General features: G+C 39.4%; 3 protein-coding genes and 1 long non-coding RNA gene across 5 annotated transcripts; 3 read left to right on the top strand and 1 right to left on the bottom strand.

Annotated features, from left to right (window-relative positions):
• The first annotated feature begins 42,106 nt into the window (after positions 1-42,106).
• Positions 42,107-123,625, top strand: myo15ab (myosin XVAb). The gene is made up of 75 exons (XM_047366872.1): positions 42,107-42,245; positions 42,342-44,726; positions 45,613-48,129; positions 48,240-48,359; positions 48,487-48,804; positions 48,992-49,189; positions 51,028-51,269; positions 51,932-52,325; positions 52,616-52,698; positions 53,048-53,111; positions 53,200-53,309; positions 54,689-54,763; positions 57,092-57,182; positions 57,278-57,283; positions 57,366-57,469; positions 58,545-58,608; positions 59,009-59,122; positions 67,131-67,292; positions 69,223-69,336; positions 69,445-69,503; positions 69,822-69,945; positions 70,057-70,152; positions 74,515-74,646; positions 75,219-75,344; positions 75,416-75,493; positions 77,327-77,478; positions 77,658-77,703; positions 77,832-77,956; positions 79,603-79,720; positions 79,837-80,012; positions 81,590-81,674; positions 81,770-81,802; positions 81,905-81,986; positions 82,137-82,267; positions 82,802-82,897; positions 83,223-83,351; positions 83,427-83,533; positions 84,246-84,424; positions 84,881-84,953; positions 85,046-85,237; positions 87,670-87,749; positions 87,835-87,908; positions 92,921-93,026; positions 93,162-93,230; positions 93,336-93,400; positions 93,490-93,900; positions 95,050-95,128; positions 95,242-95,337; positions 95,477-95,537; positions 96,243-96,336; positions 96,454-96,571; positions 100,137-100,252; positions 101,278-101,337; positions 101,462-101,537; positions 101,645-101,760; positions 101,861-101,979; positions 104,780-104,921; positions 105,669-105,780; positions 105,857-105,931; positions 109,908-110,113; positions 110,192-110,310; positions 111,242-111,311; positions 111,395-111,467; positions 111,839-111,912; positions 115,674-115,756; positions 115,853-115,983; positions 116,064-116,158; positions 117,537-117,614; positions 117,708-117,804; positions 120,560-120,720; positions 120,809-120,942; positions 121,683-121,816; positions 122,722-122,855; positions 122,994-123,134; positions 123,214-123,625. Exons 2-75 carry the CDS (start codon positions 42,399-42,401, stop codon positions 123,313-123,315), a joined length of 13,344 nt encoding a protein of 4,447 aa, XP_047222828.1. The 5' UTR covers positions 42,107-42,245; positions 42,342-42,398; the 3' UTR covers positions 123,316-123,625.
• Positions 91,855-93,460, bottom strand: LOC124869129. The gene is made up of 3 exons (XR_007038494.1): positions 93,330-93,460; positions 93,115-93,227; positions 91,855-93,028 (listed from the first exon to the last, which is right to left on the bottom strand). It is a non-coding gene; the product is annotated as an uncharacterized LOC124869129 (long non-coding RNA).
• A 3,847-nt stretch (positions 123,626-127,472) lies between the features above and the next one.
• On the top strand, positions 127,473-133,667 carry alkbh5 (alkB homolog 5, RNA demethylase). The gene is made up of 4 exons (XM_047364330.1): positions 127,473-128,793; positions 130,755-130,835; positions 130,937-131,059; positions 132,780-133,667. Exons 1-4 carry the CDS (start codon positions 128,081-128,083, stop codon positions 132,937-132,939), a joined length of 1,077 nt encoding a protein of 358 aa, XP_047220286.1. The 5' UTR covers positions 127,473-128,080; the 3' UTR covers positions 132,940-133,667.
• Positions 133,668-135,848: 2,181 nt separating this feature from the next.
• mief2 (mitochondrial elongation factor 2) lies at positions 135,849-143,761 on the top strand. 2 transcript variants are annotated; one of them, XM_047366605.1, is made up of 8 exons: positions 135,849-136,039; positions 137,303-137,461; positions 138,099-138,264; positions 138,344-138,441; positions 139,969-140,145; positions 140,261-140,424; positions 140,678-140,830; positions 142,208-143,761. In XM_047366605.1, exons 2-8 carry the CDS (start codon positions 137,324-137,326, stop codon positions 142,707-142,709), a joined length of 1,398 nt encoding a protein of 465 aa, XP_047222561.1. In that variant the 5' UTR covers positions 135,849-136,039; positions 137,303-137,323; the 3' UTR covers positions 142,710-143,761. The 2 variants fall into 2 exon arrangements, with proteins under 2 accessions (XP_047222561.1, XP_047222562.1); XM_047366606.1 differs by lacking the exon at positions 135,849-136,039 and having other exon boundaries at positions 137,324-137,461; positions 138,078-138,264.
• Positions 143,762-144,179: the final 418 nt, after the last annotated feature.

Below are 144,179 nucleotides of genomic sequence, written 5' to 3'. Positions count from 1 at the left end.
TTTGTAAGTGAGGGTGTCAGCCTTACAATTCCAATGTAGTCCGAGGGCTGGCTCTTGGATGTCGGACTGACCATGACTGAGCCACAACTCACAGCTGGATGACTTGATTTCCGGAGGAAGATGGAGAATGACATTTGGATTGTTACTTGCCCACTGCCTTAGCTCAAACCCCCCCATCAACCAGAAGATTATGCAGTTTGTCCACAAGTGTCATGGCGGCTACTGGACATGGGAGACTCTGTAAACAGTTGTCCATGTAGAATGACTTGTTAATGGCAACACGCACGTCGTCTTCTGGTTGGTTGTGGTTTGTGACATGTCTCTGCAACGCGAACGTTGCACAACAAGGGCTGCAAGTAGTTCCAAAGGGAAGTACCTGCCACTCGTAGACATCAGGGTGAATGTCTCGCTTCATGTCCCGCCATAAAAACCGCAGCAGGGGTCGATCTGCAGGTAGGAGCCTCACTTGGTGGAACATGCCACGGATATCACTGCTGAAGGCCACAGCATGCTCCCTGAAGCGTAGTAACACGTCTAGCAAGAGAGGGCCAAGAGTGGAACCTGGTAGGAGGAGCTGATTCAGGTTGTAGTCTTGGTATTGGAATGAGCAGTTATACACTACCTGGTTCTTCCCATTATGCTGAACTATATGATGAAGTATATACCAAGCTTCAGCACTGGTCTTCAATTGGTGGTCCACCAACTTCACTGCATAGCCAGCTTAAACAAGCTTCTCGACCTCTGATAGGCAGCAGCTTGTACTGGTGATTTGGCAAGGCGCTTCTCTGTGCCTCTCAGGAGGGGCAGCACTGCTTCTGGAGTGGCTTTCAGGGGAGGCATGTTCTTAATTCTAAGAAGGGGTGTGGCATAACGCTCAACGCCACAGACATTGACTCTTGTTGTCTGTTCCTGCAGGAGCCTGACTGCCTCTTGGTCTTGTCATGACCTAATTGCTAACTTTTCACTACAGTAAGGGAGCACATCCATCTGCCATATTTTCTCTACACATGAGAACAACTCTTTGAGTGATGGTGCAGATGTAAAGAGGCAGTGACTTACATTAGTAGTAGACTCAATGGTTTGTGCTGGGCCCTGTAGTGTCCACCCGAGGAGCGTCTTCACAGCTGCTGGCCCACCAGGTGGTCCTAGTCTGACTGGCTCTATAGGTGTAATGAGGTGTGTACAGTCAGCACCAATGAGCAACATGGGACAGACTTTGTTTAGAGGAGAGAGTGGCAAGCCTGACAGATGTTTATACTTCTGTTGGAGTGAGGCAACTGGATGGGAATGCTCTGCTAGACTCAGTTGCTCGGCTGTAAAGGCATTCTGGATACTGTACATTTTGTCAGGACTGGCTGCTGGAGAAATTGTAAAAGATACTGCTGCCCTGTGAAGCTTCTCCACTTCTTGTCTGACTGTACGGAGAGCTAACACCTCCTTACGTCACTTAAGGCCCAACTGTTTGGCAGCCGGCTGGAGCAGTATTGTCCACTCAGATCCATCGTCTAAGAAAGCATACGTCTTGAGGGACTTGTCACCATTCCTCAGGAGTACCTTACTTATCTTCAGTAGTACCTTGCAGTTCTAGACTGGACGGTCAATGTACATGACTTTGTTGGCAGTATTTGTTGGAATAATTGTATATAGATTTATCTTACATTTGCTCTTCTTACATTTGCTCTTCTATTTATCTTTGTGCATGTATTTTAGGTTGTTTGAACCTGACATTTTTGGTCCTTCGAGCCAGATTCCAATACGCCTGAGGATTCCAGCGGGTTGGTGGAATCCAGTAAAGATTGTGCGCACGGCAGGCTTCATCAGGGAGATTCTCAGACCCTTTCCGGGACTGGCCTTCGGCCTGCCCGCTGAGGTCTGACGGAACTCCGAGAGAGGGGAAAGACAAGTGGCGAGTTGAGGTTGGATTAAAAAGTGTGACGAATGACTGGCGGTCATTGCGTGATGTAAAACCCTGTGTATCCTAGGCACTAAGAGGTGAAGTAGGACGGCGGAGTCCTGAAAAAGTATTAAGAATTAATACTGAAAATTTCGTGTTTAAAACGGGATGGCAGAGTCCTGATAAGTATTTAAACAAAAAACACTAAGAAAATTCCGTGTTTAAAAAAAAATAAATGTGTGTATGTGAGAAATGAATGGAGGATTTAAACCACTAGGTTTGCCTCATATCAAAGCAGTAGGATTGTAAGTTACTAACTTTTGTGGAAGCAAAGGCAAGAATTCTCTACTCGAAAGAGTTGAAGTGAGAATTACCACAAAAGGAGATTTTTCTGTCACCCTATTGAGCAGAATAATCCAGCATTTAGAATACGCTAGGTATTTATATACTGGACCAAATTTTTCAAAAATGGGAAAAGAGGCAGTAAAAATAAACTAAAAGACGAATTACAATGCAAAGATTGGAAATTCACAGAACCACAGGATCCAAACAAATTTAAATATTTAGATAAATGGATAACCATATATAATTATGATGCTCGATTAAACTCTCAAAAATTTGTTAATCTACAGATGCAATAATTAAAAGTACAAAACGTGACCCAAGAAAAATGGAAAAAGGTTATGAGGATGTAGATTATTGGTTAAAAGTAGCTAAAAGGAGAGAGGAAGGAGTAAAGAAGCGTAAAGAGGAAGAGAAAGAAAAGGAAGAAGAAAATCATAGGAAACAATTAATGTTTCATAGAGCGGAAGACAATGAGACTGGGTGTGTCGGGGCTCGACGGAGACAACCAGGAAATGCAGCTGTGCTACAACAAGAAGAGCTTTTTGAAGAATATAGGATTAGACTGACAAAAGTGCTTAAAATACACAGTGGTCTACAAGAAGATGAAAACGAGCAAGGAGCTTATCGACAGCAGTTAAAAAATGCACTACATGCTGGTTCCAGGGATGCATTTTATAGGGTTCCCTACAGCAACTCTAGAGGACTATGTTAATCATGCCCTCCATGCGGAGAAAGTAATGAAGGATAAGAAACAGAAAAAGATAGCCAGCACCTTTTTTCAGCAAAAAGAAGAGGAAGAACAGATTTATTATCAGAACAACAGAGGAAGAAAAGGATTTAGAGGCAGAGGACAAAAGCGCAAGGGTCAGAGAGGAGGAGTAGGCAGAGGAAACTACAGACAATATACCTCAGGTGCTGGTGCTGTGGAAAAGAAGGACATCTGGCCAAAGACTGTCCTGAAAGGAGAAATAATAATTCAGCATGACTAGGACAGAAAACAAGAGAAAATATTCCTAGTACCTCAGACACCAATGATACCAAAGAACCAAAAACACAGGGGCAGGACGTCCTCCTAAATTTCCAGGACCTTCTCTCCCTAGATAGCATTAAACCTGAAGTAACCTTACTGTTGAATGGGAAATCAATTACTTTTCTTTGTGATACCGGAGCATGCAGGACCACCTGTAGAGAAACAATCCCAAATTTCAGACTTAGTGATCAGCAAATAACAGTGAGGTCAGCTAGTGGGAAATTGACACAAGTCTGTGAGTCTGAACCAGTTTGGATAAGGGATCCCAATGGACAGTCATGCCAGCTATCTATTCTAATGTTCCCTGAGTGTCCTGTAAATCTATTCGGACGAGATGGACTACTACATCTGGGGTTAGCATTAATTCCAACCCCAGAAGGATACATTGTAGTAAAGAGAAAACCAGAACTCAGCCAAGGAAATTTTTTTGTGTTGAAAGGAGTGGGAGCACCTTATTACTATTACTCACTGGATGTTCCAAACAAACCACCTTTAGACTTAGGGACAGCTTTATTAGCAGAAGGAAGAAATGCCATTTCTAGACTACAAGATCAGATGACACCAGATGATCTACATAAATACTCCTGGACCAGATAAAGCTTAAAACTTGGTTGGTCCGCTGCTCCCCTGTGGCTTGGTCCATAGACTGGCTAAGCTCCTGTTCTTGCTCCTCATCGTCCACCAAATTCATCATGTCAAAGCTCTGGCTAATTGGTGATGTTGAGATCTTATGGTTGGACGCTCCGATGTTGTTGGCTCTACAGATACTCCCAATGCAGCTGTAACTGCCGTCTGGAATTTATTCTGAGCCCCAGGTCCACTTAGGTCATAATCTGATAGGTAGGAAGGGACTGACATTTGTCGATTGGGTTGAGTGTCCATTGCTGATGACTCTGAGTTTTGCATCCTTAAACAGCAAACTGCCTCTCTGGCTCGAAGGACCATTAAAGAATAGGGAATCCAATGATGCTGGTTGGAACGTTCAAATCACTCTGGTGAGTCCGGGTAGAACCCAAAGATAAATCCCGTCACACTCCAGTGTTTTAAAAGCTTGAATTTCTGTTTATTCCTCACTTGACAGAACTGTGTGGTTCTCAAACAGACAAAGAATAAGAACATAACATCAGTGTCTAAGTCAATCCAAACTACTGACTGAAATGATATCAGTTACGTTATTACTGATTACAATAGTAACGCTCAATATATGTTGTAAACAAATGTTACACGCGAAACCTCACGTTAGTAGCTCTCGTCAAATGCGCACACGAACGAGCATGACATCGATTAAAAGTAAACAAGAATATTCTGCCAAGTAAACTACATTCTTAACTCTCAACGTTACTAACTTCAATTTCCACGCACACAAGGCAAAATAAGGTGGAAACAAGCGGTGAACAGCAACGGAAGCAAACAAACTTTAACTGTAAACCCTAGTGCAGCTCCTTTCTCATCTCTGCTCTCCTTGTCTGCCTGCTGCTTGCTGACTGTCTAGTTTCCGCCCCTTAAAGAGCCAGGATGACAGTCCCTTTTGGCCGCCTTTTTCCACAGCAAGACATGATTTTTTTTCCAAAGAAAACATCCAGGCCTGGATAAATCTCCCAGAACCTTGCAGAGCAATTGATTTAATACGGCCAAACTTAAACTTTTAAGACAATTAAAAAAAGGTAAAGTTCACACAAAACAACAGTTTACATCACTGAAAGAATACCATGTCCACCGTGAAACGTGGTGGCCACATCATGATCTGTGGTTACTTTTATTCAGATGGAACTGAATTTCTGATCAATGTGGATGAAGTTATGAACAGTTCCAAATAGAGACAGTTTGGGTCCAAAGTCTTCAAGTATCTGTTAGATCACAGGGACTCCAAGCATTACATCCAAAACCATAAAGGGATGAGCTCATAGGATAAAAAAGCTGTTGCATCGTTGTTATTATTTTATCCCCCCTCTAATAGATTTGATTGCCTTTTCAGATGCAGCATACAGAACAGTGTACATCACTGTTTTGAAAGGATTTGTCATGTTCTTGTTTTTTAAATCACAAATACCAGATTTTTTACCAGGGGCGTGCAGACTTTTAAGAGCCACTATACACTTGACACTGTCAAAAAGGAGCGGTAAAACGTGTGCTGTGGGCAATCGAAGCACTGTACTACAACCAAGCAGGTGGCACACTTTTAATGCTGTTAATGTTGTAGCCAAACCAAATTAAATTTACTCCACAAAACCAATGGCTCATTTTGAGGCCGTGAATTTTTATTGCTTTTTTTATAACATCATCATAGCTGGAGGGTGTATTAAAACCTGACCAGGAACAGAAAAAGCATCACTGTGAAGTTAAAACATTTTTTACATGTCGTACAAACATGTTTCATTTGATGAGGATGAAAATTATTGTCACATAAAGACTCACTGAAATAACTACAGATGTGTTGGAACCTATTAGCTGTTACAAGACACTGAAGTGAGGATGTTAGTTTGAAGAGGATGATTGTCTGTTCGCATACGGGATCTGCCTCTCTGAGATGAACTTCCAACGAGTATGTGAACCTGCAAATGCTTCCTGCTGAACTATCCCACTCCATCGATGTATTTTTAGGTCCCCCTTGATCACTTAAAAGCCACAAGTGCACTTGTTTCTACTGTTTTCTATTAACAATGATGACTGTGAAAAACCACTTACAATCATTTTAATCAAGGGAGCAGCTTAAGAGTTTTGGTGAATAAACACGCTGCAGACTTGCAGGAATTTATCTGGAGGGGTAACTCCCCGGTTGTGAGGATGAATCCAACAATGAGACAATAACACCAGCACCCAGTTCGCTCATTAGCCAACTGCTGATTGTGTTTCTACCTTGATGGTCTGAAGCTGGAATCAGCATAATAGGTTAATAAAGAGAAAACAATCAGTTGTTGCTACTCTGGGGGTAATGAAAGACTGTTTTTTTTGTTTTGTTTGGGTGGCAAAAAGCAGAGATAGAGAGCAAGAGACACTACCCTTTTCTGTTTGAAAAATATAAGAGGGGGTAATTATAGAAGTACAAAACTAAGAATTCTCTGGTCTATTAACTGAACTGGAAGCACTGGTGCAAGGATATACTGCCAATAAAATTTTGCATCAATCAAGGAATTTCATCATAGACTCACTTTTGCTTGTCTTTGGTGCCAGCCTTGGCAGCAGCAACTGACATCAAACATTTGCAATAACTAGTAATTATTCTTTATAATGGCTATGGAGGAATTTCTTGAATTCTAAAAGAAGTGGGCTTTTGGAGGGTCTTTGAGTATAAACGTCTGCATCTCAGTGGGATTTAAGTCTCTTTTTTTTGTCAAGCAACTCCAAAACCTTTTTTTCAGCCATTCAGGGATAGACTTGTTGGTGTGCTTCAGATCACTGTTCTGCTACATTATTCAACTGTGCCTGATCTAATCATCACAAACTGATCTTAAAAAAAGTCCAGAAGTTCTCCTTCAGGATTTTCTGCTAGAGTGCAACATTTATTCATCCATCAATTATGGAAAGTCGTTAAGTTCCTGAAGCAGCAAAGTAGCCCCAGACCATTAAACTACATCCCCATGTTTGACTGTTGGTAAGAAGATATTTTTCTTAAATGCTGCTAGTTTTGCATCAGATTTAACGGCATGCACACTTTCTAAAAACTTCTATTTTTGCATCCTCAGACGCCAGAATATTTAGCCTCTTCTTGGGGATTATCAAGATGTTTTTTTGGCAAATGTGAGGCTGGCTTTTGTGTTTGTTTTGGTCACTTTTTGCCTTGGAACTCTCCTATGGATGACATGTTTATCCAGACGCTTTCTTAAATCATGAACACTGACCTTAACTGAGGCAAGGGAGACCTGCGCTGGTTTAGATGTTGTTCTGGACTTTTCAATGACTCATCCAGGGACCTCCTGGATGAGTCATTGATGTGCTCTCTAAGACATTTTGGAAGGCCGGCCACTCCCGGGAAGGTTCGCTTGGCAGTGTTTTTGGGACGCTCCACCTGTTGTTTAATTTCCAGATTCTTTTGCAGAATTTCTCTGCATTATCAATTATTTACAGTGGTGAGAACAAGTATTTGATACACTGCTGATTTTCCAGGTTTTCCCATTTGCGAAACATGTAGAAGTCTTTAATTTTTATCATAGGTACGCTTCTGTGAGTGACGGAATCTAAAACAAAAATCCAGAAATTTTAAGTAATTAATCAATTTTATTGCATGACATAAGTATTTGATACATCAGAAAAACAAAACCTAATATTTGGTACAGAAACCTTTGTTAGCAATTACAGATATCATATGTTTCCTGTACGTCTTGACGAGGTTTGCACACACTGGAGCAGGGATTTTGGACCATTCCTCCATACAGATCTTCTCCAGATCCTTCAGGTTTCAGGGCTGTCACTGGGCGATACAGACTTTCAGTTTCCTCCAAACATTTTCAATAGGGTTCAGGTCAGGAGACTGGCTAGGCAACTCCAGGACCTTGAGATGCTTCTTATAAAGCCACTCCTAAGTTGCTCTGGCTGTGTGCTTTGGGTCGTTGTCATGCAGGAAGATCCATCCATGACCCATCTTCAGTGCCCTTACTGAGGGAAGGAGGTGTTGGCTAAGATCTCCCGATACATGGCCCCATCCATCCTCCCCTCAATACGATGCAGTCGTCCTGTCCCCTTTGCAGAAAAGCCTCCCTAAAGAATGATGTTTCCATCTCCATGCTACATGGTAGTGATGATGTTCTTGGGGTTGTACTCATCCTTCTTCTTCCTTCCAACACGGCGAGTGGAGTTTAGACTAAAAGGTTCTATTTTTGTCTCATCAGACCACATGACCTTCACCCATTCCTCCTCTGGGTCATCCAGATGGTCTGTGGCAAACTTCAGATGGGCCTGGACATGCGCTGGCTTGAGCAGGGAGACCATGGGTGCACTGCGGGATTTTAATCTATTGTGGCGTAGTGTGTTACTAATGGTCTTTTTGAGACTGTGGTACCAGCTCTCTTCAGGTCAATGACTAGGTCCTGCCGTGTAGTTCTGGGCTGATCCCTCACCTTCCTCATGATCATTGAAGCCCCACGAGGTGAGATCTTGCATGGAGCTCCAGACCGCGGGAGATTGATCAACATCTTGAACTTCTTCCATTTTCTTATAATTGCGCCACCAGTTGTCGCCTTCTCACCAGCCTGCTTGGCTATTTTCCTGTAGCCCATCCCAGCCCATCCCAGCCTAGTAGACCTGCCTTGTGCAGGTCTATTATTTTATCCCTGATGTCCTTACACAGCTCTCTGGCTTTGGCCAGTGTGGAAAGGTTGGAGTTTGTTTGATTGAGTGTGTGGACAGGTGTTTTTTATACAGATAACGAGTTCAAACAGGTGTAGTTAATACAGGTAATGAGTGGAGAACAGGAGGGCTTCTTAAAGAAGAACTAACAGGCCTGTGAGAGCCGGGATTCTTACTGGTTGGTAGGTGATCAAATACTTATGTCATGCAATAAAATGCAAATTAATTACTTAAAAATAACACAATGTGATTTTCTGGATTTTTGTTTTAGATTCCGTCACTCACAGTTGAAGAGTTACTATGATAAAAATTTAATATTTTTAAATTCTTTGCAAGTGGGAAAACCAAGAAAATCAACTGTGTATCAAACACTTGTTCTCCCCACTTAATTAGTGGAGTCATTTGTTTTGATTTCTTTGTAAGTGTGGATTACTTGGGTTTTTACTGACATCTGGCTTGAATTGCATATCAAATGCCCCATGCGACAGATATTTACTAAGAAAATTGTTGACATGTTTAATACATATTTCCCCAGATGTATATATGCATTAGTTTTTATTAACTGTAATGCATTAAATCTTCAGAAGCAAGGGCCTTATCTTAAATGACTCATGACTTAAATGTAATGAGGAATACAAAATAAATCTCAATCTAGGCATCTGGCAACCAGACACACATGCAGACACATCTGTGTTTTACTGTTAAAAGACAAAAAATGCTTCTCACTCAGCAGCAAGTACAAGAACACACACACACACACACCTTTATAAATTGATACAGCAGTATTTTGTTGCCACATATGTTCATGTCTGATCAGTTGTAGGGCCACATTAGCATGGCTCTGGTGTTTGTAAGTATTGTGCATTGTGCAATCTCCAACAACTGACTGTTCTTCTCTACCCAATGGCACAGAAATGTTATAAATTGTGATAACTTAAAAAATGCAGATTTTAAATGGTTGTTGGTGTAAAAATCACACATACTTTAGTTATAAAGGCACGTAACAGAGGATAAAAATATAATGAATAAAAGAGCCAGTGAAGTGAATCTAATCTCCAAACTACTCAGCATTTCTGCTCTCCATGCTGGTAAATGCTTCTGTTGTGCATAATAAAGCAGTTGAAAAATTAGTTACCTTGAGTTCGCAGATGACACTGCAACATATGCTGAAATCTGTGTGAGTGATGAGTGAACAAGTAAAAGTGTCAGGCCTAAATCAAGTGAACTTACTCCAGCTGTTCCTTAATCTTATATCCTACTCTTTCCAGCTGTTTCTTTTGAAAAACATAATCATTTATGCATTTCTCACAGAGGGGGAGGGGGGTTCCATAGTGATGGGAGACAGAAAGTGTACATAACATTTGCAAAATGTTCATGCTGAGTGTGGAGCCGTTTCAGGAACGAAATATTTTAACTTTTATTGAGTCAATTGTTGCCATTGGATTTCAGCATCTGTGAAAAACCACAGCCATGAACAATTATGTTCATAAGTATGTAGTTAAAATGACAGTTATTGCAAATAAACATCAGGGTGTTCAATTAAAATAAAGTTTAGTCCATTATATTCCACATAGCCTAATTTATGGACTTGCAGTTGAAACCAGATCTTAACAAACAACATAAAAAGACACATTACTTTTTTCTCACTGTCTGATATTAAATTTCTTCTAACCATTTTCCGGTAGTTTGCTAGAATTTTCACAACTCGCTAAACTGTCAGGTTTGTAGGCAACTTTACTCACACACCTTTATAGCACTGCCCACAAACATTCAATACACCTGAAATCATGGCTTTGTGATGGTCACTCCAAATCACTGACTTTGTTGTCCTTAAGCAACATCATTCTTAGGGCAATCGTCCATTTGAAGGACCCCATTGCGCCCAATCTTTTACTTCCGGGCTGATGTCTTGAGATGTTGCTTTATTATTTTAACATAATGATCTTTCCTCATGATGTGATCTATTTTGTCAAGTGCATCAGTCCTTCCTGCATAGAAAAACACCCACACTGCATGATGCTGCCACCACTATTATTCACAATAGGGAGAATGCTCTCAGGCTTACAAGGTCCCCTTCTTTTCCTCCAAAGACACCAATGGTCATTATGGTTAAACACTTTCCTCAGCCCACAGGATATGTCTTCAAAAATGAAGCTCTATGTCCCTGACTGCATTTTCTGTGTAAGTGTTTCTGTTGTTTTTGGAGTAATGCCTTCTTCCTTTTTGATTGGACTTTCAGCCCATGTTGGTAGAGGACTTGTTTAATTGTGGATAATGAGACTTCCTTACAAGCTTCAGACAGCTTTTTTTATGGTCTTTCGGTTTTGTTGTTTCATGGATGTGCACCAAAATAAGGAAAATCCGTCTCCTTCCTGAACAGTATAATGACTGGACATTCCTTTGGAGTTTATACTAGTTTCAACACATGAGGGTGGCCCCTTCACCCATCTGAAAATGTTACCCAAGAATAAACTAGACTTGCGAAGGTCCACAATTGTCTGTCTGATGTCTTGGCAGATTTGATAATTTTTTCCAATATTATTACATAAGGACGTTGTCTATTTGCAGTATTACATCAACAGATGTGCCTCTAATTCACTAAACACCTGAAATAGAAAAAGTTGTTTGATTTAATGCAACACTGAGGAAAAAAAAGGTATCTAAATATGTGATTTCATCTGTATTTGTATTGATTTTTATGTATGTGTGGATTAACTGTAAATTAAAGACATCTGATTTGAATTATATGTCAGTAGGCAGACTTGAAAACAATGTGTTCAATCCTTATTTTCCGTGCAGTTTATGTATGGCACAGGATGGACGCAATTGAAGGTATCATCTTTAATGTCAATACTTTATAAACAGTCAGTGTTATATTTGTAATTTTGCATATAACCTTAGAAAAAATATTTTTATTTCCCTTGAGGACAACATCTCCATAATCCCCGCTGTTTTGTCAGCTCTTAGTTGTAGTCTCCTCAAAAAAATATTTTGTTTTTGCCATTTGAAATTTTTTGCCATTGAAATTTAAATCAAGCCAACAACAATCCTGCACTGGGTTTAGCAGAACGCTGCTGGATGAAAGCAATTTAAGAAGTAAAATACATATTCAAACAGCTCAATAATCTCATCTCAATCTGAAACACTTTTGAAAAACAGTCTCTTGTTATTTTAGCTCTCTAGCTGTGGGAAAAAAAGCAACTTGATGCTACAAATAATTATTGTAGGTAAAACCGCAGAGAAGGAAAGTTTGGACAGCGCTGTGATTTATTTATTCAATACCACCATCTGTCTGATTCCTCTGAACAACTGATTTGAAGCCAAATAAACACACTACTCCTGTGTGTGTCTGTCTCTTAATGTGACAGCTGCAGTTTACACTTTCCCTGTGTTGTGAAACTGATACGGACTGTAACCAGGTCTAACCAAGTCAGGCTGTTGTTGGAAAGTGTTACAAAGAAGCACCAGGGGCTTATCAGACATGACAAATCTCATTAATTTTTTGTTTGCTTGTTTGTTTAGCGGAAAGCAGTGCATGTCTGAAAAAGGGGTTAATATGTCAGTCAGTCAGTCAGTCATTTTCTACCGCTTATTCCATAGTGGGTCGCGGGGGAGCTGGTGCCTATCTCCAGCAGTCTATGGGCGAGAGGCGGGGTACACCCTGGACAAGTCGCCAGTCCATCGCAGGGCAACACACATACAACCATGCACACACTCATTCATACACCTAAGGGCAATTTAGAGTGACCAATTAACCTAACAGGCATGTCTTTGGACTGTGGGAGGAAGACGGAGTACCCGGTGAGAACCCACGCATGCAAACTCCATGCAGAAAGACCCCTGGCAAGGCAACAGTGCTGCCAACTGCGCCACCGTGCAGGGTTAATATGTTTTATGAGGAAATTGCATCACAGAGGAAAGCAAAAATGGAGAAAAGATTTTAAAGATTATGTAAATAAACAGAACTGATTTGAATATTTCTATCCAATTTTATATTTTATTTCTTAATGTAACAAAATAACAGAAACATCTGGTGAAACACTGGTAGCTAAGCCTTTACCGTGCCCAAATGTTATATTTGATAATCAAATGATAATCAAAACTTGTTCTTAATAAAAGAACGATCCTCCTGAAGCCTACAACCCGCTACGCTTTGTATGAAATAAGTGCACAGCTCCCTGTTAGTGAACTTTCTAGCATGCTTACTTGTAAGCAAACACTTTCTTGCAGAGCAAAGACCCTCTTAGCATTTTTTTTTTATAAAAAAAGCAAAACAAACAATGCATAAATAATGTCTAAATGGTATGTAGACTTCAAGGTTATAGTTGATAAACACTTGGTCTTAAAGTGAAAGATTTTACCTGAGATTAAAGGGCATAAAAACAAGATTTATCTGGGCTTAGGCTTGGAACTTCTCAATTACTGAGACAACTTTATTAGAAGACCTATGCGTCTGAACACTTTATTATGCTTAAATAATGTTTTTTTTAAAAGTTACACACATTTCATGTGCACCAATTACGGTTCATTATCTGTAAAAAAACGTTTTTCTACCTGCCGGTGGTTGATGTCTCTGCCCGCCGGTGTACTTGTGGTTCTCGGTATCCGGGGCTGGGTGCTTTGGTGTGTGCTGGCTCACTCCCGGTGGCTGCTTGCTGGGGCCTGGACCCCTGGGCTCGATCAGGCCTCTGCTTAGGGAGTGGTATATCCTGGGGTCTCGGGTCTCTGGGTCCATGGCTGGATCTGCTCGGGCGTACACGGCTGCCGACGGGGCCTGTGGGCTCGTCGCTGCAGCTCCCTGGGGCTTCTGCACTGTGGCTGCTGGGTGGTTCCCCTGGGATTCTCCCCTGCTCCTCTCTGGGGGTTTACGGTAGTCCCAGCAGTGGTTCTCCTGGGGTTCCTGTGCTCTGGGGGGCCTTTGGATGTCTGTTTTGGGTCCAGGGGGGCGGGTCTGTGGCTCCTCACACTCACTATTGCATATTTTTATGGAAAAACTTTATATACACAAGTGGGCTCACACTCAGACCCGGAGGTGTTTAGATTCAGGTGTTAACAGATACACAGATGTTCTATATTGAGTTGCATTTACCACTAAATACATCTTGAATTCATAAGTACCGTGCACGTTTCGGTAAAAAAGCTGGTAATATGAACGTTTCTGCAGGTGTAGAAGCAAGCAGGGTGTTATCTTGTGTTGTCTTCATCCTTCTTTCTTTCCTCCATTCTGTTCTCCTTCTCTCCCCTTTTTCCTTTTTGCCCCCCTTTCTCTCTTTTGTGCTTCTTTGTTTTTTTTCATTTCTGTCTCCGTGTCCGTAATAATTAAAATAATCCCAAAGCAGTTTCTAATAAATTCTCTTTTTATGAATATCAAGCAGAGCTTTAAAGCGTTAGCTGTAATGCTCCACTTGTGAAAGTAAATCTGTGGGGCTTTTTCTTGGCACTCAAACAACAATTCTGAGTGCTTCTCTTCCGGACAGGACACTTTAAAAAAAACAACAAAAAAAACTTTTTCACAGACTTTTCTCACATATACAAAATAAACTGCATCTATTCTGTCAGCACTGTGTCATCTCTGTGTTCAGCAACTCCGTTTCAGAGTTGCTGCCACATTGTGACAGTGTAGCAGTTGTAGTTGGTATATGAGGTTTATGCTGAAAAACTCACATTTGGCTTTTAAGGAATTAAACTAAACTTTATCACTGGTGATATCCAGAAAACATACAGCTGTGCAGCTGGTACATTGTTTAACAACACTAAAATGCTTCTTGGCTCCATCCACCAGTATACTACACATAAGTTAATATGTCAACATATTTATCATTTGTTTTCAATATTCTCTCAATTTGTCCATTTACTCCTCCAAAATTAAACAAAAGACTAATTTTTAATTGTTTGTGTGGGATCTATAAATATACCACATATATGGCTAAGTTTTGCTTCTTCTAAACACAGATGAAATATTAAAATCATGGTTAAATAAAGACTTACCTCTGACTAAATGAAGTCTACTTGTGGCCTCAATGTTAAAGCAGGTCTGTTACTCAGTGGGTATGCATTTACAAACATACAGGAACATCAAATACTACACCCTAATTGGGATAACATATGCATAATGCTTCCTCCACCCTTTCAAAGATTGCATCTCTGGTACTAACTAATATGATAGCTTCAACAACTCCAATTTAAGAACCTAAACGTTCAGAGGTGTATCAGTAATTAAACAGTAAGTGCATGTTGTTGAAAAAGATCAGGCACAATCTCGTGCAACTCAAAGCAGATGCAGACCCCAGTCATAACTTTAACACCATACATCACTGGATTTGGGCTGTCATTGTTTTGAGAAATACATATGGCTGGCTTTGTATGTGTTGCAGTGAAAGGGCAGCCTTGGAGCCTCACTAAAGCAATATTAGGGAAGATAAAAATCAAATTTAATTTGATGTTGCTTTCTTTGCTTTGAAATCTGTTGAGCGTGCATTTAGTTTTTATTTTACTATTTCAAGTGTTAAGGTATGAGAAAGCCAGTGATTTAAAGACTGAAATAGTATGTAGTGATGAGGGGATGAAGCGGATTGTAGAGAAACAGAAAAACTGAAAAATAATTGATCATTCATTATAAGTCTAATACCACAATTTATTTGATTAAAACCTCTAAACAATTACCAAGTTAAACAGCACAGACAGGTTGGGAAACCATTTACCCATCATAAAAAACATAACCCCAGTGGTCTTCATTTGTTTAACCCAAAATCATACCTGATCTGCTCTCATAAGGGCTGTTAATCATTTCCTGAAGCCAAGCTTTCTTCTCTGGTGGTCGGTCATGGCCGAACTATAATGTGTGGTAAGGATCTTCCTCTGGGAGCTTTTTGTTGACTGAAAGAATTTTCTGTGTTTGCATTTAATTTACACTCTTCAGCCACATTTATCTTGATTTATGATCTGCTGATAACTGATGGAAGCTGAACCACTGATTGCAGGAACAACCCAGTTTTAGTTTGGGTGCATGCTCAACACACATTTGTTCACTTTACAGATTTTGATCTTCATCTGATTAGAAATACATGTGCAACAAGCACTGGAGTATTACAGGAACATGACAATATACCGTGTTTACACAACAACGATCCAATAAAAACGGGATTGTTTTTCCCATTACTGTTAACACGTCTACATGACAACATTTTAGTTACAATCTCTGTTCAAACGGCAACAGTAGAGACGTGAAAATGGTGTGTGCTACTGATTTCAGTCATAAGAAAGATTCAATTTTTCCCATATAACCAATGACAGAGACCGGGACATTTTCAAACCATTAGTCTCTGGAACCCATTCTCTCATGTGCCACTTTCAGAAAAAACGTGCACCATTATCATGTAGACGAACAGTAGAAACGCAACTAAGCTTTTCCATTTTTACAGGAAAACGTTGTCATGTAAAGAGAGTGACAAGTATGAGATTAGTAAAAGAAAAGGAATATAAATATGTTACATGCACAATTTGTTATAGTAAACTATCAGAACTGCAACTTCTGCTACCTTACTAGAAGTTTTACCTACTATAAATGCACATCAACAAGCACCATTAAGAAGGTAAAAAGGGTCTGTGCAGCAATGTGTGATCAAATGTTTAGTGGCAGTAGCAGCTTCCAGTAGTGTGAGTACACATTCTAAGCTGTCATTTATTGAACACAATAATCCACAGGGATATAGTATCAGATACGTCTAGAGAACCTTTAGTGTTTAGGGGTAGTATAGTATGTATGTTACATCAAAAAAGTTTGAGTTTTGGTGGGAAAAGGCTGTACAATCTGCTATCAACATCCCTGTCTAGTTCGGTGAGATACTTAAAAGTCATAACTGTTGACACATACAATGTGTATAAATAATACAATCTGTATAAATAAGCTTCAGCCAGGACCCGCAAGCAGGTTTAATGTTAGATCAGTGTTGAAACGTGTTGCCAAAATGAGTAGCACATTATTTGGCTTTCTTTCTTTTGCAATTGACTAGGAAGGCTTGTCTTCAAAATTAAATAAGTCACTTATAAAAAAGAACAGGAAGCAAACCAATGTTAAAGGGCATTATCACTTTAGCAAATTCATCCACATGCAAACAAATTGGGTTAAGTAAGATGTGTGCTTATCACAAAGGTACCAGCATACAATTATTTTACAATAAATTTGAACTCAGGCTTTACTGCATGACCAACCCAGACAAAAGCAATAATAACAATGTCCATGGATTGATCCAATTTATCCAGTGAGGAAGTCAGAGGAAATGCTGTCTGAGAGCAGTAGCTTGAAGACCTAACAACCAGCACCCTACCCAGGAATTTAAAGGAACCCCCTGTTTTTATGTAATTCACCACAATGTTTAAAGACTCCCTCTTACAAAAAGAAAACACTTAATTTCTTGCAACATTGAGATAGTGATTGTAATTTCTGCTCCGGTTCTGATGAGTATCCATAGTCTGATTCCTATGGGCATGAGACAGCACTTCAATTTCAACCAACTACTTTGTCACCAGAACAGCTTAGTTTATATTAGCAAACAATCGAGGGGTTGTGCAAGTCTCACATTTCTTCACATAATCACTCTGTTTTAGTGTTAACAACACTATAGTAATGTCACAGTCAAAAAGCTTCAGAAAACGCCATCTGTCACGTCATATAAACACTAAAAGTCCATCTATAGATTTCCACAGAAAAATGTTATTTGACCCAAAAAGGTCACTCCAAACTATCGCTTCCACATATGGTAGATGGAATAGAAGTTCAAACACTGATATACAATCACAATGCAGCTGCATTCAAATGCTTCTACTTTATTTGGACCAAAAGAGTCGTGGCCTAAGATAATTGGTTAAGTTAAGCACGAGTACAACGTAAAAAACGTTACAAAAGATATCACTTTCTAAACTTTATGCTCACAAACAGCAGATGTGGTCACCTTGGCTATTTACTCCTTGCTCAGTATATCTGTTCTAGCTCACCAATGATTCCAGCATTAAGTACATTTGTACCAAAGGTCATGAGTCCATCCTTTTTCTGTGTTGCCAATAAACAGTCACACATTTGTAGAAAATATCTCTCTCGAAGAGAAAGTGCTTTTAAAATAACACCTGCATTGGAGAAAAATTGAAATACCTGTGATTAATTTTTGTTGTATACTTTTAATGCCCATAAGTTTAGTTGCTATAAAATATATTTGCCCTTTAAATTAAATATGCTGTGACATAAGAGATGCAGGTTGGATGCTCTAATAGCTGATAAAAATCACTGTGCACTTGTATAAACTTTATTCGTACCAGAATGTTTGTGCAAAGTATACCTAAAGCAATTATTTCTGCATACCTGTAAGAAGCCTTGTTAAACCTATGTTATCTGCCTCACTCTTTCACTGCTTTTTCAAGTAGTTTTTGTCTCGAATATGGTATTCACTTAGAGTGAATAGTGTCTTAATATTACACCTGCACATCTGAACCTCAGGGCTCATCACCCAAATTTGTGTCTTTTTCTCATTATTGACAGATTTTTTATTTTATCGCGGAGACATTTTGTCTCGTCATCTTGTCATTTGAACAACATTAAAAACAATGGCAGTCCATTAAGGAGAGATGGTTTCTCTTTTTGTGCCACTGCATCCCTGAAATATGAGCCGTAAAAAGGTCTTCTGCATCTTCCTGCTGTCTCCTGTGACCCTTAACTGCTGGTTTTTGAACTTTTGAAAATCTGCCCGTTCTATTCTGGCTTTGTTTTTTAAGGTTCAGGACCTGCTGCTAACCTGTATCCTGTCTTTTGATAATCACACCTTTGTCTTTCTACTCCTACCTGTGTCAGGTTTTTACAGTACAAATTGATGTTTTATAATCTGGAAACAAAAAGTGAAAACTAAAGCAATGATAAAGACAGAGCAGTATATTTTAGCATTAATGACTACTGTATAACAAATATTTGGGCTATGAGCAGTTCTGAATCCTGAAACATCATAACACTTGTACCTGATCATTCCCTTATTGGATATATCTTAAATAAAAAAACTCTAGATAGTCTGTTGCAGCTTTTACGCAGCAGGATATCCCACAGAGTTTCTCACTGCCTGTCATTTCACACACATTACTTGCCCACTGAAGCTGTATCACTCCTGTTAAAGTGAGAACTTGGATTTTGAGACTATAGGGATAAAGAGCACTACAACCATAAACACAATGGCCAGAATAATGGTAAATTGATTTTCATCCATCTATCTCTTGTAGTGACAGCAGGCAAACCATTTTAGCTTCAACATACATCTATCTCTCTGGCCTGTGGATCCTCCTATTCCTCTTGGGGATTGATTTTCAATCTTTATTTAACCTTTACCTGTCATAGACCACCAATAAGAAACAATATAATTTGGCGAATGAATTATTTAAGTTCATATCAAAATGGATGGCACCATCAAACAACGAGTAAAAGGTTTTTGTTTGAAGTATCTACTGAATACAAATGTACTCACACTGTCAAGAAGCCTGAAGAACAGTTAGAGAATATATTATATAACTGAAAATAAATGTCCAAATTATAATGGTTGCATGGAAAGTGTAAACAAATCGCATCTAAAATATCTTTGCCAACAACATGTCATGTTTTTCTGATGTGCTTAAGGAGTATATTGTGGATCTGATGAGGCTGACTTAAATTACCTTGCAAAATTATTCATACCTCTTAAATGTTTTTCACCTTTTGTCACACCACAACCACAAAACTTCTGTTTATTTCACTGGGATTTTTTGTGACACTGAAAAAAGAAATATAATTTAAAGTGAATGGAAAAAATTATAAAATTCTCAATAGTATACTGTGCATTTGTATTCTGCTCCTGTGAATCTGTATTTTTACTGCAGCTACAACCAAATGTCTTTTAGAGTATGTCCACCAGTTTTGTACATCTGAAGAGTGCATTTTTTCACATTTTTCTTTGCAAAATAGCTTAAGCTCAGTCGCATTCAATGAAGAGGAGATTAGATGGCAAGAGGTGAGACAATTTTCAGCTGTTCATTCTGAGTTTAGTGGTCACCTTCCCTCAGTTTACACCTAATCAGGGTTCTCCTGTTCAAATGGCTATGTTTTCCGCAGCTCCTTTCCCAATAACTCTTAATAACCAACATGTCTTGTCGGTGCAGGGTTCCAACTCCTCAACAGAACAAGACAGACTAAAAATCCTGTCAACACATTTTCCTCAGCAGCTCCTCCACAGTTACCATGGGCCGCTTGTCTGCTTCTCTGATTAATTCTCTCCCTGCCCAGCCAGTTTAGGTGGATGGCCATATCTGAGTAGGTTTATAATTGTTGATCTTCTCTTCCGTAATTTTCAGATTATGGATTGGACTGTGCTTTGTAAGATGTTTAGAGTTTGTATTTTTCTGCAGCCTAAGTCTGTTTAAACTGTTTAAAGCTTTCTATGGGAAGGAAAAGTAAATGTTAATGGATGTTGCTCCTTTAGTCGTTTCACCTAGAAAGAAAGAACAGATAAACTCTAAGCCAGTTTTCAAGGTTAGAGTCTGAAAGAGAGCACATATAATTAGTTACAGTAAAAGCTCAGTCAATCGCCATGTCTAGGAGAGAGAAAGGGTTAAACACTGAAAGACAGGGCCATGTGGATCATTGGTAGAAGGTGAGCATTAAGTTGTTTCCACTAGAAGCTTGGAGGATCCCCCTCTCCAGAAAGGTGTCACAGGTAGACACAGAGTCAGACCAGGTGTAGCTTCTAGAAAGAGAAAAGAGAGAGAACAAAGTTAAAAGCTGAAATAACAGCAAATAATGCAAAATTGGAGAGTAGTGTGAAAATGTAGCGAAGAGGGTGAAAGTGGTCATTATGTCCTCCAGCAGCCTAAGCCTATAGCAGCATAACTACAGAGATAGCTCAGGATAACATAAGCCACTCTAACTATAAGCTTTATCAAAAAGGAAAGTTTTAAGCCTAGCCTTAAAAGTAGACAGGGTGTCTGCCTCAGACTAAAACTGGGAGCTGGTTCCACAGGAGAGGAGCCTGATAACTAAAGGATCTGCCACCCATTCTACTTCTAGAGACTCTAGGAACCACCAGTAAGCTAAAGTAGGGGAAATATGATCTTTCTTTTTAATTTTCATCAGAACTCTTGCTGCAGCATTTTGAATCAGCTAAAGGCTTTTAGCTGCATTTTGTGGACATCCTGATAGTAACGAATTACAATAGTCCAACCTTGAAGTAACAAATGCATGGACTAGTTTTTCAGCGTCACTCCTGGACAGGATATTTCTAATTTTGGCAATGTTCCGGAGATATACAAGGAAATCCTAGAAACCTGTTTAATATGGGATTTAAATGACATGTCCTGGTCAAAAGTAACACCAAGGTTTTTTACTTTATTATCGGAGGTCAATTTAATGCCATCCAGGTTAAGTGATTGACTAAGCAGTTTCTTTTTTAAAGACTCCGGTCCAAAGACGACAACTTCTGTCTTGTCTGAATTTAGAAGCAGAACATTTTAAGTCATCCAAGTTTTTATGTCTTTTATTTTTAATAGAATCAATTTTATTTAAGAAGAATCCCATAAAGTCATGACTGCTAAGAGCTAATGGAATGGATGGCTCAACAGAGCTATGACTCTGTGTAAGTTTAGCAACTGTACTAAAGAGAAACCTAGGATTATTCTTGTTCTCTTCTATTAATGATGAGAAATAAGCTGTTCTAGCTTGGTGAAGTGTCTTTTTATACACCATTAGGCTATTTTTCCAGATTAAGTAGGAATCCTCTAGATGTGTAGAGCGCCATTTTCTCTCCAATTTTCTAACATTGTGCTTTAAAGTACGCAGCTCTGAATTAAACCAAGGAGCCTGCCTCCTATGAATAATTACTTTCTTTTTCAAGGGGGCTACATTGCCTAATGCATCATGCAATGATGAAGAAACACTATGAACAAAAGAATCAATTTGTGAAGGGGCAGATACAGAATTATTGCCCTCCACTGTGTTTTTCAGTGATAATGAGGAAATTAAAACTGGAACAGATTCTTTGAAGGTTGTTACAGCATTGTTTGATAATGATCTACTATAATGAAAATTTATTTCAGGTGTGGAGTACTCGGTTAAATTAAACTCAAAGGTTATTAAGAAATGGTCAGACAGGACAGGGTTATGAGAAAATATTGTTATGTCTTTACACTTAATGCCATATGTCAGCACAAGGTCCAGAGAATGAAGACAAAGGTGGGTAGGTTTGTTAATGTTTTGATCAAAGCCAATTGAGTCTAAGATAGCATTAAACGCTATATTTAGGCTATCACTTCAGCGTCTACATGAATGTTAAAATCCCCCACTATAATAACTTTATCTGTATTTAACACTAAATCAGATAAAACGTCTGAAAACGGATCTAAAAATTGAGAGTAAGGGCCTGGTGGACGGTACAAAACAACAAACAGAAGTGGTTTTGGTGCTTTGCAATTTGGATGAGGAATTAATTAATTAATAAGGATTAAATATTCAAAATAGTTGTAGCTTTTGATTGGTCTGGGACTAGTCAATAAATCGGACTGAAAGATTGTTGCTACTCCTCCTCACCCAGCATTTCGAGGAATGTGAAAATTTAAATACTTAGTAGGAGTTGACTTATTTATAGTAACATAATCCTCTTGCTGCAGCCAGGTTTCTGTGAGGCAAAATAAATCAATCTGATTGTCACAAATCAGGTCACTAACTAGCAAAGTCTTTGAAGAGGGAGATCTTATGTTCAGTAAGCCACATTTAATAGTTTTCTTTTTCTTTTTACTCTGAGTTGTGTTTATTTTTATTAGATTTTCCTGATTTCCTCGTTTTAGAGACACTGTCTTAATAGGGTAATGGGTGGGTAGCAGTACAGAAGCTGCAGAGAGGAGTGTTAAACTACGACCCTGCTTCCTGGTCTGGACCCTGGGTTGTCAGAGGTTTGGAGAACTAATAAATTCGGCCAGATTCCTAGAAAGAATAGCTGCTCCATCCAAAGTGGGATGGATGCCGTCTATCCGGGTCAGACCAGGTTTTCCCCAAAATGTTTGCCAATTATCAATGTAGCCCACATTGTTTTCTGGACACCACCTAGACAGCCAGCGGTTGAATGACAGCATGAAGCTAAACATGTCGTCACTGGTCAGATCGGGGAGGGGACCAGAGAAAATTACGGAGTCCGACATTGTTTTGGCAAACTTATACACCGAAGCAACACTAACTTTGGTGACCTCCGATTGACGTAACCTGGTGTCATTACCGCCAGCGTGAATAACAATCTTACTGTATTTACGCTTATCCTTAGCCAGCAGTTTCAGGTAGGATTTGATGTCGCCCGTTCTGGTCCCTGGCAGACATTTGACTATGGTCGCTGGTGTCTCTAGTGCCACGTTTCTGACTACGGGTATTTACGGGTATTACACTAAAGTGGACAGTGTACAAAAGATTTACAAATCTTTATTTATAAAATTATTTCGAAAAACACATATCACCTTCTTTTGCACTTCAGAATTATGCTAGCTGTGTGCTGGTCTATCACATAAAATACATTGTATTAAAATACAGTAATATACGTTGAAGTTTATGGATGAAATGAGTCATAAATGACAAAAAAAAAAAAAAAAACAGTGAGGTTTTTAAATTATACAGGATCCTGAAATGCATAAGAATCAGTACAAAGACATTGATACAAAAAGCAGGCATTTTTTACGTGATATGACCAGTACATTGGTTTCAAATCACAGACCACTTTTGTGAAAGCAACAAATCTGCCAGGTCTGAACCCACAGGTTTCCATTTTGCTACAGGTCTCTGCTTTCCAACGAAGTAAAGCAAAATAACGACGGGTATGGCTGCGGCTCCACTAAAAAAAGATCTGAAACTGTAATTTGGCTTCATATGACACACTCATGGAATTTATGAGCTTTCATATGAATTCCATATCTGTATTTTTTCAGTGCCAAGTAAGGTGTTATCTCTGTTCAGCAGCAGAAAACATAAAAGCATGATCTCAGATCCAAATGGCTCCTGATGATCAAATACTCATCTGCTGTGCAGGAGGAAACGCATGCTAATTTCATCTGTTGGCCCAAAGCTACAAAAGGCAAAAAATTGTTTCAATGTTTTGTTTAAAAAAAGAAGAGGAGTTCAAATTTGCACAGCTGCATAATGTCAGATCCCTTTTTTTAAACCACAACTGTGGGAAATCTCATTTGTTTATGTTTTAGTTCTGAATATCTTCTAAAATACAGAGAAAAAGCTGACCAGAGAAATGCAGCTTACCCTATTTCTAATCTTTTTTTTGTGTATAAAGTGGTTGTGTTAAAAAGTGTTAATTTAACTTTGTAAATTGAGAAGACAATCTATGAATCTACAAATCAATGCAAATCAATTAAATGCTAATCATACAGAAATGATGAAAGGGTGGATAATAACAACATCTACATTATACTGCTCTGTCATTTATCATATTTAACTGATTCTTCCTTATAGTAACTCCAAAACAGAGATGTCAGTTTGTCAAATCTCTGTCACTTCGATGGCTCTATCTTCCTATCCATCCTCAATTGCTCTAGGGTACAGCTGGTTTATTGAGGAAACTAAAGACTTTTTCTGGCAAATAACTTGGAGGTCATTACAGAACAGGAAGAAGAATAAATCCCTAATAGAAAGCATTCAAGAGAGTAATCCATCTTCCCACAAGAGGACCCTTGGATAATATTGTTAATACTTTAGAAACCTTCTAGAATGTATAATTGATAAAAACTACATCTGAGACTCTAAAAGCTTTGGCTACCATGTTGAGTATTGAACTTAATTTAGGAAAATTAGAAAAAAATCCTGAACAAGCGTATTTTGTTTTAAAGGGTTGGCAGCAGAAAGTCTCTTGCTTCAGATAAAGGAAGGGAATAAAAGTGCAAATAAAGTGCATCTGATCTTAAAGCCTATGTAATAATGTCATGTGGGTCAGCAAAATGAAAGTCAGGATGTTTAATCTTAATGCAGAGCATCAAACTTTAGCAAAATGTATACAAATCAACTAAATTCCCTGATTCCTAACGTTTATGCATGGTGGTGGAGGTGTAATAACGTGGGCTCGTTTTGCAGCCAGGTGACTATGGCTCATTCAGGTAATAATTAGTTTTGTAGAGGCAAATGTGAGGCCATCTGTCTGAGTGTCTATAAGCTGGGATAAGAGTTAGCTCCTCTGCATCTGAGACCATGGATGGATGGATGGATGGATGGACGGAGGGACAGAGGGAAGGAGGGACGGACGGACGGACGGACGGACGGATGGACGGACGGACGGACGGACGGATGGATGGATGGATGGATGGATGGATATTCCCGAGAGCATTTCATACATTAAAGCAGACATTAAGCTTTGCACCCAACTAAAATTTAAAAAAACCTTTTTACACACAATGTTTCTAACAAGACTAAACAAAATCATACATATTTTAAGGCCCTTTGCTCATCCCATTAGCTGGTTAAAATTTCCCCAGCTAGGGGAAGAGAAATAGAGTTTTGCCGACACTCAATTATAGGTCCATAAATATTTTACATGTTTTTGGGGAATGTGTAGGCTCAGAAACTGCAGATATATCTACAGGTGAATAAATAAACAATTGAATAATAATTCATTCGTTCCAAATGTCCCAGACATTTATACAATGAATATATTTTACATATACATAAAAATACATTTTGAAAGTTTTGAAAACGTTTGTGCCATTTAGTTAATCCTACATTAATGTATGTGTACTGTGCAAAAAAAAAGTATTTATTCCTTTATAGAATTATCTTGCTTTTTCTTTCCGTTTTACTTTGAATAAACACTTTTTTGGATTAAGAAATCTCCTAAATGGGCCCTGTCTGACAACATGAAGTAAGATAAAAGATCTGAAAATGCAACATATTATGTCCTGATTTTAATAAATTTAACAACAGATGAGAAACAAAGTTATTGAAATCTATCAGTCTGGATAACATAAGAAAACAATTTCTAAGGCTTTGAGACTCCAGCGAATCACAGAAGGAATCATTATCAACAAATGGAGAAAACATGGAACAGCAGTGAACAGTGGTGAACCTTCCCAGGAGCGGGCAGCCTGCTGACATTGCTTCAAGAACTCATCGACAACTCGTCCAAGAGGTCACAAGTAACCTAAACCCTAACACAGCATTCCAGCAAAGGAACCTCACTCTGACAGTCAAACATGGTGGTGGTAGTGTGGTAGTCTGGGGTTGCTTTGCTGCTTTAGAATCCTGATGATTTAACCGATGGAGCCATGAATTCTGCACTCTAACAGAAAACCCTGAAGGAGATTGTATGGCCATCAGTTTGTAACCTTAAGCTCAAGAGCATTTGTGTCCTGCAGCAGGATGATCAGCATATGGGCGAGTCTACTTGGGAATGGCTATATAAATGAAGTCAAAACATGGACCTTAATGTGAGATGCTGTGTTGTGACCTTAATTTATTACCTATATTTAGACATTTAATAAATGTCTAAATACATGAAATATGTGGTAAAATATGTGGTGAAAAATAAAAAGACATGATACAATTCAGAGGCAGTATTTTAAATATTAGAAAGGTTAAATAGTATTAAAATGCAAATTAACTCAGTATTTCTTGCTTTGGCATTTTGATTACTTAAAATTATTAAACCATGTTTGTATTTTACTGTACAAATGTTTTCTTTTGGTCAACATGTCTGTTTAAAGCTGATGTGTTAATTTGGACAGCTTTAAATTTAAACAAATAAAAACACTGATGTTCATTAGGTATTCTTATGTTGCCCTTGGCTTGGCAGAGGAACAATATTCCCATGCTATCTATGAGCGAAGTGTGAGACAATAAATCTTACTAGTGAAAGGAAAAAAGGGAGGTCATGAATTTTAAGTGGGGACAGCCGACAGGATGAGTAAACGTCCCGTGTTACTTTTTTACAGCACTTTCAGCAGCACTTTTAAATGTTGTGTGGCTTTTCCTGACAAAAAGGTTCATAATTTCCCTGCTGCAAGTCTTCCCTCCTTCATACAAATCATCTAACACTTACTCAAACTATCATAAAATCATTGTAGACATTACTGCGGAAGCCGAGAGTGATCGTTTTCCGTGTATTCTTTTTCTCGATGGTTTTCTCGAGATAACGAGTTCATTTTCTCGTTATCTAAAGATAACAAAGACGTTTTCTCATGATAACGGGATGATAGCTTTTTCTTCAATGCTCATAATCAGTTTCTCAGTGTTCTTAAAACCTTGCCAAGAAAGGACTCGGGCTGAAAATGTCACATCGTGGAGAAAATGGCATTGATCAAGGCATCAGACTTTACGTCTCTCGAGGTCTAACACAGGCTGAAATAGCAATTTGTCTGTTTTGTATAGATAACTTTCATATCAGTCCTCGTCATTTAAGGAGACGACTGGCCCGATTGCAGCTCAGTAGGCGTTTACACTTAAGTGATCCTGCTAATATTGTAAACTTCATCGGCGACCAACTGAGGGGACCACTGAATGATGCACGAGAGGTGCCGAGCAGCAGGGCTGCGTGTCACTAGAGACCTTGTTTGTGAGGTTCAGTCCTGCCTTGACCCAGAGGGTGTACAACTACGGCGAGGGAGACGACGTCGAAGATGAGCATATACTGTTCCTGGGCCAAACTACATGTGGCATATGGATTCTTATGACAAGTTGACTCCTTTTGGCATTGGGGTAAACGGGTGCATAGATGGATTTTCACGTCATATCATCTGGATGCAAGCGAACTCATCAAACAGTAATCCCAGAATAATCGCATCCTACTTTTTAAGCACTGTCATATAAGTAGGGGGTTGTCCAAAGATTATCAGATCTGATTTTGGAACTGAAAATGTTCATGTAAACAGGCTGCAACAGTTCCTGCGAGAAGATGACAGTGGGGCCCTTCACGGACCGTGTGTGTTACAAGGACGTAGTACATCTAGCCAAAGGATTGAAAGCTGGTAGGGAATCTATAGAAGACAGAATGCGAACTACTGGTGAGATGTGTTCCAGGAGTTCCAAGCATCGGGCGAATTTATTGAAGATTTAATAGATAAAGATCTCATTCAGTTCTGTTTCCTTAAAATAATCCAGGTAAGTCTACCCTTTGATGTTCCGTTTTCCTTTTTCTTTACACCAAATATTGTTTAGAATAAGTTGCTATTTTTGCTTTCTGTGATACTTGTACAGGGACATAGATTGCTCTTGTCCCCCTGATAATAATCAACATATTAATTTCTATTGTATTTTAAGTTACTATTGTGCATCTTTCAGCACCACAAAATCTTGGATAGCGACAAGAAAGAAAGAGATGTGCTGCTCTTTGGGAAAACAAGCCCTCATATTTAAATGTGTGCAGGGTCAATATAATACACTATATGATTATTTTAGGTGTGCTTGATAATTATTCATACAATTTTGGAACAGGAAGTACTTTTTTATTTGTGTTTTTTTTTTTTTGAAAAATCCACATGGCTTCAGCGACAATTTGGCTTCAATGCGGCGTGGCATGGAGGCAATCAGCCTGTGGCACTGCTGAGGTCTTATGGAGGCCCAGGATGCTTCGATAGCGGCCTTTAGCTCATCCAGAGTGTTGGGTCTTGAGTCTCTCAACGTTCTCTTCACAATATCCCACAGATTCTCTATGGGGTTCAGGTCAGGAGAGTTGGCAGGCCAATTGAGCACAGTGATACCATGGTCGGTAAACCATTTACCAGTGGTTTTGGCACTGTGAGCAGGTGCCAGGTCGTGCTGAAAAATGAAATCTTCATCTCCATAAAGCTTTTCAGTAGATGGAAGCATGAAGTGCTCCAAAATCTCCTGATAGCTAGCTGCATTGACCCTGCTCTTGATAAAACACAGTGGACCAACACCAGCAGCTGACACGGCACCTCAGACCATCACTGACTGTGGGTACTTGACACTGGACTTCTGGCATTTTGGCATTTCCTTCTCCCCAGTCTTCCTCCAGACTCTGGCACCTTGATTTCCGAATGACATGCAGAATTTGCTTTCATCCGGAAAAAAGTACTTTGGACCACTCAGCAACAGTCCAGTGCTGCTTCTCTGTAACCCAGGTCAGGCGCTTCTGCCGCTGTTTCTGGTTCAAAAGTGGCTTGACCTGGGGAATGCGGCACCTGTAGCCCATTTCCTGCACACGCCTGTGCACGGTGGCTCTGGATGTTTCTACTCCAGACTCAGTCCACTGCTTCCGCAGGTCCCCCAAGGTCTGGAATCGGCCCTTCTCCACAATCTTCCTCAGGGTCCGGTCACCTCTTCTCGTTGTGCAGCGTTTTCTGCCACACTTTTTCCTTCCCACAGACTTCCCACTGAGGTGCCTTGATACAGCACTCTGGGAACAGCCTATTCGTTCAGAAATTTCTTTCTGTGTCTTACCCTCTTGCTTGAGGGTGTCAATAGTGGCCTTCTGGACAGCAGTCCGGTCGGCAGTCTTACCCATGATTGGGGTTTTGAGTGATGAACCAAGATGGGAGTTTTAAAGTTCTCAGAGTTAACTCGTTGATTCAGATGATTAGGTTCATAGCTCGTTTAGAGACCCTTTTAATGATATGCTAATTTTGTGAGATAGGAATTTTGGGTTTTCATGAGCTGTATGCCAAAATCATCCGTATTAAGACAATAAAAGACCTGAAATATTTCAGTTAGTGTGCAATGAATCTAAAATATATGAATGTTAAATTTTCATCATTACATTATGGAAAATGATTAACTTTATCACAATATGCTGATATTTTGAGAAGGACCTGTAGATAGATAGATAGATAGATAGATAGATAGATAGATAGATAGATAGATAGATAGATAGATAGATAGATAGATAGATAGATAGATAGATAGATAGATAGATAGATAGATAGATAGATAGATAGATAGATAGATAGATAGACAGATAGATAGATAGATAGATAGATAGATAGATAGATAGATAGATAGATAGATAGATAGATAGATAGATAGATAGATAGATAGATAGATAGATAGATGATAGATAGATAGATAGATAGATAGATAGATAGATAGATAGATAGATAGATAGAGAGATAGAGAGATAGAGAGATAGAGAGATAGATAGATAGATAGATAGATAGATAGATAGATAGATAGATAGATAGATAGATAGATAGATAGATAGATAGATAGATAGATAGATAGATAGATAGATAGATAGATAGATAGATAGATAGATAGATAGATAGATAGATAGATAGATAGATAGATAGATAGATAGATAGATAGATAGATAGATAGATAGATAGATAGATAGATAGATAGATAGATAGATAGATAGATAGATAGATAGATAGATAGATAGATAGATAGATAGATAGATAGATAGATAGATAGATAGATAGATAGATAGATAGATAGATAGATAGATAGATAGATAGATAGATAGATAGATAGATAGATAATCCCGTTATCAAGAGAAAACGGTCTTCGTTATCTTTAGATAACGAGAAAATTAACTTGTTATCTCGAGAAAACCATTGGGAAAAAGAATATGCGGAAAACGACAGCTCTCGGCTTCTGTACATTACAGAACATCCTGTATCATTCTTATTTAGTTGGAATGACCTTCCCTGTTAGGTGAGAAGCTCCATAAAATACATACGGAGGCCTTTTTATTTTCCTAAGTCAGCTGCCCTGATCCACACTGGGGACTATGCTCCCACTGGTGTTGCCACTCTGTGAATCTTTGAAATCCAGTGCAACCCTGAGTCCTCACATCTTCAGAAACGCTGACATGACTCTGCAGTTGAGAGTGATAGACAGAAGTCTTGGTAATTTGAACTTTATTATCCCTTTGTGACACAAACAACTGTGATACAAACTCATTTCTAAAATGAATAATAAAAAATGAGCTGAGATAAGTCAGCGGGAGGAGAGGGAATAAACCATATTGTGTCTGAGAGGTGGGCTAGGAATGGTAGAAGACTACAGAAAAGCATTCACCTTTGGGTTTGGGCAGCAGCACTGGAAGCACGCATTCGATGCAAATGTCTCAGAGTATAAAACTTAACATTACATAAACTTTAAAACATAACAGATGACACAAAAGACCCCATTTCTGCCGGCAGTAACCTCGTTCGCTTTTACTCTGATTTCTTTAAATAAAATCAGTGCAACTAATTGCCATTGAGTAATTTAATCTCAGTATGTAATGCAGATGTTCTTTGAAGGCCTCCAAGGTTTGTTAGAGATCAGATCTGTAGAGGTCTACAGCTCAGAAGGGAGAATCTGTTGACAGGACAACTATTAGATATGCACAGTACAAATCTATTATTCCGTATTAGAGTGCCATAAAGAAAGTCATTAGAAGTCCCATTTGAAATCTACCATAAGCCAGGTGGAAGACATTTTAAACATGTGGATGAAGGTGCTTTGATTAGATGAGACATGCAAAATACTATGAGTGGTCAAAAACTAATACTGTAAAACCACTTGAACACCACTTTGCCACTGTGAAATACGGCGGTGGCAGCATCATGCTGTGGGGTGTTCTTCTTCAGCAGTGGCACAGAAGCTGTTCAGAGTTGATGAGAAGATAGATGGAGCTAAATACAGATGGACAATGAGCCCAAGCATCCAGCCAGAGCTACAATGTAGTGGTTTAGATCAAGGCCTATCATAAAGGCACGGTCACAGTCTAAATCTAAATCCAGTTGAGAATCTGTGGGGAAACTTTAAAATCTCTATTCACAAACTCTATCAATCTAATCTGACTGAGTTTAAGGTATTTTTTGAAACAGAATGGGTAAATATGTCATCTAAACATGGGGAAAGTATTGACTTGACACTATTTTAAGATTTTTATTTGTAAGATAATCAAAACAACAAAAAAACATGTGCCATGCTCCTCTGACTTCCTTCCACTTGACAATTATGTGCCACTCCCAAATACTGAACTTATATGTGATGTTACAAAGTGTCAAAAACCGTGGAAAAGGTGTGCAAAAGGTGAAATGTACCTGACCTTTACACGCTCTTGTTATTCGTTTCATTAACAATATACTGCAGAAATTTAAAATCAATATTAAGTGTTTTTAATTCAAGTTACACTGAGCTTTGAATAAAAGATAAAAATACAAAAAGGTCTAGTTTTGTGAGTGGCTAAAACAAACTCACAGCGGGCTGGAATACAACAGCAGTCAGGTGTGTCTCTGAACAGGGAGGGGTTCCATATTTGAAAAACTGATGCTTCAGCCACAGCAGGGATTATTCGAAACTGATGGACACACAGCGGGGCTCTCGCCGCTCAGACTGCCCTGTTAGCCTACACTATACGGCCTTTCCAGGTGGAGCCCCTATTACTCAGATGTGGAGGTATGTCCCCCGCTGTTTTTTTTTTTCTCCCTCCAATCCGGTCTCTCTCCTTCTCATCTGTCTGTGGGAAAATCTTTTCAGTTTCTTGATGCTGTCCTCCACACAAGCACACACCTGTCCCTCGGTCCCAGCAGAAGCTTTCTACAGCCGCCCTCTGACCTGAAGTGGAGTGTGGATGTCTCAGAGCAGCTGTTCTAGCTAAAGACTCGGCTGACTTCTTCAGGAGGAAAACTAATGTCGGTCATTCACTCACTGGCTACTGTTTCACTTTTTACTTCACTTGTGTTTCAGTTTTGCAGATATAAATGTATTGATCTAACATTTGAACTATCTGTTTTAAAATCCGAAAACTTGCTCTGATCTCATACATTGTCATGTTTCTCCGTTTCAGTGGAACTCTTTGAATGAATGTTGCCATGGGCGAGCCCTTCCTGGTTGGATTTTTTTACCAAAGCAAATTAATGCTGCATAATATTCAATTAAGATCAATTTAGTAATATATCATAATTTTACCACAAATGTCATCTCAGGCCAAACATTATATTTACAAACTATTATGTTTCCTTAAAATGTTTTAATTTCTATTGGCTAATTTTAAAAGTGCATCTCAATAAATTTGAATGTTATGTGAAAATTAATTGTATTTCAGTGATGCAGGTTCAAAAAACAGTAATTCAGTTTCTTATTAAATTAGAACACAATGCCAAAAACAAAATCAGGATTAATGCAGCCAGTCTACTGAAAGGTACAGGGGTTGGACAATGAAACTGAAACACCTGGTTTTAGACCACAATAATTTATTAGTATGGTGTAGGGCCTCCTTTTGCGGCCAATACAGCGTCAATTCGTCCTGGGAATGACATATACAAGTCCTGCACAGTGGTCAGAGGGATTTTAAGCCAATCTTCTTGCAGGATAGTGGCCAGGTCACTACGTGATCCTGGTGGAGGAAAACGTTTCCTGACTTGCTCCTCCAAAACACCCCAAAGTGTCTCAATAATATTTAGATCTGGTGACTGTGCAGGCCATGGGAGATCTTCAACTTCACTTTCATGTTCATCTAACCAATCTTTCACCAGTCTTGCTGTGTGTATTGGTGCATTGTCATCCTGATACACGGCACCGCCTTCGGGATACAATGTTTGAACCATTGGATGCACATGGTCATCAAGAATGGTTCGGTAGTCCTTGGCAGTGATGAGCCCATCTAGCACAAGTATTGGGCCAAGGGAATGCCATGATACGGCAGCCCAAACCTTCACTGATCCACCCCCATGCTTCACTCTGGGCATGCAACAGTCTGGGTGGTACGCTTCTTTGGGGCTTCTCCACACCGTAACTCTCCCGGATGTGGGGAAAACAGCAAAGGTGGACTCATCAGAGAACAATACATGTTTCACATTGTCCACAGTCCAAGATTTGCGCTCCTTGCACCATTAAAACCGACGTTTGGCATTGGCATGAGTGACCAAAGGTTTGGCTATAGCAGCCCGGCCGTGTATATTGACCCTGCGGAGCTCCCGACGGACAGTTCTGGTGGAAACAGGAGAGTTGAGGTGCACATTTAATTCTGCCGTGATTTGGGCAGACATGGTTTTATGTTTTTTGGATACAATCTGGGTTAGCACCCGAACATCCCTTTCAAACAGCTTCCTCTTGCGTCCACAGTTAATCCTGTTTGATGTGGTTCGTCCTTCTTGGTGGTATGCTGACATTACCCTGGATACCGTGGCTCTTGATATATCACAAAGACTTGCTGTCTTGGCCACAGATGCGCCAGCAAGACGTGCACCAACGATTTGTCCTCTTTTGAACTCTGGTATGTCACCCATAATGTTGTGTGCATTTCAATATTTTGAGCAAAACTGTGCTCTTACCCTGCTAATTGAACCTTCACACTTTGCTCTTACTGGTGCAATGTGCAATCAATGAAGACTGGCTACCAGGCTGGTCCAATTTAGCCATGAAACCTCCCACACTAAAATGACAGGTGTTTCAGTTTCATTGTCCAACCCCTGTACGTCCATGTACTGTACGGTAAACACACTACTTTTGGTGTGGGCTCCTTTTGCATTAATTACTTTATCAGTGCAGTAAGGTGGGCTGCACAATGGGGCAGTGGTTAGCACTGTTACCCTGCAGTGAGAAGGTTCTGGGTTCAAATCATGGCATGAGCTTTTTCTACATGAAGTTTACATATTCTCTTTGTGTTTTATATTTTTTATTGAAGGGTTTTCATTATAGACATACAAACATCCCAGAATTGCCAATGGCCAATTCTTCACTTTTCTTTATTATGCTACTGCAATGTATGTTTATGTTTTCTTTCATGTTTTCATTTTTTATATTCGAATTGTCTTGTTGCAATGTGTTATATAAATAAACTTGCCTTGTCATTTTTGTCATGACCTCAGGGTTGTTACAGTGGACAGATGCTAAGACTTGCTGGAAAATTAAATCAGCATTTCCATAAAGTTTGTCTGGAGAGGGAAGCATGAAGTGCTCTGACTTTGGACTGGATACAACAAAGAGCACAAACCCCAGCAGATGACGTGGCTCCTAAAATCATCACTGACTAAAGAAACTTTTCACTGAACCTAAATCGAATTGGATTCTGTACCTCTCTCTTCTTCCTACTATTGCTCCTCTGGAGTAAAAGGAGCAACATTTCATTTAATCTCAAATGTGGACTTTGGACCACTGAGCAACAGTCCAGTACTTTTACTCCTTAGCCTAAATAAGATACTTCTGACATCCTGGATACATCATCTGTGGTGACTTCACATGCAGTCTACAACTTGTGAATTTCCCCAAAATTCTTGAATGGACTTTGCTTCATGATCCTCTAAAGCTGGGCCCTCCAATGCCAGTCCACTGTCCTGCAATCTTAAGATGCATCCCTTTTCCAACATACCTGAATCAAAACAATGCCTTATTAGCAGACGTGCAAAGCCTGATGACATGCTTAGGAAGTAATTCAGCTATTTGATTCAGGTGTGTTGTAAAAGGAATGCAGGATGGTGGCTCCTGAGCACTGGAGTTGGAGACCCCCTTAACAGTCTGCAGTTATCCCTGCTGCTTTTGCACCTTTTTCAAACACTCTTTTTCCATGTACTCAACTTTCCATTAACATGCTTGGATACTGCCAGCTTGTTAAGCAATGACCTTTTGTGACTTACATCCTTGTGGAGGTTGTCAGTGACTCTCTGCTGGACAACCTTTTTAGAAATTGGTGTCATGTAACAGTAAAAGTTTATTTATTAGGAACAGGAATTTACAAGTACTATAAACTTTGCAATGATATTGAAATATATTGAGATGTTTCTGTTATATGGAGGAGGTGCATATGTTTAAAATCCATGCCTATAGGTGCCTTAACATGCAGTCCTTTATTTAGCCAGCTAAGTGTATATTTTTATGTCTGTTTAGTAGACTCATTGAAGACAGTAGTGCAGGATAAAAAAAAACAAGCTGAGACCTGACAGATGTCTGCACTGACCAAGACTGTAGGTAAAGTTGTTTGTCTGCCAACTGCAGCAGGAAGGCATACATCGCCTGTAGGCTACATTAGCCCCTTACAAATGATCGGATCTATAGTGTGTAAGTGACTGTTGCAGCAACAGCTCTAAAAATAGCACGGACGTAGCCAAAGGCTTGTTGCTCGTGCTTCTAAAACCAGCCAGGTCCGAGCGCCCCAGCAAGTATGATATCTAAGCCAAGAAGTGTTTTGATTCCAGCTGGTGATGCCGGGAGACGGCAAGGTCGTCTGGGTTACAGAGCTGCAGCAGTTTGTGGCGCTGCCTCCGCAGTTTGTTTGTTGTCAGGCGGGTCCATCTGGCGGGCAACAGAAGGATCGCTCATGTAGAGACGTCATGTTTTCTCTTTTTTTTTCTAGTTGTAACTCTCAACTTCATCTGTTATGCTTCATTTCTCCCTTGAGGCATTTTATGACACACTTTCCCACCTTGTTCAGTCCGGATGAGAGGAAATGTTTGCAGGAACGTCACAACTAAAGCAACAAACTTTTTTTCCTCTCTCCTTTTGTTGTGCTGTATATTATAAATTATTTTGTTGCGTCATAGTTTTACCTTCTCTCTTTTTTTTTTAACACTGTGCGTGTGTTTATGAGCGACACTGCCCACCCACGGAGCTCATCAGCTCTCACCCGGAGTGCGTGGAACTCAAGCCCCCGACCCGGCCGCCGAAGAATAGCCGTCGTTAAATATTAATCCTCCGTTCCCGGTGGCACACTTCTCCCTGCAGACCGAACCCTGCTGCTTTGAGCTCAGAGGAGCTGAATGCATGGACCAGTGTGTAAAAATGTAAAAAGGATTTTTCTTTCTTTCTTAATTCTCTTTCTGACCTCTAGCCCAAGAGGATGGGGAAACGTGACTACGGAGCACCGGTGACGTGAGGTCTTCAAGAGGTAGGTGTTGGTGAGCATGGCTCTTATGCTACCTACGTTTGGAGCCTACACACAAGTAGCCTGTACACTGTGTGAAGTTGGTCTGCAGGCTCTAACTTTCTGTCCTGCAAGACGAATGTTTACAACAAGAAATTGTACCCAACAAAGACATATTTGTAGTAAATATCTTCTTAAAGGGGATATTCACATGAATTTCACACCAGGTGGCATTAAGGACCAAAGTAATCTACACACATAAGAATCAGAATCAGAATCAGAATCAGAATCAGAAAAGCTTTATTGCCAAGTACGTTTTTGGACATACAAGGAATTTGTTTTGGCGTAGTCGGTGCAATACAGTACAAATTAAACAGTATAAACATATCTACAATATAATATAAATATATGTGCACAGTTTTAAGTGAGTGAGAGTAAATATAGAGCAGTATAAGATGCAAGAGCAATACAACAGTGCAGGTGATCATTGTGCAAGTAAAGCAGGAGTCCAAGCTGAGCGTTAATGTAACACATAGAGTTACAAGTGTCCTGTCAGCAAAAAAAGGGGGGGTGTGGGGGAAAGGGACAGTGTCAGGGTGGTTTCCAGGCTTTGTTAACCAGGCTGGTGGCAGATGGGAAAAAACTGTTCTTGTGGCGTGAGGTTTTGGTCCGGATGGACCGCAGCCTCCTGCCAGAGGGGAGAGTCTCAAAGAGTCTGTGACCGGGGTGGGAGGGATCAGCCAGAATCTTCCCTGCCCGCTTCAGGGTCCTGGAGGTGTACAGTTCCTGGAGCGACAGTAGACTGCAGCCAATCACCTTCTCAGCAGACCAAATGACACGCTGCAGCCTGCCCTTATCCTTGGCTGTAGCAGCGGCGTACCAGATGGTGATGGAGGAGGTGAGGATGGACTCAATGATGGCTGTGTAGAAGTGCACCATCATAGTCTTTGGCAGGTTGAATTTCTTCAGCTGCCGCAGGAAGAACATCCTCTGCTGGGCTTTCTTGATGAGGGAGCTGATGTTTGGCTCCCACTTGAGATCCTGGGAGATGATGGTTCCCAGGAAGCGGAAAGATTCCACAGTGTCAATTGTGGAGTCACAGAGGGTGATGGGGGCAGGTGGGGCTGGGTTCTGCTTGAAGTCCACAACCATCTCCACTGTCTTTAGAGCGTTGAGCTCAAGGTTGTTCTGGCTGCACCAGTCCAACAGATGGTCCACCTCCCATCTGTACGCAGACTCATCACCATCCGAGATGAGTCCGATCAGGGTGGTGTCGTCCGCAAACTTCAGAAGCTTGACAGACTGGTGACTGGAGGTGCAGCTGTTGGTGTACAGGGAGAAGAGCAGAGGAGAGAGAACACAGCCTTGGGGGGAACCGGTGCTGATGGTCAGGGAGTCAGAGACGTGCTTCCCCAGCCTCACGCGCTGCTTCCTGTCAGACAGGAAGTCAGTGATCCACCTGCAGGTGGAGTCGGGCACACTCAGCTGGGAGAGCTTCTCCTGTAGCAGAACTGGGACGATGGTGTTGAAGGCAGAGCTGAAATCCACAAACAGGATCCTGGCGTAGGTTCCTGTGGAGTCCAGGTGCCGGAGGATGAAGTGAAGGGCTAGGTTGACTGCATCATCTACAGACCTGTTGGCTCTGTAGGCAAACTGCAGGGGGTCAAGGAGGGGGTCGGTGATGTAAGGAAATCAAAACCAAAAATTATCATAATTTAGTCAGGCCTACGTTTAATAGTAAACATGTTGAATACACAAAAAAAGGTGCAAAAAAAAAACCAAGTAATCAACTGAAATCTGTTAGTACTTAGAAAGCAACACTGTTCCCCATCAGTGCCAGTTTATATCTGCTGGTTTACTCCTAATAGATGGCCTGTGAAAGATGTTTCTCATTACATACAGTAGGTAAAGCACAAGAATCATCTTGTCGTGGATAAAAGCAAGGATTAATTTTTGCAACAATTGTCTTGCAAAACATACTAATGGCACTATCTGGAGATGTAAATGTAAACTTTTGTACCTTCTAGTGAGCACTATTGGGGAGATAATCTCTAAGTAGAAATAACATAGTTTTACCATTAACCAGCCACGACCAGGTGCTCCTCGCAGATATCTGATGAAGGACTCAAACAAAAAGCTGTCCAACCACTCACAGAGCGCTTATGCTACAGTTTCTCCAAGACAAAAAGGTAGCCAATTCATTTAACCACAATGGCCTCTAGCCCCGATCGCAACAGCAAAATCCACTGTCGAAAAAAAAGACATTGAAGATTGTTTATACTTTGCTTCAGACCATTTGGACAAACCCAATTAAATACTGTAAGATATATAGTCTAGCCAGATGAGACAAAAATTTAAGTCATTGACATTGCATGCACCATGTTTTGAGGAGAAACAGCATTAGATATTTCTGTAAAAAATGGGCTTTTTTCAGTATGTGGTAGTGGCTGACTTCATATAAATAAAGTAAATGGAGAGGTGGACTAGGACATTCTTCATAAGAATCTAAAATTAATTAAAATGCAACTGAACAGTGTTTCAATGGAGCTGTCACAGCTAATGCAAAAGGCAGCCATGTTGGATTTTGTGGTCAGGGTTGCTAACAAACATCTGACTTGCTTGGAATTCTGACATCATTAAAGCTCATTAAAGCGTTATTTATCCCAACTTGAAACTGAGCAAAAACTGGACACGTAGTTAAATTGTGTCCTTCAGCCATACAGTGTCAGTGGATGATATTTTTTTTGTTTGTTTGTTTGTTTTTATGACATAACCCAAGATTATGACAAAGTCCTTTTGTAAGCATGATGATATTGGCAACTGTTAAACAAGTTTCAGAAACACCAACCTGATCTAATCAACTCCAAACTAAGAGTGCTGCAGGTGTTGAACTGCTCCACTAGATAGCAGCAGATTTCTGTGTGTGTGTGTGTGTGTGTGTGTGTGTGTGTGTGTGTGTGTGTGTGTGTGTGTGTGTGTGTGTGTGTGTGTGTGTGTGTGTGTGTGTGTGTGTTAACTGACAGGTGATCTCTTGCTTCCCCTCAGGTCATGAATGGTTTTGATGAGCCTCATCATGTGCACCTCTGTTGTAATTCTGCAGTGTTCTCCCAGGCATGTATCCTGGTGTCTCTATGCTGTTTCCTCTTTACAAATTCTATCAAAAGATGGAGGACCACCTGCCAGCACCAACTGCTTTAGGCAAGGGGGAGAATGGCTGTCTACATTTGATAGGGTCTTTTCATTCTCCTAAAAGCGACATGAGCCGTTAGACACAAACTTTGGAAAAAAGAATAAATATTCTTGCATAACATCAAGCCTTTTTAAGGTGTTTTTGTAAAGTCTTTTGCACACACGGAGAAACAGACTACATGTGCTCTTTGCTGGTTGGTATTAATTAGAATGACTTACAATCTATAAGATCTGGATCTAGCAACCCAACACCTGCAAGCTGTAGCAGGACAGATCCGGCAATCTGACCCCTTCCGTCGGGAAGAGGGATAATTTGGTTGATGGGACTAATAATCACAGCCCTGTTACTGATCCTTCACTGGTCGGATCTCTGTGTATTTGTGATAGTCATTCTTGTGTCACCGATACCTTAGAAGGAAGACGTCATATCTTTAACAAATGTGTGTAACGCCTGCCTCTGACCATTTCCTGCTTTTAACGCATGTAAAAATAGGTTAGCAGTGGCTATAGAGCTTATTTAAATTTAGTTTAAATTTAAAAAGCATATACATATCCACACTACCCTCCCCCCCCAGGTGCCAACATTTTATGCTATGGAAAAAAATCTGCTCATCGAGCAACAGATGCGATGCAGGTGTTCACACACATTTTCAGTCAGGCTAATAAATTAAATTTAAGGTCTTTAAATACTCACCATTTTCTAGATTTGATAGCATCTTTGCTTCCAATCAAGTTTATTTTCTGCATCCCAGAAGATAAGCCAATCATGCTTATCTTCTGTCCCTCTCCGGACGTTTTGTATTATTTATGCCACGCCCCCTCAGTTGCGCAGCGATCTCAAGTTTCACCTGTAGAGCCAGATGACAAATTAAGGCTCCTTCCATGACCTGAGACAAGGAACTGTCCACACACACACATACACTTACACATAGGTCCACACAAACAAACACAACTCATCTGCTCGTCTCTCTTACCTGCACACACACTTGATATCACACACTCTGCACTGTAACCAGGATGTCATGCTGAGTAAGGGAATGTGTTCTACTTATCAGTGGAGGACATGATAAAGTCAGAAGAAGTATATTACTACCTGAAGTTATTATTGTTTTTATTTTCCTCTTTCTTGATCAAAAAAGAAGAGACCTCTTATAAGGACAGACCAAACTTGAAGACCCTGACCACAACAAAGCCAGGTCTTCTTTAGTTCTGATTGTCACTTAAGTGGAGAAGACTACAATGAGGAGCTGTCCTGGTGAATGAAATTGTCAACAGTGTCACAAGAACATAGCTTTGGCTACCCGTCTGTAGGAAAAAGACTGAACCGCTGAGAGGGTAAGGCCTGTTTTATGTTTTATAATGTAATTTCTGTCCTTAGTAAAGGGCTTTAGTGTGTTGTTTTTTTAAAGTCTACAGCTAGGCTATCTTTAAACTGCACAATGAGGTGTGGTATTGGTTTAAAATCATAGTAGTGATAAATTAAAACTTTCAAGAGAAGGTTCACATAGAGTATTGTGCAATCTTTTCTTTATACTTGGCTTCCAAGGAGTCAAACGTTTTTGTAATATTTCAAAGTGGCCTTGATTAATAGTTCTCCAGGCTTTCTAAAGGTCTTCCATAGTTGTTCTTCAGGCACTGGTAATTTTCTAACTAACTTTCATCCAAGTCCTTGTGTTTGATCATGACAGTATATTGTGTAGTGTGTGCTTAAAAACAAGGAAAGTGGATTAACTGAGGGGACAATAAAGTATTTATATCAAGGATGAACAGTACCTGAAATTCACCTACTTAAGAAACTGAAAAAAAAAACCCTGAAACAATATTTTGTTGAGCAGACATTGAGGAAATTATGTTGCCCACAATCTAAAAAATGTGAAATTGTTTAAAAACTGAAAGATGAAAAGTCCTGTATTTTTATCTAATTGAAACCTGAGTGTGTCTTAGCTAGGGCTGCACGGTGACGCAGTTGGTAGCGCTGTTGCCTTGTAGCAAGAAGGTCCTGGGTTTGACTCCTGGCATGGAGTTTGCATGTTTTCCCTGGGTACTCCGGATTCCTCCCACATTCCAAAGACATGCCTGTAGAATTAATTGGTCCGTCTAAATTGCCCTAAGGTGTGTGAATGAGTGTGTGGTGCCCTGTGATGGATTGGTGGTGTCCTTGCCTCCTGCCCATAAACTGCTGGAGATAGACACAAGCTTCCCTGCAACCCACTATGGAAGAAGTGGTATAGAAAATGACTGACTGTGTTTTAGCTAGTGGGTTAACTAAGCCTGACTTCCAGACTCTTCATTTAAACAAAATTGGGATGTGAACTATTGGCTAAACATTTTCAATGCAGTTTTCTGGAGCAAATGAAGGCAAAGACTGGCCAGCCTCAGATAGCCAAAAATGAGGAGGAAGAACCTTAAAAGCACATTGTCGTTCAGCTGATCATCTATTAAACACCTTGTTTTCAGATAAAAGCTCTTTGAGAATAACCTTTATGGTGTTAAATACTATCTGGTGTCTGGTAAACCTTGTTGTTTTGGGTATTTTTATTGAATTGAAAAGCTTGTAGATATGAGGATTTTTATATGTGCACAGGAGCATTCATGGGGACCAGTTTTGAGCAGTGTGGAGCTACTAAAAACAGGTGGATTTCTTCTAAAACTAATGGTGAACCCTCAAATAGTCCCAGTGCAAAATCATACAGTCACATCTAAAACAAGAAACAATTTAAAGGTTAGTTAAAGTTTGTCTTTCTTGTGCATTACTGACAGTCCTCTTTTTTGTTAGTTTACAAACATGGTACAAGTTATTCTCTTTTTGTGTTTAAAGGTCAGCAGCATTGAATCTTGTACTGGGGGCATGGTGTGCTTCTAGCAACTGGTCAAAATGCCTGGCAAGAAAGATACCAAAAAGGACACCAAGAAAGGTGGAAAACCTGAACCAGAGAAAAAGAAAGAGGATGACAAGAAAGCAAAAGATGAAAAAAAGGGAGGAAAAGACGACAAAAAGGGAGGAAAGGATGACAAAAAGGGTGGAAAGGATGATAAGAAAGGGGTTAAGAAGGGAAAAGAGGAGCCATCCAAAGGAAAAGATGATGGGAAAAAAGGAAAAGACAAAAGGAAGGGGAAAAAAGTGGAGTCTGAAGAGGAAGAGGAGGAGCTACTGAGTGATGAAGAAGCAGAGGAAGAGTTCAGTGAAGAAGAAGATTATGAGGATTCAGAGGATGACAAAAAGAGAAAAGGGCGAGGGGGTAAAGACAAGAAAGGTGGGAAATCTAGACGTGGTGATGACTCTGAAGAAGATGATGAAGACTATGATGACGAAGAAGAGGAGGACGATGAAGGTGAAGCGGGTCACAGTAAATCTAAAAAGAAATCTAAAGATGATCGTCATCATAAAGGGGGAAAATCTGATGTGGGTGCGAAGAAGAAAAAAGGCAAAATGAAGGAAGAATTACACGCTCCAGTTAAAGTCCCAAAGAAAGGTCTGAAGAACATGTCAAAAATGTTCATGAAGTTTTCTGGAATCAAACGGCGCAAGAACAGTGTGAAGAAACTGAAAAGCACATCACGTTTATTCCTTGGTTTGGGAAGGAGGAAGAGCCGGCTTGCTAAGAAAAAACGCCGCAAGTCTATAATGAAGAACACCTCTCGGTTCATGATGAAATTTAAATCCAGCCAAAAGAAAAAAAAGGAGAAAGAGGCCAAAGAGAAGGCAGCAGCCAATGGAGGGAAAAAACCAACGTACATGTTACTTCGTCTTGGGGGTGGAAACTCAAATAAGAGGAAAGGGGGTTTCTTTAGAGGTCTATTTAAAAAGCAAGATGGCACCAGTGATGATTTCAAGAACAGTAGTGTGTTACTGGGTAAGGTTGCTGCGGCGACTAATTGGCTTACCAAACGGTTTCTGTCGAAAAAAATGCAAGAAAATTCCACGCATCATGGCTTAAGCGGTCGTAGAGGAAATCCACAACATTCCAGCTCCAGACGGTTTCTGCACGGTTACCACAACAATGGTTATGAGTTTGAGGAGGAAGATGATGGATATGGCCAACACCATGTAGTTGCCCAGAGAGATTACAGGTATGATGATGGCTATGGTGATTATGGGGTTGAGTCAGAACCAGGGTATGGAAGACAGGGTCAGTATGGCTTCTATGATAATGAGATGGGAGGCGCAGACTATCAAGACCTAGGGTACTATGAGGAAGATGTACTCTATGATCCAAATGGAGAGTATTATGATGATGGACTTTATGAATACAATGACACTTATTCCTCTGCCCAGGGGTATTATGATACTCAGGAAGCAAATTATTATGGGTACCAGCAACAACAGACAATGTATGGTGATGAAGCCCTGGACTACTATGCTCAAATGAATATGGGTCATATATATGGAGGGGAGATAGGAGGATTTCTTGATCCTCAGGCTCAGGTTTATTATGATGAAAACGGTCAGGGAGCTTACTATGCAAATGGACAAATGGGTTACCTTGACATTGGGCCAGCAGGTTATCATGAGGATCCTTATACTGCAACTATGGGAATGCAAGGAGGATTTCAACCAGGTTATCAGCTTGGATATAGCGAGGCTGGTATGCAGTACCAAGACTTGAGCTCACAACAGACTACATTCCCCCTTGAAGGCCAACAGGTCTTTGGGATTGGGGTGCCAGGTATAGATAATGTAGACGGCCTCAATGGGGACCGATTTGCAGGTCAGATGAATCAAACTGGGGATTACTTTGGTGGAATTCAGCAAGGGGACATTACATTTAGAGTTCCTAGACCTCAAGTGCGCCTGTTTGGAAAAGAGCGACTAGATGTTCCTTTGCCTCCTCCACCAACTTTGCCTCCAGATCAAGAGTTTGAAGACATGTCAGATATCCAGTATGAAGACCAGATCCCTCTTGCACCATATCAACTTGGAGACATGATGTCATTGCAACAGCAAATACCATTATCAGAACAACAAATGCCTATGTTTCCTGTTCAACAGCAACAACTACTATCAACACAACAGATAATGTTCCCACAGCAGCAGATGATGTTCCAACAAGAGAATAGTATGCTGCCTCAAATGATGCCTATACAGATGTCACCACAACAGCAGTTGATGCCCGAGCAAATTATGTCCCCACAGCAGCAGATGATGTCAGAGCAGTTGTTGCTCCAACAACAACCAATGTCTCCACGACCAGTTTCACCACAGGTAATAGTCTGTCATTGCTTTTGTCTAAGAGGGAGTGATACAATATATCTAACATGACACTACTTAGAGATGTGCAGGTGTTGTGACAAAGTGATGTGTCCAGGGTGTCAAGATTATACATTTCATGTAATGTTGCGCATAATATATATATATAAGAGTACAGATTAAAACTGGGTTTAAGAGAAACTGATATGTAACATATAGAAAGAGATGGGGTAAAAAGTAATATTTGCCCCAGCCAGCCTTTTCCCATGGCAGAGATGGGAAACGTCCTAGGGGGCTGCATCAGTGTTTCTGCTTCAATGCACCTCTATAAATGGTCGACATGCCTTTTTTGCCTGTCACCAAATTCTGCATTATCTTCCTGATATCCCAATTATTGAAATCAAGTCTCTCCAGGTGGAAAATATCTAAAACAAGCAGTACAGCAGCTAGGGCCAGCTTATTGTAAAACATGTTCTTATACAGGATGTAATTTTCAAGAGGAGTGCTAACCTGCCCTTGCTGTTCTTCAACTCCCACACTACTGCATTTCAGATGAGCTTCATTAGCCTAATGGTAAAAAGAAGGTATATCCTTTATCCTTTCTGGGGCATTAACATAAAAATGTTCTAGCCCTTATCAGAATCTATAATTATTTAAATCTATGTTCAGATGTACAAAACAAAACACCACAGATTCCACCATGGTATTAATTATAAAAAAATAGATGCATCTCAAATGGAAATTGTTTGTGACACACTAAAATACATAAAACCCTATAATTTAAAGTTTGATACTAGCATTAATAGCATTAATGTGTATTGCTGTATTCATTTTATAAAACACAAATTGTTTTTGTAATACTATAGAAGAATTTAATTCATACCTTTTTTACTCGCCGCAGATGATAACAGACCCAATGATGATACCACAGCCGCAGGGTTACAACTTCCCAACAATCCCAACACCAACAGCCATGATTATTAAACAAGCGAGCATGTCTCCTCTTCCTGCACGCCGCATACAACCTTCTCCCACTCCATCTTGCCGCACTGTCATCATGCCCTCTCCACAAATGCAACACCATCCTTCTGCCATGGTTTTGACAGCACCCACCCCTATGGTTGCACAAAGGCAGATCCCCTCCCCACAACCTTCCATAAGGGGTGGGTTAATTAATGCCCAAAGACCTCGATCTGTTTTGTCTAGACAGATTTCACCTCCTGCTTCTCCAATGGTGTCTCCAGTTCTTCATCGTAGAGTACAGTCTCAAAGGTCACCTTCTCCTTTGGCTCGAGCACCTTCACCCCCTCATTCTCCCCGTGCCTCCATAATTCGTCGTAGTCCTCCACCATTGGAGAGAGGACCAATGAGGTACCATTCTCCACCATCATCACCCCACGTTTCCATGAGGATGCAAGGTCTCCAGTCATCACCCACACCTGCTCGAAGTCCATTTGGAGGGAGAAAGATGCAAGAACCACCTCCACTCTCCCCTGGTCTTGCATCACCGCCTCTGTCTCCTCAGCTAAGTCGAAGGCCCTCGCCCTCGCCCTCTCCTTCTCACCGAAGTTTATCTCCTGCAGGGCCTCGGCCAGCTCCATCCTCTCCTACACTTTCTCGTCGCTCAACTCGACTGCTCAGGGACCCCACACCATTGGCCAGGCCTAGGGCATTAGGAAATGTTCCTTTAGGTACTGTCAGACCCTCCCCCATGGGTCTTAGAGGACGTCCAGTGCCCCCACCCACACAGAATGTGCGTCCATTTCGTGCATCTTCTGTAAGAAGTAATAGATCTTCTGTTCTTACGATAGACTCCCTTCACTCTTCTCCTTTCCATTCTCCTCTCATGGTCCAACGTGTTCCCCTAGCGAGAAGAGAATCTGGCCGTCTTCCTCTTCGCCCCGTTGCTCGAGGTCGTCCCCTCAGAGCCCAGCAGTCGATAAGGAGGATGCCTCCTCCTTCCCCACAGCCCTCCATGAAACATATGTCACGCAGTCCATCCCCTCGCTTCTCTCCTCAACTGAATCGTCAGTCCTATGTTTCAGATCCTTATGCTGATTCTTACACTGAGCGGTCACAACAATTTGTTGCCCCCTCTTCTCCCAGGTTGTCCCGTTCTTTACAGAACCAAGGTATTCAACCAGGTGCTTTTTCAGCCCTTAGAACAGAGGCAGCACAAATGGGGGGCATGGGTCAGATGGCTACAGAATTAGTAGAACCTTGTTATCCTGCAGTGCAAAGACCAATGTCTACTTATGAGCAACCTTTGCTTCCTCCTTCACAAATGCTTTCTGGAGCTCTGCAAAACCAGGCAGTGAGAGAAGCATCCTACATTTATCCGCTTCAGAGACCTCAGTCTCCACATGTCCAATCTGTACCATCATCTCCATTGCTCTCTGGAGCTATGAGACATAGTCAGGCAATCAGAGGTGTGGCTTCTTATCAAATTCCACAGTTACAATCACCATACGGACCAACTGTTGTTATGCCATATGATTACATCTCTGAGCCTGGCCCACCGCCATTGCTTCAAGATGCACTGCAAAACCAAACTGGTTTTGCACTGCGTTCTAACACTGAGCCATCACAATTTGTTGTCCCATCTTCTCCCATGTTATCACATTATTTGCAGAACCAAGGTATTCGACCAGATGCTATTTCAGCCCTTGGACCAGAGGCAGCCCAAATGATGGGCATGGGTCAGATGGTTCCAGAATTAGTAGAGCCTCATGATCATACACTGCAGAGACCAATGTCACCTTATGAGCAGCCTTTGCTTCCTCCCTCACAAATGCTCTCTGGAGCACTGCAAAACCAAGCAGTAAGAGAAGCATCTTATGTTTCTCCACTTCAGAGACCTCAGTCTCCATATGCCACATCTGTACCATCATCTCCATTGCTTTCTGGCGCCATGAGACACAGTCAGGCAATGAGAGGCATGGCCTCTTATCAAACTCCACAGATGCAATCCCCTTATGGACCATCTCTTGGTACGCCATATGATTACATCTCTGAGCCTGGCCCAGCACCATTGCTTCAAGATGCACTGCAAAACCAAACTGGTTTGCATAATGTGTCAAATTTAAAATCTCCTATCATGCAACGTCGCAATCCCTATGCCCCAGCTGGTCCTCAGCTTCACAATGCCCTTCAGCAGAACCCAAATCTCCGCCAGGCATCCTATCTGACCCCTGTGCAACTCAGACAGTCCTCAGTTGTACCTCAATCACCCTCTTCACCTATGTTGGGAAGAGCCCTGCAAAACCCACATTTGATGCAGGCATCATACCGGCTGCCAGAGAGAACCTTGATAAGCCCTTATACAGATCCCCGTTCTTCACCATTGCTTGGTCATGCATTGCAAAACCAACAACTCCGGAGTGCCTCATATATAATGCCTGATGGATCAGTTATAAGGGTAAGTATTAAGTTCAGATTACTTTCTCATTATGTTTGTCAACTGAAAGTTAAATTTTATTGGAAAAATTCTCATCCCTTTTTTTGGCTGTCCAACTTTGACTAAAACAGGACCCGCGTCTACTTCAGAAGCCAATGTCACCTAACCTTTCTGGAGCTCTTCAAAACCAGCATCTGAGGACAGCTTCATATACTCTACACGATGGCACCTTTATGGATCCCAGACAGAAAGTAACCAATGACTTGTAGTTCCTTACTTTACATTGAATTTACCATTAATGTATGCGCACATCTTTCAATAACATATAACCCTTGCAATCATATTGTACATAACTAATATACATATTGTTTTGTTTAGCATCCTATTTCCCCAAACCTTAGTAGGGCCTTGAACAACCCAGCCATACGTGAAGCTTCTTACTCTTTTCCTGATGGTACAATTGTGATAGCCTCCGAAACAGAAAAGACACCCAACCTTACCGCAGCACTTCAGAACCCTTATCTGAAGAGTGCTTCGTACACCCTCCCGGATGGCACTATCATCATTGATCCACGGAAACCTACCTCTCCAAATCTGTCTAATGCTCTTCAACACTCCTCATTACGGAATGCCTCATTCACACTACCACAGGGAGTTCGAGATCCATCTATACCAGTGTCACCAAATCTGGCAAAGGTTAACTAAAGATTCAGACTTATTAAGTGTTTTGCTGATGTTTCTCAATACGTATCTTCATCCTGTGTTATTTTAGTTTGGACTTAAAGTTTCTAAAGATTGATATGGAAATAGTTTTTCTAGTAAAGGTGTGTAATCCAATCTGCTGCTTTTCTTTTTGTTTAACATAAGCCATTTGTTCCTATAGGCTCTAGGTAACCAAGCCTTGAGAGCTGCTTCATACACCCTTCCAGATGGAACTATTATTGTGGACCCTAGGAAGCCAAAGAGTCCAAATCTGACAGCAGCCCTGCAAAATCCATATTTAAAAGGCATATCCTACGCTCTGCCTGATGGAACAATCATCATTGACCCAAGAAAACCAGTTGGTCCTAATCTGTCCAAAGTATGTTTCTTCTCTGCTTATACTTTGATACAAGCTGTTCCAGTGTTGGACTAAAGTGAAACATATTGTAGAAGCTTCAGTCTGTAGAGTTATACGGTTATAAATTACATATAGTGCCTTGCAAAATATTCGTACCCCTTGAACCTTTTCACATTTTGAAAGATTACAACCTCAAACCTCTGTGTATTCTATGTGATATTTTACACCATACATTTCAAGTAGAGCATGGTATACATTTATTACAAACAAGAATTTGAAAATGTGGCATTCACATGGATTCAACCGCCTTTACTTTGATACCCCTAAATAAAATACAGAACGTTGACATTCAGAGGACATTTAATTATTAAATACAGTCCACCAGTGAGTAGTTTAATCTCAGTGTATATCCAGCAGTTCCTTGAAGGTTTGTAAGAGAATATGGGTGAACAAACTGCCGGCATTTAAAAGGTGAAGTTCTGGAGAAGTTTAAAGTCGTTTTCAGTCATGATGCAATATCCCAAGCTTTCGACAAAGCTCGGAATAAGGCGAAAATTCAAACCTTTAAAAAGATAGGCATCCACCTCAGACAGGCTCAGCAAGGAGAGCATTATTCAGGGACGCAGCCAAGAGGCCTATAGTAACACTAGAGGAGAGATTCGTAGCTCAGGTGGCTGGGAGAAATATTAGTCATGCCCTTCACAAATCTGAACTTTACTTATGAAAGGGTAGTAAGAAGACAGCCATTGTAAAAATAAAAAGCCTCAAGAAGTCCCCACTACAGTTTTCCACAACAGTTGATGGGAAGATGGAGCTAAATACAGAAATCCTGAAAGAAACCCTGTTAAATCTAATTGATAAGTTATATTTCCCAGTTTAAAGATTTAATTTTGGAAATGTGCAAAGCTGGTAGAGGCTTACCCCAAAAGACTAGGACTGGTAATTTTAGTTAAATGAGGAGTATTGTACAGAGGACCCGAAATTTCAGCCGGACACAACAGATCGAAATCAAAAGGTTTATTGAAAGCTCTTGGTGACATTCGGCAGGAAACAACCAGTGGCAGCCTCAGGGACCTCTGAGGGCAGACAGATGTGTTAGTGGCTGAGCAGAGAACTGAGAATAATGATAAGCTCAGAAATAAAGCCACTAACCTTCTCAATAACCGTGGTAGAATAAGGAAACTGATTTTCGGGTCCTCGGCCTGATTGTCTGGTGACAGCTGGTAACATCACACAGGAACAAGTTATCAGGTTTGCAAACCTGGTGAATAGGCAGAGTGCGGTGGTCAGAAGACAGAAACTGCCAGGAAGACTGATTTAGGCGACAAGATCTGAGGGAGAGGCTTGAATCGGTGGTCAGGGCACAGAAACTATAACATGCATGGGGAGGCAGATTCAGGCAGGCAGATTTGAAGGTTAGGCAGAGGGCAGTAGTCAGAAGGCAGAAGCAAGGTTGATGTCCAGAAATCAGAAGCCAGGGAGATATCCGACGTGGGCAAGGCAGAGCAGAGGTACCCAGGAGGCAAAGATGAGATCAGGATCAGGCAGTCAGACAAAGAAGGAACGCTGGACATGTACTCACACTAAGGCTTTTGATAATCTGGCGCCGTTTGTCAGCGTGCTGCTTATAAAGCCAGGTGAACAGGTGAAGCAGGTGAGGCGTGATTAGGGAGCTGGCTGGGAAGGATCAGGTGAAAGAGGCAGTACAGACAAAACAGCCCAGAATCATAACAAAAATGGTTAGAAGTTTGTGGTTTTAACATAAAAAAATGTTAATTCCTTTGCAAGGCACTGTAGGTTAGAGATTTATTGCCACTGTGAAATTGAGTAAGTAGATTTCTTTCATCCACCACCGTTAGGCTCTTCTAAACCAGAACCTTCGTACTGCAACATACCAGCTCCCTGATGGTACTTTAGTTCTGCCTGGCCAGAAGCCATCCACTCCAAACCTGACAGCTGCTCTTAGGCAGAATCAGGGACTTCGTTCTGCTGGTCTCTATGCTCTCTCTGATACCTCAGGCCTATCAGGTGCACCCAAACACACAAGCCCCAACGTTGCCTCTGCACTGCAGAATGAAGAACTACGTGGTGTCACTTACAGGTATGGAATTAAAATTTTAATAGAAACTAGAAATTATAAAATTGACTAAGTTTTACATAGTGTTGCACAGAAAAACATGTTCAGCAGCCAGGTATCAAATGAGGCATTGGGTCGGTCCCCTAAGGTCCGTTAATATTCTGCTCCTGTATGAAAAATATTCTGCTTTTAACATATCACCTTAACAAAATTTTGTTAAACGACACAGAAAAGATGATGTTACCCGTAAAGAACATAAAAATGTAGTTAAAAGTGAAAAGTATATGAAGACAAAGAATTTTTGAGGTTGGTCAAATCAGCAAACCAAGCCTGACTTTCAACATCTTTGTTCAGGCTAAATTTTGAAGGAACAAAGGCTACAAAGGTCACATTTTTATTATATATTATTCTTGTCCACACAAAAACAAGGACCGGCCAACCTTAAATAACCAAATAAAGACACCCAGAGACATTACGTTTTTGGACAGACAGCAAAAACCTAATAATTCAGTTATGTGTAAGAAGAGAAACATTTTATACATAGATCTTAGAGGGTAAATAAAATGTAAAAATGCAAGTTTTGTTCCTGGGGTCCTTAATCTCATATTTAACCAGTATAATACAGCTCTTTATCTGCTTCCGCATTATCTGCGTAAAAAAAAAAACAACTATTCCTTTTTTCACAGGCTTCCAGATGGCTCTCTTCTCACACGCCGGTTCCACAACCCAAAACTATCTGATGCCATCCAAAACCAGCAGCTTCGTTATGCTTCATACACCGTGCCAACAGAACTTCAGGGGGAGGACCATCGCTATGCTGTGATACCTCCATACGGGCCACGATCTGGCCACTGGGCCAGGAACGCGAGTGGTGGAGGTGAAGGTGGGGACGATGTTTGGGCAGCTGAGAGGGTTTTGCCACATGGGACACTTCAGAATTTGTCAAAGTGGTCCATGTACAAAGAAGATGGGGTGTTGGAAGGATATTCACCAAGCCCTCGGGTTGCAGAGAAACTGCCTCAGAACCTAGAGTGGACTCCTGGCAGAACTAGGGTACCAGGCCAAAGCTGGTATGACAAGGTACCTGTTTTTATTAATGTGGAATGTAATATGACTGTTAAAAAGAAATGCTTCCAATTTTTTGCTGAGATTTGGTTGGCATTATTAAAGCAGTATCTAAAATATTTACAAACTCACAAACTAGTTGGTAAGCATTTTCTTTTAGGTTTACCAACTAGATTATCCGCATTCCATTACAATGCTGTTATATCAGCTTTGCATCCAGTATTGTATATATTCTTCAAGCTTTCAAAACGTTATATGGTTTTATTGCTCTAATGCCATAGTAACTGTTTATTAATTGTGTCCAGATCTATTCTGTAATAAGCATGCCCACTACAGGCCACAGAGTTGTACGCTGGGCAGAGGGAATGGAAGACCTAACTCAGCTCCCGTAAGCACAATTCAGACCAAACATAAAAATCATGAATTGAATGCTGTTTAAGCTCTTTCAACAAATGAGTAATTTAAAGAAGACCTAGAATTAATTTACTGTGTATGATCCACTTCATGAGGATTTTATTTAGTGCAGCATTTAAGTAAATTTGTGTGGAACTAATATTCCTTCAAATTCTAAGAAACGCTGAATATTGTTTCATTGCAACAACAGTTTAAAAAAAGAAAGACCTTCATTGTCTTTAAATAATAATAAGGAATGGTTTTCAAAGTAAATGCAGGACTGCTAGCCTAGTGTGGCAATATGTGCTCAGTGGGTTTGTTTAATTTCTTGTGTTTAATTTCAGTGAGCTGAATGAGACCACAGTTCTATTGAACCTGAAGAAACGCTTCGACCACGAACTTATATATGTACGCTCAATGTTTAACATGACAATAAACTAATATAGTAAAATATCACAAACATTAGGATAATTTTTTTTCTCTGTTTCTTTGCCAGACCTACATAGGGCGCATCCTTGTGTCTGTTAACCCTTACAAGCTGCTTAACGTCTATGGCACAGACATGGTGCACCAGTATGAAGGCCACGGTCTGAGTGACAACCCCCCGTAAGACCTTGGAATGTTTGTGTGTTTCAGACCTAAAACTCTATGCGTCTGCCTTTTAGCTGGATATTTCAAAATGTTACTATATGGGCTGTGTTCACTTTTTATTCACTTTTTTTAGTAGTCTTATTTCACCCACTTTGTGTAAAGAGGATCAGCTTAGTTGAGCAGTAAAGTACAGAAGCTTGCAAAAGTATTTATACCACTGATATTTTTTCACATTTCGTCACATGAATCCTCACTGAATCGACATTATGCAGAACAACCTTTCAGTGTAATTTAAAGTGTTTTGTATTATGTGTTTAAGACCTTTGCACACCAAGAGACAGAAACAGTGATATTAAAGTCTTACCATAGATTTTTATTTAGATTTTGGTCTGGTCATCTTAGGATCGCTCTTCTGCTGGAAACTGAAGCCCCATTCTCAATGGTTTTGCAGCCTCTAGCTGGTTTTCTGCCAGTATTGCTCTATATTTAGTTCCATCCATCTGCTTCCTGTTGTCCTTATTGAAGAAAAGCATTCACCATAGCATGATGCTGCCACTTCCATGTTTCACTGAGGGGATGGAGTGATTCGAGACAATGTAGAGTTTTGTCTCAGTTTTTGTCACACACAATGTTTTGCAAATGAGCCAAAAAGCTTAGTTTTGGTCTCATCTGATCTGATCACCTTCTAGCTCTGTCCCCTTGTGGCAAAAGTTAAACAGGACTTCCTTCTGATTTCTTCCTGACATTCTTGTATAAACGAGATAGAGAAGTAATAGTTTTCATTTGTACAGATACTTCCTATTAAGGTGTGGATCTCTGGAGCTCCTGCAGTGTGCAGTGTTACCCTCAACCTGTTGTCTGTTTCTCTGTTTTCTCTGCTTTTCAGCTTAGTTGATGTCCTTGATAGGTTTGCAGTCATAGGATAATCTTTCCATTTTCAGAAAATGGAAGGTGAAATGCCCAAAGCTTGGGAAGTTAATTTATGAACTGACCCTGTTTTGTGTATCATAAATTACCAATACAATACAAAAATGTTTGTGGTTGTAACAAAATTTGGAATAACTGCAGGTGTAGAATGCTTTCATAATAATTTGTATTTAACTGTATCCCGTACTCTTTGAAAACTTGTGTGTTTGCGTGCCCTTGTACTTTTGTTCTGAGTATGTCTACACTTGTTGTGTAGAGATGCAGTAATGTGGTAAGCACGGGTGTAAATGCCAGTGCTTTCACGTGTTAGTGACAGGCTACTGTTACACTGTTGCTGGTTGGTTGCCAAGGCAGCGTTTGGTCATGCATTTCATTACCTCATCTTCACAAAACAGACACACACAGCGCACAGAAGTGACTGGCGTACAATAATGGTCATTAATTAAAAATGTTTCATTGTGTTGCAGTCATCTCTTTGCCATTGCTAATCTCTCATATACAACCATGATGGATGCCAAAAAGGACCAGTGTATTGTTATCAGGTATGAAATGCTGTCACTGTTGCTGCTGAAGACTATGTTTCTCATCAATACTCATTTCTGTAAGCATAATTTAAACTGAACAAAACATTGCCATGTAATTGTTATGATTATGGCTTACAGAAAATTAAAACTCAAAATTCAGTGTCCTAGAAAATTAGAATATAGTGGAAAAAGTTAAATATTGGAAACTTATGGTGTTACACCATAATCAGCAAATTAACTTAAACAACTGCAATGGTTTCCTGAGCCTCTCAATGGTCTCTCATTCTGGGTCAGTAGGCTACATCATAGGAAAGACTGCTGACTTGAAAGATGCCCAGAAGACAGTTATTGACAGCCTCCAAAAGGAGGGTAAGCCACAATAGGTCATTGCTAAAGAAGCATATTCATGGAAAGTTGAGTGGAAGGAAGAAGTGTAGTAGGAAAAGATGCATCAGCAACAAGCATCACCACAACTTTGGGAAAATTGTCAAGTAAGATCCATTCAAGAACTTGGGAGGGCTTCACAAGGAACAGACTGAGGCTGGAGTCAGCACATGAAGAGCCTCTTCTCCACATGGGCTACATATGTTGCATTTCTAGTGTCATGTCACTACTGAATCAGAGACAACATCAGAAGTGTCTTAAAAAACCTGAAAAAGAACTGGACTTTTGCTCAGTGGTTTGCGTTTCATTTAAAAATCAAGGTTCCAGAGTCTGGAGGAAGAGAGGAGAGGCAGAAAATGCAGGTTGCTTAAAGTCCAGTGTGAAGTTTCCACAGTCAGTGATAATTTGGGGTGCCATGTCATTTCTGGTGTTGTCCACTGTGTTTTCTGAAGTCACAGTCAATGTAGCAATCTGCCAGGACATTTTGGAGCACTTCATGCCTCTGTCTGCAGACAAGCTTTATGGAGATATGGATTAAATTTTACAGCAGCACCTGCCCACACTGCTAAAGCTGGTTCAATGACTATGGTGTTACTGGGCTTAATTGGCCAGAAAACTGGCCTGACCTGAACCCCATAGAGGATATATGGAGTATTGTCAAGAGGAAGATGATGGGCATCAGACCCAACAATGCAGATGATCCGAAGGCCAATATCAAAACAATCTGGGCTTCCATTACAGCAGAACCACAGGCTAATATTATCTTCCATGCCAGGCTGCACTAATGCAGTAATTCATTCAAAAGGAGGCCCAACCAAGTATTGAGTGCAAATAAATGATTATTCTTTTCAGAAGTCTGACATTTCTGTTTAAAATATCCTTTTTTATTGATCTTATGTAGTAATCTAATTTTTTGAGACACCAAATTTTGGGTTTTCATTATCTGTAAACCATAATTATCAAAATTACAAGAAATAAAGGCTTGAAATATTTCACACTCTGTGTAGTAAATCTATATAACATATGCGATTCACTTTCTAATATGAGAGACAAGAAATCTTGAATTTTTTCATGATATTCTAGTTTTTTAGGTATACCTGTATATGACTGCCTTTTCACTGTCCATTAGGTCAAATTCTTCTATTGTTTTGCTTTTATACAGTCCAGATTTAAAACCTTGTTTTGAGGTCTGATCATTTGAATTGAAACCTACAGTGATGGAAGTAACAATGTTGAATGAAAACAAAAAATTCAGTTACAGTGATATTATATTTGACATATATTTGGAAATAGTTTATACTAGTGTTACAATATTGTTATGGTGTCAGACACATACACTATATTGCCAAAAATATTTTGCTTGTCTATGCCAACAATACTTGGCATACAGTTGATTATCTGAAGATAATCATATCAGATCTTTACTGGATTGTTCCCATGTTTCTTCAAGACATGATATTTAAATACTGTTCATATTTTGGTTATATGTTTTTTTGGAGCGCTCTAAGACTCCTTTTTGTCTTTCACCTGCCCAATTTCCTTATTTTTGTATGACTTTAAAGTATTTATTTAACTATTTCTGTGCATTTAAAAACATCACTTGAGTCAAGTTTCACATATAGTGCTGTTACACTTAAATGTTTCAGATTATCAAATAGAACTCAATATGAGACGAAGACAGCCTAATTAAATGTAAAATTTTATAGATTTTAAAATGATAATCTCTCCTCACACAGACAAACTTTGCTTTTTTGGGCAGTATTTCTAAAGGCTTTTTTGTAATTTCCCATGCAAAAAAAAATTTGCCAACTTCTTTACCCACTCATTCACTCCTTTTCAGTCTAGTAGCTAACCAATTTAAAAGGAATGGTATTTTTAATGGATACAATTGGCTACCATAAGCTCCACCAATTAAAACTCTAGTACAATTGTTCTGTATGCTCATTGTTTTTCTGTTTTCAGTGGAGAAAGTGGGTCAGGAAAGACTGAGGCTACTAAGCTGATCTTGCGTTACCTGACAGCCATTCATCACAAACGCAATGTCACACAACAGGTATTTACTGATTACCTCTGTTTAACTTCATACAAACATAGCTTTATACTATTAAATTTTCATTTGTTTTCCCCACATACATCGTCTTCCTACAGATAGAGGTAAAATCTTTTTTTATGTATGATAACCAATATTTCTGTATAACATAGGTAACGTAATGATGTGTTTGTTATGTTTTATTAGATCCTCGAGGCTACACCCCTGCTGGAGTCTTTTGGGAATGCCAAAACAGTCCGCAATGACAACTCTTCACGCTTTGGCAAATACACACAAATCTACATGGATGAGTGAGTAACAATATTTTCTACTCTTGTTTTCATTGAACAAGTCAAAAGAAGTAACAGTTTCAGCTTTTGTTGGTGTTTAAGAGCCATTCAGTTACCAATCTCTGCAAAGTAATGGTGCAAAGTATTGAGCTTTGTGAGATCATTATGTTTTACAGATGAATAGATATGTATCATCCGCATAGCATTTACACACAGCAGAGTTTTTGTATGAGTAGCACAAGCCAAGTATAAATAAAAGCTAAAGGTCTAAGTATTAATTCCTGTGGCACACCATACATCAGGGGTGCTTGGATAGAGTCAGCCTCACCATTTGCTACATGAAAGTTTTGGTTTTATTAGTAGGAGATGAACCACTAAAGAGTAACAGCAGCTAATTATTCTAAGTGAAGAGTAAGTAGGACATGATCAATAGTATCAAAAGCTGTTGACAGATCCAACAGAACTTAAACAATATTTTAATCAAAAAATAATATTAAGGATAATATTGTTGGTAAGCTAGGGGAGCACTCCCTCTGCGTTGTGTTTTTAATGAAAACCTAATTGAATTTGCTCTCAAATGCTGATTACAGACAATTTTTTGAATGTTTTAGATAACACGAGTGATTTACATATAGATCTGTAGTTTAGTAGCAAATAGAGGTCTAGGTTGTGTTTGTTATGAAGGGGTGTGACTGAAGCCATTTTTAAAAGTGTAGATATAACACCAGTACTATTCAAACCCCAGTACTAATTCAGCAAAATGTTTCGGTTATTTCTGCAGTGTATTAATGTTTTTTTCTGAGGTAGCAGTATTTTATTAAGGGCTTTGTTGATTGTTCTACATAGAGCCACATGTGTAAACCGTCAGACTAATTTTGTGTAAGTTTAAAAAGGACACCTTATCTGCCGAAATGGATACACAAGGGGCTTACTGGAAAATATGCAAACATGTCCCACAAGCACAGTTACATTAGGATCAGATCTTTTGTTAGAGCTGTGACGGTGCAGATCCAAGCACATTACACATGTATGACCTGTTACCTAACTCAGTGATGTATGTGCGTGTGTGTGTGTCTGTGTATGTGCCATTCCCCAGGGGTGTAATCAGTGGTGCCATAACGTCTCAGTACTTGTTGGAGAAGTCCCGCATTGTCTTTCAGGTGAAAAACAAAAGGAACACACACCTGTACACACACACTGCACATCAGGTAGAGTCGTCTTACAATTGAGTCATAGTGAGAAAGAGGACAATGTAGAGGAGAGGTGCCCAAGTCCAGTCCTCGAGACCAACTATCCTGCAACGTTTGGATGCATCCCCTTACCAACCCACATGAATCTAATGCATGGCTTGTTACAAGGCCTCTGCAGAGCTGAATGACTGGTGATAAAGGAATTCAGTCATTTGATTCAGGTTTGTTGGAGCAGGAATGCATGGGATGGTAGGATGCACTTGGACACACCTGCTGTAGAAGCATTAAGCCTTTGGCTAGTCCTGTTGGTTACCATCCTTTCATCAAAAAAGACTGAATTCAGCTCATTTCTGTTTTCTTTAATGCACAGGCCAAATCAGAAAGGAACTATCATATCTTCTATGAAATGCTGGCAGGTCTTCCCCCTCATGAGAAGCACTCACTGTATCTCCAGGAGGCTGAGACGTACTACTATCTGAATCAGGTGCACTCACACAGCACAGCAACTGTAAAGATATAGATGCATCTCAATGCATTCGAATACCATTGTGAAGATAATTTATTGTAGTAATTCAATTAAAAAACTGAAACTTGTATGTTAGATAGATTAATTTTGCACAGGGTGATATATTCTAAGTGTTGACTCTGCTGAGGTCTGAAGAAGCCCAATTCGCATTGATAGCAGCCTTTAGTTCATTTCTGTTGTTGTGTCTGGTTTATCTCATCTTCCTCTTGACAGTACTCTATACCCATATAGGCATGAAGTGCTGTAACATTTTCTAAATGGCTGCTGCACTGAATTTAGACTTGTATCAAACACAGTGGTCCAAAAACAGCAGATGACATATCTCATTAAATCATTGAGTATGAAAACAACTCTGGAGCTCACAAAACTTAGATTATGTGCCTCTCCACTCTTCCTACAGACCCTGGGACCTTCATTTCAGAACAAAATGCCAAATGTACTTTAATTTGGACAAAAACGTAGGACTGTAAAGTCCTTTTACTCCTTAGCCCAAGTCAGACATTTCTGTCTTGGATACAGGAGTGGCTTAATAGAAGGAATAATGCAAATGTTTATTTCTTTTCTTTTTCCTTCCACTAAATTTTCCATTATTATGCATAAAGCATGTATGTTCATTCATATGTATTATACTGAGTGCAGTATTCTCTGAATACTCCACTTCTTTATCAATGACCTTTTGTCGCATAACATCATGTGGACGGTGTCCATGACTGTCTGCTGAACAACGTTCAAGTCAGCATTTTTCCCCATTATTTTGTAGACCATACCAAAACATTTCTGTATTAGAAATTTCCTCTTTATTGGTCTTATATACTGTTTCAATTTCTGGGAAACCAAATGCTGTGTTTTTATCAGTATTAAACCAAATCCTCAAAATTAACAGCAATAAATGCTTGAAACGTATCACTCTGTCTATGATAAATTTATAATATATAAGTTTCACATTTGTTGTTGAATAAATAAAATAAACACTTTTTTTATGTTTATCCAGTTTATTGAGATGCATCTGATTACACTGACGTAAAATAAAAGTTCTGAAGCCAAAACAATGCTTAACTCGCACGCTGGGTGTCTTTTGTTAGAGATTTAAATCTGCTTTAATAATTTGTGCAGCAAATGTTTCAGAAAATGTTTCTCCTCAAAATAATGTTCTTTAAAATGTTTAGACACATGATGGTTGCTGCTTTTCTGAAAACAATTTCCATTGTGTGTTCATCATAGACATTAAAGTTTCTAATTACTCTTTACAAAACTTTCCAAATTGATGAGAACTGGTTTCAAAAATGAAAAAGCTTAAAAGTCTCAAATGTTAGATTACCTTAACAAAAGCTTTGAGCACATGAGGCTGTACTGAGAAGATACATTTTTTAAGTGGAAATAATAATTATCAATGGACAGTTTTGGGTCAAGGGTTTAAATATGCTTTGTATTGTCTTGTTTGTGTTCAAAATTACCTCTTAATCATTAAACACTGAATTGATTTGACAGCAGTTTTTGTTTCTTTATACCCATTAAGGCCTGGTTGAGAAACACAAGCTTTAAAGGAGATAGATTATGCCCACTTTTAACAGACTGACAGTATTATTGAGGTCAGTATTATTGAAGATTTTACAAAACTGCTCGCTTAACCCTGTTGATACAGCCACTTTCAGAGCAGCTAATGTTAAAGGAGTTCTCTACACTTTCATTTCACTCCCTCTTCTTTGTTGTGCCTTGTTAAGAGCATACCTAAGAAAATAGAGGGCAAATGCTGATTGGAGATAAAAACAGAGAGACTCAATAGTTGTTCCATAAAGCTCATGTCACTGAATGTGATGTTTGCATTCAAAGATAACTCCAGACAATGAATTGTTGTATAATTTGTTATGCAGGTCAATAACAGCTAGTTATTGACCTGCATAATATGTTGCGCTGAATTTGTCATCACAATCGCAGTGTGTAAAATTGTTAACCGTATTATAAGTGTCATACTTCAATGCACTGCCTTCCAAAAATATGTTTGACCAATTGGATAGACTTATAGATGAAAAGAGATGCAAAATTTAGTGACCAAGACCATAAAGCTCACAGTGTGGTGGTATTTGGCTTGTATATATGTGTATATTTAAGAATATAGCATAATGAACATCACAAGACCCCTATTTGGCATTTCACAACCCACAGTGGGGGTCCCAGCAAAAACCTTAGAAAACACTGCTTTACACAGATGACAGCAAAAGTATAAATACATAATATAAATATTTTCTTCATGAGATCACTGCCATGCTTTAAGTCAGAAAGTATAGTTGTTAAACTTCAGTGGTTTTCAGGATTATTGTTACTTCTGCAATTGCAGCCAAGGTTAACCAGCCATCATTTTTACGAAGCACCTGCTTCTGTTCCTCAATCTGGGAAGGGTTATAAGCACTTTTGAAACACTTTAAAATCCATCTTTCTACAATGACTTGTGAAAAAACATTAAGAACCATGAAAATGATGTCCCAACAGATTTACGCCAAATTCAGAGAAATTTCAGATACCAAAACAAAAACCTAGAGAGTGCCATTTCAGATTTTATGACAGCTCAATTACAATGAAATAGAAGAAGCACCACTCTGTAAAAACAATATGAAAGCATGGATTTAGATTTGCAAAGTTGCATCTGAATAAACAAGACTGCTGGAACAATGTTCTTTAGACAAATGAGATCAAAGTAGAGATGTTTGCACAGCTCCATATTTAATGAAAACCAGAACACAGAAACACAAAGACCTTAAGCCAGCTGTGAAGCACGCTGATAGATGATGATTTGGGACTAAAAGTAGCTCCTAGTGACATCATTCTAAGAAAAATCGTACAATTTCTCGAATTCTACAATTTTATTTTTTATTTTCCCTCATTAAGATAAAAGTGATTCACGAAGCATCTTAGGCCTTAAGAGAGCTCCTAACATGAGGAAATGTTAACAGTAGTGAGGAGGACATTTAGTGAGCTTAAGCGTGTCTTAAGTAGGCAAGACGGCGGAAAGTCCAAGAGAAAGGACAGATATTCTCCAAACAATGAATAACAGTGAATTAATAAATCGCTACGTGCTTGATCGCACTGGGATCCACCCCCTTAATAGTCAACTTAATGAGCACATAAACTTCTATAACAGTCATACAATTATTAATATAGAGATAATATTAACCTCATCATTACCCTACGGGGAAATTAAATACTTTCACAGTCCACCTCTAGTAAGATAATATTAGGAAGAATAATAATAATAGAAACAATAATAAATTTCCATGAATAAAAGGGGAACAAAATTATAAACAATATAGTACAGTGTTCGCAGAGTCACTTTTTGGCGTAGCATTAAACACGACACGTATAATGCTCAACTCAGCTCCGTGGTGTTTCTCCCATTGTTTAAGGAGCACACACACCTTTTATTTTACACAGGTGCATTAAATTAGACATGTCACGTGACTTAGAATAAACCAATGGGAAAACAAAACATCAAATGAGAGCACTAAAATACAAAAACATTCATAATGTCAACACCTCCACTTGCTCACATTTGGGTGACTCCCTCAGACTTTTAATGTTTCAACTCCAAATACATTTTTGATACACCAAACAAACATTTCATACTTCCTTAACTTAATCTGTGTTGCTGGTTTGGTTAGTACATCTGCAACCATATCATTAGTTGGACAGAACTCCAGAATAACTTTTCCTTCATTTACAACTGATCTGATAAAGTGATATTTAATATCAATTTGCTTACACCTTTGTCTGTATACAGGACTTGGCTAAGGATATGGTACCTTGATTATCCTCATAGATATTTGCTAAATAATCCAGACCATCCATTGTCATAATGGTGGGTTTAAGACTCTGATAACACTCAATCACGAGAAGCAGAGTATGTTTTAAAACGGTTTATTCTTAAAGCCAGGGTAGTGGATGAACAGCAACCAGGAATGGGTCAGTGGATCGGACTGGAATTAATCTAGGTGTGTGGGAGAAGGAGACAAACTTAGATGGATTCAAAATTGGAATATTGGATCTTGCAGTATAGGCATTTCTCGGCAGACTTATTGAGTTGGTGGTTTGAACTAGACGGTGGAGAATAAGTCCTTCTCCACAGGGTCTGTGGTTGGCAGGCTGTGAGCGGGTTAGTTCCAGTAATCTCCAGTTGGTGTTGTCCCTTTTTCTGCAGCAAAGCTCCGCTGTGACTTGAGGGGGATGTTGGAGTGAGGACAGGCAGGTGAAAACTCCTCTGAGTTAGGCTTGGAGAGGCTGGGCTTGGAGTTGGAGAATAGAGCAGGGACCATAAGTCGAAGGCGTTGCGACTTAGAGCTTTCACACTCCTTCAGAAACGACTCAAGACTACTGGTGCAGAAAAATCCATGAAACACCTGACAAGGCAGGATCTGTAGATCAAGAAAGACAAATGAAACGATTAATTTTCAAGGATAGCAAAACTGCATAGAAGCAGGGGTCGAGCTGTTTACCACTGAGTGAACAACAACGAGCTGATGCCTTACTCTGGCTCTCCGCTCCCCAAAGAAGCCCAGCTGATTGCTGACAGATGAGGAACACCTGTGCAGAAGCACCTGCTCGTCACACCCTAAATGGAGAAGCAGAAAAAATCGCACAGCACACACATAACCTGCACACAGTCACCGTGGATTCTGACATCCATGTTGAATAACAGTTGTCTCACGTATAAGCACTCCTGTATAGTAGAAGCTAGTGCCATGTACTCTGCCTCACACGTGGACAGTGCTACAGTAGGCTGTCTTTTGGTCTTCCATGAGACTAATGGACCGTCCTTATTTAGACTCATGCAGTAACCTGTAGTACTTTGTCGATCTATTACATTAGCTGCCCAATTGGCATCACTGTATGCATATATATAAGGTTTTCACTGGCACCCTTTTTAAAACATTAGTGCTTTATTTTGCCTGCCTTTTAGATATCTAAAAACATGTTTGACAGTATCCCACTGCTCTATGGTAGGGTTTGCAAAATACTGTACCAGTTAACTTACTACATAGCTTAAATCTGGTCTTGTACATGTTGACAAATAGATTAAGCTCCCTACTGCCTCCCTGTACTTTCTGACATTACTAATTACTTCAGCACTATCAGCACAGTTGAGTTCCCGCTCACAGGGTGTCATCCTTGGCTTACAGTTTTGCATGTCAAACGTCTTCAGTATCTTTCCCACATACAGTACATACCAAAAGTTTGGACACAAGAGGTAGTCACCTGAAATGGTTTTCACTTCACAGGTGTGCCCTGTCAAGTTTAATAAGTGGGATTTCAAGCCTTATAAATGGGGTTGGGACCATCAGTTGTGTTGTGCAGGAGGTGGATACAGTACACAGCTGATAGTCCTACTGAATAGACTGTTAGAATTTGTATTATGGCAAGAAAAAAGCAGCTAAGTAAAGAAAAACGAGTGGCCATCATTAAATGAAGGTCAGTCAGTTCGAACAATTGGGAAAACTTTGAAAGTGTCCCCAAGTGCAGTCGCAAAAACCATCAAGCGCTACAAAGAAACTGGCTCACATGAGGACCACCCCAGGAAAGGAAGACCAAGAGTCACCTCTGCTGCGGACGATAAGTTCATCCGAGTCACCAGCCTCAGAAATCGCAGGTTAACAGCAGCTCAGATTAGAGAACAGGTCAATGCCACACAGAGTTCTAGCAGCAGACACATCTCTAGAACAACTGTTAAGAGGAGACTGTGTGAATCAGGTCTTCATGGTAAAATAGCTGCTAGGAAACCACTGCTGAGGACAGGCAACAAGCAGAAGAGACTTGTTTGGGCTAAAGAACACAAGGAATGGACATTAGACCAGTGGAAATCTGTGCTTTGGTCTGATGAGTCCAAGTTTGAGATCTTTGGTTCCAACCACCGTGTCTTTGTGCGGCGCAGAAGAGGTAAACGGATGGACTCTACATGCCTGGTTCCCACCGTGAAGCATGGAGGAGGAGGTGTGATGGTGTGGGGGTGCTTTGCTGGTGACACTGTTGGGGATTTATTCAAAATTGAAGGCATACTGAACCAGCATGGCTACCACAGCATCTTGCAGCAGCATGCTATTCCATCCGGTTTGCGTTTAGTTGGACCATCATTTATTTTTCAACAGGACAATGACCCCAAACACACCTCCAGGCTGTGTAAGGGCTATTTGACCAAGAAGGAGAGTGATGGGGTGCTGCGCCAGATGAACTGGCCTCCACAGTCACCGGACCTGAACCCAATCGAGATGGTTTGGGGTGAACTGGACCGCAGAGTGAAGGCAAAAGGGCCAACAAGTGCTAACCATCTCTGGGAACTCCTTCAAGACTGTTGGAAAACCATTTCAGGTGACTACCTCTTGAAGCTCATCAACAGAATACCAAGAATGCGTGGAGCAGTAATCAAAGCAAAAGGTGGCTACTTTAAAGAACCTAGAATATAAGACATATTTTCAGTTGTTTCACACTTTTTTGTTCAGTATATAATTCCACATGTGTTAATTCATAGTTTTGATGCCTTCAGTGTGAAGCTACAATATTCATAGTCATGAAAATAAAGAAAACTCTTTGAATGAGAAGGTGTGTCCAAACTTTTGGTCTGTACTGTATATATATATATATATATATATATGTGTGTATATATAAATATATATATATATATATATATGTGTGTGTATATATATATATATATATATATGTATGTATATATATATATATACATATATATATCTACAAACTGTAGACAGGAGGCACTATATACATAGTAGGATTATGTAAATGAGGTCAATAAGTATTTGCTGTATTGTACAAGATGATGTCAGCAGCCTAAGCCTAAATGGTCATCTACGACGCTCCCTGTGTGTGGAGACATTCTCTCGTGTTCTGCTATCTCCGCTCTAGCTTCTGATTGCAGCAGGAACCTGAGCTGCTTACATCCCAGGCTGGTGATGAAAGCAGAGTGAACGACGCATTGATCTGCTGGGAATGCCTGTTTGTTCTCATTGTGATCCCAGGACCAAATCTACCTTTCAACACTCCTCTCTTCAGGCTCTGCTGCTCTGTTCCGTTTGTTTTTCTCCACGTTTTTTCTCATTTGTTTTGGTAATTTTACCAAACTAAACCTAATTATACCAGAAGTCAATCACAGAAAAATGCTGAATTTTAATATTAATATTAAATTAATTATTTTGAAATAGATACAATATGAAAATGACCAGTATGGTGAGTAAACATATTAATAAGCAAATCAAAATAATGATGATCATGTAAATAAGTTACGTTCAAACATTTTGATGCTGTATGATATTTAATTTAGATTTGAGTTTTATCATCATGATTTACACATTTCTGAATTGGTTAATTTCTCTCTATTGATTACTAGGAGCACATTTGTTTTTGTTTGTTTTTTTGTTTGTTTTTTTGTAACAACCAATCACAGCTTTTAACCCTTTATGACAGCGTCACAGCTGACAACAGTGTCAACCACACCTCCTCACTTAGATAGGAATTTATGTCGTCTCCTCGCTCAGAGTCACTCTCAGCAGAAACTGAATCACTCTTAAGCTAGGAGTCCTTGCCAGTAATTTTTAGGCTAAGATAGGAGCTCTCTGAGAGGACTCTAAGAATCTTTGTGAATACGGGCCTATTTTTATTATGCTCTGGTGCATAAAACCTCAATCGAGAGAGGATGTACTTAGTATGATGATGTTAAACAAATGTCATCCATTCCATTGCTATTATGCAGTAATGTTATACTGACACCCTGAAGTGGGTCATTTTTTATTCACTGGAACAGAATGAGAATTCAAATCCTTGGAAGTTGGGAAAAATAAGACTGGAAGCTGCTGATAAATTGTTCTCAAATCAGAGCTAAATTAGATGAGGTTAATTAAATTGTTAGTTATGCTGCGTCTATGACAGTGTGTGTCTCTGTGTGTTTGTGTGTCTGTGTGTGCTCATGCAGGGAGGAAACTGTACCATAGAGGGTAAGGATGATGGGGAAGACTTCAGGCGTTTGCTGAGTGCCATGGATATTCTGTGCTTCACCCCAGAGGAGCAAAATGGAATCTACAGACTTCTGTCTTCTGTGCTTCATCTGGGGAATGTCTACTTCCAGCCACATCAGGTCTCTTTCTCAATCTTGCCAAGAAATAGATAGGGCCTTGCAAAAGAATGCATACCCCTTCAAGTTTTTAACAATTTTGCCACATTACAACCAAAGGCTCCAATGTTTTTATTGGAATTTTATCTGATAGAACAACACAAAGTAGTGCATAATTGTAAAGTGGAAGGAAAACGATACGTTTTCGCAATTATTTCGCAAATAAAGATGAAAAATGTTTGGTTTGCATTTGAATTCAGCCCCCTGATTTGTAGAACCACCTTTAGCTGTAACTACAGATGCAGTTCTTGTGTGTATGTCTCTAAGAGCTTTCTATGTCTACAGTCAGATATTGTTTCCTAAGTATTTTTTCAATAGCTCGGTCTCAGTCAGATTGGATGGCAAGCATCTATGAACGCAAACTTTCAAGACTTGTTTTTGACTTGTCATTTTTCAATGAGATTTAGGTCTAGACTTTGTCTGGTCATTCTAGCACACAGATTTGATTTGGTCTAAACCATTACATTGTAGTTCAGGCTGTATGTTTAGGGTTGTTGTCCTTTTGGATGGTGATCTTCCATCCCATTCTTCGGTTTTTTGCAACCTCTAACAGGTTTTGCCTCAGGATTGGCCTTTATGTAGCTCCATCCATCTTCCCATCAATGCTAACCAGCTTTACTGCCCTAGTAAATGCAAAGTATCCCCACAGCTTGATGCTGCCACAATGTTTAATGGTGGGCGTGCTGTGTTCAGAGTGTTAGCTTTATGCCCCACATAGGATTTTGCATGTAGAATTTCAGTTCTAAAGTCTTCTAAACCGAGCACCTTCTTTCACATATTTGCAGTGTCCCTTTCTTTCCTCTGCTCCTTTTCCATAGAGGCCCAACTTGTAAAGTGCATTAGTAATCCAGTAATGTCAACAAATTCGTGGCAGTTCTTGCATGAATAGCACCCCCAGGGTGCTTCTGCTTTTGCCGGACATGCTAACCGTTCAAAATGCAGGAAATTATCTAAATCCCAAGGCAGAAATAAAGGCAGTACAGTCTGCTGACGTTAAAAATGGTGTTAGTTGAAGTTCCATTGTAAATTTGTTCTGGATTCAGATTTGCTTGTCCAAGTTCTTCTTCTTTGTTCAACTCACTGCTGACACTAAGGCAAACACAATATCCCAGAGAAAGAGACAATCATTCCATGCATACATGTTTTATACAATGGATGACTGAAACAAAATTACAATGACTGGTTATTAAATTGTTTGGGGGGAGTTTGTGGTTTAGACCTTAGAGATGAAGGGTCTGCTATGTATAAACCTTTATCCCTGCTGCTGCTCAGATTATTTTGTTATTTATACAGATTGTTGAAGTCTGAGGCTCAGAGCCTGCATTGAAGCAAGCGCCTGTCAGTCTTTGTCAAAGTGCTGCCTCAAACAATGCAGCTGACTGCTGCTTTTGCCTGTAAATAAGTATTCACCCCTCATTTCAAGTATTCACACCCCTCCTTTAAATGGCAATTCTTTAGAAAAGTGCCGCACAATGCCCATGAAAAAGTTGCCTTATTCTCAGCATCAAAGAAGGGAAACCAACTCAACAACTCATTGACTGCACATACATGAAAGCAATGGAAAAAAGCTTTTTTAAATTCTTTTCTCTGGTGTTTTTGTGTCTCCCCACCCCTCCCTTTTTTAATGCCACCCTGGGCAACTGCCCATAAGACCCACATCAAAAAAGCCACTGCAACAGATTCTCCTGAGCTGTTGCTCTTTGTAGTTCATTTGTTGTTGTATCCCAGTGATTTGCATTGAAATGTTTGATTGTAATGTGACACAGCCTGAAAACGTTTCAGGAGTATGAATACCTTTGCAAGGTAATGTGATATTTACGCTTCATAGGTCCACTCAGGTTGAAAGACATGGGTAATGATGAACGTATGCCTGCATGTGTGTGTGTCCCTGCAGGTTGAAGGCCAGGAGGCTGCGTTGGTGGTGAGTGCACAGGAGATCAGAGTGGTAGCTGAGCTGCTTCAGGTCTCACCGGAGAGTCTGCAGAAAGCTGTAACTTATAAAATGACTGTAAGCACACTTTCAACCTTACCCTCAACCATCGGTTAATATAATGTTTCCAGATTATTATGATATGAGCCTACAGGTGTTGCTAGTTCCTTCCTCTCTGTCCCTCAGGATACAGTGAGGGAAAAAATCTATACTCCATTGACAGTGGATAGCGCTTTAGATGCCAGGTGAGTGCCTGAAGTAAAGTCTCGGTGAAGGATCTGATAGATTACACCTTTTTCCTTTTGGAGGAACTTGCAACTGAACCATGGTTGACAGTGTTTTTTGAGACTTTTTAATGTCTTCTTTTTCAACCCTTAAAAAACATACCAGGAGACTTCATACAGAGTGGGAGTGAATAGTCTTTGATATTCTCTTCCAATCTTTGGTTGAGGCATGTGAGGACAAAGGATGTGGGGCTGGGGGGAGATTTTTCAGATGTCTTCTGTTACCATAGGAACCCGGTTTTCTGTTTCCATAGAAACCTTATTGTGTGTTTCTTACAGAGATGCCGTTGCCAAGATCCTCTACTCGCTGCTTTTTAGTTGGCTGACAGAGCGCATCAATGGACGGGTCTACCCTCGCAACGAAGCCCTCTCCATCTCCATACTGGACATATTCGGATTTGAGGTCATGCTATAAAGCAATCTCTTCTGCAGATGTTGCTGTGGTGATGGTTTAAAGCTAGTCCCTATTAACTTTTCCAGACATATCTCAATGTCTTCTTTCTTTGCCCTTCAGGAGCTACAGGTGAACAGTTTTGAGCAGCTGTGCATCAACTTCGCAAATGAAACTTTGCAGTTCTACTTTAACAGAGTTGTCTTCCAGGAGGAGCAGGTCAGGGAAATCACAAATTAGACTGGCATACATGAAAAATGGAAAAGACACAATTATTTGTACAGCACTGAACAAAATTCCTCAGACACTGTTCCTATCTGTCTATGCAAAGGTAGTCTTACTTTTTGAAGGTCAATTGATGTTTTTCTTTGGACCTTGCCTGCTTTTTTATTTATTTTCGGTTCTTTACTTGATTATTTCCACAGGAATGGTTTTTGTTTGTTAATCCAATAAACTCTGCTGAATTCTTCAAGGCCTGACGGCTACTTTGCCCTAACAACCCAATTTGTTTCTATGTCGTTAATAGCAATTGGTTGACAGAAAATCAGCACAATTAATTAAACACAGTTGATTCTGAAAGAGCTATTAGTTGAATGCTTGGTATCCTATGTCAGGTCTTTGTTGGATGCTTTTCTAATTACTAAAGACACATTTCACGTTGTTTATCTGGTGTAGGTAGTTTTGTTTAGCGTAACATTTTTTCTTTTGGCTTCCACATGCCCACTTTCCCTACTGTTTTAAACAGAAACTGTCATGGGTCTGTTACCCAAATGCATTTATGCATAAAATAAGGTTGAGTCAAGGTTTATTGTACAAATGTATAAAGTCTCTGAGAAGTCAGCATTTTAAATCCAGAGACAGAGACTCAAGTCTCAGGCTTCTACTTGAATTGCCCTTAAGTCATAAAAACAAAAATCCTAGACTTGACTTAGAATGGAGGTGTGGGACTCAAGCCTCCTTAACAATCTTTATTTTAAAACAAGGACTTGCCCCACAAAGGCTAGAGATTTGTCTTGAGGAAGAAGACTTGACTTGGATCTGCTCCTCATAGACTTGATACTTGACTTGGACTTGACCCTCAATGAATTCACTTTAATTTAATTCAAAATACTTTATCTCAAAGGGAAATTAAATGTTGTCGTAGCTCATTATGAAGGTTTCTTCAAAGAGCCGTTGTAGATGCTGATGGCTGTGGGCAGGAAGGATCTCCTGTAGCGCTCCGTCTTACAGCAGATAAGAAGAAGCCTCTGACTGAAGACACTGTTGCTGTAGGACAGTCTCATGAAGAGGATGCCCATGGTTCTCCATAATGTTCTTCATTTTATGAAGAATCCTTCTTTGTATAATGATCTCCAGAGGTTCCAAAGGAGTATCCAGAACAGAACCAGCCTTCTTTATCAGCTTTTGAGCTTTTTCAAGTTCCTTGCTCTGATGCTGCTTCCCCAGCAGATGATAACAGAACAGATCACACTCTTCACAACAGACTTATAGAAGATATGCAGCATCTTGCTGAAAACACCAAAGGTCTTAACCTTCCTCAAGAAGTACAGTCTGCTCTGTCCCTTCTTGTAGATGGCTTCACATTTGCATCTCCACTCCAGTCTGTTGTCCAGTTGAACACTGAGGTATTATACTCCTCCACCACCTCCACTTCTTCTCATATGATGGAAATTGTGTTTTACTTATTCATGTTTTCTCTTAAAATCTGCAATAATGTTCTTTGTTTTATTCACATTCGAGATGAGAGGATTGTTTCTAAACCATGCCACAAAGCGGTCCACCAGCTCCCTGTACTCAGCTTCTTGTCCATCTCTGATCCACCCCACGAATGCATGTAGAATCATCCGTATTTCTGCAGATGACAGGAGTCTGCCTTGTACTGGAAGTCTGAGGTGTGCAGAGTGAAAAGGAATGGTGAGAGTACAGTCCCCTGTGGTGCTCCTGTGCTGCTGACTACCTGGTTAGACACATAACCTTCAGTCTCACAAACTGTGGTCTGTTTGTCAGGTAGTCTTTGATCCAGCAGATTGTTGAGGCCTCCACCTGAGTCTTCTGGAGTTTCTAACAAAGCAATTAGGTTGAATTGTGTTAAATGCACTGGAGAAATCAAAGAACATGATCCTCACACTGCTGCTTGCTTTATCCAGATGACAGTTTGCTTACTCGGGCCAACAGGAGGCTCTGCAGGACCTTCATAATGTGGGATGTCAGGGCAACAGGTCTATAGTCATTGAGGACTGATTGTGAGTTTTCTTTGGTAGTGGAACAAGACAGGAGGTCTTCCACAGCACTGGAACCTTCATCTGGGCCAGGCTAAGGTTGAAGAGGTGCTGCAAAATCCCACAGAGCCGCTCTGCACAGGCCTTCTGTTTCTAGGGCTGACACGATCTGGACCTGCAGCCTTATCCTGGTTCAGTCTTTCCATTTGTCTATTCACCTGACTTCTTGAGACATACAGGTTGTAGCAACAAAAGTCACTAGGAGAATAGCAATGAGGAAATCTGTATTACTCTAGCGAAGTAGCACTGATGAGGAGTTCCGCTGGTCCTTCAAAGCTAAGGCTATGATGAAATTATCGAGACTTTTGCAGCACACCAGGAGCAGCCCTGGCCTTGAGGAAAATCAGCAGCAAGATGTTGGTCATGGTCATATCAAAAGGCCAGACTGAAAATCAGAGAAAGTACAAATAAAGATTTTCACAGATCTTCAGAAAGTGTAGAGAGCAGATGATAAAAAAACTGCGAGAACATTTAACTCATAGAAAAAATACCATGATTAAAATAATAATTATAATAATGTATTTGCCAACTTTATGTACACTACCAGCTATACTTTAATGAAAAAATACCTACCCATATCTAGACAAAAAGTGTAGGCAGATATCTGCAGCATCATGGCAGCTATATCAATAATCTCACAGTTGCACATGCAAATGTAAATGTAAATCTCTCTACATATGATGCATGGCACATTCCAGCATGTACTCCACGCTTATGTGTGTGGTATTTGTGTGTTGTTTTGAAATTTACCTCACTGAATCACAACTGATATTGGCCCTCCTTTGACTGGACAGAGTTTTTGAAGCATGATAACACGATTATATCTGTCTGCTGGTGGAGGATTATTCAGGCAGAGCAGAGCTTTATACATGTGGTCACATATAACACGCGTATGACAAGGCAATCTGAATTCTGAAGTAAACAAGGATAAAAAAATCCAAAGCTGCAGACTTCTGCAAATCTTTGGTTAGCTGTGAATCAAAAATATGAGTTTTTGTTTGAGACTAATTGGTGTTTTGTGCATTGAAAGACAGAACATGGTGTCATTGTGCCACAAGAGATATTGATCAAGACTACTGTTAAGGGCAGATATCATCATTTTTGCTATTTCTTTCTATTTAGCTGTGCGAGCAGGCTTGTAGCTTGCAATAGGTCTATTAATTTCCATCCCTGAAATTAAAAACCATTACAAAGAACGTAAGAAAGGAGGAAATAGACAGCTGAGAATGCAACTAAAGGTTGCAAATCAATTATGTTGTTATAGTTGGAAAATGGAGATTGGGCTTAAGTGCAAAACACAATGTCCACCCAAGACAAAAGTAGTGACAGCACCCTACGGAGGGATTATAAAACTCCCTGAGGTGAGCATAGTTTGCCTATAATTTCACAGTTGCTGATGATCACTGTAATTCAAAACACTAAAATTTTGACAACATTCAGGTTAGATGCTAAAATTTCTGCTGTTATTCTGACCAGCATTTTTGCTCCAATGCTCATGGGAGTTAACCCACCCATTTCTTCAGTAACTCTGTCACTGAAGCTACTATATTGATCAGACTCCAGCTACAGTCTAAGCTGAAACTAATTGTTTGGGAAAACATGCAGGAGGATGGCTTGGAGAGAAGGGTTTTTGATTTTAATGCAATGCGTGAATACCATATGGACCCATAAAACATAAAACAAACTTGTAAACAAAAGCATTTTCTTACCTGATAAACTTTATGCTCACAAACAACAGGTGTTTCACTTAAGGGGTCTGGCTGTTGAGTCCCTATCGGACCTAGCTTCAGCATGAACTGCACTTCTCTCAGATTTGAGTTGTTTCTTTCCCTAAATCCTAAATTCTTTCATAATTAGGGGCAACAAATGTTTTCAACAGAAATACAGTTTTTGGCTGGTGAGAAGAAGGATGCCCACTTCACCTGTTTACTTCCACTGAGCTTCCTGTATAGATTATCTTGGTAGCAAGTGCTCGCTACATCTTTTATCTGTGTAGCCAATAAGTAGCCACTGGGTCCGTTCAGCACACACTACGCTGAACTATGTAACTCTAACAGTCTCTTGGAGCCATAAAAGAGCGTTTTGAAAACGATTTATGTGTTTTCAAAAACAATGGACAATCTGATTGTAATTTGTTTAGGTTTCATACTTTAAATTTTTAGGTTCCCTGGCTCTAGAACACAGTTGACCTTCAAGGCATCCCCATTGTTTTTGCTGTAGAGATCATAAAAGCATCTGATAAGTTCATTGGTTTTGTTGACCTTGTTAACTTTGTTGTTTTATACTGAATTAAATTCTGTAGGAGGAATACATGCGGGAGCAGATCCAGTGGCAGCAGCAGCCCTTCAGCAACAACCAGGCATGTCTTGACCTTATTGCTGCAAAGCCTTATGGGATCCTGCGCATATTGGATGACCAGTGCGGTTTTCCCCAGGTACAAAACCATTTCCAACATTAGAACATGGATGAGAGTAAACTGAATAAACACATGAAGCTTTAAAAAAAAAAAAAGGCCTTCATAAATCATCAGCTCGTTGAAAGACTTTTGTGAAATTGAAAGCAATCCAATTAACCGAGGTGGGTGCCTGTAGAGATCTTGTGTCCTTGGAGTAAAGCAAGATTTAAAAAAACTAAACTATCAACAGCTTATTGTAATTGTTCATGCCTCATTTTTTAGAAGAAATTAGGTTTTAAAAAAGCTTTACCTATTGGATATTTCAGGATTCAGGGAATTGTATCATAGCCAGCTCAGATCAATATAAAAGTATTAAACATGCTGACTTAATTATCTACCTGTAGCTATCATCACTCCAAGGGCTCCTAATATAAGAAGCTAACTGAGCTTATATTGAGAGAAATGTATTACAGAGTCTCCAGAGCTCAGTGTGAATTAAGAGCATCGTTACATCAGGGACAGACTGAATCAATTTGCCAAATATGTGTGTCTGCTGTAGACGCTTGGTTTCCATGGCACATCAACCATTAATCGTCCACAATTGTCGCTAGGCAACAGACCACACCTTCCTTCAGAAGTGCCACTATCACCATGGAAACGACCTGCTGTATGCCAAGCCCAAGATGCCACTGCCAGAGTTCACCCTGAAACACTACGCAGGGAAGGTCACCTACCAGGTACATTTCTGTCTATATTTTATCTATATCTATATGACTTTGTGTCTGAGCTCCAACAATGTACTTTGCAGGTTCACAAATTCTTGGATAAAAACTTCGACCTGGTTCGACAGGATGTTTTAGACCTCTTCATTCAAAGCAGGAACAGAGTAAGAACACACCAGCCCTATCTTTATGTTATGACTGACTAACCCAGATTGTGTTATTTATAAACAGTGTTCCTCATCACTAAATTATTTTACAAAAAATGACATTTAGCTTTCAATTAAAAGACATGTTGGGTAGCATTTTGAATGATGTAGTGGATAAAATATATAAAATATTTATCTCCTTATTTATCTGTAAAGAATTGGGAATACAGTTTTATCCCTTGAACATTTTTACATTTTGTCACATTATAACCACAAATGTCAAAATACTGAATTGGTTTTTATGTGATAGCCCAACACAAAGTTGGAAGTATTTGTAAGTTGCATGTATTTGCAACTGGAAAAACAATTATGGGGTTTTCAAAAATGTGGAAATCAAAAAACCTCAAAACTTCGGCATTTATTATAGTATAGCCTTTGTTAAACTGATACCCCTAAATTAAGTACAGCCAATGGCCTTTAGAGGTCACCTAAGTAAACAGTTTGTGTAATTTATTCTCAGAATAAATCCAACTGTTTATTGAAGGCCTCAGGGATTTGTTAGTGAACATTAGTGAACAAGGAGCACCACAGAGACCAAGGAACACAGCAGGTTGGTTAGAGAGAAAGTTGTGGAGAAGTTTAAAGGATCTTTAGATCATAAAACAAAATTACATATTCGAAAAAGGAAAGAGTATGGGAAAATTGCAAACCTACCAAGACATGGCAATCCACCTAAACAAAAAAGGCCGGGCAAGGACAGCGTTAATCAGCAAGCTGCCAACAGGTCTGTGGAAACTTTGGAGGAGCTGCAGAGATCCACAGTTCAGGTGAAAGAATTTGTTGACAGGACAACTATCAGTCATGCACTTCTCAAATCTGGCTTTATGGAAGAATGGGCTGAAGAAAGCCATTATATCTATCCATTGTCTTTACCTGCTTATCTTTGCAGGGTCGTGGAGGGGCTGGTGGGTACACGCTGGACAGGTTGACAGTCCATCACAGGGCAGCACAAAGAAACGCAGGAGATTCAACTATGCTTGCACACACTCACATCTAAGGGCACCTAAAATAACCCATGCATGCACTAGGAGAATATGCAAACTCCTTGCAGAAAGACTGCTGGGTAGAGTTGATGAAAAAATGCACTGAGCTAAATTCAGGGTAATCCTGTTAGAGATTGCAAAGACTTGAGACTGGAGTGGAGATTCATTCCCAGAGGCGCTTCAACCTACAACATTCAGCCAGAGCTATACTGGTTTAGATCAGAGCATATTCATTTGTTAGAATGGACCAGTCAATGTCTAGACCTAAATCCAATTGAGAATTTTAAAATTGATGATCACAGATTTTCTCCATCCAAACTGACTGAGCTTGTTAAAAATTTTACTCTGGAGATGTGCTTGCATCTCGCAGCCCAAATTACAATGAAAAGTGATTTTTCATAGTATTAACTCAGGGGCAACCAAATTCAAGTGCATATGACGGTTTTCAGATTTTATTCATTAAAAGTTTAAGATTTCCCCTTCTGCATTGGTTTATCACAATATACATTAAGGTTTGTGATTATAATGTGACAAAATGTCGAAGTATGAAGACTTTTTAAGTTGTGGTGAGTGTGTTGTACTCAGTCGGTTGCAATGTCAGCTGTGATATGTAAAAACAGGATGCAGATGTAATTACAATATTCTCCATGCAAAAAATCTCAGCTCCCTATTCTGATGGTAAGCTGTTAACGTTTAATGTTTAGGTGTCCTACACCGATATCATCCACCTGTTACCTGACAAGATGTGCTGAGCTAAGCCCTGTCTTTTAGGCTAACTGTGTTCTGTTTGTTCTGTGTGTATGTTCAGATGGTATCAAGCCTATTCTTGAAGCATTCAGAGTCTTTGTCACAGCAGCGCTCCAATTTGCGTCGCAACAGCACGGCACGACGTCATCAGGCCAACACGGTCAGCGCAAAGTTCCAGAGCAGCTTGCAGGAGCTGCTCTGGAAGATGGAGAGGTTTGTATTTAAAGCAAAGTTGACAAGAGTCATTGGTGAAATAAAACCCACGATAAATTATGCTTTCACTGAACAGCATCAACTGTTATGAGACACTGCAAGATATCATGTTCAGAAATTTGTTCAGAAATACAGAGAGTAGGAGAAGATTGATAGTGATTATCATCCATCTATAACAGGTGTAACCCTTATTTTGTGCGATGCATCAAGCCAAACCATCAAAAGGTATATTTTCAAGTTGGATGATGTGTTCCAGTTTGCAGTGTTTCTTTTTTTAAATATTTGGTTTGCTTATTTTGGCATTTGTTTGCACTTATAATGATATTTAATACACAGTTTGATTGTGTGTGCAGAAGCCTGAAATGTTTGACATGGATCTGGTCAACACTCAGCTGCTTTATAGTGGTATTATGGAGACCATCCGTATAAGGAAGCAGGGTTATCCAGTGAGACTGCCCTTTCACAGCTTCCTATCAAGGTTGGTTGTTGACAAAATCTCTACAGTGACGATATTTAAAGTAAATTTAAGTCAAGTCAGTTATATTTATATATTTCAGAGGTTTGAATTGGGCATGGGGTCTATGCACTAGCTACAGCGCCATTCAAACACCGAATTCCTAGTTGACCCTTTTTACATTTTGTCACATTGAAACCACAATCTTAGTGATATTTGGTTGGGATTTTATGTGATAGGACAACTGAAAGTAAAACACTAAAATATCTCAACAAAATACATCAAGGTTTTGGGTTATAGCGCACCAAAAGGTTGAAACGTTCTAGTGGTTTTAACTCTTTTAAAAGACATTGTACCTTGGTGAGACCGCAATTATTGGTTTAATTTCATTAGTCAAAAAATGCCTGTGTAACTGCATGAAGTAGGCTAACAGATCTCAAAAAGCAACATATCTTGCCCCAAAATAAGGAAGTTCAAGAACAGATGAGAAAGATGAGCAGTTTAGCACTAACAAAGCTAATTTTAGTTAGTGGAATATGGGTTAGTGAAGCTAACATTTGGTTAGCAGTGTCCACCACTGGAGTTCGTGATTCAGCAATAAGAAAATGAACAGGCAAAAATAGCATTCATGGGAAAGTCCCAATACCACTGCTGACAAAAAAAAAGTCACAGCAAAATCCTTCCAAAATTTCCCCAAAACATCCTAAGACTTTTAGGAAAATATTTTGCGGACTGACAAGACACAGTTGAACTTTTTGGAAGGTCTGCAATGTGTTGCATTGCTGCTTCAGGACCCTAACATCTTAACATAATTGATGGAACCATGATTTCTGTTTTCCGCCAGAAAAGCAGATCGTTAGACGACTTGGGGTTATGTGGTCACATTGAAATGTAGAAGTAGGAGGCTAGAATTAACAACTTTCTCATTGTAAGATAACATCTCTTTCCATTAAGTCACAGTCTTCCCCAAATTAAAGTAATTCTCCATAGCAAAGTGGGCCAGAATTTCTCCACAGGGATTTAAAAGACTCCACAAACCATTAAACATGTTTTGTATAGCTTTTTACCCTTGAAATATGAAATAATCATTTAAAAACTGCATTTTGTATTTCCATAGATTATCTCTTTAAATTTGTTTGGTTATCTGCAAAAAACAAAAACAGAAGAAACTAGTGAGAAGACATGCTTTTTCACAACGCTGTAACAAAGATTTTTAACTCTAATGGAGCTATTTAATGTCTTTGTCATCCTCCCTTTTCACCTACCTTTCCTGAAAGATTATGTTCCTGTTGCCCTCACCACCATTGTAATTATTGCCTTACTCTGGAGATAATACATTTCACGCAAACTGATCTCTTCACGTTGAAAGAGCCATCTGGCATTTGTCAGCTCCCTCAGTAGGAAAGCAGATGAGACCAATTGATCTCCCAGCACCTCTCAGTGTTTGCTGCCAAAGTGTTCTGACTTATAGTAAGTAGCATTCACAAGAGATGGCACTCACTCAGAAACTAGTAAAACCAAGCAAATTCTAAGCAGCCAAACACCGAATACACAGAACACCATTTAGCTTCAAACAAGAGCCTTCTGATTAGAGGCACAGGCTGCAGCTTTGGGTTTCCTGGTTCTTGTTTAGTTAAGAATTCAGATTTCCTTGTTATTCGTGACCACAGGTATAAACCTCTGCTATGCCTCAAGGATCCTCTGCCAGCAGATGGAGAAAATTGTGTTATCATGCTTCACAAACTCTGTCCAGTCAAGCAAGGCTCATATCAGGTGGGGGTCAGTAAGGTGAGCTTTAACGGTAACACACACACACTTACACACACACATAAAATACAAGCTGGGATGTGTCATGCATCACATGCAGATAGCAATGAATTTATATTTGCATGTGTGTCTGTTAGATTTTCCTGAAAGAAGAGCTGTATCAGCTGTTGGAAGGGAAGCATGACCGTGTGTTGGACATAGCTGCCATGACACTGCAGCGATACACCCGCACGTGTTTTGTCCGGCAGAACTTTCTCAAATTCAGGCGAGGTATAACTCGCTTTGAAGCCCGCTGCAGAGGCTACCTGGCCAGGTAATTAGTACGTCTGATTACAACTGATAGTGTACATTCCTGAAACATTATTTGAACCAAAAAATTCAGTCAGTTTCATTGGGATTTTACATGACAAACCAACACAAAGTAGGTCATTATGGTAAATGGAAGGAAAATGTTTTTTAAAAGTGTTGACATATCTAAAAAATGTGAGCTTTGAAAACATTCTTTTGCAAATTACCTCAAAAATCAATCAATCAATTTTCAAGTCATGTCACAGATTCTCAATTGAATTTAGGTCTTGACTTTGACCGGGCCTTTTCAACACGCGAATAAGTTTGATCTAACCATTCTTTTCTAGCTCTAGCTGCATGTTTAAGGTGATTACCCTGCTGGAAGGTGAACACCCTCCCAATTCTCGTCTTGAGCAGTCTCTATCAGGGTTTCCTCCAAAACTGTTCTGTATTTAGCCCCATCTACCTTCCCGTCAACTCTCACCAGCTCCACTGGCTGCGCTGGATGAAAGCATCAGCTCAGCATGATGCTGCCACCTCCATGTTTAGCAGACAGGATGTATTCAGTGTATTGTGCAGAGTTAGTTTTTTCTCCACACATAGTGTTTTACATTTAAAAGCTGAACCTTTGGGTCTAAATGATGGATCAGAGCAAAGGGAGCGAGTATAAATGTGTGCAACAAGGACTCAACTTTACAATTATGCACTAATTTGTGTTGGTCTATAAAATTAAATTACAATAAAACATATTGAGGTTTGTATTTGTAACACAACAACATGAGACAAAGCCATTAGCAAAACATTGTTCATAAAGTTGTGAACAAAAGTTTGGAACAAACCCGTAATTTGTTCATGTTTAATTTCTAAAGAGTCGGGCTTATTTATCGTTTAAGGTGGACTTAATCACTGGTTCTCCAGATTTTCTGAAGATCTATCACAAATTCTGCTTTTTCCCTCCTAATAAAAGCCTAAACAAAACACCCCGAAAACAGTTCAAACAAAAACCCCAAAACAAACACGACTGCCACATTGTAACATTTGACACCAACTGGTTTTGATTGTATCGCCCTGGTTGAGTCTGGAGTTTCACCCAACAGCTCAGAAATGTCGGCTTTAGAGTTTGGTTTCACTGACCTGAGCACTACCAACCTTATCATGGAAAACCTCATTCATTGTCCTTGATGTGAGGAGATAAGTTCAGGTCATGCTCATCCATCAAAAGTGATAGGTTTCCCAGTTGGTGCCGGTCCTGCACCATTTGCATTTTAGTCCAGTGCGTAAGAAGGCAGTAAAACGGCAATAAAGTAAAGGTTAAACTGTTTGATTCTTTGATATTTCAGAAATAGCCATTCACTGTCTAAATTAGGACAAATGACACCTTATGGAAAACGTGCACTGAAACTATAAAAGTGTCATTAACATTCTTCCCTAATCTAAGTAAAGTAACTTACTGATGTAGTGAGGTGCAGAACACGGTAGTATCCCTAAATGGTAATGTTTTTTGTTTTATGATACTAATTAATCCAAATCTTTTTACTTATTTTCATTTTCTGTATATTCATAAATCATCCATCATTGATGGCAACCCTTTTCGCCCAACAGAAAAAAGTTTGCTCTAAGGAGGAAATACCTCATCCGACTTCGTTCTGCCGTGTTGCTAATTGTCAACTGTCAGCGCTACATGAGGGTATGCACACAGATTCTTTCTGGGGAATTTGTCTTAGTGGAAGCAATTAAAAATGAACAAATGTGTGAATTGCGATACTGTTGTCTTTTTGTCAGACAGTGGTTGAGCCTGCAAGGAAGGCAGAGGAGGTGAGCCAAGTTGCAAAATAAAGGTGCCCAGAGGGCAACCAAGAGGGCAACTATTTGCAATAAATATGATTCTGCATTGGTTAACTGTTTCTCTGCATGCAGGATCGGATCAATCGTGAAGTTGTGAATGTGACAACATTGCCTATCCCTGCAGAACTCGCTGGCCTGCTGCAGGCCGTTTCAGGTGTGCACACAAATAATAGAGACCTCAGGTCTCAGAAATAACACTGTAAATATTGCAGAGCCAACCTGCAAACGGGGAGGTTTATTTATGGCGCTGACTGATTTCAAATCAGTGCATAGACATTGCTGTGTGTGCATGTTTGTCTGGCAGGGGGTGAAGAGCTGCATTCTGACTGCTTGGCGGTGGTTCAGGCTCCAAAGGTTCAGGTGGACCCTCAGCTAATCCTGCCCCTCGATATCAATAACTACCTCATGACACACTCCATCCGGACCATGTTCAGGGTAATAATGCAAGTACATGCTGTTATGTCTGCAGTGTTATGCACATTAAAAACAACACAAATGGTTCCAGAGTGTCTTTCTGTGAGTTTTGAGGCAGGCAAGGTAGTTATTTTAAAAAATAATCCTGAACTAAGTGTAGCCCCTTCAGGAAACATTATGTGACCTTCAGTTTGACAAGGAACGGTTTCAAGTTATTAAAACTTTGTTTTTCTGTGGTGCATGCAGAATTAGATTAACCCATCCATCCCATGAACGATATGAACTTTCAGCTTTGATATTTTACTCTCTGACGTTGAAGTTGTACAACACATCAGCTTCCAGCATCACTGAGCCATATTTAGTTTGCTTAGACTAATATACCAAATAGAGCATCTTTTCCCCAAATCTTTACATTTACTCCCTGCCATTAAACCCAGTCTATACCTTTGGTTTTACCTCAGCAGAAACTATGCTGACATAATATGGTTGATCCATGGAGATGGGATCTCTATTTAATTGTTAAAAGCTGTGTGTGTGTGTTTGTTTCTGTTGTAGGAGCCACTATTTGGAATGCTCACTGCTCCACTGGATAATTCCCTGATTCGTCTGGATGAGGAGCTTAAGCAGGGATCTCTGAACGTTTTTACTCTGGTACACGTTTCATTTGCATGTTGCTGGTAAAACTCAAGCATCAACACTCAGCTGTTAATTAGATATAAATTCAGCCAAGCCTGAGAAGCTTCTAAAACGAGTAAAATAAAAATTCAGATGGGATATGAAAATTCTTTCAGACCTGCAATGTTCAGTAAACTGGATCAAAAAAAACTAAACAGTGTGCTGATTTCATGATCACATTCCATGAATTACCTAATGATAATTTTGTTTACATGTGCTGACCAATCCCAAAAACCTGAACGATTAGGCTATTATGTAAGTTATACTGTTTGCTAAGAATATTCATCTGTACTGTTGGCAGATACTCCGGTTCATGGGTGATCCGAACTTAAACGGAGCTCAGGAAAACATGTTTGGAAACTACATCATCCAAAGGGGACTAGCCAACCCCAGCCTTAGAGATGAGATCCTGGCTCAGATCGCTAACCAGGTTTTTAACTGCCTGTTTTTACACCTATATGTCATTTTATTTTATTTTTCTAAGAACTTTGTGATTGTCTTTTAGGTGTGGAGAAATCCTAACATGCTAAACTCAGAGCGGGGCTGGCTTCTTCTCTCCTCCTGTCTGTCTACCTTCCTCCCCTCTCAAAGGCTGGCTAAATACTTCCTCAAGTAAGAAACTCAACTTTAGTATTCATATCCTTTGAACTTTTCCACATTTTGTCACAATAAAGCCACAAATTTAACTGGATTTTTACAGTATTTTATGTAATAGACTAACATAGAACATAATTGTAAAGTGGAAAGAAAATGATGCACCATTTTCAAACTTTTTATTTTTATTTTGTTCTGATCTCCAACACCCCTAAATAAAATCCAGTGCAACAACAAATTAGTAAATAGAGTCCTCCTATGTGTAATTTAACTGCAGTACATCTGCAGCTGTTCTGTGCAGGTGTCAGAGATTTGTTGGAGAACATTAGTGAACAAACAGCATCATGAGGACCAAGGAGAACAGCAGACAGGTCAGGGAGAAAGTTGTGGAAACGTTTAAAGCAGGGTTCGGTTATAAAACGACATCCCAAGATTTTAACATCTCAGTGAGTATTGTTCAATGCCTCATGTGAAAATGTAAAAGAGGCCTGATGTCCACCTAAACTGACAGGCGAGGCGAGGAGAGCTTTTATCAGAGAAGTAGCAAAGAGTTCCTCTGAAGGAGCAGCAGAGATCGTTAGCTCGGGTGGAAGAATCTGTTGACAGGAAAACTAATGGTTATGAACTCCACAGCTTTTATGTGTCCTTTATGGTTGGTAGTTGTGTTGTAACAATATGTGACAAAGTTGCAACAGTTTCTTTTCAAGTGTCATACTTGTTCTTTTCATAGGTTTGTGTCAGACTATGGCCCAGAGGGCTATGACTGCGTGTGTCAGAACCATCTGCTTCAGGCTCTACAACACATCAGCGCCGGACCCGAGTATGTCCGGACATACCCACCTTGTCTGCTGGAGTGGACCGCCAATCGCAAGAAAGCCCACACTGTCCTGCACGTACACTGCCTGGATGGTGAGAAAAGCCACTGAAAACTCGGCAGCAAAGTGGGATTTTACATTCCCACATTGTTTGTAAAAAGAAAAAACACACTTTAAAAAGTATATCTTCCAGTTTTTAAAGGTTTTTCTCAGTCCTACTTGCTGGCCCAAGCTTACCTTTGACCTATATCACTAACCTACTTTATATTTATACCTGAGCCTAGTCTGTGTTCACTATTCAGCAGGATAGAGTTAAGCATCTTTCTCTCATTTCCTCCTCTCTTTCACCTAATCTGTCCTCTAGTCTTTTGGCAAGTCCACTGAGGATTAAACACATGATACTCACTCTGGTTTGCTGGCTTTTTCTGGTTCTGTGGTGACTATGAGAATGATGGTGGTGAAACCAGTTTCTGTTTGTAGTTAGCAACCTGAAATGGTTTTATAATTTATGTTAATGGCTAGAGCAAAGGCTATTGCTTTTCCACTTTAGGTGTGTCCTTCCTGTGTCCGCTGCATTCCTGGACGACAGGAGAGGAGCTTGCCAAAAACATCTTACAACACAGGTAATATAAATATTGATAAAAGAGGGAAAAAATTACAAATGTCAAGGTGGAAATGTTGCATGTTTTGTGTATGTGTGTGTATATATGTGTAGGGGTTTGTTAGACGGCCGCCGAGGGTGGTCGGTGCTGCTGAAGGAGCCGGCTCAGTGGGTTGAACTTGAGGGCTCAGACTACGTTATGGACTTGATGTCAGACTTGGAGCTTCCTGCTGATTTCCCCAAACACAATAGCTACTTCATCATCTCTGCTCTGGAGCCGGCCAGAGTTCGGCCCAATGCCAGCATGTGAGTCAACACAGACACACACACACAGAAAGAGTGAGGTTTCATGAAGTCAGCCAGCTGTTAAAGTGATGCCTTTGTGATCCTGGTGGGAAAAACAGTAGAAGAAAAATTATTTTGAGGACACATTTTATGAGCTGCACCTTTACTTCACTTGAAACATGTCGGTCAGATCTTCTAAATATTAGAATAGTTCAGTACCAAGTGTAACAGGCTGCAACGTATTACATCTGTAAGGCTGTTATCTGAAATATTAATATGGTGAACACCAATAATCCATTTGGTTCCTGCATATATGTTTCTTCATGTTTATGACTTTGGTAGTTTTAACCAAGCTTTATACTACAAACCTGTTGAGAATTAAGGATGAAAGTTGTTTTAAATAAACAAGGAGAATTCATTAAAAGATGTTTTACTAATCTATCAGCAAGCTGAACCATTTCTATAAAAGTAGGGGTTGTGGTAGTTTGCTGCTCTGGACCGTAGAAATGTATGTTAACACAATGCCAAGAAGGAAAGACATGAGAAATAACACTTGAAAAGCCATTGTTGCTGCCTATTTGGAAATAGTTTGAAGTCCTATTTCAAACAATTTCCACAAAGGCCATTATTATAATGAATAGTTCTGTCATGTAAAAGACAGCTGCTGATATTCCAAGCAAATGCACCCTCCTCAAACTTAAACCATCCTCTGCTGGCATGTTAAAAGTTTAACACTGTTGGCTGTACAATAAAAAAAAACATTTTAAAAAAAGAGCACTGGTGAGAATTTTTCCTCTTGTGATGATCTCCAATACAAGAAAAAAAATATTCAGAGGACTAACAAAAGCTAAGCAAAGCACTTTGGAAAGTGTGCATCCAGTTACATCTAGTATAAACTATTGGAATGACATGGTGGTAGTAGTGTGATGTCTGGGGCTGGTGTGCTGATTCAGGACCTGGACAAATTGTTGCAATTAAGGGAACCACAATTTCTGCTCTCCAGCAAAAACTTCCTCAAGTTGAATGTCCGACCATAAGTTTGTAACCCTGACTTAAGCACATTTGGGTTATGTAACAGGATATAGCACACAGTAGGCCCACTTCTGAATGGCTCCAAAGACATGAAGATTTTAAAGTGGTCTAGCCACAGTTTGGACCTAAATCTGATTGAGATACTGTAAAATGAGCTTAAACTTTTTCCACAGAGTCAGCTTGTTTTTAAAGTTTTTAAGCTTTTTTCATTAATAAATTAAATAATGTGAAAGCTGCATTTTGTACTTAGGTTATCTTTGTGTGACAAAAAAAAAAAAAAATTGCTAAATGTGAAACATCTAGCAAAAAATGAAATCTGTAAGTGGACATGTTTTTTTTTTTGGTTTTTTTTACAGCACTGTAGCTTTAATTATTTTGGCTCTCTTTAATAAACTCTGAAATATGTTTACCTTTGTAAACTATTATTTTAGAAGGTCTTAAAGACCAGATTATATCCTAGAAGAGTGTGTGCTTTTTGTTACAATGGATATAAATGTACCTACAGGAATGATTTATTAAGATTTCACACCATTTCAATTTCTGACATAATGTAAGTCATTTAAACAAATACGAGCAAGATATGCTTTTCTAATTGTATAGTCTGGTACAGGAGACCCGGTAACTCAACCAAGCACAGAACATGTTTTAATAAAATAAATAAAAACAATCAGAAATTGGTGGGAATAACAGGCTAGACAAACAAACATCCAGGAGTAACTAAAATGTAGAAAGAGGTTATTGACTAAAGAGATGACTGGTGACTTAAACTCAGAGTGTCACTAACCTCTTAGAGCATAGGAATCAAACTCCACTCCACAAGGGCCGGTGCCCTGCAACTTTTAGATGAGTCTCTGCTTCAACACACCTGAATCTAATAAAATCAGGTAATTTGCAGGAGTCTAGAGAACTTGACTGCATACTCAGGAGGGAATTTAGTATCACACAGAGACGGGTTGAGCTGAGGGCGAAGGTTGAAATCCATGTCTGTGTCCAGAAAGCAGCGATAACTGCAGAGTCTGCATTCATAACTGGGCGATCAAAGATTGACAAGGTAAAACTGATATCAATAATCTGGCATAGCATCTGTGGCTGGAGGGAGCTTAAATAGAGCAGAACACAGGTGAGAGGCAGCAGAGCAATAAGCAGGCACAGGTGGGCTGAATAAACTCATTACTGTCTAACATGTGCTTAGGCATGGAAACAGACTGAAACATTACATTAATATTAGTTTACATAAGTGTAAGAGCCTAAAGAGGGTAACATTTATCAGCTGTAAACCAAAACAACTCTAACTTATTTACATATTCTTCATTTTAAGTGTTTGTTGAGGTAAAAATCATCTAGCTTCAGGTGCACTACATCATCCTGCTCCACTCCTGCTTTATCATCTCATAAAGGTGTTCCCTGTTATTGTTTGACAGAAGCCTGTTGGGTGGTGGGTTTGACATGAGGGGTGACATCATTCCCTCAGCCAAATCTGGCTCCTATTGCCTCACCCAAGGTGAGTTATTGAGGCAACCACATGAGCTCCCCCCACTGACTATGACAGGAGCAATAAACACAGTCCTCCTCTTCTTTCCCTGTAGATTTAGAGCCTCACAGAGGGATGGATCGCTATCTCGACAGCCTGTTTGACCCTGTACTGTCTGACGGAGCTGGAGTAAGTTAACTCAATCATTCTGACACTATTTACCACATGAGAAGAGACTCCACCATCAACTATTTACTGTTGTTAACTGTAAAGCTCTTAAGAAGTTGACTTGAAGCAAACCTACTGAATGGCAGTCAGAGCTGTGTATAATTTTTAAATAGATAACTTCATTTTTCCAGGAACGTCAGATAAAAACAATTATCCACCCATCTGTCTAATCCTTCAGCTGAAGCTAATATATAGGTCATCTACAGGTCCTTGTTTCAAAACAAAATGTGTCTTATGGAAAAATGTTACTGTCCTCAGAAATTGTCCCAGTAATGGATTTCATCTAAAGCTACGGCTGTCTCTATAGGTGCAAAATAATATATTATAAAACCATGGTTCATTACATACAAATGATTTGAATCATGACTAATTTCTTTATATGTTTTGCTTCCTTGCAGTCTGGCTTTCATTTCATCATCTAAATAATTCTTCATTAATATTTCTTCAGATTTTCATTAAGGTGTACTAAAGTTTTCCTTTGGATGGGGGCTGCTATTTTACTCACTTTGACTCCTCTGTCTGACAATTTTCAAATTAATGTTTTTGTTTGTTGCTTTTTTTGTTCACTTAGCTCTGACTTTTGAGTCATTATGGCACAACAACAAAAGTGAACCTAAAAAATATCTAAGATAATACAGTTCAGCGGGTATGAAATAGTACTTTAAGTATATTGGTGAAAGTCTGCCCATATATTTGTATTGTCCATGTAAAGTAAGCGAGTGCAAACATCGTCACATTCTTAAAGGCCAGAGCTTTTTGCATTACGAAAAACAAAACCAGTTTCCTGAAGGCTGGTGGTAATTTTGACTCCGGATGGAGGATAAAAGGTGGGAAGAAGTAACCAGCAGGTACAAAGGACTCTGTCTTAAAGTGAGATGTGCCTGATATTTTTTTTAAATCAAATCAATTCTTTAAATTTTCTGTTTTGACTTCTCCTGTTGCTTTTTTAAAATTCATGATTCGAACCTAATTATCGTTACCTAATAATTATCATTTGTCAAATAAATCCACCGTAAAAAGATCCACCATTGCTCATTGTGGAGGAGGCACAGGGAGGACCCTCTTTCTTCTCAGCTGTAGCCCTGAGGGTTTTTTCCATTTATTACATGATAGAGTTCAAAACATGTTTAACTTCAATCAAAGCATTTGTCTCTAAATTATTTAATTAAAGGACTGAAACATGTGTTCACTAAACTGAATCCTGCATAGTACAGTCAGATGTTTTTTTTTCTAAACTGTTGAGATATTTCTTCTCAGGTCAGATCGGGAACCAGAGATGTCCATTAAAGTAAAAGGCCAGAGATGGCTTATTCACTGTACAATTATTATGACAAAAAGAACTGAGTCAGATGCTGAGTTTGCTATAGAGCAGCTTTCTCTTCATGTTTAGGTTAACAATGTACCTCGTGTGATGATGACTGATGTGAAGTCATGTTGGGGCTAGCTGATTGGAGCTGACCAGTCGTCAGTTTGTCTACTTGCTGATCATCCTTGGCACTCATAGTAGATGATGCAATTTTTATGCAGGTCCCAGTCGGCTATTCACTTTGTAAGCAAAAATCAAATCTGTCCATTTTAGTCCTTCCTGGTCGCTTGATGGCCCACTTCCTTCCTTTTTTCGTTTCAGGGATGTTTTTGCAGTTGTTCAGAATACAAATAAACCCCTATGTAGATAAATGTGAAATAAATCAATGAAGTCCTGAGAAGTTTTACTTAGCAATACTTCACAAATAATGTCTACTATGACGTATAAGAGTCACATGCACAGAATGCACTAGTTAGTTTGTTGTAAGGGACAATTTTATCAAGTTAAAACTTAAAATACAATAAAATACCAAAAATAAATAGAAATTCAGAAATTTTGCAAGGTCAAATATATGTTGCATCACTATCGGTCTTAGTATGACCAGCATGTTTGGGTAAAATATTATTCATTTACACAGGGGAGCTGGTGCCTATCTCCAGCAGTCTACGGGCAAGAGGCTGGATACACCCTGGACAGGTTGCCAATCCATCGCAGGGGGGTAAAAATGGGTAAAATATTAATTAAACCTTAATTACAGTATCAAGGTTTCCTATATTCAGTATTACTCTGGTCATTTCTGCATCTGTCGTGTTTGTGGTTGGAGAGAGAACAGGTATGACCTGATGTATTTTACATGAATCTACTAGCCTTGTTGGGATTAATTTTCATATGTAATCTTCTTGACTCAACTGCAGAAATAAAGCACCTAGTGTGTGCAAAATGTTGGTAGAAAATGGATTTAACTCACTGCTTCTTCAGTTTTCTCAATTTTGTCATTTGTTACCATAGTCAGAAACTCTGGCAGCTTGGAAGTAAAACGTAAAGAAATGGGGATTGATTTAAAGCTTTGGCAAAGTATGCTTTTCATTGGTTGCACATTAGTGCTAAAAAAAAGTGTGTTTTTGAAAAGACCGGCGTGTCTGTTGTTAAAGTAGGATCCTCAGGGTAAATGTCAAAATGCAAAAATGTAAAAATGGCCCAATAAAATCATGACTTTGGACAATGACGTCCTTTATCACAAACATTATACCTCACCTGTTCAGTGTTTCAAAATCAAGGTTTGTTTATCGGATAGTTTGGATAAAAGTTTTCTGTGAAAGCCGACCAAACTGGATCGATCTCTGTCCCGCTGAGATGGTGATGTGGTTGATGTTAGCTCTGCTATCGGATGTGGCTGACAGGAATTAGCATGTATCAGATGTGTTCTACAGGCCTCTCCGGCCCGTCTACCTATTACATTACTCAGTTACCGTAACTGTCACAGCCTCCGAGTCGCCACAATGATTTCCCACCCCGGGCAACGTGAAGATCTGCTTACAAGGAACTGACTCTTTGGCAAATGAAGAGCTTACTATTTAATGAGACACGGCCTACAAAGGAATGCTCACTCCACTCAGGATTTATGGGTCAGTTACTGGTTTCTGACAGGCATGTGTCATTGTAAAATACTATGATGCACAAAAATATTAGTTTAGTGAATAAAAATCAAACAGAGACGGTGACGAATTTGCTGGCACCCCGGTAAAGATGTTTAAAAAGCTTTCAGATAAATTCATCTTTTGTTGCAGTAGTATAATAATCACCCTAAAATTTGTAAAAATTCAGATTTTTATTTAAGTACATTTATTCAGGCTCTTACTAACGTTTGGCTCAGTAACTTTGATACCTGTAATATCTTTTTAAGATATAATTTTCTTGTTATTAGGTTGGAAACTGTGTTTTTATTACATTATTTTCCACAAATATTAACATCCCCTAGAAAAAAAATTATCCATTCTCTTTTTCTCAAACGTTTTATGTTTTCCTTTATTTTAAAACCTAAAAACAGTAATAAGATAGTGGTTCTTTATAAATGACAACACATTTACCGTAGTAGATGTGCATCAACATTTTTAAGTCATGTTTTTTTCAAAAGATCATGTAATGCACAGCCACCTTAACCTGCTAATAGGCCCCGGGGCTAAGAGGTTTTGTTGGCTCCTCCCCCTTAAAAACCCTCCAACATCTGGACTTGCCAATTTGAACTATACTGTCAGCTTTGGAATGTTTTGGAGTAACTTTTTTTTCATGTAACTCCTTCTCATTAAGCATTTTTATTTTCTAACCATCGCTCTCAAATTTATTTTCCGTCATTTTTGAAGTTACCTTAATAATAGAGGGACACACCCCAAAATCATTAGTGCATAGTTTGATTGGTTAGCTCATGGACCACTAGGCCTTAGCGCTCCCATGGGTGATGTGGGTCGCTTGGATCAATCAGTAGCCACCATGAGCTTATAAGATAAAACAATGTTTATGGTTTTTTCACTTGAAATGACTTCCTTCTTTCTTTCTTTCCGTCCTTCCTTCCTTCCTTCCTGTATACGTCTTGCAGAGTCAGAGTCAGAATCAGAATATCTTTTATTGTTTGTGTCACAAATACAAAGAAATTCAGGAAAAAGGCTATCTGTTCATGAGCGATACATAATTTATGTAAAATAGACAAATATAAGCAATTTTTAAAAGATAAAATAAAAACATAGGAAACAAAACGCATGTACACCCATTCATACTGATTGCATTTTCCAATTATTGCATCTCCTCTTTACATTCTGGCTGTATTGAATTTAGCTATTGCTGTTGGACAAAAACTGCTGTTGAATCTGCCCGTCCTTGCTTTAATTAATCTGTAGCGTCTGCGTGACGGTGACAGATCAAACAGAGCGTGACCTGGGTGAGAAGTGTCCTTTATGATGTTATAGACATTTTTCATTATAAATGTGTGGGAACCCTGGCAATGATCATTTTTAATAAAATCACTGGCAGCACACTTACTGTCATCCCTGCTGTCAATACTTTGTACAGCATGCTTTTGCCAGTAGGACAGCACTTAGTTTTTTCCAATACCATTTCACAAGGTTGGAGCATATAGAGAAAGGGATCTTTAGTCTTCCTCTCTGGACAATCGCTCTAGCTTGTTTGGAGTCCAGTCTTATTCTCTCTGCAGCTCACCCCTCAGGTTTTCACATAAACAGTGTCTAATGGTTGTTATGGAGAGGTGATGAAGTTCTCTAACAGCTAACTTTGGATATTTTTTTTACCTCCCTTAACAACCCCCACATTGCGCAGGATGTAGAAATAAACATGGGTCCTCAACCCGCCTGTGGTTGTGGACCCATGTGGGATGAGTGACATGGACCTAAAATTTTATCACGACATTTTTTTATATTTATTGCAATGGTGAAAAAGGTGACGATAGAAAGGATTTAAAATTAAAGAGTCTTTTTGGCAGTACCTCTTTCCTTGCATACAGTCAGAGCTCCTTAAACACAAATATAGCTATAAAAATAAAACTTAAACAACAGAGATGCCATAAACGTGAGGTGATAAAAACATATGATAAAAGATGGGAAAAAGTGCATATTTAAGCTTTAATTTTCGTACATTTAAAGCCTGTCTCTTCTCTCAGGAAGTAGAATCAGTGGCAGGACTGTCGGGCAGGATGAAGGGAGCCGGGGGAGTTGGTGGGAAGTGGCAACAGCAGGGGCAGTCCTCCATCCACCCACCTCCTGGAGGTCTGTAGCAAACAAGCATACATGCTAAATATTCCCATGTTCACACGTTGCCAGCTTGATAAATAATTTGTGAGCTGAATGAACAAACATCAAATCTGACAGAAGTTGGCTGCTTGTATGTGCTTGTGTCCGCAGCTGTGAGAGTCCTTCCTGTGGGAGGTGTGATGTCGCCTCCTGTTGCTGCTGTAGCACCTGCAACACCTGGTTTGTATCAGACATGTTAAAAAAAAAAAAGTAAAACACAAACACACATTACAGTCGAGCGTTTCCATGCCTTCATCCTGTTTACTTGATGTGTTTCACCTCCAGAAGACCAGCAGGCTGTTTTGGCCCAGCAGCAGCAGGCGATTGTGAACCAGCAGGCCGTCATCATGGTAACTCCCCCGCTCGGATCCTCATCTATTTATCTGTGTCTCTGCTGCTGCCCCTGTTTGAATACAGCTATCATTTTCTTGTTTCTCAGGCGCAGCAGATGGCCATGCAACCCATGGCCATGGTCAGCAGCCCCGTGTCAAGCCCCCCGACCTCACCGATCACGAGCCCTCCCATGAGTCCAGTGCCCTATCACCACCCGAGCTCACATGCTCTCGCCAGCCCATACGCTGTCATACCCCCAAGTCCATATGCGAACATCCCACCGAGCCCCTACGCCAACTTCACTCCGACTCCCTATGCAGCAGCAGTGTTCCCGCCCACACCTTATCCTTCCTCTGCTCAGTGGGATCAGACTGTATCACAGCCAAACACTCAGCCCCCTGCTAATCCCCCGACTGAGCCTCCAGCCCAGCGGCAGCCTCGGCCCGCCTGCCGTGACCCTCATCTGAGCTCCTCCAAAGCTGAGCCAGCACAACCAACATTTAAACCTGCTGCACAGGTCAGAAACTCGGAAACATGCTGACATATTTTTTTTATTTTGTGGATAGAATAAACAAATCCTTTTATTTGAGGCTATAGAGAAGATCTATTTTTTATCTAAAGAAAAGGTTTTTGTTCAGGGCAGAAGTTCAACTATGATTAGAGTTTTCAGTTTAGACAGTGCAAAAAGTATTTACACCCCTTGAACTTGTTTCCATTTTATTGTGTTAAAACCGCAAACTTCATTGTAAATTCTAACTGTATTGTATGTAATTGACCAACAAAAGTACTGTAAAATTTCTTCTTTGCAAAATAGCTCAAGCTCAGTCAGATTGGATAAAAAGTGTCTGTTGAGATACATTTTAAAGTCTTGCCATAGATTCTCGATTGCATGCAAGTCTTGCATTTGACTCGGCCAATCGGACATATAGATATGCTTTTCATCTGAGCCTTTCTGTTGCAGCTCTGGTTTTATGTTTAGGGTCAATGTCCTTCTGGACGGTGAACTTCAGTCTTAAGTCTTTTGGAACCTCTAACCGGTTTTCTTCCAGGACTGTCCTGTATTTAGCTCCAGTCATCTTCTCATCAAGCCTAAACAGCTTATCTTTTCCTGCTAAAGAAAACCCTTCAACCGTATAATGCTGCCACCACCATTTTTCATAGTGTAAATGGTTTGGATGTGCAATGTTAGTTTTCTGCCACATGTAGCGTTTCGCTTGTAGCACTTCTTGCTTAGTCTGTCAGCTTTATACCTGATCTTTCTAATGTTCACTAACAAAGCTCTGAGGGATTCATAGAACAGAGGTATTCATGCTGAGATTGCATTGCACGCAGATGGACTATTTTTACCAACTAAATTACTTCTGTAGCCAGTTGATTACTCTGCATTTATTTAGGGGTATCAGAGTAAGTGGATGGAACACAAATGCACACCACACACTTTAGATTTTTATTTGTATGTGACCTTTACTTTTTACTTTGCAATTATGTGCTATGTTTGGTTTAGAATCATAAAATTCCAATAAAATGTGAAATGTTCAGGGGATATGAATACTTTCACAAGGCACTGAAAGTTACTAACATGTACTTGTTTATATTTTGCCTACTCCTCCAACAAAATACTACCATCACTTGAGGAGATCTTCTGTAGATTATTTGGGTTTTTCAGACGCAGACAGGCGTGGACAGTGTTTCTCGAAGAAAAGCTCCAGGCGTCCCCATTAACAAGGAATCAGCCAGGAAATTTGGTATGAGCATGTGAGAGGCAGCAGATCTTTTCAGCTAAAATTCATGTTGAAGAGATCCAAGAACAACAAAGAATCATCTGTGTTACTTTGGCATGGGATTGTCTGCTTTTCAGCACCACCGGTGACGTCTCATCCACCCCCTGCCGGAGAAGTGGTGAAGTATTCATCTCAGGGTGCAGATCACATCGTCCCCAGCCAAGATATTCAAGGTGACTCCTTTGAACAGGCATTATTTAACAAACAAGTTGATGCTGTGATTCTATATGGTGTGAAACCATAAATTTCTTAACACTTTAGTCGGAGTTTGGACTAAAAAAAACTAAATGGATTTAAATTTTTATTTTAAAGAAATTATCAGAAGATACAACTCCCCATCGCCACCAGTAGACCCACTGCCACCTGACACAAGGTCAGTTTGCACACACACACACGCGCACACACACAAAGGAGAGTAAAAAGACTCTTATATCCACTATATTTTATAGTGGATATAATCTCCATATATTACAACACTTACCAGCAGCAATTCCTATAAAAAAATGTAACAAACCATTTGTTTTCTGCTTTATTTTTAAAGTTGATCAGATAACCTTTCTCTGTTTCCCTGGGGTTAGAGTACATGAAACAGAGGTCAATTTATCTTCACTCTCTTCTTAAAATTTAAATGACAAGAGAAACTTGCCATTCAACTAAACCAGAGGTATGTTGATCTTCCTAAGTTAGAAAACCTATGGGTTGAGATGAGGAGAGGAGTGCATCAAAGAGCATCCAGAACTCTGAACAATCTAAGCCATTTTGCAAAGAAAAATGGTGAAAGATCCTTCTTGCTGTGTGCTCTTACCTTAAAATATTTTATAAAACAGGACTGAGTGATGTCCTGTCAGAAAAAAAAACTTTAAACAGCAGGGGTTTGGGATTTTTCTTCACCAAATTAATTTGGTTTTTTAAAAGTGTATGCTACTGGAACAATTCTACTCGATAAGAGATTTATTTATTAAAGGATTTTTAGACGTCTTTATCAGGGCTGCTAATAAATGTGGAGGCACTGTATTATATAGTTCTTTTGGTAGATCAGACCTTGAAATATTAAATTGTGATATTCCATCTTGTTTAGGAAACCAGATGGGAAGTTCAAGAAGAAGCAAACGCCTCGTGATGAAGCTCTACAGATCCTCAAACCCCAGATGGACAATCCTCCTGTTCCACAGGTAAACACAAACCTTCCTGAAACAAGCAGTCCCAGATTTTTACAAGCTGCCCATCCTGCGACATTAACACCCACATTAGAAAGAAGCCAAACTGTGGAAAGTCTTTTTTCTGCCCAGCCCAAACGTCCTGTTGGCCCGTCACCCTCTGCTTCGGCGATGAAACAGTCGGGCTTCAAACCTGCCAAAAGCACAAAGATGAGGGCTCCGGATCGTCCTTTTCCTAAACCTCCCCCAGGTAACCACAGCTGTAAAAGAATGGACTAATTTCTGATCTATCATATAAGTTGTTTGTAACTTCAGCTTAAAGACAATACTAAAGAAAAACTCTTACGTAGTTTAGAATACAGTTTTTTACCTTGTAATCATAATAAGTCCGACTTGAGAATTTTACTATTTCTCATTTCTTTATGCAGATTGTATTAATGCAAATCCTACATTTATTTCTGCTCACTTCTGTTATTACACCAAAACCTTTTATAGTACTTGGAACTGGAAAATCTATAAAACATTTTCTTTTTCAGTAATTTATTAACATTTCTGATTAAAGATTGATTATTAATGTCAACACAGGTTTAAAAGCTTTATTTTCCTTTTTTATTGTGGCTGTCCACACAGAGCTCTCTAAAGGTCAAAAGCCAGACATTTGATCTATTTGGCTATCAGTGTGACTCTAGCATGTGTTTCTTGAAGTGTAGTACTGGTACCATTGGTAGTACTTGGGCTCCTTCTAGTGGCCCTTAGAGGAATATTTTGATATCCACTCTTTTTGCAGGCTAAATGATGTTGATAAGGAAAGCTGTGATGTAAATGTGAAAAGAATGAGTGGTTAAAGCAGGTCATGATTTCAGATCCAAATGAAAACTGCTTTAATGTAATTGTTTCAGTGATTCAACTTAAAAAGTGAAAATTGTGCTTCATAGATTTATTGCAGATTGAAATGTTTCAAGCATTTATTTCTGTTAATTTGGATGATTATGGTTTACAGCTAATGAAAACCCTAAATTGAGTACTACATAAGACCATCCATCGCTCCATTTTCTATACCCACTTCTGCCAGACAGATTTTGCGGAGGTCTACAGGCAAGAGGCAGGGTATACACTGGATAGATTGCCAGTTCATGGCATGGCTACATAAGACCAATAATTTTTTTTTTTTTTAATCTGTTTTTTTGCAGCAGTAGTGGCCTTTATTTTCTGATGTTTGACAGTAAGCTCACAGGAAAGGGGTGGAAAGAAGGGGAAGACATTCAGCAAAGGTCAACAGGCTGGGACTTGAACCCATCACATCCTGCGTCAAAGACTAAGGCCTCCGAACATTGGTCGCACGTTTTACCCCTGCGCCAAAGACAGGCCGCTTAAAATATATTTTTGTAACAAAAATGTTATCTTGTGTTGTACCCCACCCAATCGCAAGGAAGACTGCTGACAGTTGTCCAGCAAACAGTCATTGACACCCTCCACAAGGAGGGTAAACCCCAATAGGTCACAGCAGAACCGGGTGTCTTACCACAGGATGATGTTTATAATCATGAGTGGAAGGAAAACGTGCTATAGAAAAGGTGCCCAAGAGACACAAATGACTACAGTTTTGAGCTGATTGTGACACAAAGCCCATTGAATATTTTGGAGGAAGACTTTCCAGAGTCGGAGTTGGAGTCCACGCTTCAAGAGCCACCATGCATGGATGTATCCAGGACATAGGGTACATCTGTTGAATTCCTTGTGTTAAGCCAAGCCTGAACCAGACAGATCAGAATAGCCTTATATGGGTTAAGGACAAAAAGGACTGGACAGGCTGGCTGAGTCCATGCCACGTTACATCGATGCAGCAACATATGAAAAAGGAACATCAACCAAGTACTGAGTCCATATCTGAACACTACATGTACTTTACAGTAGGTAGACATTTTTTAGTAACATCCTGTTTGGTTGGTTATATGATGGTTTCACTTTTTGAATTCAGTTACTGATATCTGTTTTTATTCTGGATTATTTAGAATGCATCTATGTGTTTTAATCATCAGAGGAAATAACATTAGGGACATGACATAAACATCAGGGATAAATCTTTCATTTAACATATGCATGTCCTACAATCGTAGGGCAGAGAAAGTCACTTAAGATAAACAGATTCAACACTATCAATTTGACAAATTGTCTAATCCAAATATTTTAAGTCTTATAACAAGACTTAAAATATTTGGATTAGACAAGTTATTCTGTTAATTCTGATGTTTTTGGAGATAAGACCTGGCACCTGATCCGACTTTGATTTAGCCCAATAAGTGTCTCTTCATTTAGGGGTCCTTATTGGCTCACTGGGTGAGAGAACAATGGTTTTTGGAAACAAAACAAGATTTATTTCATGGATACTCTCAGACCTGGTGCTGTCTGTCTGTCTGTCTGTCTGTCTGTCTGTCTGTCTGTCTGTCTGTCTGTCTGTCTGTCTGTCTGTCTGTCTGTCTGTCTGTCTGCCTGCAAGTGATTCTTTTATTAAAGAAACTTTTTTTTTTATATTCCTACCCTTAATGCTACATGAAACATGCAGCATTAATGCACCAATAGCAAGCTTTTCGCTCTTTTTTTCAAGAGTTGTGCAGTTAATCCCATGTTCTTGAACAGTTGTTCCCCAGACACATGAGAGAAGGCTGACCAGCAACTTAAATCTCTGTCATTTTAAAACAAATCTGCCACAGGGAACATAAGATGCCACAGACAGAGCTCAGACCTCACCTGTTAACCCCGTTAAGTAACATATTTATACTAGTTTGTGATCTTGTATTGTAATTTCTGTATAATAACTGTGATATTTGAAAAGACCTGTTATAAAAACCCAGAGAACTATTCGGTTTGGCTGTTTTGAAACAGTTTATATGACTTAAAAGTTATAGACTTGTTTTTTGCTTGCTTTTAAACACATTGTGAGGGCGCAGCGCTGGTGGTGTAGGGGCTATGGTCCTCAAAGCAGCCGTCCCGGGTTCAAGTTCCGGACCCGGCGACCTTTGCCGAATGTCTCACCCTCTCTTTGCCCCTCCTTCCTGTCTGCCTACTATCAAAAATAAAGGCCTCTATTGCTGAAAAAATTATTTAAAAAAAACAAACACACATTGTGGGTAAAAGATCACTTTACCAATGGTCACTGAAGATGTTTGAGGCTTGAACATGCTGTACTCCAAGCTGCCCACTTCTGTTTTGAACCTTGAAAACACATTTCGAAGCCAGATATAAGTAGGGCCTAGGCTTTTCGGGCAGAACTCTCCGTTTCTCTCTGTTTCTGCCTATAAGACAATAAGCGGCCACACGTTTTACATCTGTGACTTCTTTCACTTTAACTTTTTTTCAGAGATTTATTGTTATACTATTAGTCATTTCTTTGAATGTTATTTACATGCTTGTTTTCTACTTTCCTGGAACCTTGACCTTTTCCTGGACATGTTAGTTTTTGAACATCCCCTTGATTGATATGTTGTAGACTTGCCTGCATTTCTATGTTCATGTTGACATTTTGTAATAATCTGGAGGATTGAATTGGTTCCAAATGGCCAATTTCAGATAAGATTAGGAATGGAGAGAAACAGGGGGAAGCAGCCACAAACAGCACCTAAATCATTGTATTTCAGTTTTAGATAAAGCTCTCAAATATCTAATAAAGTAAACAAAGTATGTAACAAAGCAACTGCTAAACCCCCATCCTGCTCCAATAAGTCTTTCCTTATGACAAAACACTGACTTTGTCACTTGGCCGTCTAACATGTTGTGTTGGTGTTTTACATACTGGTTATTAGACATGTTTGTTGCAGTATCTCGAGAGCTCCCAGTAGAGACAGAGACCATCCAGACCCAGCTTCATCAGAGCACCAATGAGGAGCATTACACCTATACCAATGTGCCCTGGAGGCTGTATCTCAGAAAGGAGGTTAGCACACAAATACGTCAACAAAAATAAACCACTGAGCATACAGCTGAAAGAATTTGCATAAATGTACACAGCCATGGTAAAAGAAAAGGTTCTAGAGACTACACGGAAACACACAACAGATTTCACACCATCTTTATTTATTAAACAATGTAGAAGCCAAAAAATTGAAACAAAAACAAAAAAAACTAGGAAAACTTACATTCACCAAAGTGAATGTTTTCTGAATGACTTAATCAGCTTCTCACATTGTTGTGGATGAATTTAAAATGTAAAAATGGATGCAAACTACTCAGGGCTCCCACAGATGGTCCAGAAGTATTTTGGGTCATGCTGTAACTTTGCAAACCCAAATTTTGCTGCAATATACTTTTTATTGAGAAGAGGCCTTTCTTTTATCTATTCTTCCAAACAAGCCATGTGTGTGCACATTGTTTTGATTGAACTATCATGGACTTTAGCATTTAAGTTGCTAACTGAGGCTGATCCAGTCTGAGATGAAACCCTTGAGATTACTGAAATTTCTCTGGGGATTTCACCGCCTGACCTTCTCCATCTCCACTCCTGAGATGATTTGGAACTTTATTGTATGGTTTTCTCCTCTGAATAATCTTTCCCTCTGGAGAATGATGGACTTCCAATTGTTTGGAAACGGTCTTATAACCCTTTCCAGACTGATGGGCAGCAACAATTGCTTCTCAGACTCCACAGGTGATCACACTTACGGATGATCTGACTGCTACTCTCCCTCTTAAGTATTACGGAAGCAGCAATGGTGTACTTGGTTTTAAAGGCACTGCTTTTCTATCTTTTTGCATGTTTTGTACACTTTAGGTTAGATTTAAATCATAAAAAAAAAAAACTGCATCATTTTTGTATGATTCCGTACAATGTAAAACCTTAAAATTGAGAAAAGGTGTACTTTCTTATTACCATGACTATGGATCTCCTGCTCTGCATCTCTGCAATTTCAAATACTGTACAGTTAAACGAGTTTTCAGATAAATACATATTTTGTCTCTCAGGTGTTTTATCCCAAAGACAGCTTCAACAATCCTCTGTTGCTAAATCTCGTTTTCAAACAGGTAGATCTTTTTCATTCTCTATTTATTTCACAGAATTTCTTTTTAGTCCCATAAGCTGTCCTGATAACTAGAAAATCACAGGAAATTCAACAGGATTATTCCTCTTCTTTATTTTTTCCTCCAGATAGTGAATGACACCCTGTCAGAGGCGTGTGTTCGCATCACCCATGATGAAAGGCAGAAAATGAAAGCCCTTTTTGGTAGTCCTATCTGTTTTTCTTGCACTTATTTTTTATGACTGTTTTGTTCTAATAAGCACAACCGTGTGACATTTATGAGTTTGTGTGTCTGTTTCTGTGAATGACAGCCAAACACGGTGTTGAGCAGAATATGGATCCGGTGGAGGAGCATGTGAAGAAAACGATTATGACAGCAGCCAGGGAGACCTGGGAAATTTACTTCTCCCGACTGTTTCCTGCCTCGGTGAGTTTGGTGGGACATTGTTGGAGGATGTAATTGCCTTGTGTGATAAATCAATTTTCTAAGCTGTTCTCCTTGAATGTGTGCATCTGTCTGAGTGCAGGGTAGTGTAGGAACAGGTGTGCAGGTGTTGTCAGTGTCCCACAGCGGTATCAAATTACTGAAGACCGTGAAAAGCAGCGCAGCAGCTCCAGACTACTTCAGAGTCCTTCGCCCATACACGTAGGTGCAGCTTTTTTTTTTCTTTTGCTTCTTATTACTGTGTCTTTGAACCTGTTCAGTAACCACACTGTGCAAAGGTTTTAAACCAACCCTCATTTCTTTGTTACTTTCAACAAGCTTTTGATCTGCTAAACCAGTCTTGATTCATATTTCTAAGGCTTTTCCAAGTTTTTCTTTACATATTGGCTGCCTTTTCTTTCATTTTCAGACAGTTCCTGTACCTTTTTAAATACATTACAGTCATGGAATACAACAAATGTCAGGCCTAAACATATCTAAAGTATGTTTAGGCCTGACATGTTGAAATCTTTAAGAAATAGTCAATAAATCCTGCAAAGACCTCACGCAAGACTAGCAGCATCAATCCCAACCAGTGGCGGATCTAGATAGGTTCACATGCAGGGGCAAAGGAGGCGCATATGGTCTACACAGGGTGGCAATGCTGAATCTCTTCATGGAAGTTAATTGGTCTAAAAAATATATAGTGACAATTAGAATGATCTGATACAGTTTTCACTGCATTTCTGCAATGTAGGATTTGCTTATATTATAATATCAAATTCTAACCTAAATTCACTACATCTATAAAGCCTAGACTATCTAAATTCATAACACACCTATAGACTTGTGCAGATATGTTATTCATTGGAACATCAAATATCTTTGCACTGGAATTTATACCAACAATAAATTCTTACCAGGTGGTCCAGCTGGATAGGCTAGATTCCCTGACTCTATGCTTTCTTTCTCTCCATCAGTGCCCTCTACAATGTCTTCTTTCTCTCTCTCTCTGACTCACCATCTCATCGTCTCTACTTCCTCCTCATCCCTCACTTTGTTTCCCAAATAAACTGCAAATGTCTCCACTTTTGTCTCCACAAGATTTTATTACCACAAGACTTCTAAAACTATATAAGACCAGATTGCTGGTGTGACCTTCACACAGGTCACACCAGCAGTTATATTTAGAAATCTTATTCTCATGGGAGCCAATTTATTATTTTCCCAATGTGACCAAACAGATGTACCGTGGATTTTTCTATTGTGCCTCAATGCCATGATATTGATCACATAGAGTCGTCAGTGGAACTGCAGCCCCTAAAAAAAGCAAACCCGGATATTTCTTCTCATAGCTAAACCTTTCATTAACTGTTATCGTGCTTATTGTAAGGTGAACTAACAAGGGAAATATGCTAATGCCTTTACAAATCACACGAGTGAGTCACAGTCGTCAAATGATTAATAAACGTATTACACTGTGAACGTCGGTCACTTCAGCAGACATTTCATTCATTGCTAACCTAAGTTTACTGTTATGTGTTAAAACATCACCTGGACAAACTGCCTTTTAACTGCAGAAACTTGAACAGCTCAGTTGCTCCATTCTGCTGGGCTGCAGACAGTTTGTCTCATTTATGTGCCTGTGACACAGACGGTGTTTGATGCAGGACAAAGCTCTACAGCAGGGGGCAGTTGCCCCTCCTTGCCCCCCTGTAGATCCACCCCTGAGCCCAACTTTAAAGCTTAATAGCTCTTTGAGCATCATCTTGTTAAAGCTGAAATACTATTTTCCCTCGGTCCAACTGTTATCTTTGGGATTTTCTATAGATTCAGGTAAAGAAATAGGATAAAATTATATCTTGATGATAGACTACTTGTTACAAAGTCCTTAAGCCCCCCTTCACACCAGATTAGAATGGTCTCAATAATCTCTGGAAAACCTCATTTCAGTGTGGGGGCAACCATGACAACCTAATACGTTCTTAGTTCTTGGCTCATAGGTTTTCCTTGTTGCTTTCTTTGTTATCCTATCACAATGCTACTGCCATGGGTATGCAAAATTTTCCTCTTGAAAGAGGAAAACTCTGGAGGTTGTATGTCCAATTTGGAGGGGTCTGCACTTCTTCAGCACTGTAGATGGCAGCCTAGTAAACAATCTTTTTTTGGTTGTCTTCACCTTGGGGTTTGGATTGTTGGTTATAGCTGCTTGCAGATATCCTTTTTTGGAGCCAGCGACAGGAAACCATCAGGACCCAAATATGCTGCCTCTATAACAATAAACCATCATCATCTCATCACAGAAATTTGTTGCATGCTGAAAACAGTCAGAACCTTGATGCACCCCAAATGACCTCTCAAAGACCCTGCAGACACCATCCACATGGCAAAGTTTTTAATGTCAGATTGCAGTTTTAGTCTAATGTGTTGAGGTTCTTAACATTCACATTGGACACAACACGGGTTATTCTTTATGTCTATTAAATTTTTTATAGAACAAAATAACAATTCGAAGAAAACCTGAAGAACTATCGATACCCAAGACAGATTGTTAGAAAGTCTGGGTAAATTATTTAAAACTGTGGTTTAAGGCAAAATTATACCCTTTATTTAAAAATTACACATAATTCTGTCTGTTATTAACAGTCTTGCTTAATGCTGCCGACAACAAAACCTTGAGCTCTGGAGAGTTGTACGGGTAGTGACAGTAGTTGATGGAGGAGCTTCCTCTCTTGTGGTAAATTGAATCAGAATAAGTGAGTTAGGTTACTTTCTCCAGCTCCATCAGACAGTATGAGGTCAAGCATGAGGTGAAATATTAATAGAGTCTGATTGCGGAGAGCAAATGATTTATAAAGGAAGGATTGGCTTGGCTGACTTAGGCACCACAATTCCATGTTTGTTTTACTTAAAAATTGAAACTGAGTTTTAAGGCCGGTACACCCTGGTCGTTTTCAATGTAACTGATGCTGTTTTATTTTTAGTGTGTGCAACCTTCTGTCTCTCCTGCTTTCTGCCTCAGGTATGCAGACATTCTGTTTGTGACCATCCCATCTGAGAATATGCTGGAGTTCAATCTGACCAACGAGAAGCTGATTCTTTTCTCTGCCAAGGCCTTGCAAGTCAAACATCTCATAGACACGTTCATCAACGAGATCAAGAAGGCAAGAAAAAAATTACAGTATACCAATGTACATACGTACAGCTACACAGATTGTCAAATTCAATTGTTCTACACTGTAAAAACTGCTTTTATTTTGCTAAATCATCCCTGTATCAAAAATGGACCAATCCAGGTCTGAGTGGATTTAACACAACAGGGTTTGTGATTGACCCAGCATACTGGGTTCGGTTTTCAAACATAAAACTCTGTTTAGGGGTTGTAATTTCACCAAATCAAAAGTCAGACTTTACAGGCTTTTCTAGCTGCTGGACAAATTGTGACTCCTGAGAATCTAGTAATTTTCATGTATCGTTGTCTCGTTTAAAACTAGACATTTTTAAATGCATTTAAAAAAACTAAATCTCCACAATTTCAACTAAGCTCCAAATAGGGGATTAAAGGAGATGGCTGAAGTGGTTACAGACTAAAAAAAGGAGTTTTCTAAGGTGGTATATCCCTGCCAAAAATCTGCAAGCAACAAAGGACGTCTCTCCTCGCGCGCAAGGAGAAAAATCCTGCTTGCTCATGCGCAAGCAGATGCTGCTTTTTTGTTTTCAGTTTTTGTCCAGTAATGAACATGAAAAAAAATCTATGATTAGCCAATCACCAATCTGAGCTGATCAAGGGAAAACTTTGGAATATCTGACCAACTAGTTTTGATCACTGACCGACTAACTCATATTTTTCTATTTATTTCAAGTATGCAATAACTGATATTATCTTTGTACCCCTTCTTTTTATTGGTCAGGACTCGGACTACGTCATCGCAGAGCGTAACTTTGTGACAGATGACCGCTCGATGCTCAGCTTTCATAAAGGTGACATCGTCAGGTTGCAGGTCATGGATGGACTGGAGAGAGGTGAGCTTGTGCTTTATGAGGGTGCCCTGGCTGAAGTCTGCAATGTAAGAACATTTATAAATAAAGTCTCCTGCAGGTTATAGCTACGGCTGTGTAGTGAGGAAGAAGGTTGTGTTTTTGGAGGAGCTTAAACGAGACACTGAAGACTTTGGTGAGTCTGTAATGCGTGGTACATGTTATTATTTCAACATATAAACATGGCGAGAACTTATATTTACCCTCTTTTCACCTGAGATGTTATTTTCCTGTGTTTGGAATAAAGATCCAATGACAACAGTTGTAGCACTTTTTAAATACAATATTCTAGCTGAAGGTCATTCTTAGATGGAAAATGGCAGAACAATCTGAAAAATATCAATTAATTCAATGTCCTCTCTTGATAACATAAAATATTGTTTTGGATGAGCAATGTCACATTAAACTGGTGCTACATCAGACAGGTGGCAGAGTAAAGGTTTATCTATATATGTATTTGTAAATTATAGTTTTTATGTGTTTATTTCTTTTGATCTTTGAAATCTGGTGTCAGAAATATTCCATGATTGATTTGCAAAGTGAAGTTTGTTTATGACCAGAGGGGGCTGAGATCATCAGTAACCGGTTTTGTGTGGTTTAAACTGGAAATAAAAGGCTCAGAATATTTATTGCCTACTGATCTTTTCTACATTTTGCCATATCATAACCACAGACTTTAATGTATTTTATTTCGATATTAGTCTATTCAGTTCAGTTTTATTTTTTTCAGCACCAATCCCCAACACAAGTCGTCCAAAGGCACTTTACAATGTAAAATTATTATATTATGTGATAGACCGACAGAAAGTAATGTATTGTTGCAAAGTGAAGGGAAAAAGATGCCTGATTTAATGCAAATCTGAAAACTGTGGTATGCCTTTGCATTTTAGAACTAAAATAAACAAGGTGAAGCAGCATTTAGTTTCTGTGCTCCTCAGCTCTAGAACAAACTCCCTGAAATCCTGAGATGTGCAGAAACTGTTGGTTCCTTTAAATCTGGACTAAAGGATTTTTTTTTTTTATCTCAGCTTTTAATTAAGAAATCTGACTAATGAACTATTTGAAACATTAAATTTGCTTAGGCCTTTAATATCTGTTTCAACATTTTTATGCTTATACTCACTTTCTTTTTGTTTCTTCTTTGGTCCCATATAAATGAACCTGTCTTGCCTAGAACCTCATTTTGCTGCAATTACTGCTGCACAATGTTGGGTTCTGTCTCTATCAGCTTTGGAAATTGACATTTTTGTCTATTCTCTTTTCCTTTCAAGCTTTGACAGTCTGTGAACATCAATGTTCAAATCTGGTCACAGATTCTAATCAGAATCAGCTTTTATTTGCCAAGTTTGTGCAAACATTCAAGAGATTTGACTTCAGTTCCACTTTGGTCTCAATAAAGGCAATCTGAATATAAATATATAAAAAGAGAGAAAAAAAAAGGTTTTTGTAAATGTGTATATCTACAGTGTTTTTACAAAAGAGAAAGACATGATTGAATTTGTTATCGATCTGGGCCCTGTCATCAGAGTGACAGCCAAGAGAAAGACACTTTCTCTTTGGTGGCTATATTTTGCAGATAGCTCTCTGTGGCACCGACCTGAAGGTAAAACTCTACATTGTTTGTGTCCAGGATGTGTAGGGTCTGCAGAGATGTTAGTTGCCCTTTGCCTGACCCTAGACCAGTACAAGTTCTTGATGGAAGGAAGGTCAGCCCTGATTCTCCTCTCTGCAGACCTAATTGTTCATGGTAATTTGGACCTGTCCTGTTTTGTGGATTAGCCAAACCACACAGTGATGGACAAACGCAGGACAGACTGAAAAATGGCCGTGTAGAAGATGACCAGCAGCTCCTCACAGCTTGACTGGGTTAAGTTTCATGTTGTTCTGCCTACACCAGTGGACCAGCTGATCTGCCACCTGGCTGTATGCAGTCTCATCATTGTCCTGGATAAGACCAGGACAATGATGAGTTAAGGAGTTTCACAGACGGGTCCACTGAGAGCACTGTGAGCTGGTGGAGCTTCTGGTGGAGGATGTCTGGGTTGATGGTGTTGAAGGCAGAGTTGAAGTCCACAAACAGGATCCTGGCGTACGTCCCTGGGTGGCTGAGGTGCTGCAGGATGAAGTATAGTCCCAAATTGACTTCATCATCAGCTGACCTGTTTGCCCAGTAAGCAAACTGAAGGGGGTCCAGCAGGCGGGCCTGTGATGTCCTACAGATGCTTCAACACAAGTCGCTCAAAGGATTTCACGAACACAGATTTCAGAGCAACAGGCCTGTATTCATTTAACCCCATAATGGTGTGTTTCTTGGGAACCAGGTTGATATTAGAGCATCCTCGGCAGGAGGAAACCTCACATAGCTCCAGATACTTATTGAAGATCTGAGTGAAGATGGGGGTCAGTTGGTCATGGCAGGTTCTTAGGCATGAGGGGGAGACATTGTCAGGTCCTGGAGCTTTCCTGCTTTTCTGATGCAGAAAGATCCCTTTTACATCTTCTTCAGAGATCTTAAAAACAGGTAGGGGGTGTGAGGAGAGGAGGCTTTTTTGTGTCTGAATGTCATATGGACGAGTTGGTGGGAGGTGTGACAGGCTGCTTTTTAAACCTGCAGTAGTAGGAGCCATTAAAGTCGTCTGCCTGACGAGGATTTTGCTCAGGGTGGGGTGATGGGCTCCTGTAGACAGTGATGTTTTTCAGACCATTCCAAACTGCTGCTGGGTCTTTAGCTTAGAAGCTGTTTTTTAGCTTCCTCCTGTAGCTTCTTTTACCAATCTTTATCTCCTAGGTCAGGTTGTTTCTTGTCTTCTTATACAGGAACCTGTCCTCACTGCTGTAAGCCTCTTTCTTGGTCTGACACAACTTCCGCAGATGAGAAGTTAACCATGGTTAATATTTGTACATGCGAAAGGGTTGGTCTGCAAACACGTCATCACATGTGACGGCACAATATGCATCTTCTAAAGCTTTTTACAAGTGGTCTAGTGTATTTTTATCCCTATTGGGACACTTAATATGCGGTCTATATTTTGGAGGTTTATGGGAGAGCTTTGCGCTGTCATAATCCCCAAGAACAATGGTGGGAGTCTGTTATTTTTTTCACATCTGTTATCAGTTGTGGTGGGATTTAAACACTGAGCCAAAAGAGACGAGGAAAACTCCCTCTATGAATAAAAAGGTTTAAATTCCATTAAAAATTGACTCCAGGTGAGCAATACATGTCTCGCATAATACTGTGGCATCAGTACACCATCCTATATTTATGTACAGTAAAAGCAGATTTCACCTCCTGTGATCCGTGAGATGTTTAAAGCTGTTTGATATAAAGTTTGGTAACCTAGCCCTAACTTCTTTACAACTTCATCCCTTCATCCACTTCTTCATGTTGCTGTTTCTTCACTAATGTTCCTAACAAACCTCTGAGGCCTTCACAGGAGAGCTGTATTTATACTAAGATAAGATCACATCCATCTATTGTCTATACCAGCTTCTCCTTGCAGGGAGGCTGGTGCCTATATCCACCAGCCATTCAAGGGTACACCCTTGACACCGTGACACCCTTGACAGGTTGTCAATCCATCACTGAGATCAAGTTACATACAAGTATAATTATTAGTATTATGTAGTATTATTAAGTATTATGTGACTTCTGAAGGTAATTGACTACAATGGATTTTATTTAGCGGTATGGGAGTAAAGAAGGCTGAATATGTGCACCATACTTTTAGGATTTTCATTTGTGAACAATTTTAAAAAGCACAGATTATTTTATTCACAATTATCTGTTACTACCTTTTTAAAACCCCCAAAAAATGCATTGTTTGTGTTAACTTTGTGGTTTTAACTTGTAAACAAAAGGTACGGATATTTTTGCAAAGAACTGTATATAATTGTTGCTGTTGCAAGAAAAAAAGGTGTCAAGCACAACTGAGGACAGAGTTCTCTATCATGGCAGCAATATCTATATCATCTTGTGCAGGTTATCAGCACAGTCCCAGATGGGAGTCAAAATTTGCAGACAAGGATCTGAGACACAGTTAGTGGAAAGCAGGTAGCATAGGGAAAGAGGAATTTTGTGGCTCCCTGTATATCTGCCTGTATTTGTGCATCAGGTTGGAAGTTTGGTGCCGTGTTTGGCCGCTCTGGGGCATTCCCAGCCGATTGTGTCCACTCCGTTGCTCCTCCTGATTTCCTATCGTTGCCACTGGACCGAAAGGCCGAGCCTCGAGGCGGAGCGGACCAGTTTGCTGCATCATCAGCCATTGCTGTTGCTGTGGCGTCCACCATGGCTGCACACGAGATAGATCAAACTATTGAGGTTCCCAGGCACAAACACACTCTGAGATACTTTTTATTTTTATGTCTGCCAAACTCACTGTTAATCTCTGTCTTTTAGAGAGTTTCACTTGATGGCTTCTCTGATGGAGAGCCTGATGAGAGGGCACTGCAGGACAGTAAATATGACATGCTGGAGTTTGCCAAGAAGTTCTTCAGACAGGCACCGAGCGGACAGGGGTGAGACTGAGACGTAAACACCCCGGAAGCCAGATACTCAGATCCTCTCATTTTAACATCCTGCAGCAGGGATTTATTTACTACATTTATAGAAGATCTGTACAATTTCTAGATACTACAAACTTTGTGTGGTATTTCACTTTTTGTCACCTGAGGTGCTGTGCAAAGGTACTGAGATGCACTTATTTTGTTTTTTCTGCTTTGTTTCCAATCATCCTGACTGTCTTGTAATCTTTTAAAGAGGGGGATTATCAGTGGATCTCTAGGCTTTCTGAAGGTGTTCCGATGTCCTAGATCTATGGTTACTTTTCTGTTATGTGTACATACGACACTGGTCCAGTTTGTATGAGCATTTTCATGACTGAGTTTGGCTATTTGAGAGCAAAATGTAATAAAGAGGGATAACACTGGACATTTGAACAATGCTCTACATGTCCAGTGTTAAATTGAGGTCCACAGCCATCTAACGATTTGTTTTTGCTATTGTTGAGCTGATTGGATAAAGGAAAGTAGTTATGCTCACATCAGCTGATGGTGGAATACTTGATCTTCATTAGGTCAAAAGTTTGAACAGCAAAAAAAAAACAAGCCCATATACAAACACTCTGCTGTGATATGTTTTAGGTAACAAGTTAGTTTCTTTTTTTTGCTCTTCAAACCTTTCAAAACAAATACACAAGTAGGATCGTAAAGATGTCAGTCAAGACTGTGAAGATCAAGCGTAAAGGCCTTTCTGTAACAGGTGCCATTGTGCGGAACTGCTAGAACCAAATATACAGATTTCTCAAAACGTTTGAGTGCAGTTATGTAGCTCAATACTCAGGTTTCTTTGTGTGTCATTGCAAGTTTCTGAAACTGTACTTAAAAATGTAAATTAACCATCCCAATAATTAAATCTAAGGGATTACCATGTGTCTGAATATGTCCTCAGAGACTCCCTGAAGAGTAAATACAAGAAGAGAGAATCCAGGGAGCCAATTGAAATGATCAAGTTCTCCAAGGTATCTTCTCATTACAGTCATTTACTAAAAACATCCTTGATGGGCTATTCAAATGACCTTTTTTAAACGATTTGTCATTGCAGACCCCTCTGACTGAGTCTCTGATAGAGTTCACAGATTTAGCTATGAACCGAGTGGCAGCTGATCTCTTCCTGTGTGAGTTGTCAACTTCTCTCTTCTTTTCTCTAAATAAGTCAACCTGTTACATTGGTCAGTCAGTCAGTCATTCATTCATTTATTAATTATGCCCCTAGTGAAGAATTGTATTTATTTCAAAAAATAGACTGGGAACTCGGGAATTATGAGTCTTGAAATGTATGAAACTTAAATTCAACCGAGAATGACCCGGAACAGCTTTTACAGATTATAAGGTCCAAGAAGAAAACTTTTGGCTTCCTAAATAAAATGTATTCAATATCATTTGACAGCTGCTTAACATGCTTTGAAATGTGGATGAATTGTGACTTTGTGTTTTATTTTTATTTATTTTATTTCTTTATGTGTGTATACTGTTGTAATATCTGTAGGCATCATGCGTTTCATGGGTGATTCTCCATCGAGGGGTTCAACAGAACAAGAAATGGTCAGCACATTCCTTAAGGTAAATATACTGTCACTTTATTAAAGGTATGATGTACTGTACATGTGCAATTTAGAGGTGTGGGTTGTTTCTTTCTGGGTAGAAGCCCTTTGCTACTGGGAGTCAGGAGCATCATAATCCCATTGTTCAAAGAACCTGGATGTGGAGATTGAGGGTTGCTCGTTCCTGAGAAGCTGCTGCTGTCATTGAAGTGTCAGGGGGTGCCAAGATCACTAGAATAGAATACTTGGGGCACTGCCAGCGTGACCAGTCCTCCCTCAGATTTGGTCCCCTCTCATTATGTGTCATGTAATTATATCGCTGCTACCGTATATGCTATCATTACATTAATGAATCACTACACCATTCTTTTAGACATGCTCAAAACAGTCTGGGAAATCTTCTGCTCACGCTGAATGGGGAAAAGGGTTGTTAAATATTACAAAAAATGTATATCACAATTCTTTTTCATATTTTCTCTATTACAAAAAAACTTTTTTTTAAATATTTCCTTGATCTTTGAATAACCTACATTTTTCAGAGGTAAATGTCAGTTCAGCAATTTGTAGCAACTGTTTTATTCAGTCAAAGGTTCAAGGTATTTGATTTTTGCCATTAATGCATTATGCAATTAAGATAAAACTTATTTTTCAATTGTTTTGCACCTTACTTGTGCTTTCTGGTTTATATAGTGCTATAAATAGTAAGTTTTACTTACTTACTACTTGGTTGATTTAACAAAATATACTTGTTTTTAGGTCAATCAAACATGGTTTTCTTAATCCGAAACCTTTACAAAAAGCGCCATGTTGTGATATATGCAATGTTAACAGGAGTGAAAAACTATTAGAACTGTAATTTATATTCTGGGTATGTTTGGTTCATTTTCTTAGCAGGAATTTTTGGAACTGCAAACCAAAACATAAAATAAATAGTTAATTTTTGTGGAGAATGTGCAGCTAGTAGTGTAATCAACTTTAAAGTGACTGGATCAAAAACAGCAGCTGCAAACTCACTGACAGTAACATATTCAAAGTTGTTTATCCGAAGCGCTCTTCTGTCTGTTGTCATGAAACGTGTGGTCTTCTAGTAGCCATCGGTGGGGCAGCGTTTCATTCAGGCTTAGCGCAATATTCTCACCTGTGGGCTTGTCCAGAAAGCAGGATGTTTCCATCCTTACTGTTTGCAGTAATGCTGGATAAGGATTAGGTTAGTTTGGGAGTTATTTTAGAAGATGAAACTGGTTTCCCGTGTTGCTGATTTTCACAGTAACCACTAGCAGATTGTTTGATTTCCCTGACATCCTCCTTCTTGAAGCCAAACCACCTCTGCATCAGAAATTTAGACCCGGGTCTTGCCACAGTCTTTGAAGAAGATGACAACTGCAACACTGTTATCTTTTTTTCCAAACAGAGCTCAGCAACAGCTCACTTATTGTACAAAAGTTTGTATTTTATCCATTCTGGTGTGTGTAGTGGAATTTTCTTATCAAAGTGGGAGAGAAATTAACTCATTAAAAGACGAAGACCGGACTTTGTCTTTATATGTTTTATTCAAAGGCATTCAGTGTTTGAAGACCCTGTCACTGGGCTTGGTCAGTGAAGCAGAGCCCCGATCAACATTTACACACAGTATTTAAAGAGTATGTGGGTGTTACCTCAACTTAAAAGAGTTTGTGCTTTATGGCCCTAGACCCTCCTCGGGTCAGAGGTAACAAAGTCATTTATGAGCGGACCATCTGCTCTTCCTGAGACACAACCCTCCAGGATGTGTTTTAACCATTAAATGTCTGATACTGGCTTTTACAGCTTCCTCCTCTAACACAGATGTTCTGAGGAGAGAAGTAACCTAAAGGTCATACACTTTGGAACACTTTAGAACACTTAATAAAAGAATTTCCATTACATGTGTTTCCTGCTTTTTTTACTTTTTGTGCAGTTTTTGCAAAGTGTGGAATATATTCAATAATACCCCAGCTCTATCAGTAAAATAAGAACTTTAATATTATTGAAAATGATATGTATCACAGACCCCTACTAGGAAGACCACTGCACCCCAGGAAATCTTAACAAAACCCAGCACAGAGCATCACGTTTCTGGGCAATCTGTACTGTTGTGGGACAGTCTCTAGTGTTAAAAGGGCCTTAATCTAAAGATAAAGGTACTAAAACAGAACCAGAATGGGACTGAGAAGTAAAAATATCTTCCCTCAGTTTTCTTTCCTTATGTAAGTTTAAACACCCTAAACACTACACACTGCATCTAATTACATTCACCGGCCACTTTATTAGGTACACTTTGCTAGTACCGGGTTTGACCCCCTTTTGCCTTCAGAATTGCCTATTCCTTTGTGGCATAAATTCAACAAGGTACTGGAAACATTCCTGAGAGAGTTTGGTCCATATTGACATGATAGCATCACACAGATGCTGCAGATTTGTCGGCTGCACATCCATGATGCGAATCTCCCGTTCCACCACATCCCAAAGGTGCTCTATTGGATTGAGATCTGGTGACTGTGTAGGCCATTTGAGTCCAGTGAACTCATTGTCATGTTCAAGAAACCAGTCTGAGATGATTTGTGCTTTATGACATGGTGTGATATCCTGCTGGAAGTAACCATCAGAAGATGGGTACACTGTGGTCATAAAGGGATGTACATGGTCAGCAACAATTCTCAGGTAGGCTGTGGTATTGACACGATGCTCAGTTGGTACTAAGGGGCCCAAAGTGTGCCAAGAAAATATCCCCCACACCACCACCAGCAGCCTGAACCGTTGATACAAGGCAGGATGGATCCATGCTTTCATGTTTTTGACGCCAAATTCTGACCCTACCATCCAAATGTCGTAACAGAAATCAAGACTAATCAGACCAGGTAACATTTTTCCAATCTTCTATTGTCCAATTTTCGTGAGCCTGTGCAAATTGTAGCCTCAGTTTCCTGTTCTTAGCTGACAGGAGTGGCACTCGCTGTGGTCTTCTGCTGCTGTAGCCCATCCGCCTCAAGGTTCGACATGTTGTGCGTTCAGAGATTCTCTTCTGCATGACTTGGTTGTAACAAGTGGGTATTTGAGTTTCTATCAGCTCAAACCAGTCTGGCCATTCTCCTCTGACCTCGGGCATCAACAAGGCATTTATGCCCACAGAACTGCCGCTCACTGGATATTTTCTCTTTTTCGGACCATTCTCTGTAAACCCTAGAGACGGTAGTGCATGAAAATCCCAATAGATCAGCAGTTTCTGAAATACTCAGACCAGGCCGTGTGGCACCAACAACCATGCCACGTTCAAAGTCACTTAAATCACCTTTCTTCCCTATTCTAATGCTCGGTTTGAACTGCAGCCGATTGTCTTGACCATGTCTACATGTCTGAATCCATTGAGTTGCTGCCATGTGATTGGCTTATTAGAAATTTGCGTTAATGAGCAGTTGGACAGGTGTACCTAATAAAGTGGCCAGTGAGTGTATGTCAATGATAATAACTTTTGTCTAATGTAATATTTGTGTGACACTTGCTAAACTGAAAACTCGGAAAGGATTGAATAATAAACCAAAAATTTTCTCTCTGTTCTGCTGGATGTAACCGAGTGTTCATTAGGGAAGAATGTTCCACACATTTTGGTAGTTTCACTTTACGCTACAATTCTTAAGCTACAGAATAAAAATTCATATTGTATTAGACGGCAAATGTTGATACTATTATTTCACAGGAGTAAGCTCCAAAGCTCCAGCTAAACTCTTGTTGTCTTCTGTGATATTATTCGTGTGCTCCCCTCAGCTCATTGGAGAATTCACCTTGATGAGGGATGAATCTTACTGCCAGCTCCTCAAACAGCTTACTGCCAACACCAGCTCCAAACCGTAAGTCAGCTGGCCGCACACAAACCCTCAGTGCCCGGCTCTTTGGTCTTTACTTCAGTGATCCTGAGTAGCTCTGTGTTCACTTGTGCTCTGCAGAGATAGTTGCCAACGAGGCTGGAGGCTGCTGTACATTCTGACTGCCTACCATCGCTGCTCTGAAGTCCTCAAGCCTTTCCTGCTAAAATACCTGCAGCAGGCTTCTCGCAGTGCAGGAGCACAGTATCAAGGTAACAACCACACACACACTAATGCCAAGTAGGAATATGCTGTAAATGTTGCAATCAGTATGAAATATCTATTTTTTTAGGCATAGCTAAAGCATGTGAGCAGAATCTGAAGAAGACATTTCTGTACGGCGGTCGGATTGTTCCACCCAACAACATGGAGCTGAAAGCAATGATGGTTGGTGCCTCCATTAATTTATCAGCTAATAAGCAAAAAGCTGTGAAATCCTTTATAGAAAAAAGTTGCATACAGAGTGAAAACAGTTCAGGCTGTTTTCGACTTTGTAATTATTGCCCATGCTGTAGATATGGGCATGTTTAAGCCACTAGCTTATTTATTTATTTAATTATTTATTTATTAATTCATTATCTTTACCAGGACTGCAAATAATTGTGCAGCCTACTGTACATATAACAACATATTATCAATAATTACAGTTTTTAGCCAGTTTTAGCCATTTATCCAAAATTCATGGATTTTAAACCTTGAAAACCCCACATTAAAATTCAAGCATGTTTAAGTATTTCCAGGACAGACATAAACTCAGTGAGGCATGGCAGTGGGAGTATTATGTTTGGGGGGAGGGTTCTTTACTGCTTCTGTTATTGTGCACCTTCCAGATTTAAATTAAACTATGAATTCTGCAGTATCAGAATTTGTGTTAAATTGGAAATTAAATGTTTAGCTGAGACTTTCAGTGCTCATTGTTAATACATGAAGGAATGGCGTAGAAATAATAAATATAGGCTTATAAAAAGGCCCAGATTTGATTGATCAGAATGACTGTCGGGGATAGAAAACAGATTGTGCATTTTAAGATGTTCACTGTAGGAGGGAAATTTGCATCAAATGTTGTATTGCATGAAAATTATACAACACCTACTAAAGGGGAAGATACTAGACAGTAAGCCCATATGAGAAATTTTCATTTTTCTTTGAAGAAAATCACATTGATTTTTTTATTTCTATGACCCATGGACATTTTCCTTCATATACTGCACATGTATAATCTTGAAAAGGTGGTTTAGAGGGATCTTAGGATCAAAAATTATCTTACTGTTTTGAATAAACATACAGTTAGATTTGTTTTATTCTATTGGACAATTAATAGAAGATTTACTTTTGCTGTTTGCTGTTTTTTTGTTTTTAGTTTTTTGCTTATTGTCTGTAAACCCAATTAAAATACCAATTATTGAGCATTTTTGGTGGATGATGTCTTTTTTTAATGGAAAATATTTCAAGGAATATTAGCAAACAAATTGACATTTTCTTAGGGCATCAAAAACTGACTCTTCATTTTAATTTTGCCTAAATGTAGGCTTGGAAACTGTTTGGAAAAGTTTTATTAGCAAACCAAATGAACGTGAAAATGACTGGAAAGAAGGACAAAGAAAGGTGTGTTAATTGTTAAGATAGGAACATTTAATTTACACAAAGCATTAGACCCTAAGACAGCCACTTTTAACCTATAGTGTTAAGATTATAGAGTTCTAAAAAGTGATTAATTTTTTGCATATTACTTATACCGGGTGAATGTTTGACTGTGTTTTCCCAGGCGGGACGCAGCTCAAAGCGTCAGCTGTTTCTCTTCCCTGGAGGCATTGATCGCCATGTGAAAATCAAAACGTGTACTGTAAGTACTCAGCAGTTGGTGATCAGTGGGGCGCATAAGTGTGAGGAGGCTGTGATTGGCTGATGTATCTGTGTTGGCTCTGTTGTTTTTCAGGTTTCCCTGGAGGTAATCGAGGAGTTGTGCTATGAGATGGGATTGCACACACTGGAGGCCATGGAAGAATATGCCATATTTTTAGTCACCAACAGAGGTGGGCAAAGTCACATATAATAAACACATATAATTAAGCTCAAAATTATTCATACACCTTTGATTTAAAATGATTTTCCTTTAACCAAGATGTTTCTGATAGGAAATAGGACAGTCATCTATAAACATATAATACAACAATGTAAAATGAGTAAAAAGAATATTTAACCTTTTTATTTACATATCATTAAAAATGTCCTGTGTAAAATTATTTTTACCCTTCTCAATAACCAATTGAAATATCTTTAATGGCATTACAGCGATCAAAACCCTCCTATAACTGCTGACCAGCTGTTTGCATGTTTCCACTGGTATTTTGAAAATTTATTTCTGGGAATGAGCTCCAAGTCTTTGAGGTTGAAAGACCTTCTTGCATCCCCCTAATCTTTGGCTCCCTCCTTAGAGTCTCTGTCAGATTCAAGGATTCACGATTCTGGCTGGGCCGCTTCAAAACATTATTATTACTGCCAGTCAGAGGAAACATGTTGGTAACTGCGTTTTTGTGTATAGAGAACGATTTTTAATCCTTATGATTGAAGCCGTGTATCAAAATCCTCTTTAAATGTCAAGATACTGAATAAAACAGTTCGTGAAAACATCAAATGAAAATTGTGTCGGGGCTTTCGAAAGTTTGATTGATATTAATAAGAACCACTTTAATATATCACTGTAAATACTGACTCTTTGGAAGCAAAGAACAAAGACATTTTACTATTATAACTTTTGGTCATTATTGCATATATCACAGCACAGGTGATATATGCAATCATGTATGTACTATACATGCAATAATGTATAATGTATTTATGTAATTTTACATGCAAATGTCATCTTTATTTACAATTTGTGCATGTATTACTGTCTAGTTTTCTAATATGCTTGGGAATACAGTTACTTGTTTAAAAACTACAATGCTTTGACGTTTGTACAATGAAAATATAAACGTTTTAATTTATAAAAAGATTGTGATACTGACAGTGAAAAATTTGGTGAAAGACCACATCTCAGAAATTTAAAAGCATTGTTTCTAAATGCATTAATGCAAGAAACTGAAATGTTTTTGCTTACAGTAATTTATTGAATATTTTTTAAAACTATAAGATCTTTCCATGTAATCAACCAAGCTGAACAAAACCTGTAAGCCTTGCCTGATGTAAGCTAGCTTATTTCAGGAATACAATGCTAACAGGGAGCTGGTGCCTCTCTCCGTCACTGGGTGAGAGGCGGGGTACACCCTGGACACGTCCCAGTCCAAATTTACAACATTATAGCTTAAAATAGACCAAATGCTGAAATGGCCTTTCTGACTATAGAAAGCAATGACAACCAAAACCATGAAAAGTGCTGAGCTGCTGTAATCACAAGTGAAAAACATTTCAGCTTCAAAACTAATGTATCCCCTCTGTTCTCATCATCTGACAGTGTTACATAACATAGCACATATTTAACACTTAAAATGTACATAACTTTTTTCTCTTATTATGCCTCTTCTTTGGAAATAATATATAAAATGTGTACATACCGATCTAGACAGGTTTATGCTAAATCACACCCATGCTTCATGAAGTTAAATCTATTTTTTCCCTTGCAAAAGTGCAATTGCAATACTTGGTAGGCTTTAATATTTCAGGAGCCATGTATTCAAACTCTGTTTGCTAATAATATATTTAGATAGTAGGATAGATTTTCACTGTCTTTATGTCCAGACCTGCTTTAGAACTTAGTTACCAAGATGCTGATGATCGTGGAGAGTGAAGGGATCATCATGGGTTGTCAGTCAGTCATTCATTTTCTACCGCTTATTCCATAGTGGGTCGCGGGGCAGCAGGTGCCTATCTCCAGCAGTCAACGGGCGAGAGGCAGGGTACACCCTGGATAGGTTGCCAGTCCATCACAGGGCAACACACAAACAACCATGCACACACTCATTCATACACCTAAGGGCAATTTAGAATGACCAATTAACCTAACAGGCATGTCTTTGGACTGTGGGAGGAAGCCAGAGTACCTGGTGAGAACCCACGCATGCACAAGGAGAACATGCTGCAAGGCAACAGTGCTACCAACTGCGCCACCGTGCAGCCCATCATGGGTCGTGACAATGGAAAAAAAAAAAGAGGAGGGAGTAAAATGTTGGTAATTTCAGTGGATATTGTCTATGCAATATTTAACTATTTCACATTTTCCCAATGTTGTTCAGCTATTTATGCTCTTATGTAAATAACTATCCAATGCAAATAGGATAAAGGTTTAAAGTAATACGATTTTCAGGAAATGCAATAAGATTGTAGTTTTTTAAGAGAGCAGATGTCCACTTTGCTCTTGGGTCTTCTCAGGCAAGCTTGTTTGCTTTAGTGTCCAGGACCAAGTAATTATCTAATTCAATTTAATTAGGGTATTCGTGGATTATACTCTTAACAGAATTTCACCTCCTTTTTAATAGAGTATTTAAAGACACACACAAAACAAAAAACTTGTTCCTCATTTTCATTTAGCTTGTCTGTATTATGTTCTTCGCCTGTTTGGACTAAGCTTTTAATCTTTTATTTCCAAAACAAACTATAAGCTTGTTGCATTGTTGAGTATCTCCATGTGATAACAGATGGATGATACTGTTTTTTGGGACATTTTAGAGTATGTCTGTTGGTGTTTTTACTGGTTTTAGGCTGTAACTAAATTGAGAAATCCCTCCTGAAATGAATATCCATAAATATAAGAAGAAACAAACTGATTTCTGCGTAACTATGTATGCTCAGGTCAGAATGTGCGTCCCCTGAACAAGAACGAGTATATCCTGGATGTAGCCACTGAGGCCGAGTCAGTCGACTCCGGCTACAGTGTCTGGTTCCGGCGAGTTGTCTGGACTCAGCCGCTCAGGTTTGAGAACGAGCTCTGTGTCGCCATGCAGTATAACCAGGTACTGACAAGAATTTTTCTCTCATTGGAAACGCTTTGTTTGTTTATTTGTTTGTGTGTATAACTCAGCTTTTTTGAATAATTTTCAGATCCTTCCGGACTATCGTAAAGGTCTACTCAATGTTCTCTCACATGGAAAAGTGAGCAATCAACAGTTCCACCAAATCTCCAAGCTGGCTGCTTTGCAGCATAGAGCCAAGGACATCATCTACACTCCCAGCATGTGAGAAAGCTTGAGCAACAAGAGAGTTATTTAAGCTTATTCAGTTAGTTTGTATATTTTAGTTAGTTCAATTAGTTCGTTCAGCTTTTTATGGTTGCTGAGTTTATGAGTTTAGGCATTTATGCAATAAGGGAATTAAGCAACAAGACAAAATATGTCGGGAAGAAGCTGTAAGGGAACATTTTTAGGACAAAATATACACCAGTGCATCCTTTTACATTAAAGCGCAGAGTGCCTTGCTAAAGTATTGATATCCAGTCAGTTTTTTTCACATTTTTTCAGTTATAACCACAAACTTGAATGTATTTTGTTCGGATTTTATGTGATAGACCAATACAAATCAGTGCATAGATGTAAAGGGGATAGAAAGATTATTTATCATCTAAAAATCTAAAAAAGGGTGATGTGGCTATTCATTTTGCCCCCCTTTAGATCTTTCACCCAGCCTAAAGTCTTTTGTAAACTTTTCTCCAGTAATAAAATAAAATGAGAGTTTCTCCTTGTGTTTTTGAATATTACTAAGGTGATAAATTGAGACTTTACTACACTTGGAGGAGTTCAGTACAGTAGCCTACGCAGGCTCAGTTATTGTGTTTAAATGGCATGTCTGTTTTCTTTATGCCCACTGTTTTATCACTACCTGACATAGAGCAGAATAATTTTTGAGCAATGTCAGAAATCACAGGGCGAAGCAGACCTCTGTTTATCTGACGCTGTTTTTCTCATCCTCTGCCCTCAAGACACGAGCTATCAGAGTACATCCCCGCACCTCTCTTCAAAAAGCAGCCTCCACAGCAGTGGGTTACCATGGCGACGCAGCACATGCAGCAAGTACAGCCTCTAAGTCCGCACCAGGCCAGGGCACAGTTTCTTGGTAAGATCCCTGCTCAAAATAAGCACATACTGTTTTCACATAGTTCATTCAACACATTTTCAGTTAAATTTCACTAACTACACCCAGGCCTGATTACTGGCAAACCTGTACAATCTGGAATTCTCTTAAATAGGACCTGTCTGGCAACATAAGGTTGGCTGAGGGAGTGCAGTGACCCACAATATGAGCAAACAGTGGAGCTTGTTGGAAGTTGTGTATCTTACCAATGTAAAACTAACAGGATGTAAAGAAAAACTAAATCAAAAAGGCTGGTGGTTGTGTGGTAACCTGGGCAAGTGTGGCTGCTTCTGTACTGGACCCCTTGGCGTAATTGATGGAACCATGAATTATGTTCTTCAGCGGAAATTCCTGAAGGAGAATGTCCAGGCCTCAGTTGTCGACCTTCAACCTCAAACCCCTTTCAATTATGCAGCAGGACAGTGATAAAAATAAAAAACACCAGCACACACACCTATTCAGCAAGTAATGAACTGATGAATACAGTGAAGTTTTTTTTTTGTGTCCTACTCAAAGTTTGAACTTAAATAAAATTGAGATCCGGTGGCATGACCTCCAACAGGCCATTGATACTCAGCCCTTTGCTGAGGCTGATTTAAAACAACTCTGCAAAGAAGAAGAATGTTTTTGTGTATCCTAAGCTGTTTAATTTTTATGTAAAAATATCTATTGTGTATGTAGTCATGTGAGGTTTGTCCTAAAACTGTAGAGATTCTCACACTCATCTCCACTTTTTCTCTTTTGTATTTTGTTAAGGTATTTTGTCTTCTAGTTGTGTGTGATAACAAAACCAGGAAATCCTTATCAACTTCAGTTACAAAGTATGTATGTAAGTATATAGTAATGTTTTTGTTCACTTTTGTTACGTTCTGTCTGTGTGAATGCAGGCCTGGTCAGTGCGTTCCCCATGTTTGGTTCCTCGTTCTTCTACATCCACAGCAGCAGCTCCACTACCTTCTATGCTCCTTGCATTCTTGCTGTCAACCCACGAGGTCTCCACTTCCTGCACAAAAATACACATGTAAGAACCACGCACATGTGGACACACACACACACAAACAGTCATCAGTGTGTGATTGGCTCATGTCATCATTAACGTGAGCCTGGGAGAAAAGCTTTTCGCTCTTCTGCGCTGTAAAGTCTGACTTCTGTGCTGCAGGAGCTGATGGCAGCGGTCCCTATAGTAGAGGTGCAGTCTAGCCGCACCCAGAGGCCCGGCGCTGGAACCAGTTACCCATATGTGGACCTAACTGTGGGGGACATGAACACACAGCGGGTCATTCAGCTGCAGTTGGAGCAGGTATGGTTGTAGGCAGCTGATTGGGTGAATTGTGGTGTTTGACTCTCAGTGCTTCAAGGTTGACTGTTTTTCTCCACAGGGCCTGGAGCTGTGTCGAGTTATTGCCATGCAGGTAGAAAACATGATGTCCGTGAGAGAAAAGAGGCACACTCTGCCACCCAGCGAAATCACCATGCTGTGACATCTACACGTGTCCTAATGTGCACAGATGTTTCCGCACATGTAAATCCAACTACCTCCATTTACATTCAGGTGTTTGTTGAAAAATGCAGCTGAGTGATAAACGTGGATCTATCGCATTATTTTTATTTTGTATTTATCAGCACATAAGTATAGTATCTTTGGCATAATGTCTTTACAACTGATCAGTCCCATGTGTTATCATGTTACATTTGTATGATTAACAGGTAATTTTGATTTGTAAATAAACAAGTTGATGTATTTTGTAAAACAAATATTTTGTCAGAAAAAATTAAATACTTTAAAGAGAATCAGAACAACCACCTGACTTATTCATTATAATTAATTAATACTTTTCCATTCTCTTTTTGAATTTGATTGCCACATCACTAATATTATTTAGAATTATGTAGGCATACATTTCAAATTATATCAGTTAAAACAAAACACGGGATAAAAGCTTTTTGTGCATTAAGATAACTGTTGAGCTGCTCCTTTGAGGTACTGGGGTATTTTACATTATTGCATATATCACAGCACAGGTGATATATGCAATCATGTATGTACTATACATGCAATAATGTATAATGTATTAATGTAATTTTACATGCAAATGTCATCTTTATTTACAATTTGTGCATGTATTACTGTCTAGTTTTCTAGTATGCCTGGGAATACAGTTACTTGTTTAAAAACTACAATGCTTTGACGTTTGTACAATGAAAATGTAAAGGTTTTAATTTATAAAAAGATTGTGATGCTGACAGTGAAAAATTTGGTGAAAGACCACATCTCAGAAATTTAAAAGCATTGTTTCTAAATGCATTAATGCAAGAAACTGAAATGTTTTTGCTTACAGTAATTTATTGAATATTTTTTAAAACTATAAGATCTTTCCATGTAATCAACCAAGCTGAACAAAACCTGTAAGCCTTGCCTGATGTAAGCTAGCTTATTTCAGGAATACAATGCTAACAGGGAGCTGGTGCCTCTCTCCGTCACTGGGTGAGAGGCGGGGTACACCCTGGACACGTCCCAGTCCAAATTTACAACATTATAGCTTAAAATAGACCAAATGCTGAAATGGCCTTTCTGACTATAGAAAGCAATGACAACCAAAACCATGAAAAGTGCTGAGCTGCTGTAATCACAAGTGAAAAACATTTCAGCTTCAAAACTAATGTATCCCCTCTGTTCTCATCATCTGACAGTGTTACATAACATAGCACATATTTAACACTTAAAATGTACATAACTTTTTTCTCTTATTATGCCTCTTCTTTGGAAATAATATATAAAATGTGTACATACCGATCTAGACAGGTTTATGCTAAATCACACCCATGCTTCATGAAGTTAAATCAATTTTTTCCCTTGCAAAAGTGCAATTGCAATACTTGGCAGGCTTTAATATTTCAAGAGCCATGTATTCAAACTCTGTTTGCTAATAATATATTTAGATAGTAGGATAGATTTTCACTGTCTTTATGTCCAGACCTGCTTTAGAACTTAGTTACCAAGATGCTGATGATTGTGGAGAGTGAAGGGATCATCATGGGTCGTCAGTCAGTCATTCATTTTCTACCGCTTATTCCATAGTGGGTCGCAGGGCAGGTGGTGCCTATCTCCAGCAGTCTACGGGCGGGAGGCGGGGTACACCCTGGACAGGTTGCCAGTCCATCACAGGGCAACACACAAACAACCATGCACACACTCATTCATACATCTAAGGGCAATTTAGAGTGATATATCAGTTAAAAGAAAACACGGAATAAAAGCTTTTTGTGCATTAAGATAACTGTTGAGCTGCTCCTCTGAGGTACTGGGGTATTTGTGTGTTTCTGTTTTCTGCTTCTGCTCCTACGTTCAGATAGAAAAACTTTCTAAATACAAGTTAAACACATAAAAATAATACATTTTCTCACAGGTCACATTGGGTAAGAGGAGAGATGTTAAAAATCTCAACTATTTTGCCCAGCTGTTTGTTTTGCCCCCCATCACCGTAAGCTTTTGCTCCATCAACAAATTCTCTATCAGATTCATGTCGGAACTCTGGCTGGTTATTTTGAATCAAGTCAGAGGAAATATGTTGGTAAAACATTACTTCAAAGTTAAATATGCCAGGGGTATAAATTATTTTAGGCAAGTTCCATAGTTTAATCTGGACCAGTGACCACTCTTAAATCATCTGACATAAATTCATTGTGAACTTGCGTATTTAGGCCTAAAGTGGATGAAAAAGGACAAAAAACTTTGGTAATTTGAATATTTCAAATATTTTGACATGAATATGTGTTTAACCCTGAAGAGTGTTTGGTATTTGTGTGTATGTTCTTTTCACCATTTGTAGCCTATAACAGCCTGATGTAAACAAAACTTGTTGGAAGCATTCTCATAAACCGACAGCGAAGAGACTGTAGCTAAACTTAATACACATCTAAATGAACGGTATTGGTCATCAGTCAGAAGGTACAGGTCCTTCTCAAAATATTAGCATATTGTGATAAAGTTCATTATTTTCCATAATGTCATGATGAAAATTTAACATTCATATATTTTAGATTCATTGCACACTAACTGAAATATTTCAGGTCTTTTATTGTCTTAATACGGATGATTTTGGCATACAGCTCATGAAAACCCAAAATTCCTATCTCACAAAATTAGCATATCATTAAAAGGGTCTCTAAACGAGCTATGAACCTAATCATCTGAATCAACGAGTTAACTCTAAACACCTGCAAAAGATTCCTGAGGCCTTTAAAACTCCCAGCCTGGTTCATCACTCAAAACCCCAATCATGGGTAAGACTGCCGACCTGACTGCTGTCCAGAAGGCCACTATTGACACCCTCAAGCAAGAGGGTAAGACACAGAAAGAAATTTCTGAACGAATAGGCTGTTCCCAGAGTGCTGTATCAAGGCACCTCAGTGGGAAGTCTGTGGGAAGGAAACAGTGTGGCAGAAAACGCTGCACAACGAGAAGAGGTGACCGGACCCTGAGGAAGATTGTGGAGAAGGGCCGATTCCAGACCTTGGGGGACCTGCGGAAGCAGTGGACTGAGTCTGGAGTAGAAACATCCAGAGCCACCGTGCACAGGCGTGTGCAGGAAATGGGCTACAGGTGCCGCATTCCACACGTCAAGCCACTTTTGAACCAGAAACAGCGGCAGAAGCGCCTGACCTGGGCTACAGAGAAGCAGCACTGGACTGTTGCTCAGTGGTCCAAAGTACTTTTTTCGGATGAAAGCAAATTTTGCATGTCATTCGGAAATCAAGGTGCCAGAGTCTGGAGGAAGACTGGGGAGAAGGAAATGCCAAAATGCCAGAAGTCCAGTGTCAAGTACCCACAGTCAGTGATGGTCTGGGGTGCCGTGTCAGCTGCTGGTGTTGGTCCACTGTGTTTTATCAAGGGCAGGGTCAATGCAGCTAGCTATCAGGAGATTTTGGAGCACTTCATGCTTCCATCTGCTGAAAAGCTTTATGGAGATGAAAATTTCATTTTTCAGCACGACCTGGCACCTGCTCACAGTGCCAAAACCACTGGTATATGGTTTACTGACCATGGTATCACTGTGCTCAATTGGCCTGCCAACTCTCCTGACCTGAACCCCATAGAGAATCTGTGGGATATTGTGAAGAGAACGTTGAGAGACTCAAGACCCAACACTCTGGATGAGCTAATGGCTGCTATCGAAGCATCCTGGGCCTCCATAAGACCTCAGCAGTGCCACAGGCTGATTGCCTCCATGCCACGCCGCATTGAAGCAGTCATTTCTGCAAAAGGATTCCCGACCAAGTATTGAGTGCATAACTGTACATGATTATTTGAAGGTTGACGTTTTTTGTATTAAAAACACTTTTCTTTTATTGGTCGGATGAAATATGCTAATTTTGTGAGATAGGAATTTTAGGTTTTCATGAGCTGTATGCCAAAATCATCCGTATTAAGACAATAAAAGACCTGAAATATTTCAGTTAGTGTGCAATGAATCTAAAATATATGAATGTTAAATTTTCATCATGACATTATGGAAAATAATGAACTTTATCACAATATGCTAATATTTTGAGAAGGACCTGTAAGTGGGACAAAATTAGCAGCATTGAATTTGGACGCCAGAGCGCCCCTCCCACAAACTGACAAATCACCAGTGAGCATGCGCAGACCCTGTGCAGGTTACACGAGTTTATTTTCAGGCTTGTGCTTTGAGACGGATTGAGGAGGTGTACCTAGCTTAGCGCTCATTAAATAATGTAGTTCCTGTGTTTTCAGATTTGAAGGATAGATTTGAAAAAGCTCCAAAGTATCCAGCTTTTGTTCGTGACATGTCGCTACGTGGTTTGTCAATATTTCCAGGCGGCGACGGACTGACCAAGCCAGGCTAGCCAAGCTAACCAGCCATCAGCTAACACCGTTAGCCTCTTCGCTTTCTTGACAGAGCGCAGAGTGGCGTTGACGCAGTATTTAATCAAATCTGTCTTCGTTTTCCGAACTACGAGAAGTATCCACTGCTACACTTTAAAAAAAAGAGTAACACTTAAATGCAAAGACTAAGCGATGAGTCTTAGCTAACATTAGCTACTTTTGTGCGCTTTCTGTTGCTTTGTGAGAGTTATTGGACTCGTATAATATTTTTTCCGGGTCTAGTTTGTCCATAACAATCAAACTGTAGTAAATCTGTGCTGAAATGCAGCATTGAAGCCCGTTTTTTGTGTAATTGGGAACCCTTTTTGCAACGCAGCGGTCATATTGTTTTGGCCGACATGGCAGCCAGCGGATACTCTGACCTCAGGGAGAAGCTGAAGTCCATGACTCCGCACCGGGATGACTATGGGAACAAAATCCGGGCGAGTAACGGCAGCGGGAAGGGTCGCAAACGGAAGTATAGAGAGTCGGAAGACGATGAATACGAGCACAGCGATGACAGTGCTGACCTCCGGGAGCAAGAGGCCCGCCGGGTGCGGAGCAGCGTCTTACAGTTGAGCATCTTCACCCCAGAGGAGTGCGCCCGCATCGAGGAGAAAATCGACGAGGTGGTCGCCAAAGCAGAAGCTGGACTGTACCGGGAGCACACAGTGGACAGAGCGCCTCTCCGCAACAAGTACTTCTTCGGGGAGGGGTACACATACGGAGCTCAGCTGGAGAGACGCGGGCCGGGCCAAGAGCGGCTGTACCGCAAAGGAGAGGTTGACGAGATCCCGAGCTGGGTTCATGAGCTGGTGATCAAGCGACTGGTGTCCAACGGGGTGATTCCCGAGGGTTTCGTCAACAGTGCGGTGATCAATGATTATCAGCCAGGGGGATGCATTGTGTCCCACGTGGATCCCATGCACATCTTCGCACGGCCCATCGTCTCCGTGTCCTTCTTCAGTGACAGCGCGCTCTGCTTTGGCTGCCGCTTCCAGTTCAAACCGATCCGGGTGTCAGAACCGGTGTTTGTCCTGCCTGTGATGAGAGGGAGTGTCACAGTACTGAGGTGAGTGTGCTCATCTCATTTATCAGATGCCTTAGTTTACAGTCATATTCAGTAAATTAGAATGTTATTGACAAGTTCATTTATTTCAGTAACTCAGTTCAATAACATAGAATACACACAGGTTGGTGTTTTCAAGCCTTTTTGTTAAATATGGTGATTTTCTATTTACAGCTAATAAAAACACGGCAATTAATTTCTTAAATATTGCATCAGACTAATAAAGATTTTTAATACAGAAATGTTAGCTTCATAAAACATGTTTAAATAGCTGCTTAAAAGGTATTTTCAAAAGACTCATGATCTGACAAAGAAGCCTCATTGTAACGCATATTTCGATTGATTTAATGTGGCTGTATGAGGCCTTGCAAAAGCAATCATATCCCATTAACCTTTTCATATTTTGTCTCCTTACAAAAACAAACTTGAATGTATTTCATTGGGAATTTAGGTGATGGCCAACAAAAAGTAGTGCATATCTCTGAAGTGGACAAAAATGAATACATGGTTAAACATTTTGTAACAAGAAACCCTGAAAGTGTGAGCAGCATGTGTATGTAGCCCCCTTTGCACTGATATCACAAAATAAACTAATTTCATTCAAAAGTTACCTAAAAGCCTGAATGTGTGTAATTTATTCTCAGTATGAATACAGCTGTCCTGTGATGACCTCCGAATTGTTGTAGAACATTAATGAGGACCAAGATACAAGCCTGGCAGGTCAGTTTTGAGATTGTAGAGAGGTTTGAGGCAGGGTTGGGTTTTAAGCAGTATCCCAAGCTTGAAACATCTCAGAGAGGATCTCAGTCCATCACCTGAAAATGGAAATTATATTTCACAACTGCAAACCTTCCAAGACATGTTGGGTTTAAATAAAAATACAGAACTGGCAAGGACAACATTGGTCAGAGAAGCAGCCAAGAGGCCCATGGTAGCTTTGGAGGAGCTGCAGAGATCCAATTGGATCTTAGGTTGGACAATCTATTGGCAGGACACATATGAGTCATGTACTCCACAGATCTGGTCTAGAAGAATGTTTGAAAGAAAGCCATTGTTGAAAGACAGAAGAATCCAGACTTAAAGTTAGCCAAAATCCATGTAAGGGACATAGCAAATAAGTGGAAGAAGTTTCTGTGGTCAGATTGGACCAATAATACATTTTTTGACCTACATGCAAAGCACTCTGTGTGACAGAAAACGAATTCCCTGGCCTAAACACACTCTCTCAACCACGAAGCGCGATGGTGGCAGCATTTTGCGGTTGGTATGTTTTCCTTTAGCGTTTATCTAAATACAGGGCAATTTTAAAAGTCTTTACAGGCTGCAAATAACTTAAGACTGGCTCAAAGGTTCACCTTCCTGCAGGACAACAAAACAGAAAACACTGCCTGGGCTGCAATGCATTGGTTTAAATCAAGACATATTGATGTGTTAGAATGGCCCAGTCAAAGTAAAGACCTCAAGCCAGTTGAGAATCCATGGCAATACTTGAAAATTGGAACTTTCTCCAACCTGACCGAGTTTGAACTATGTTGCAAAGATAAAAGCCACGATTTTCAGTCTCTATGCACAATGCTGGTAAATTCATACCCCAAAACATTTATCACTGTAATTGCAGTGAAAGGTGGTTGTGCCAGGTAATTAGAACATGGCTTCCTCTGAGGCTCATTTGTTAGATTAAAAGGTAAATGTTTTTTTATTGGTCTGATGTAATCTAATCCTAAATATCCTGTTTCCATTAGCTGTAAGTGGAAAATCATTATGACTAACATAAATAAAAGCTAGGAGACACCAGTCTATGTTAAAGTAATACATATATTCTGTTTCACTTAGTGAAATAATTTACTGAAATAAACCTCCAATAATATTCTAATATAATTAGATGCACGTTTATTTACTAGCTTGTGTTGGCCTATCACTTTAAACCCACTAAGGTCACAAACATTATTTTCTTTTATTTGTAGTGGCTATGCTGCTGATGACATTACTCATTGCATCAGGCCTCAGGACATCAAGGAGAGACGTGCAGTAATCATCCTCAGAAAGTAAGTCGGTGCACTATTCTTGAAAGGCAACATTAATTCTGGTGAAATGAACTATCATTCAATGTTTTAAACTTGCGTACTCCACCACTGTATGTTATCAGAACTAAACCGGATGCCCCCCGGCTGGACTCTGATAGCCCTTTAAGTCCATCTCCTGCCCAGAGACCTGCACCTCTAAAAGCCAAGCGCTCTCATCGAAAAGCAGATCCGGATGCTGCTCACAGGTATTTACCCCCCGCTTTACAGACAGTCAATATGAAGGATTGCAGCGATGAAAACAGCTCCTGCTCAGTTGGCCTCTTTGTAAAATTGTACCCTGTATTTAATAATTATGCGATATGTTTCTCACGTTGAGTATTTTTGATCAAATGTAGAAGTAAGTAATTGTAAAACCGTGTGTATAATTTTTGAAGATCTTGAAATGACCCAGATTTCCATTACTTGTTGAGCTTTTACCTATTTGGACCAGCTGACTCTTATGAAATCTAGGAAATTATGACCTCAGATGAAACCAGAATAACAAAGTGATTCGCTGGTAGATATGATTTATTGGAGTACCGTAACCTCATTTCTTTGCAGTAGACAATTAATGGAAATACAAAATTACTTTAAATCATCAGTTTTCGAATTGGGTATGTCCCCCAGGTTGGTATGAATTGTTTCTTTTTGGACCCAAAAGAAAAAATGGTATGAAATCACCAAAACTGCAATGGTACGAAATGGCAGTTTACTTATCGGACCAATACCGATATATAAAAAAGTGACTAACTTCAGCTGATACTATTGTTAATGCTGATATATCGTACATGCCTGCCTCTAATACTTGGTTTATTTTTTTTTTTTCAAAAGAAAACGACAGCTATCTTTGATTCAGTGACGATGCATTGGGGAGAATAAAATCAGATTTTTCTGACACCCATTAAAGCAGTTCTTCAATTCCACAAATAATAGGATTAGTAATTAAATTACATTTGCCTGCATATTCTGGAAAATATCTAGAAGATGCACTTCTGTGACCTGAATTTTTTGGAAAGACCCTGAACTTGTTCCATAAATGTGATGAGGCATTGTTTACATCAGTCGAAGGCAGGATCCAAATCTGGTCTGATTTATTTTTTTTACATTTGTCATTGGACCTGTGAAGGCAGTTGTAACATTTTAAATTGCATTACAGTATGGCTAAGGCACACAGGGGAGGGGGGGGGGGGGTCCCGTTTTGACTCTTTGTCAAACTTGGGTTGATAGAACCTCCAAATCTGCTTCCAAAGTATTCTTAGGAACTACAAGGCTGCTCGTGAGTTTAGCATTTTATAGATTCTGCTCATTTTTGTTGTCGGTTTAATATCAAATCTAGAAGTGAGATAAGGAAAACATTCTGAACTGTAAAATATGCAGTCCCTTATTTGTAAATGCCTACAAAAGTATGACCTACGGATGACCTACGAGTGAACTGTTGAATTGTTGTGCCTGTATTGCTAACTGTTCATGTGTGGAAAACTTATCATTTATGTTGAATAAAGAAGTGAGATTGGTCCAGATTTTTTCCAAGGCTCTAAAGCACGGTCTTGTTAAAGGGCTAAACGTGGTTATTTGTCAGGGACACTCCAGTTATGGATGGCGGTGATGGTTGATGTGGAGCGTTTGAGGGATAGCCTTGGCCGTAGTAGAAGAGGTGTCTTTAGTAGAATCTCCCTTCATCAGCGTCAAGCTGCAAACAACCTGAATAAATAAAAAAGTGTCCAGTGTTAAAGTTCAGTAGAAATGCAGAAGGTGATGTAAAGGATTAATCTTCCAAAGCTTAAATTAAGTTTCGTCTTCTAAGTAAGCTTTGCACCTTATTTTTGTAATGGTCAAAGTAGGTAACGCCGTGTAAGTGTGTAATTGTTTTCAAAAGTTACATTTTTTTCAGTGTATCTCTCATTATTATTTTATTTTTTGAACCAGGCCGAGGGTTCTGGAGATGGATAAAGAGGAGAACAGACATCCTTCGTTGTCCCGGCATCGCCGCCACAGCGTCAGCTCTGAGAACTACCGGAGGCGTGATGAAGACCACGACAAACACCAGGAGAGCTCAGGGCGAAAAGTCAAAATGAGACGTCACTGATCGCCTCTTTGACATGCACGTTCACATACTAAAATATCCCTTCTCCTTTATGTATGTCAGTATTGTAACTTCATTTGATCAATCATTATTTTAATGGTCCAGTTTATTCTGGCGCAAGAATCACAGTTAGGTTTCAGTTTTAATTTGAGTCTAGAAATGCTTGAGTGTACATTTGTTTTGCTGGCAGACAAAACTGGCTTTTCTGCTGCTTATAATAAACCTCAGCTTACTCACTACAGTAAGAGTCTGTTGTTTAACAGTTCAGTTAGTTTAAATTAAACATTTCTTTGTGTTAATAGAGGATCAGACAAGGCATGTATTTTTTTCTACCTTGAGAACCGAAGAGATGATGTATGTATGGACTTGTACAAAAGCAAACACAAGCTTTAATCTAACTTCATAATGTACAATACGTTAATGTACAGTCTTTATTTGGGGGGTTGCTATGGAGACTGATTCTTTGTTTTTTTTGTGTCCTCCACATCTGCATTTCAAATCCGTTACCTTTGGTCCATCTCAGATCTTCACATTAAGCTCCAAATTGCAGTTTTAAGTTGCGGCATCTGACACCCATTTTGACCCATTTTGGTGGAGGTGGTACTGGAGCTAAACGAGTGCTTTGTGGAGGGCAGACACGCTTCACCCTCTTGTCTCAGTATACGGTTGCTGTATACTTTATGACATGAGCCAGGTCATTCCTGTTCCTTAATAAATCCACTTTTTCCTCATTTTAGTGACATTTGGGCCTGTTTTAAATTTATTTAGGTAAAAACACTTGTGTTTTTTTCTGTCTGAAAACATTTGCTCACTTGCAGTTTTCTATGTAAACTAATGTCTCGGTTTCTTACCAATACCCATATTTGGGAGAGGCTCTCCCTACCCGACAACTAGGTTAGTCTGGAGTTACACATGAATAAAAATAACCTCGGGTCACAGGAGAAATTGCTTTCTAAAAACAAGATGAGTGTAGCTCTGCTGCACTTGAGAACTTGGTTAACGGTTATTTTCACATGGTGGTATGATTAGGAAATGGTGTGGTGTGAAAAGGTGCTGACTGAAATAGTTGATTAGGCAAAGCTGAAAGTCGGAGCTCATTAATGACAGCTCACACTATGTACATTGAAATGAGTGATTGCTTTTTACATCTATATTTACGTTTTTAGATCCAGGAGAATTTCCTGTAAGTCAATTGTTTGTAGGCCTAATTTGACACTTCTAAATGCATCCAGTTGACTTTTGCTACACGAATGTCTGTCAAAATGTATATAAATAATCTCTGGCTTGAGCTAGGTTTAATGTCCAGTTTGGACTCAATGAATCAGTCAGTATTTATACATCAGGGTTTCTCAACCCAGACTAAGTTATATAAAATAAAAAAAATAGAAGCAGTATGTTAAAAACACACATACACACATTCATGCTGATTGCACTATTCCTGTTTTGCATCGCCTAAACATAAAGCCCTGGCTGAGAAACCCTAGAGCTGCTGCAGCTATATGCACCACAATAGCCATAAGTGTTCATTTTCAAACTGATGGTTAAGAAATAAATTTAAATTAGGATCATAATAATTTAAGGTAATTCTTAAAAATAAAGACCGAACCTAGTAGGTACTTTGCATATAATTCTAATTGCTTCTTAATACATATGTAGAATTTACTGAAATATGCCTTAGTGTTATGTGTTTGTAATACAAAATAGGCCATCACAAACATTGGATAGTGAGCAGCTTTTCCTTTAGTAAATGGAGCTATAGGACATTTTAAATGAATTTAATATTAAAAGGATTGTACTTCCGGAATTACACCACTTGATCTTTTGCAGGTTTTTGCCTCAATACAACAGCAAACTTCAGTGTATTTTAATAGGATTTTATGTAATGGAAAATCATTCCCCACAGCATGATGCTGCCTCTAGGTTTCACTTTGGAGGTGGTGTGTTGTTAGTTTTCCACCACATGGAGCAAATACAATATCGGTTAAAACAAAAGTTCATATTTGGTCTCATTGGATAGAAGCAAATATTTTTGCCAGGTGGCACTTTTCCATAAAGATCTGCACCAACTGGCTAAGATTTGAGATGACAGGAAAGAGACATGATGTATGTTTTTATTGGAAAATAAAAGTTGAGTACACATAGTTAAAGGCAGCATTCGGGCTGTTAACAGTTTAATCCAGGAAGAACACAGAAACAATGGGCCTGGTGTATCTTTTATGGGGAAAAAACAATTATTAATAAATTATAATAACTGGAAATACTACACGAACACAGAGTGGCAGAAGAAAAAAAGCATTATAAAATAAATAACTTTAGGCAGAAGAAACATTTCCAGGTTACAGTTTTCATAACATAAAACTTTGTGAAAACTACTTACATTAGATGATGTATTAGAACAGTGTAACGTGCTTCCAGTGACAAGATACACTGATTACTGTATATTCGTTTTGACGTCCAAATGGCTCAAAAGATAGAAAACAACCTCAGAACCATGAAGCTTGTGTGCAAACAAGAAGTCTCACTTTAACATGAACTGTCTGCTGCATTTTGGTTAAAAGGTCCTTGTTCATTCAGTCTAGTAAAAGTAACGACACTTCAACATATTAGTCAAATAGACGTAAAAGGTATGGCCCAGTAAAACTACTACTAGAGGTAATTTTTTTTTACTTAAGTAAATGTAATTGCTTAAAAGTAACTAATTACTACCCACCTCCGCTTAGTTTTATGTTTTATAAGTAAGGACATTTTGAAATTGTAATGGACAGCTACATTTTTTTGAAATATGATCAGCATTTTGGATCAATACGGTTCGTTGACTTGACGCTGTTGCTTATTCTACGTCGTTTACGTTGCGATTTAAAGCCCGGAATCTAGTCATTGTATTACTACCCCCTGGTCACCAGAGGGGGCTGTTGAGTTTGGACAAACATAGCGAGGGGATTTATCACAAGAAGAAGACAAAGCAAACAGCTGTTAGCTAAATTGTTAATATAGTTCATGACAGAAGTGTTTTTTTTATTGAAAAAAAACAGCTAACGACGTTTTTTTGACCAAACGCCGATGGTTTGAGGATTCAGGACCACACAGCTCTCTGCAACGAGTGGTCAGTATTTTTAACATCTAAAATCACTTTTCTGTCATTGACAGCTAACGTAGCTAAGTGGCTAAACATTAACTGTCAGAAACTGGCAGTTAACGGGGGTAAAATAAACAATATTTTTGTTATGTTAGTCCCTTTTACTGTCATTCATCTCCAGAGTTACATGTTGTCAACGATCAAATAAAATATTTGGTTCGCTCTTTATTGCATTTAAAAGAAGATGGAGCCAACAGTGGATGTTTGCTATCAAAACAAGACATCTGTAATTGTTTTTTCTTCAGTTTTCTGACGTTGACGACCTAGCCACTGTGAAACTGAAATATAAACTCTCATTTGGAAATCTCTCATTACACAGATTATAACTTTGCTGGAAAGATGGTATTACGTTTAACTCAGCTTAGTGTGACTCTATTAGGTTTATCTGGACCTTGTTCTTCTTATCGAAATAGAAGCCACGCACTTTTGTATTATCAAAACTAATGTTTTAGGCTTATCGTTTATGTGTGGATGGACTCACTCGTCTTCTTTTGTATACGTTTATCTCCATAAAGACGAGGTCAGACATTGATCAAACACACTCCTGAATTGTCTGACATGATATTATTAAGCTGTTTTGTTACAAAACATTTTGGTAAGTCAAAGAAAGACAGAAACTGCTATGACATGGCTGGCTTCTGTTTGATTCTCTGAAAGTGTATAATGAAGCAGCACTCTGGCAAATTCAAAGGATGATGGTATCACTCCATGCAGGTGTCTTCTGTTTTAATTTGTTGGTCATCAAAAGCGAGGCTGAGCACAACTGAACATGTATTTGGTTCTTAGATTTTTTTTCCAACTCTAATCAAAGAAAGTTCCTTGGTTCTACCTGATAAACACGAAAATCAACTTATTCATTTTAAGACTACATTGGATCATTACTTCTTTACCTTTAGCCCCTTGGAGACTATATGAAACTTTTTATAAAGCACTTCATTTTCAAGACCTAACAAAATCCTCACCTGAAAAGCAGCAGGATCAAAAGGCCGAACCCACAACTGACAACTGATCCGTGTTTTTGATTGGTTTAAATATTGTGAGATAGATCAATTCCCAAAAACATTTACTTGAGAAGTTGTCAGACTTGCAGAATTGTGCATTCTGGAAGTTAGAGAAATGTAAAAATTAAAATAAAAGATCGCACGTCAAGCACTTCATATTCTTCCTGACATTTAATGGCTTGTGTTTCTTTCTGTTCTATTAACTTGGGACATTTTATTTTTTCCAAAGGCTAACCACAGAAAGGAAGCCATGAACTTCCAGAGCAGTCGGAGGAGAGGAGAAGATGGCGTTGCCATGGTGATTAACTTCCTGCTGTCCAACGCTCGGCTGGTTCTGGGAGTCGGGGGAGCTGCTCTGCTGGGCATTGCAACGTTGGCAGTTAAAAGAGTAAGTGTTCTGAGGTTGTCAGTGCCACATCATTACGTCTTTGCCTGTGTTTGTCATGCTTATAAAAATGCAGGGATTTGGAGGTGCCGGAATGATGTAGGACTCTCTTTATTTTCACTGTTGAGTTCAAATCAATTCAAATGTCTTTTTAAAACCAGAAATGCATGCTCAGTGCGAGGGATTGCTGCAAAGTCAGCGACACAATGCAAGTAACAGCCCACTGTCACTTCAAGAGTAAATGCTGAAAACCTTTTAATTAATTTGGATAATAAACTGAAAATTGATCCTAGTATCAAACAATGAAATCAAGTTCAATGTATGTAATTGACTTGGAATCTGCTTTTATAACCGGATGGAAATGACTTTTTTTGTGTAGTGCCTTGAGACCACAAGTGTTGTGAACTGGCATTAGATAATCTTTTATTCTAAAATGCCATTGTTATGTTGTATAAAAGACCAGAAAAAAACACCTTTTTTTTCATTTTTTAATATTGGATATTGTTTACAAATAAGCATGCAAAGCACTGCAGGTTTATGGTGTAAATTAGTTTCCATTTTTGGTCTTGCTATTTTGCATATTTTACATTTAGTTAGTGCATCTCCGTCTTGACAACAGCAAAAATAAGTTTGTATTTAGCTGATCGAACGCGCAGGCCGTGCGGCAGAAGATGAAAAGGTGGAGCAGAAGATGGTTGAGAGCTGGGAGGAGCTTAGTTTAGTCTCTGCTTCTCCAACGCTCATCAGGAAAGGAATACAGGGTGTTGTAATGAAGCACGTCTCCAAAGAAACTAAACAACAGAAAGGTATGTATATCTTAAAAGGCACAAAATGTTTGCTTTCCTGATTTTAGCCCACTCATGCCAGCTGTTCTTCCTTAACCAGATGATCTCTGCCAAAACCTTGAAGTATCCTCTCCTGACGTTCTGCCTAAACCTGAGGCAAAGTCCAAAAGGCTACAGCTTTGTGTGCTCACGCTGCAGGTACATTTCACTTTTAAACTACTCAAAACCTAAACGATGAAATCAAGTTGTAGCTGCTCCACAGTTAAGAGCTTTTCTTACTTTTGGCTCAAAATATATGCATGTGAAATTTATTGTTTTTGTCCTTTCTGAAGAGAGGAATCCAGAGAGATGTGTGACTTGATTACTCAAAATACAGTGTGTAGAGGAAGAGAACTTGAAAGAGTTTTGATATACAGTAGCTGGCAAAGTATCTACCTGATCACAAGCTAAAGAAGTTGCATTTTATACAAGTCATCACCAATTCTGGACATTTTAAAAGATGCTTTTTAAATGAACCTTGAGTTTTTGTTATGGCCATTCGAAACCAAGCTCCAAAGACCTGCAGAAGTCTCTATGTCAGACAGCTCATCTATCTAAGAGTTATTATGGTGCAACAGGAAACCTTTACGTGTGGGTTGGTCATTGCCAGGTAAGGTAGGCTGTCTGGTGTCATTTTCTCGCTCTTCTACTTAAATGTTAAAGGTGAGATCTTTGGGTTATTTAGAACAACTAGCAACTAAACTGAATTATTATAGCTCTTTGCTACTGGCAAAATAATAGCTTTCCTGCCAAAATGTTAAGAATATTCTATTACATGCAAGAAAATGTATACCCCTAAAACATTTCTAAATTCTGTGACATTTCAACTATGACATTATTTTCTGTACTCGGCCATACGGAGTTGTACATAATTATGAAGTGTAGAGAAAATATGTAGTTTTCAAAAGATTGGTGTACATTTGTGTTCACTGCCCGTCCCCCAAACTGTAAACAGTAGGAGACGTGACCATCCACCTAAACACACGGGCCACACCAAGAAGGCATTAGTCTTTAGGTGCTGAGGAGATCCTCAGCTCAGGTAGGACAATCTGTAACTCAAGGGAGACGGCAAATGTTAAAGAAGTTTGTCGGGTCAGATGAGTAAAGTGTAACTTTTTTGATGGCATAAAAAATGCTGTGTAGCAGAAAACTAACTGTGCATATCACCCTAAACACCCCCCTCCCTATCATAAAACATAGTGGTGAAAGTATCATGGGGTGGAGATGGGTAGGGACTGTTCTAACATCTTGAACTAAAAACAAATTTTTGGCAGATAAATTTGAAACCATGTATAATTTTGCTTGCACTTCACAATAATTGTGAAAACGTTTTGGTCTATTACATAAAATTCCACTAAAATGCTGAAGTTTGTGGCTGTAATGCAACAAAATGGTATAAAATTAAAGGTTTATCTACTTTTGTAATGCACTGCATTGTCATCATCATTGGCATTATTTACAGAACATGTTTTTTATTTTTGCTTTTTTTACTAATTACTTTAAACACTATAGAAGTCATACACACCTGTTCTACATACGTAAATGGACGAAATACTGTACTTGTTTAACCAAACAACCTCAAAACTTGTGAAGTACTTGTTCTGTGTGCTTTTTATCTTTGAATTATTGCATTTGAAAACATGCAGTGTAAAAGATTCTGGTTGCAACCTCTTTAAAATTGCCCAGGAGCGTCTGCAGCAGTATTATTCCAGCAGGGTAGTACTGGCTCCAAATGAGGTGAAGAGGGCTCAGTCTCTGGCTCTGGATATCTGCACTGAGATTCAGGGCTTTCTTCACAGCCGTCACCCAGACATGCCTCTGGGAGAAATGAACCTTGGAGGTTCTCTCCTGGATGATTTGCAGGTAACTTTAAAGAAATTACAATTTCTTTCCTGTTTGAAGATGCAATTTTCCATAACTTGTTCTTGAAGCAGGAACATGTAGCCAGAATGTTTTTAATGCGTGTTTTTATATTTAGGTGGTCAGTGCAGACCATGCATGTCTGCTGGTGCCTCTACAGCTGGAACCTACATTGTGGCGTCTTATTCCTGGGGAGGAAACTTTGCTCACACACCCTCTGCACTGGATGGTCCGGCGGGTCAACCTGGAATATTTTCCGAGAGGACGCAGTTACTGGGACAGGTAATCGCACACAGATTAAATAATGTCTAAGTGTGTGAAAACCTTAATTTGTATTTTCACAATTTCTTGTGGTATGAACTTATAGTAGATTCATCTTAATAAACCTAACCTCAATATAACCTCTGTTAGTTGTTGATTTATTTGTACCCATGTATGATCAGTACATTAATCTATGTTGGAGGTAAAAACAGGGGATGCTCCCTGTCAAAATGTTCAGTCTTCGGGTTGACATGTCTGCCTTTGGGTTTTGTAGGTACTTGGTGGGAGGTTACCTGTCAGCAGAGGCTGTTGTGAACATGTTCAGTAAGGCTGTCATGGAAACCGTAAACTGGCCGTCAATCAGCGGCCATTTGGACTGTCTTGTCAGACCGATACTGGGAGGTCCAGACCTGAGGCTGGAGATCCGGTGTGTTTGTGCTTTATGGATTTTTTGTTGTTTGCAGTGTTGTTTGAAACTTGTTCTAGTTTCAGGGAGCTTATCCTACAGCATTTGTGAATTAATACGTTGCATTTTAACTGTTTAACTAGTTTACTTTTTGAATATTGAATTCACATTATACGTTTTTCTTACATTCTTATCCTTACTTTAGCATATTCCCATTTTTTTAGGGACTAAAATAAAAGAAAATGGAGGAGCCATATTCAAAAATATGTGTTTCAGTATTCCTCCCTTGAGTGGCCATTATTTACATTCACAGCTTTTGTAAGTTTGCTTTAAAAGAGCATCATACAATATTTAAAACAAACAAGAAATGATTAAAATAGTTGACATTTTAATATCTCATATTAGCTATTGCTGCTGCTAGCTATACCCACCATCTAGCTGCTAGCATAACAAACATGGCGGTCTCCATCTGTATCTATAGGATCCAGTAGATCCTTCTCTTAAATATAAGATTTCTGAATGGTTGCCAACATTTCCAAATTGAACATATTACCTTTAAAAACAGAGGTTGAAAGTTTAAAAGGATAAAACTGATCAACTTTCTGAATTTTTTTTTTACCCTTCCTGTTATCTGCTGACATTCTTCTCTCACAGCCTGATTGAACCCTTTCCTATTTTTACATCTCTGCTTCCACTGATATCATGTCAAATATCACAATTATACAGAAAATGCCTCAAGTTTTCTTCCCTTGATAACAGTGTTCAATCTAAAGAGTTTGTTTATTTGTATAGGGCAGGGACAAGTATATAGTTTGGGCAAATACCATCAACCTTCACTAACAAGTTAGTCTTCCATGTCTGTTCCTAGACGGGCTTTTTGTTACATAAAACAGTGAAATCATGGTACAAGATTTAAAATGCAAACGCATATAGTGTCTGCAACCTTATACTGCTTAGCATCTTCATATTCCTCAAGGCATCGGTGAATGCAAGCCTCTGGGTCCTTGCAGACATGCCTTTGCCTTTAGTCATACTATTGTTAGCTCGGCTGATTGACCACATTTCACTCGGATTTGCAGTTTTCAAAACAGCCTGAGCTGCAAGAATCTGAGCTTTACTCTGCAGAGTCCTAGTGGACTCTAGGGGATGGGTACAGATGACACAATTTTGACATCACACAGACTTTCTGGTTTAGCAGAAAGTAGAGAGGACTGGAAGTATAAATTAGACTTCAGATACTTGTGTTTACTGAAGGGAAAATATCTTATTTTTGAGTTGACCAGGCGCTTACCAGTAGGAGCTGATCAATTGGAAAATAGGCATATTTTAGTCACCTTCTGATTGATGAAATTATAAAATGTTAAATGCTTTTACGCTCCTGTTTTTTAATTCCTTTAGGCCTGAAAGCGGAACAGAGAGCATCGATCAGCCACTCTTCATCTCCATGTTGCCCGTCCTCAGGGAGAGTGATGTAGTCCTGACGGCGCAGCCCGAGCTCACCTCTCCATGGGTAAACGCCTGGCACCTCTCTCTCTACCCTTGGGAGACCCAACGCCTGACTCAGCTTGATGCAACTGACGACGGCTGCCGCAGACTAACACTTAAAGTCCTGAAGGCTGTCTGCAAACTGAGCCCACCTCTACGACACCTCAAGACCGCCCCGCTGGCCAATCTGATCCTTCACCTCAGCGACAGCGAGAACGACTGGTCCAAGAACAGCCTGGATGTCAGATTCCAGCAGTGTATCAATGAGCTGATTGGTCATCTTGAGCAGCAGGCGTTACACAGTTACTTCAAACCGGCCGTCAATTTGCTGAGCGATCTGTCCGAGGATCAGGTAGACCAGATGGGCTTTATGCTCTACTGCGCGGTCTCAGATCCTGAAATACTGCTTATTTGACTCCCTGGATTTCCACAGACATTCAGAAACTACTCTGATTCAAAGAGGTGCAGTCTCTGTGACATGGCAGGTAATGTGCTTACAAGGCGGCTGCAGACCTGATGGTTAAACTTGGGAAAGTCCCAAAAATAAAGGAATGTGCCAATGGAAAAAAGAGGAGGACAAAATATTTATGTTTTGGGATGCACCTTTGCTGCTGGTTTTTGCATTTGTTTTTGCACATTTATGAATGAAATTAAAGGCTTTCGTTTTCTGTTTGTGCTTTGATAGCAGTATTGCTTCATGATTTTTAAAAAATCCTTTGAATACTCTACTTATGCAGAGCAACAGAGAACCTGTTGAATGCATCCCACCTCTGGAACGAGAGTTTAAAAAATGTCTTCGATTCTCATTAGGATTTGTTTAAATTCATATATTATGCTCCATCATTTTCTTGATTTACTTCATTTTTGACTTAGCTGCCTATGTTTAAAGGTTTATTAAACACAAGCATCGTCATTTTATTTATGTTTTAAATTGTGTGAACACTGAGCATATTTAATCAGTGTTTTTGGTTGGGTGTTCGATTTGTGTGTTTGGATGAAAGAAGCAAATAAAATAATGATGTCTTATTTACTCTATTATGTTTTAATCTATCTACAGCTTTATGCTAAAATAATAATAAGAAACATTTATTTTTTTATTTTTTTTCCACAACTGTAATAATGGTACTTGTTGTGCCCACCATCTTACTGTGTTTTTTAAATGTTTTGGAACATTATGGGATTGACCTTGAGTTTTTCAGGTCTAGATAAGTATGAGAGAGCGATGATTTGTGTCTCCAGGCTTTATTCCATATTCAGATGAATTCAGTGTTTTAATAATGTGTTATTCTACAACAAAATCCACCTGAAGGCACTTTAAGAGACATGTCCAAGTCATATTCATGTATATAGTATCCATTTTGATCAAATTCCAGTCAGTCCAATTAATTCCAATACAATGTAATTATAAACAGTTAAAAAAAATTTTAAAGATAGAATAATACATAAATAAAAGTATTGACGTGTACAGATATGACTGAATCCTCAGTTACCCTTAACGGCATCATGTTGTGTTGTCTATAACCTCCAGCCTGTCGGTGAATGATCTAAATCATTGCTTTCACAAGTTTAATCAGACACTTAGCCCCCCCGCCCCTGCTGCAAACGCTCTGTCTTTAACGCCTGACTGCTTTTCTTCAGAGAACTTAACACCTTTCAGCTCTTAGCAATCACCAAGCCCCTCTTGTCCCGTTTAACACAGTGAGGAACAAGCTGCGAAAGGCTTCAGGTCTGGATGGCATCAGCACCAGGCTCCCGAGATGCTGTGCAGATCAACTGTGTGGCATCATGGGATGAGCCTGAAGCTGAGTCAGACATCTGAAGGACCTCAGCATCTACAGGCCAGTTTCACTGCTCTTGCATCTGAGGTTGGTCCTCGAAATGTTGG

The sequence above is a fragment of the Girardinichthys multiradiatus genome, chromosome 5, assembly GCF_021462225.1.
Source record: "Girardinichthys multiradiatus isolate DD_20200921_A chromosome 5, DD_fGirMul_XY1, whole genome shotgun sequence".
Taxonomy (NCBI): domain Eukaryota; kingdom Metazoa; phylum Chordata; class Actinopteri; order Cyprinodontiformes; family Goodeidae; genus Girardinichthys; species Girardinichthys multiradiatus.
Note: the sequence above shows the minus strand (reverse complement) of the source record. Positions and strands in the feature narration are given on the sequence as shown.

What these genes read in the sequence shown, in the direction of transcription:
- myo15ab (XM_047366872.1), top strand. Translation starts at nt 42,399, where the DNA reads ATGCCTGGCAAGAAAGATACCAAAAAGGACACCAAGAAAGGTGGAAAA. An exon ending in CAGGGAAGGTCACCTACCAG is followed by an intron (nt 75,345 to 75,415) that starts GTACATTTCTGT and finishes TGTACTTTGCAG; the next exon opens with GTTCACAAATTCTTGGATAA. An exon ending in TGGTCAGCACATTCCTTAAG is followed by an intron (nt 111,913 to 115,673) that starts GTAAATATACTG and finishes TGCTCCCCTCAG; the next exon opens with CTCATTGGAGAATTCACCTT.
- alkbh5 (XM_047364330.1), top strand. Translation starts at nt 128,081, where the DNA reads ATGGCAGCCAGCGGATACTCTGACCTCAGGGAGAAGCTGAAGTCCATG. An exon ending in GGGAGTGTCACAGTACTGAG is followed by an intron (nt 128,794 to 130,754) that starts GTGAGTGTGCTC and finishes TTTTATTTGTAG; the next exon opens with TGGCTATGCTGCTGATGACA. An exon ending in GCAGTAATCATCCTCAGAAA is followed by an intron (nt 130,836 to 130,936) that starts GTAAGTCGGTGC and finishes GTATGTTATCAG; the next exon opens with AACTAAACCGGATGCCCCCC.
- mief2 (XM_047366605.1), top strand. Translation starts at nt 137,324, where the DNA reads ATGAACTTCCAGAGCAGTCGGAGGAGAGGAGAAGATGGCGTTGCCATG. An exon ending in AGAAACTAAACAACAGAAAG is followed by an intron (nt 138,265 to 138,343) that starts GTATGTATATCT and finishes TTCCTTAACCAG; the next exon opens with ATGATCTCTGCCAAAACCTT. An exon ending in GACCTGAGGCTGGAGATCCG is followed by an intron (nt 140,831 to 142,207) that starts GTGTGTTTGTGC and finishes TAATTCCTTTAG; the next exon opens with GCCTGAAAGCGGAACAGAGA.